Source organism: Odocoileus virginianus, chromosome 16 (assembly GCF_023699985.2).
Source record: "Odocoileus virginianus isolate 20LAN1187 ecotype Illinois chromosome 16, Ovbor_1.2, whole genome shotgun sequence".
NCBI classification, from domain to species: Eukaryota; Metazoa; Chordata; class Mammalia; order Artiodactyla; family Cervidae; genus Odocoileus; species Odocoileus virginianus.
Window position 1 is genome coordinate 16185018 of NC_069689.1, and position 124628 is coordinate 16309645.

Consider the following 124628-nt stretch of genomic DNA (forward strand, 5'->3'; position numbering starts at 1 on the left):
TCTGCAGACATCCAGATCTGCACTCCCGTAACTCTAAGCCTGCATGTCAGGCCGGTGGGTGAGCTGTTGCCTTGTTCATCTCTTCCTACTGCGCAGCTGCGGCTCGGGGAGTTCAACCACACTGCAGGGGCCAGGGCCAGTGCTATCCTCCTACTTGAAGGGATTTTTGCTTATTGCAAAATAACTCATCAACTTTCAAAATCACTCTATTCTTTGAGAAACGGAGCATTTCATAATGAGTCTTGGCCTTACCCCGCAAGGCAGGTAGGGGGCACTAGTCTATCTTCCTTGGGAAGCTGGGCACCAAAAGCCAGTAAGTGCTGCCCCTGTCAAGACACAGGAGTCTGGGAGCTGCCGGATTCTGGGAAGAGGCTGTTGGTTCCCTTCCAAGGCCTGTGCTTATTTTAGGGAACGGTATACTTGCTTAGTTTTCTAATATTACAGCCACAACAGATTAGAAGTAAATTTAAAAGGTTAACACTAAATGCAGGAAGAACCCATGACTAACAGGAGATTTTAAAAACTGAGAAGCAGATATTTGGGGATTTTTCTCTTCTTGGACAGCTATATTCTGGGAGCTTTTTTCGATGATCCAGCGGATATTGGCAATTTGATCTCTGGTTCCTTTGCCTTTTCTAAAACCAGCTTGAACATCTGGAAGTTCTCGGTTCATGTATTGCTGAAGCCTGGCTTGGAGAATTTTGAACATTACTTTACTAGCGTGTGAGATGAGTGCAATTGTTCAGCAGTTTGAGCATTCTTTGGGATTGCCTTTCTTAGGGATTGGAATGAAAACTAACCTTTTCCAGTCCTGTGGCCACTGCTGAGTTTTCCAAATTTGCTGGCATATTGAGTGCAGCATTTTAACAGCATCATCTTTCAGGATTTGAAATAGCTCAACTTGAATTCCATCACATCCACTAGCTTTGTTCGCCAAAACCTTCGACTGTGTGGATCACAATAAATAGTGGAAAATTCTGAAAGAGATGGGAATACCAGACCACCTGACCCACCTCTTGAGAAACCTATATGCAGGTCAGGAAGCAACAGTCAGAACTGGACATGGAACAACAGACTGGTTCCAAATAGGAAAAGGAGTACGTCAAGGCTGTATATTGTCACCCTGCTTATTTAACTTATATGCAGAGTACATCATGAGAAATGTTGGGCTGGAAGAAGCACAAGCTGGAATCAAGATTGCTGGGAGAAATATCAATAACCTCAGATATGCAGATGACACAACCCTTATGGCAGAAAGTGAAGAGGAACTGAAAAGCCTCTTGATGAAAGTGAAAGAGGAGAGTGAAAAAGTTGGCTTAAAGCTCAGCATTCAGAAAACTAAAATCATGGCATCTGGTCCCATCACCTCATGGGAAATAGATGGGGAGACAGTGGAAACAGTGTCAGACTTTATTTTTTGGGCTCCAAAATCACTGCAGATGGTGATTGCAGCCATGACATTAAAAGGCGCTTACTCCTAGGAAGGAAAGTTATGACCAACCTAGATAGCATATTAAAAAGCAGAGACATTACTTTGCCAACAAAGGTCCATCTGGTCAAGGCTATGGTTTTTCCAGTGGTCATGTATGGATGTGAGAGTTGGACTGTGAAGAAAGCTGAGCACCGAAAAATTGATGCTTTTGAGCTGTGGTGTTGGAGAAGACTCTTGAGAGTCCCTTGGACTGCAAGGAGATCCAGCCAGTTCATCCTAAAGGAGATAAGTCCTGGGTGTTCATTGGAAGGACTGATGCTGAAGCTGAAACTTCAGTACTTTGGCCACCTCATGAGAAGGGTTGACTCATTGGAAAAGACCCTGATGCTGGGAGGGATTGGGGGCAGGAGGAGAAGGGGACGACAGAGGATGAGATGGCTGGATGGCATCACCAACTTGATGGACATGAGTTTGAGTAAACTCCAGGAGCTGGTGATGGACAGGGAGGCCTGGCATGCTGCGATTCATGGGGTCGCAAAGAGTCAGACACAACTGAGCGACTGAACTGAACTGAACTGATTCTGGGAGCATTGGGTGTAAGCGGAGGTTCATGGTCCTCAGGTGTCACAATTCCTTGAGCGTTAGAGCCCCTGTGTAGTAATTCCAAGTCATCCAGACAAGAAAATGGTATTCCGTGTGCTTTGGTTAAGAAGTCAAGGAAACATAGTGTATGTTTGATTGCCAGCAAAAAGTATACGGACTCATGGTCTAAGTGAAGTCGCTCAGTTGTGTCTGAATCTTTGTAACCCCATGGACTGTAGCCCACCAGGCTTCTCCATCCATAGGATTTTCCAGGCAAGAATACTGGAGTGGGTTGCCATTTCCTTCTCCAGGAGATCTTCCCAACTCAGGGATTGAATCTGGGTCTCCCACATTGTAGGCAGATGCTTTACTCTCTGAGCCATCAGGGAAGGCATAGTCTAAGTGGGTTGGGTTAAAAGATAAATTTCAGAGGCATAATTCCCTCATTAATGCCAGAAAAGCAGTGTTATTTTATTCCTGTTATATATCTCGTATTAGTCCAGAATGAGCCCCTTAAAAATACTATGTTTAATTAGGTGGTGAGGTATTGAATTATGTTGGCATAAAGTTGGGTTTTTCTAAACTGCGAATCCCCGTGCTGGGCTTAAGAACTCAGCTAGCCAATGTCCATAAAGCAGTTCTGCAAATGCTGGCTACACCATCAGAGGCATCAAAGGACAGAAGCACTTCGCTGTCCTACCACCCAGCCCTATTTCACTACTTTGGAGACCAAAACTCTTCAGGGGTTTTGTATGTATCACAGTTTAACTTTATGCCCCTCCCACCCCAACAGTCCTTCCGCTTCTAGTCCAGGGGAGCTCTTTCCCACCCTGGTCCTCCTTTCTGCACAAGGCATGCTTCTTGAATGGAGAACCTGTGACATGGTAAACAACGTAGAACGGTATCTCAAATCCCAGATTACCTGAGACTCACTGCTGACCACAGATGCCGTCGGAGGGAGAGAACCATCCAACCACAGAGCTTGTGCTAAGCAGGCCGTAGAGTGGGGTAAGACACGCCCACCCCCCAGGACCTCAGCCTTAGCAAGAAGATCGCTAAGCACCGCCAGGGGGTGGGGCTGCCAGGCCCAGCACAGCAGGGCCTCAGAAAGTTAGAGGGGATGGTGTTTGAACTGAGTGTGGACGAAGGGTAGAGAGCTGCTACTTGAAAGGGAAGGACATTCCAGGGAGAGCAAACCGCCAAGGCAAAGGCCCAGGTGGGTGCCAGGGTGCTTCCCTGTAGACGTGCCGGCAAGTGAGTGTAGCTGGGGGCTTAGGATTTTGTTCTTGGGATGAGAGAAGGTCATAGCAAGGGTGTCCGTTGCAGAGTTCTCGAGAAATGAGCCTGGTAGGAATGCTGATGAACTGGAGGTGACCCAGACTGACCGAGGGAGACTGGTCAGGAGACCGCTGGAAGATGGAGCGGTTCCCGGGCTCTACTTGTGTGCCGTGAGTGAAGGTCACCCGTGCAAGTCACATTCCACGCTTTGAAGGCTGGGTGGATGTCATCTGGTGACTGGCTGGATGTGGGGAGGGGGCTGGGAAGAAGGTGGACTCAGGCTCACTTCCAGGTTCTACCTTAGCGTTGGAGCTCCTCCTGGCTAGCGAATACAAGGAACACAGGGAGAGGAGGAAGAAGGATTGAAGGGGTGAGACACAAATTACTTTCAGACATTCTGAGTCTGAGGAATCTGAGGGGCGTCTATCTAAGTCGTTAGGTTATATCTGAAATATTGAGGAAAATTACTCAGATGATTGTCCCGGAAGGTCTGGACCTGATAATAAAAGAGATTTGGGGACTTCCCTCGTGGTCCAGTGGCTATGAGACTCCGCACTCCCGATGTAGGGGGCCCAGGTTCGATCCCTGGGGAGCTAGGTCTTACACACTGCAACTGAGAGTTCACACCCCGCAACTAAAAAGTCTCGCATGCCCCAACAAAGATCAGGATCCTAAGTGGCTGCAGTGACTCACTGCAGCTAAAGTAAGATATTGAAAAGAAAACGATTTGGGCAGAGGGAGCAAGAAAAAGGGAAAAACCAGCAACGCAAGCTGGGAGATGTATGCTGTTAGGGAAGGATAAGCCTGAAGACTAGCAAAGAGGCCAGAGGAGAAACAAGCTTCCTTCCAGGAGGGAGGCCCCATCAGGGTGGTCAGAAGCCACAACAGAGGCCAGATAAGAACCTAAGCGTCCCCTGGGTTTGGCAGTGGAGGTAAGCGTGGATGTGGGCTGAGCCATGGGGAGCAGGGGGTGGGGAGGGTTCATGTTCCCTGACTTTGGGCAGCTCCCGAACCTCTGAGTCTCTGGAACACGAAGGAGCCGGGCCAGTGAATTTCTAGAGTCTTCTGGCTGCTATTTGTGTCTGTGCACCTGTGTGTCAGGCCGTCCTAGAGACTGTAACCTGAGCCAGACAGGGTCTCGGCCTTTGCCCAGATTCACCAGTGACACAAATATTTCAGCCTGGATGATGAAACAGCCTTGATCGCTGAAGCCGGTGAACTAATGCCACTGGCGCTGCACCAGCAGGACCTGTAAATACTCAAGGACACAGGGTGCCTGCACTGCTCTGTCTCCTGCCCATTTACAGGGGCTGCTTCTGTCCACCGAGTCCAGCTTTTGTAGAACCAGGAGGTGCATTTGGTGACCCTTGCTGTTTTTCTCTACAGACTATCTCGACAGCATTAAAAAAAAAAAAATTGAGTATTAAAGTTCTTTTAAGATTGTAGGCCAGGTGCTGGGCCTCATGCAGAGCAAGGACTTGAGGCGGTCGGTTTGAGAAGTGTTCGTTTGGCATGTATCTGGGACCAGTTCACAGCAGGATTCTAACATTTGATGGAAAGAGGCTTCTGCGGTGAAATGACCTTCGCGGCTGGGAAAACATCAAGAATTGTCATCAAGAGCAACAGGTTTCTTATAGGCATGTGGACCTGTTTGACCCAAGCCTCTGCTTATCCAGGAGAGGGGCCAGCTGTGCCCCAGATGTGGGCTTCCCCCAGGAGAGCCCAGCCCGCTTGCATGGTGCTGATGGGGGAGGGACACAAACGCCTGGCATGTTCTGCTGCTCTAAGTCAGGTGCAGTTTCCCCCCTGCCCCCGCTTCCTGGGCATGCTGCCTATTAGAGTGCACCTCTAATATTATCACATGTTCAGGACAGCCAAGCCTGCCCAAAGCAAGGCGGGAACACTGCAGCAGAATTCAAAACCCTGTCTCCAGGGAAAAAAACAAGTTCTCTCTTCCTCCTTAGTGGAGATTCTCCCTTACCCACAGCTTCTTCCTGAGTCGGTCTCAGTTGTGAACTCTGACTGGCAAGGTTAGTCATGGGAGGATTCCATTTCCCATGATAGCACACACTTGCATAGAACCTCAAGTTTGTAACACATTCCCATGGCCCTTATTCTCAGTAATCCTGAGGACAGCTCCCGCAGGGGAGTCAGGACATGAAGCAGCCCTATCTTCTAGGTGTGGAGACAGGGGAGGGGAGATGGCCCACCCTGGACCCAGCCAGTCGGGGGATGCCGAGCCCCAGAGGTACCATGTTAGGAGATTTCCATCCGTGAGCTTACCCCTCTGCCATGCCTCCCCCCTCCCCACATCTCCTTCTCCCTCCCTCCCTCCCCCTGCCATCCCTGAGTTGGCAACACTGACCTTCTCAAGGCTGCATTTAGGTTTCAAAACAAAACCGAACAAAGAAGCCAGGTTCCTAGTGCTGTGCTGCCATTGTTTAGGCCAAAACAGTGAGGCTGGAAGGCTGAGCAGCGCTCAAGTCTGTTTACGAAGAGTAATCACACATCCCACCTGCTCAGCAACCAAGGAAATCGCTGAGCGTGGCTGTGACTTCCCTGGTACAGAGTGGTTCGGAGAACACTAAACCACAGTCATTATCAGAAACGATCTCAGCCTGCCCTGCGAGTTTCCCGGTATGTACGAAGCTGAAACTCTGATGTTCTTCTCACTGCAGGTAAGCAATGTGACTGGAGGGTTCAGCCCTGCTGTTTGCACACACACACACACACACACACACACACACACACACACAGAGCAGACCTCCAGGCTGGTTCTCTCCCTCTTGTAGCACATGCATTATGCTTTCTCTCCTGTTACTGAGGCTGGTGCTATTGTTTACAAAGTAATCTCTCATCAGTAACATGGACCCATAAGGAACTCATCACATTAATGGAGCTGGAGCTGTAACGTTTGGGGTTCAGTGTGGCTCTGTGTAAAAAATAAAACCTAAGAAACAGATTGTAATTCAATCATGATCAGAAAATGGTTACCAGGCAGACAGTAGGGGCAGTGGTTATTCATGAGAGTTGTGAGCCGAACCAAGGAGTGGTTATTCATAACAGGACCTGGGTTGTAGTCCAGGGCAGCCTCATGATAGATGTGTTCCCTCATTTGTAAAATTAGATAATAATAGCTACCTTGATGAGGACTAAATGAGTTAATATAAGTATAAAGGTTTAGGACAGTGCTTGGCACGTGGTATCCTTAATAAGTGCTAGATATTGTTACTGTTCTCCATCATTCAAGATGTAACTCACATCTCACCTTATCCACAACGCCCTTCCCCAAACACGCGAGCCTTCACCCTTCTCTCCCGTTTCTGGATTCCTGTAAGAGTCAATTCTGTACCCTGCCGTCTAGCATCTGATCATGTGCAGTGCTGTCCTGTTATTTCAACGTTACTTCAGTGGTTCAATTTTAATGTTGCTTCCACAATAGGTTGCAAATTCCTAACGTTAGGAGCCGTGTAGTTTGCTTTTGTTGAATTTCCGCAACTCACAGCCTGGTCCTGGGCAATTACTAGACACTTCAACATCTTTGGAGTGTGTTCATCACTATAAATAAATGGGACAAAAATTGGTGGTGTGGTACTCTGTACAGGTATCATACCAGTTAAAGTGTGAAGACTTACATTGACATGAAAAGCTGTACTAAATGTTCATAGCCGTTTTATTCAAAATAGCCCCAAACTAGAGGCCACCTTGATGTCCTTCAACAGGTCAATGGTTAGATGAGCTATGGCCGATTTATACTCTGGAATAAGACTCAGCAATAAAGAGATGTGGATTCAACAACCTGGATAAACCACCAGTGAATTATGCTGAGTGAAAATAGCTGGTTCCCAAAGATTACACACTTTATGATTCCATTTGTATAACATCCTTGAAATGGCAGAACTGTAGGAATGAGAACAGGTTAATGGTTGCCAGGGGTGAAGGAGGGGATGAGGGGAGGAGACAGGAGCAGCATGAAAGATCCTTGTAGCCATGGAAATGCTCTGCATCTTGATGTCAGTGTCAGTATCCTAGTTGTGATATTGTATCAGCTACGTTTGCAAGATGTTGCCATTTCAGGAAACTTGGTAAAAGGTGCAGAGGGCTTTCTCCATATGATCTGTTACAACTGCATAACCCACAATCACCTCATGTAATAGTAAAAAAAAAAATAAAGCCACTCAAGGTGTTCCTTACGCAAAAGCAGAGAGAGTAGATTGGCTCGCCCACTGATGGGAGAAATATGGCCAGGCTCTTTCAGAAGGATTTTATTTTGTTAAGAATAAAGTTTGTCGATTTTACCTTAATACGTTTGTTTCTGTAATTACTTATGCTTTAGTGTAAGATAATAGTAGTGGTTAATAGCCATGCTAAATGGCATTATTATCCAGTACAATCAAGATGCATATTATTTGGGGACTTCCCTGGTGGTCCAGTGGTTGAGAATCCACTTGTACTGCGGATGTCGGTTTGACCCCTGGTTGGGGAACATCCCCCATGCTGGGGAGCAGCTAAGTCCACACACTGCAACTGCTGAGCCCCAAGCTCCAGGGTCCGCTCGCTACAACTCAAGAATCCACAACCAAAGATCCTTCATGCCGCCACTAAGACCCAACACAGCCAAATAAATAAATCAATTAAATTTGAAAAGAAAAAAAAATTCCCCTTTTTTTAAATTGGGAGGAGTAACTTAGAGATGATCTTTTCCAGTTCTCCCATTTCACAGAGTCAGAGACTCAGAAATGACCCAAAGTTATACAGCTAGTGAGCAGCGTTTATAAGGGCTAGGACCCGGTCATCCCAGAATCCAGCCGTTGCTTCCAACACATGTTGTATTTTAATTTTATAAAAGCACCACATTTCGTGCATCTGGAAGAACAGCCTAAATTACTTCAGTTCCCGAGCTTACTTGGTTTTGGGGTGGCAGCTGCCAGTGGGGAAGGCAGACTACTTGGAGAGATGGACAAACTGGGCTGGTGGGTCTGCTCACCCTACCAGCACACAGTAGGGCCAGATGGAGAGAAGACAGACTCATACTTGGAGGAGCAGCAAAGGAGAAAACAAAGAAAGAGGCAGCTGCGAGCGGAACCAGGATGAGAACCAGCTTTCCATGCCCAGATGGGCACGTCTCTGATGAGGCGTCCCAGAAATGGCTACCCCAGTGCAAGCTTTCCATCTGTGCTTAGCCAGCAGCACTAATGTGAGTCATGACTAAGGGGGAAGGGATGGAAAGGGATGGGTCCCCCAGCCTAGAGATGAAACAAAGTGAAAGTGAAAGATGAGTGGCGCTCAGTCGTGTCCGACTCTGTGCGACCCCATGACCTATACAGTCCACGGAATTCTCCAGGCCAAAGGGAACATAGATTTCCAGAACACCTGTTACCAGGCTTGGGACTGTACAGGTAGGGTCCCTGCTTCCTGCCCTCTTGCCTCAGCTTACCCATTCGCACACAAGGGTTTCGATTAGCCAGAAGACTCATCTCCTGCTTTCGTTGTACTCTTTCTGTAGAGATTAACCACACAAACAACTAAGAGTCACACAAAACAAGACTTGTAGAGGATCGCTGTTGCAGTTAGCGAGCTGAGACAAATGTGAAACAAACCTGAGTAACTTCTCCAGTCTTGAAATCGGCCCCTGCTTCTGGGTGCACAGTGGTGGAGACGCTGGCCACAGGGAAGAGACATGGCAGAAGAACACTCAATATTTCACTCCTTGGGAGACCTTTTGAACGTTGCATAAATAACCCCGGCCGCCAAATGAGTCAGAATTTCCAAAAGGCATCATTTTAGGGCCTCCGTGTGGTTCCCTCTCTGGGCCACTTCTGAAAGGCAGGCCTGGGTGGGGCTTCCTGTACTCCACTCCAGAGACGGCACAGGGGCTCTCCCGTCGTCTTTGCCAGAATTTTCTTTCCAGATAAGCTTCACTCCTTTCTGTAGCAGTGGGTAATGCTGAAAAGACAAACGAGTTGAAGTTTTTATAGCCTTCCTACTTGCAAACTCCTCCGTTCTCCTACATTGCTTACTCAGCTTTTTCCCCTTCCATATGCACTGTTTGGACTGGCCTAAGTTTGCCAGAGAATGAACAAAAAGGACGGTCCCATTTTTATGTCAGGCTTAAAGAAAGCAACAGGAGACTATCCTGAAAAGCACTAAGCCCTGTAAAGCTAAAGCTAATAATAATAATAATAAAACTAGTAACATCTGCATGGTATTTTGCAGTTTATAAAATATTTTTAATCCTGTATGTTCTTGCCTGTGAAATATTATTGCTATCCCCATTTAACAGATGGGAAAATAAGGTCCTACAAGGTTACTTGCTAAGGTTCCCTCAGTCAAGCAGCAGAGCTGGGCCTGGGATTTGGGTCTCTCAGCCTTGGCTGGGGCTCTGTAGTGAGAGGGACAGTATGTCTCTATACCACACTAGCCTGTTCAGGTGACAGCCCCTTGGACACAGAATCCAGGCCCTGTGACCTCTGTCCGGGTGACCGTCCTTGACTCATGCTTCTCCATATTCCCAGGAACTAGCACGCAGTAGTGCTCGGGAAATGTCTGATGAAAGACTGAATAGGGAATTCCCTGGCAGTCCAGGGGTGAAGGTTCTGCACTTCCACTGCTGGGGGCCCAGCTTCAATCCCCTTCGGGAACTAAGATCCCACAAGCCACGTGGCTCAGAATATAATCAAATAAAAAGACTGAATAGCTGTCTGCCAGAAACCATCTTGAGCCTACAGCTCCCAGAACAGTTCGCATGAGCTGGGTGCTCACAATACCGGGCACAAAACCATTCAAGAGAGCTTGCTATTATTAGACCCATTTAACAGAAAAGGAAACCAAGGTTGAGTGATGAGCTGAAAGTTGCAAACTTGGGCAGTTTGGCACCAGAGCCTGAGCTTTTGGCTCCCCAGTGCAACAAACCATCTCTCAGCCGCAACCTTTCAGGAGCATTGTCAGAGCTGTCTTCATCCTCCTGGTGCAAATCACCTGACCTCTTTCCATCAGAAGAGAACTCATTAAACTTTCCGTAACTTACCGAGAGGATCCTCGCAGAGATTTAACGAGGAGATACATGTGGAAGCATTGGGAAAAGCAAAGCACATTATCCACACGCCCAGGATTATAATAATTGTTGAACACCGTCTGTACCTTCAGCTAGACTGCTGTAACCCCCAAAGCCCAGAGGAGTCAGGGTGATAATAGGAAACACAACTGGACATCTAGAACAATCACAGGGCAAGGATGAAAGAGGCCCTTTGTGTGTATCTCCTCTGACCCTGTGAATAATTACAACTTAGTAAATGGGTTCTGAGTAGGAGGTGTGGCTGACACTCAGGCATTTAACTCAAGCTAGTTAACCCAGCCTTAACTCTTTTTTTTTTTTTTTTCCAGCCTTAACTCTTGAGCTTTGGCATTTGGAAAACAGTTTGCCTTGCCCTCCACTTGGAAAACACACACACTCACACACCCACACACACACACACACACACACACACACACACACACACACACTGGTCTTGCTTTACAATTTACTCCTAGGACACTGATTTCTACACTGATTTATTCAACAAACATTGAAAGAGAGCCTACCAGCCTCACTAAGGAACCAAAAGAGGAAAACACCCTCTAGGAAGCCTTAGATTTAGGACAGTTACCATCACTTCATGGCAAATAGATGGGGAAACAATGGAAACAGTGACAGACTTTATTTTCTTGGGCTCCAAAATCACTGCAGATGGTGACTGCAGCCGTGAAATTAAAAGACGTTTGCTCCTTGGAAGAAAAGCTATGACCAACCTAGACAGCATATTAAAAAGCAGAGACATTACTTTGACTACAAAGGTCCGTATAGTCAAAGCTATGGTTTTCCCAGTAGTCATGTAAGGATGTGAGAGCTGGACAATAAAAAAGGCTGAGTGCCAAAGAACTGATGCCTTTGAACTGTGGTGCTGGAGAAGACTCTTGAGAGTTCCTTGGACAGCAAGGAGATCCAACCAGTCAATCCTAAAGGAAGAGTGAGTGAGGTCACTCAGTTGTGTCCGACTCTTTGCAACATTGTGGACTGCAGCCTGCCAGACTCCTCCCTCCATGGGATTTTCCAAGCAAGAGTACTGGGATGGGTTGCCATTTCTTTCTCCAGATGATCTTCCTGACCCAGGGATTGAACTGGGGTCTCCCACATTGCAGGCAGACTCTGAGCCACCAGGGAAGCCCTATTCCTAAAGAAAACCAATCCAGACTGTTCACTGGAAGGACTGATGCTGAAGCTGAAGTTCCAATACTGTGGCCATCTGATTCCAAGAGCTGACTCGTTGGAAAAGACCCTGATGCTGGGAAACATTGAAGGCGGGAGGAGAAGGGGACGACAGAGAATGAGATGGTTGGATGGCATCACTAACTCAATGGACATGAATTTGAGCAAGCTCCTAGAGAGAGCGAAGGACAGGGAAGCCTTGCCTGCAGCAGTCCATAGGGTCACAAAGAGTCAGAGACGACCGAGGGACTGAACAACCACCTAACTCTTCACCTGCAGAATGGGCGCAGCCACACCTAAATTGTGGAGACTGGAGTCCACCTGGTACAAGAGTTCTGCAAGTTGTATCCTTCTTGAGTCGCTTTCATCCCCATTCAAAGGAAACGGAACCTATCGTGCAAACCTCTAATTACTACTCTGACAAAGATCAGCGCTGGCGGGAAGGACGGTCCAAAGGCCTGCAAGTGCTGGGAGCACAAAAGCAAACGCAGATAAGATTTAGAGGTTAAAGATTTGGGAGTCCCTGGATCTGGGATTTGCAGACGCGTGGGAGGAAGTGTCCGCTGGGGGGCGGGGCGCACGGGGAGACCGAGGAGAGACACATTCTTGGACCTGGGGTTTGTGGGAGGTTGATCTTGGGTGGGATTCACCTTCGTGGTGACTCAGCCCCCATCGCCTCCCCTCGGTATCCTGGGGTTCTCCCACCCGAGCCTGGGGCGCGAACGTCCCTGGCTTGGAGACTCCGGGGACGGTGGAGTGGGAAGGGCCGGATGGGGCGCCCCCACCGTCAGGCTGGCTGATAGGTGTCACTTCCTCCTTGGATTTCGCGCCTCCGGGAGGGGGGTGTCCCAGCCTTTGCCCCCACCTCGGCTCAGAGAGGACTAGGGTCACCAGGCCCCCAACCCGCTCCTAAGGCTAGGCGCACAGAGGAATTCGGCAGATCGAACTTTACTCCGGGGAGAGGCGGCTCCGCTCCGTCTCTAAGGATGAGACCCAGGCGGAAGCAGGAGGGTGGCCGGGGCTTAGGGTGGCTCCCAAGCGGGAGAGGGCAGCCCTGGGCGCGGGACCAGGGATGAGAGTGGGGAGTCCCAGTGACAGCGCTCTCCCCGCCTCCCCCCGGGGAAGGGGGTCTGCGAGGGCGCCCGCCGGGCTGAGGTCGGGCCCCGGGGCCCTCCGCCGAGAGCGCGGACCGCCGCGAGCCTCTCTCTAGCTCAGCCACCTCGGCGGGGCCCTGGGGGCGGCTCGCGTGGCGGGTCCGGAGGGGACTGGGCGGGGCGGGGGCGAGTGTCCGGGCCCCGCCCCGGCCCCGCCCCGCTCCGGAGCCGCCCGGGACGCAGGGAGGAGGAGGGTGGCTCAACCCGGACTGCCCGCGGCGCCGCGCTCCTGCAAGCTCCTGTCCGGGTAAGTGGCGCGCGGTCGGGGGACCAGAACACGACCGGAGGGTCGGATCCCACCCCGGGGGTCAACACCCACCCCGGCCCAGCCCTGGCGCCTCCCCCGCCAGGAATCTTGATCGCCGAAAAGTCAAGGGGACCTGGAGAGGCGCGCCGGGGCGCGGGGGCGGGGGCCCTGGTGTGACAGCTGCGGGCGGGCGCGTATTTTTAGTTTAAACCTAACCGTTCCCTGCCGCCTGAGAAATCCCCGAACGTTTTCGCTCCCCGACTCGGGGGGTTCGGTCCCCAAGAAGCAGCCCGAAAGCCCCGGGCAGCGCGTCCCCGCAGGGTCGGGCGCCGCCTCCAGTCTTCATTCTGCCTCCGCTTGGGGCCAGCGGACCTGTCATTGCGCCGCGTGTCCCCTACCCGGGCGGTGAACGCCCGCAGGAATACCTGCTCCCGGCCACCGCGAGCTCGCTCCGTAGAGTCTGCCTGAGAGATCTTAGAACCGGCGGTGGGAAGGGGAAGTCGCACTCGCAGGCAGGACGGGTTTCATTCAGAATCCCCGGGGCTGTGCAGCCTTGGGTAAGCTTCTCAGCCTCTCTGAGCCTCATCCCTGTATCTCTAAAGGCGGGGAGAGTGAGACCAGAAATCTCTGTAAGGCCTGAAGGAGCCCCAAAGGGATGCTGATTCCTCTTAAGAATCTTCAGATCTTGATTCTGAACAGCGGACCTGGTGGATATGGTCCTTTGGTCAACCCATTAATAGTGAGTGCCCTGCACAGCCCACTGACCTCCGCTCCAAAGCTCTAAGGCAGGGATTAAAACTCGGGCGGGGTGATCATGAATGTCATTGTTTTACCACTTTGGCCCTGAAGCGCTGGCCCAGGACTGCCCTGGGACCCTCTCCCAAGTTCCTCCTGGCACTACTGATGGGCCTTTTACAGCCAAGGGCTGCCAGCTGGGGAGCCTGACATGCCCAGAGGGGCATGCCACATTTCTCGGAATGAGGATAAGAGGAGACAGTGGGGAAAAGTGACTGTCCTCCTAGAAAAGGGGCATGTCACAAAATCGCTGCTTTTCTGAACCTGGCGGCACTCCCTCCTTCAAACCTTAAGAGGAGAGGCAACGGGTCCAGAGAGAGCGAGTGATTTGCCCAGAGCCACGCAGCCAAGAACAGAACTTAACTCTGCAAGGGTCCAGCCTCGCCTCCTGCACAACTGGGGGGACAGCCAATGGCTGGCTGTCAGGGATCAGGAGCTGGGAGGCAGAGTGGGGACGTGTGCTGTGCAAACAGGAGGTTTTGGTCTCTTTCCTGGCACTGTGCCCCGCGCGGGACTCCCTGACACGTGTAGCTCTGTGCATTCCTCAGGCAGACGGCCACAGCTGTGCCAAGCCCGCTGGCCCCCGGGCATCGTTTGCAGCCAGAGAGGCCCCTTGGAGGGCAGCTGGAGCGGGTGTGGGCCAGGAAGGCTTATTTCTGGAACTCATTCCTCTCTTGCTGGGGGTCCTGAGGACAGGCCCCCAGGAGTTTCTGGTGGCTCAGAGGGGGAGTGATGAGAATCTGGGCTCAGGTTTCTGCCTGGGGGTGCAGGCTGGCCTCTAGCCCCTGCAGGCACCCTTCAGAGGACGTTTGAGTTCCTTCCGTCTCCATGGGAACAAACCTCTAGCCCGGGTGCTTTGCATGTTCTGCCACAGCTGGGGACCTGTCCTTGTCTGGGTGGCCTCCGGATACAGAAACCTGGGGCAGGGGCTTTTGGGGGGTCGTGGCTTGGCTGCGGGGTGACCTCCATTCTGGGGAGGCCAGGCCGGGCAGGCCCAGCGTCACCTCCAAAACCACGTGGAGCCCCTGGGAACCCCGCAGGCAGAAGGGCCTCCCGTGTGGCTCAGATGTTAGAAATGGGGGTGGACGTGTCAGACTGGCTGGCCCAGCCCTGTGTTAACCTTTCCCCAGCTGTGTGACTGTGGAAACGTCCCTTCACCTTTCAGAGCTTCAGTTTCCTTAGTCGAGAGATGGGATGACTGTAGCGCCTGCCAAGAGAATTAAACGGGACTCGCCTTCAGGAGCATTCTGTGGGGTGTCAGACTCAGCCCCTGGGAGCAGGTGTCACAGTTTGGAGAGGTGGTGGGGGTCTAGTTGGGACACTTGAGCATCCTCCCTCCGTCAGTTCCGCCCTCTTCCCCTTTGCCTTGATGTCTGTCAAATGGTGGGTGGCCTTGGATCACCTCCCTCTGAGCTCTTCCAGCCATGAAAGCTGGTCCTTGACCCAGGCGGAGAGATTAGAGAGGGGCCAGCCAGGGACTCCAGAGGACTCCAGGCTCTTAGGAAGCATTTCCTGTCTCTCACCTCCTGGGATTCTGACTGCAGGCCAGCCTGCCACTCCTGGCCCAGGTACAGATGAGGGGAGAAACTCCTCTGAGGCCAGGCGTGGTGGAGTCAGGATTTAAACTCAGGGCAGCTTCTTTTCTTTTCTTTTTCTTTCTTTAATTGAAGTGTACTTGGTTTATAATGTTGTGTTAATTTTTGCTGCTCAGCAAAGTGATTCAGTTATGCATATATGTTCTTTTCCATCATGGTTTATCATGAAAGTGAAGTGGAAATGCTAGTCGCTCAGTCGTGTCCGACTCTGCGACACCCCCCCCCCCCCACCCCGAGCTGTAGCCCACCAGGCTCTTCTGTCCTTGGAATTCTCCAGGGAAGAATACTGGGGTAGGTTGCTCCTCCTTCAGGGGAACTTCCTGACCCAGGGATGGAACCTGGGTCTCCTGTATTGCAGGCAGATTCTTTATCATTTGAGTCACCATCATAGGACACTGAATTTCGTTCTGTGTGCCATGTAGTATAACCTTGGTGCTTATCCATTCCATATATAATAGCTTCCATCTGCCAACCCCAGACTTCCACGCCATGCCTTCCCAGGCCCCTCCCGTTGGCCACCACAGGGCTTTAACTCAGGGCTTGATGCTCTTCACTCCAGCCACACAGCCTGCCTCAGGACAATCTTACATGTTAATTATTGGGAGAACTGTACTGATGAGGCAGGATCCAGTTGCCATTAAGATTTTGGTGTTTGCTGGAAGAAGTAGATTCCAAACCTCCCCCCCGCCCCCCCATAACATCTAAAAGTGGCCCAGCTGGATCACTGAGAGAAGAAGCTGGGGGGAGCCACTGGAAGTTAGGGAAGTATGTAGCCACCTTCCCCACCCCTGCCCATCCCCCAAGGAATCTTTGCTTCAAGACTTAGGGATGAATTCCCTTGCAATGAGCAGCTAGGAAGTACATGGGGGACAGTCCTGGCGGTGGAAGCCTTGATTTTGTCATCTCTACAACAGAGTTAAGAGGTTCCAACACCTCCGTGTGGGATTGCTGGGAGAGTGAGTGAGACAATTGAGGACAGCGCTCAGCAGAATGCCCAGGATGGTGGGAACACGCCAGAAAGAGGCATTATCCTGGTTTTCATTAATGCTAATCCTCCTAATGTCATTGTAACAATGTAGTGTGGCCTGCACCTCTCGCTTGGATTTCTGGGCTGCAGATTTGGCAAAGGGAATCCTAGCATCCCCAAAATACTTTGAAAGACTCAGGGGAACGGCAGAGAGCCACTCAGGAAATTAGGAAGGTCAAAACACAAGCACACTAACACGAGTGTTTAGTGACATATATACATGAGATGTGAAATGATGGCAAAGAAGCAAGAAAGTGATTACCTTGAATAAAAGTCAAGTGTCTCCTTGGGTTGGGGAAGAGGCGATTGGGATTGAGAGGGTCATGGTGGGAGGGGGTGGTTACTAGGGAAGTCACTTTGTAATTGCTTGTGAATACAGGTATATTTCATGCACACCTCTCTACATAGATAGTGTTTCACAAATTTAAGCAGGTAAAAAAAAAGGCAAGGGAATGATAACGCAAACAGTCTTTGATAGGAGGAGAGGGTACAGGATCAGTCAGCTCTCTTCTTAGTGCGATTTCCTGTTTCTGTGGGCTTGTGGGCCTTTTTTAAAAATATATTTTGGGACTTCCCTGGAGGTCCAGTAGTTAAGTAGTTAAGGGTCCATGCTTCCACTGCGGGGGATATGGGTTTGATCCCTGGTTAGGGACAAAGATCCTGCATGCTGTGTGGCCATAACTAACTTTTTAAAAATTTATGCTTCATCACTTATGAAATAAGAAATACATTATATACATATACAATGTGTATAATGTGTATGTATATAATATATATATACATTATATACATATAACATGTATTATATATATATTTACATTATATATATATACACACACAATGTGTGCAATATATATGTATATAATATATATACATTATATACATATACAAGGCCTTCGTGGTTGCTCAGCTGGTAAAGAATCTGCCTGCAATGCAGGAGACCTCGGTTTGATCCCTGGGTTGGGAAGATCTTCTGGAGAAGGGAATGGCTACCCACTCCAGTATTCTAGCCTGGAGAATTCCATGGACTGTATAGTCAATGGGGTCGCAAAGAGTTGGACATGACTGAGCGACTTTCACTTTCATATATCAAATCATACATACAAATAAAATTAGAAGAAAATATGGAGCATTTTCACAAAGATATCTTAGAAAATCACTCTTCCCAGATTCAAATGTTATTCTGCCTGGATTTAAAAAAAATAAAACTGACACAAATCCTGTTGTATAGCAGACATGTGATTTCTCATTGAGGAGCAGTAACCTCCCTCTTCTGAAGTCATAACAAGAAAGTGACCCTTAATGCTCTACATCTCAGATGATCAACAAGAATTTTTACAGCCCTGGCCTCACGAATTGTGCTTCTGAGTCAGAGAATACTGACTTGTTTAGCCTGGCGGAACCTCGGGTGCCCTGGACCCATCTGCTGGTCTCACGGCTGAGGGAATGCAAGGCACATAGTTAGAGAAGACAGCTTGCCGCCACACCTGTGTGACTGTTACGAGGACGCCACCCACCACACCTGTGCCGCTATTACTGCAAGGGCCACTGCCTTCTCCTCCAGGCAGGGAAACCAGGAGTGGTATGTCTGAGATTAAACTGATGCGATCGTTTTAATTTTAACAAGTCAGAAGAGAGCTACAACATGCGATGACCACAGCACTTCAGGGCTTAGGTGGACAGGAACATCATCAGAGGAAATTTACAAACAGTACCTTTCCTCCTGGAGGCCCTCTTACTCCTTACTCTCCTTACTCCTCCTGCTCTTTGCAGGGAGCGCTTGGTATATTTGTAAGTTGCCAAAGCAATTTAGTGCCGTGGATGTCGTGATTCCCATTTTTCAGATGGTGACATGTTCAGAGATGCTGTATGGCCTCAGATCACATAGCAGGTGTGTGATGGGGCGAGAGTTTCACCCCAAGGGAGAACTAAGGAGACTACCAAGAGACTTTAAAAAAAATGTGCTGTGTATGAGCACGTCTTGCACTCCTCAGAAGCCAGAGCCCTCCGTGGCCCGGCCTGGTGGCCTCAGATCCAGGGAGGCTCTGGATGCGGAAGGCTCTAACCACCAGGCTCCCCGCTTTTCAGCCAAACTTGCTCTCCTTGTAACAGGGCAGGGGTGTGCTGAGAATGGGGGAAACCATCCCATCTTGGGACCTGGTGATTCCTGGCCACCTTCCCTCTGCTCAAATCAAAGATGTTCTTCTGTGTACAGAGGTGTCTGTCCTGACCAATGGGACTCAAAGGGTGGGTGTCCCAGGACTGAGGCTTTAGGGGTTGGCTTTCCCTGGAAGGAACCCTTGTGCCTGGACACATATGTTCACCTGGGCAGCGAGGACTTGGGGCCAGATCCCAGCCCTGCTCTGTGTCCCGAGTCAGTTAGAGCTGGCCGATGGGGCTGGTGACACCTCCCTGTAGGGCAGGGCTTTTGTGAGGACCCGATGAAAGAACTTGACACGAGGAAGGTAGCCTAGAGACTCGGAAACAAACCCTTACTGCACGACCCTGGAGAGCGTGAGTGTGCAATGTTCAAGAAATATTTAGCAGCAATAGCTGCACTGGAGAATAAGAAAATGCCAGAACCAGCCAGAACCTGAGAGATAACCCCATCGTTTTACCTTTGGGGAAACTGAGTTACCACTGAGTCTCCAGAAATGACTGGTCCAAGTGTCTTACATGCCTCAGGGCCCACCTGGAACCCTGAACCCATACCCTTTCCCCTACAACCACCTTCCCTAAAAGTCTGCTTGTTGTAACACAGTTCGGGATGGATGCATGGTGAAGATGGGGAGGCTGATCTTCTGGGTTAGGTCCACCTGGAATTGGCGGGGGTGGGTGGGGGTGGGCACGAGGAGCCCTGCCTCTGGTTGAACTCTTTTTTTTTTTTTGGTTGAACTCTTAAGTCAGGAGTTTTATGTGAGACCTGGAAAGGTCTGCACACCTCCCTAGTGACATTTGCTGAAATAATGCAGCAGGACTGACTCACTGCAGGGGGTGGGGGGTGGGGGGCTCTTTCCTAGTTATTGCAAAGAGTTGGCCTGTCTGTGATGATGCGAAGGGCTTGCCGTTCACAGACCTACTTGACCTTCAGTTGGGCCAGTCTCTGTTTCCTGCTCTTTAACCTTTAAAATGGGAGGTTGGGTTTAGAAGACCTCTAAGGTGCCTTGACCCTGGAGTGGGAAGTGGCAACCCACTCCAGTATTCTTGCCTGGAAAATCCCGTGGACAGAGGAGCCTGGCAGCCTGCAGTCTATGGGGTCACAAAGAGTCACACACGACTAAGCAAGGTATCTTAAAGTTTGGATGTTTCCTCTCATTCAGGAACCACAGCCTTGCAGTAGGTGTTTGGGGACCTTCAGCCTGGCAGCTACAGTCTGCCCCCTTTCTCCCACCAGGAGAGGCCAGGTCACTTAATCAGGTGATTCCCTGCTTATCTGCTTCCAATGAGCCCCTTGACCTAAGGGTTAAGTCCCAGGCCTCCAGCCTACGGGGCTGACATTTCATGCTTTCTACCACTGGGCTACCTCCAGGTCCCAGGAGGTCCCATACCTGTCCTCATCTTTCCCATCTCCAGACCTATGCTACAGCGGTTACCTCTGCCCAGCTGTTAACCTCCCCAGTGAACACCTGGCTAGACCTCACCTCCTCTGAAAAGCCATCCTCGACCTTTCAGACAGGTTCTGTTTTCATGGTCTCATTACACTTTGCACGTGATAGATAATTTTCATTTTTCCTGTCTGATTCCCAACTAGCTTAGGACCTCCTTGAAGGCAGGGTCACAGGATTATTTATTCTCACATCCCAGCCAGAGAGAGCGAGCTTATTATTATTTAATGAAAAGGCTTTACAACATAAACTAAGATCTTACAAACTTGAGGGGAGCTGATGCTCACAGCACCCCTGAATGAAGTGGACAGGGCACATAAGAGTAACTCCCAGGACACAGAAGAGAAAGGTGGGTTCCGGAGATGTGACCTGAGGCTGGGGAGAGAAGGTGGCACCCGCCGGCTCCCTTTGTGGCCCTCCTCAGGGCCTTGATTGTTGTTGTTCAGTCGCCAAGTCATGTCCAACTCTTGGTGACCCCATGGACTGCAGCACACCAGGCTTCCTTGCCCATCACCAACTCCCGGAGCTTGCTCAAACGCATGTCCCTTGAGTCGGTGATGCCATCCAACCATCTCATCGCCTTGTCACGCCCTTCTCTTCCTGCGATCCCCTTGGAGAACAGTCCATTTGCCTGGCCTCTCCGGGGACTGGCCTCGGAGCTCTGGGCACATCCCTTGGCTTCTCTGGGACACAGACCTGCTGTTCATTGTCTCTGCTCAGCATGCCCAGCATTGCCCACTGGGTCTTCCTGCTCCTCCCTCTGCCTAAAGAGTGCCTCCTCCAGACCTTTCAGGGAAACTGCTCCTTTTCATGGAAATCTCACCCACAGCCACACCCTCCAGGAGACTGTCCTACCCCAACCCCCACACCACTCTGCCCTATCTCCCTGTTTCATTGTCTCTCTAGCGCTTATCACTACCTGAAGTTATCTAAGTTATTTACTTACCATGGAGCTTGTCTTCTATCTCATCTAACTGAAAACACCTGGAGGGCGAGATTTTTTTCTGTCCTGAGAGCAGTCTGGCCATAGTAGCAGCTCGACACACCTTTATGGAATGGAAGAATGAATGGATCAGTGAATGAATGAAGGTCTAAGCTGATGGAGTCAGGGTACCCTGTGAGCTGCCTCACCTGGTTATCTGTCAGTTAGCATCCGTTTAGCCCTTACAAGGGCTTGCCAGGTGGCACTAGTGGCAAAGAACCCGCCTGCCAATGCAGGAGACGTAAGAGATGCAGGTTCCATCCCTGGGTCGGAAAGATCTGCTGGAGAAAGACATGGCAACCCACTCCAGTTTTCTTGCCTGGAGACTCCCATGGACAGAGGAGCCTGGAGGGCTACAGTCCGTGGGGTTGCAAAGAGTCAGACAGGACTGAAGCGATTCACCACGCATGCAGCCCCTTCCTGAAGGCTCTGCATTTTCTCTGTTTTCTCAACAGTTCTACGATGTGTGCTCCAATAGTACCATTTACAACGAGGTTGACTCACCTGTCCTCAGCTAGCCAGCAGCGGAGTTAGGAACTGAACTCAGATTATCTGATCCCAGGGCTCAGGCATCAGCCTACATTGGCCTTTCCGGGCTGGGCGTGCGCTCTGGGCGGGACGTGGTGAGTCAGACCCAGAGCTCAGGCCTCCTTACCAGGCTTCTAGTTCTTTCTCTGCAATCACCAAAGGCTTTCACATTGCCAGGCCATTCCTCAAAGGAAACCCAACCTGAGTGGCCAGCGTCATAAGGGTCCACGAATGCCACAGGTTCCCCAGAGGTGGGGCACGCCTTGGAGCACCCTGCCTTGCCCACACCCTTTTACAGCTTGGACCCGAGAGCTGTCAAGAACTTGGTGACCACAAGCTGGCGGTTTTTGTAGGTTGGACGTTAGCCAGTTTGGGGTTGCCGGGTTAAATTCCTTTCCTCAGAACCAGGCAGCCATTGAGTCTGGTTTGCATAACTTGCCTATTTATCTGTTTGTTGATTTCAAACTCAACTTTGCTCAGAAGTATTTTTAGTACATGGGTTTTTTAAGAAGTCTGTTTTTGTGGTGTCTCATCTCCACTTCCTTCTGGATAAAACCACCTGAAGGCCTCGGTCTTTGCTTGGCGACGTGCTCCCTTGAGGAGGGGGGAGTGGTCCCCAGAAGTTCCTCTGCTTGTCTGCTGTTAGAAGCAACTCCTGGCTGGAGCCGCCTTTGCTTCAGGAGCCGTAGAGGCACATGTTTGCGGCTGAGATCTGGGCGCTTTGGCCCGGAGGCCACTCTCCTTGGGCAGCCACGTCCCTTCAATTTGCCTGAGTGAGATGAACATGTCCGTGGCCTGGGCGGGAGGAGTCTGGCTGGGGAGGTGGGTGCCTTAGACCGCCCCATTCCTGGGACCACGTCTCAGAGAGTGCAAAGCTCGGGGAGCTGGGAGGGGGCCCATAGTGAATCCTTTAATTTTGTCCGTTGGGGCCTCAATTCCCTTCTCAGTTGGGCTTCCCTGGTTCAGATGGTAAAGAATCTGCCTGCCAATTCAGGAGACATGGGTTCAGTCCCTGGGTTGAGAAGATCCCCTGGAGAAGGGAATGGCTACCCACTCCATTATTCTTGTCTGGAGAGTCCCTTGGATAGAGGAGCCTGGTGGGCTACCGTCCATGGGGTCGCCAAGAGTTAAGACACGACTGGGCGACTAACACTGCCTTCTCTGTAAAGTGGGGGCACGTGTGCTCCATTCCTAATTGCGCTTGGTATGTGTGAGCCTGTGTCATGAGCTGCAAAGAGATCCTTAATCAGTGGTTTAGCCCACAGAGCAAGGTGTCACCTGCCTTCCTATGCAATGGAGAGTTAGACCTTCTACTTTGCCTGATTTTCCCTCTGCTCCTTGCCCTGAGGTGTGGGGCCAACAGCCTGGAATGGTAGAATGAGACAGACCTGGGCTGGGACCCTGATCCTGCCACCTGCAGTGTGGTCTTGCCAAGTCACATAAGCCCCGTGGGCCTGGCTGATTCGACGGTCCAAGGGGGCTGGTCATACCCTCCCTGCAGAGCTGCTGTGACGGCCCGACGTGGTCACAGCTGGACGAGGCATTCCCGGCTCCACGCTGGTGCTTAGTCCTGGTTCCAGCCATTTCCTTCTCCAGCCTCTCTGAGCACTCCCTGTTGCCCCGGTGCTCCCTCGCTGGGAGGGGACTTTGGTGACAGTGTGGGTCACTTGGAAGTGAGCTCGGCACTTCCTCCGCCTTCACCCTGGCACTGGGGCTCGTTGGATCTGACGCAGCTGCTGGTGAGTCAACCCAGGCTCAGGTGTTCTTGGCCGAAGCCCATCCGTGGGTGCGTGAGCGGCTGGAGCGGACCCAGCCGAGGCTGTCCACTTCAGAGGAATCTTAGGGTGTACAGGGTGCAGACAGCATTCCTCAGTCTTTCATTTTCCCTCCCAAGGTCCCAGCCATTCCTAACAGCCAATGCAATCTTGTTCTTTCATAGAATCAACGGTGGGAAAAAAAGGCAATGTCACCACTCCAGTTCCATTTGTCCTACTCCCAGCCCGACCTCGGGGTCCTTCTCAATACAAGCACAAGGGCTCAAACTAGGTCAGAGCTCTGAGTTTGGATGCGGGAGGCAGGGGCTACCTATAATTTACAGGATGCCTGTGGCGCAAGTTCAGAGCACAGGTGATGTAATTCCCTTTTCCATCTTCCTTTTGACTCTTTCTTTTAATCTTTCTGATTATCTGATGTTCTTATAATCACCTGGATGCCACCTTAGGCTAATGGGTGACTCTCTGGACTTGGGATTGCTTATCTGTATTTTGTAAAAGCTTCCCATGTGGTACTGTTGCACCGGAATGGTTGGGAAGCACTGGATTTTGTACGGAGACCATCTCGGTGTGGAGCTGGTTCCATCTGACACCTCTCTGACACTTGTCTATCTCTCTCCATGCCCTGACTAACAGATAGAGTTATATAAACTATGTTTATATTCATTGCATTTATTCCTTTTGATGTTCTATACATGGCAATTGATTGTCACCCTGGCTTTCTATTTAAGGTAAAAATAAAAGGTCCCCTCTTAAAATAATTTTAAGTTTCAATGGGTTAAATGTTTTACCCGCGAATAGTGAAGGCATCCCCAGATGTGGCCCATCATGGATGTGATACACTAATGGCCAAAATGTGTGAAAATATGGAATTAAATGACTTCGAAGGGCCCCTCAAGGCCTGAAATCCTGATAGATCCAAGGGGTGCTCACCATAGCTGCCTAAAAAGATGGACAGATGACCTGGGAGTTTTCATACTGGGAAGTGGACTGGAGGGTGTCTATGCATAGCAAAAAGGTCCCACTGTCTTACTTTACTCAGTGGCCCCCCCCCTCCCGCCGTTAGACAGTTCACCTAGTGCTCTATTGCAATGCATGTGTCCATCACTACCTCATTCAATCCGAGAGGAAACCTGGGGAGTTCGCCATCCAGTACTCCAAAGAAGATAGTGCTGAGTCATATCCGACTCTTGTGATCCCATAACTGTAGCCTGCCAGGCTCCTCTGTCCATGGGATTCTCCAGGCAAGAACGCTGGAGTGGGTTGCCATTTCCTTCTCCAGGGGAACTTCCCAACCCAGGAATTGAAACCAGGTCTAGCACTCCACCAGGGCTATTTTCCTAGAGACCTTGCTACCAGCAGGTACCAGGTTTGGAGACCAAACTTTTGGAGACCAAACCTGGTGAGTGCAAACTTACCGTGATCTTGTGGCCGGACTCAGCTTCAGCTGCTCATCCCTGAAGAATCCAGTACTGAGAGACAAGTATTGTATAAAAGGAAAGATGCTTTTTAGAGGAAGCCGACAATCCTGGGGAGAAGGTGGACTCATGTCCCAAAGAACTGTCGACCAGGGGCAGAAATTCTAAAGGGGAGTTTCAGAGGTGCACATGAGGTGGGGGGCTACATGCAGAGCAGTACAGTCAGCTCTGACAATCATCTTGAAAGTGGTCATGTGATGGTCTGATCAGCATTATCTTGACTGATTTAAGTACAGTTAATTTTCAGTTCCAGGGTCAGTTCCCTTTTTCTTTCTTCTCTCTTTCTTTTTTTGGCAAGCTGCATGGCTTGTGGAAACTTAGTTCCCCAACTAGGGATGGAACCCGCATCATTGGCAGTGAAAGTGTGGAGTCCTAACCACTGGACCACCAGGGAATTCCCAGTTTGTTCCCATTTTCTTGAGGTCGGTACTGGGAATTGTGGAAGATAGGTCAACTTCTGTCATGGTTACAGACTGGTCATCGTGTAATTAACTTCTTCCACCTAGTGGTGTCTCAGTATCTCAAGGCTAAAGCCTTTAAAAAAGCTCAAAAGCTTTAGCCTCTCTGAGCCTCAGTAGTTTCATCTGTAGAGAGGCGATAGTAGTGAGAATGACCACATCAAGGAAATAAGTGTTACGAGACTTAGCTCACTCCTGGCATGGAGCACACCCTTCAGAAAGGTTAGCCGTAGCTATTTCCTTTCACTTCCATGGAGTTCAAGAGTACAGGTGGCTGGGGACGCTTTATTCCTTTATCAGCAACCCTGCACAGTAGATTTTATTTGGCACTTTATGGAGGAGGAGGCCGAGGGTTAGTTACTTAGTTCGTTTGTCAGCAGTATCAGGTCTGGCATGAAGACGGGAGGAAACTGATGGGAGAACTCCTGGACTGGCTGTGGAAACTTGGGCAGGTGGCTTAGCCCAGAGAAGTTATAGAGCTCATCCAAGGATGCAAGCTAATAATAAATGGTAGAGTAGAAGATGGTGTCTTGAAAGATCTAGGTTTTTCTATTTGACGCCCTTGCAGGGGACCAGAGCAGAGAATAAATCTAGTTTCTTTAGGGTCTTGTTGGAGATGGTTAACTTAATCATCTTTTCCTTTAGAGTTGGACTCTAGTAACTCCTCCATACTGTGCCTCAGATTCTTGGGGAGACCAGCCTCATTTAGGAGACCTCATGGCCCTCCAGCAGCTTGGGGAGGCACCAGGCCGAGGGCCTCTGTGAATATCTTAGGGGGTATTTTGTTGCTCTGCATGGAGCTCTGGTTTAGAAGCCCCAGCCTGGAAACAAGCATCTGTGCAAGACTTTTTAAGTTTTTCTGAGTCCCCTTGGGAGAGAACATCTGGTGTGTCTCTCTGCAGGGCTAGTGGGGAAGGTTCTAGAAGGCAGGATGAAGAATGGAATCATTAGGGTCTTGGGAAGTAAATACCAGAGGTGGGTTCCTGACCGGTTTTGTGCCTTGGTTTTCGCTTCTGTAAAATGATGATGGAAAAGGCAACATTAGCTGCCTGTTGCTTGAGCTTAGCACATGTGTTGGGCGCCTACAGTGGGTCTCTGAGCACTAAAGGAAGCCTAGGAAGGAAGCCTGACCTTGGATCCGGGAGGCTTCTGGCGATAAGGCTCAGACAAGGGCAGCAGTGAAGGGATCCGAGAGCCTGCAGCCCCTGGGGGAGGTGGACTGATCAGAGGAGGGAGGACACACAGGCCCTGGGCTCGGCCATCACTGTGGCCTCTGCTCCCTCTCGGTCACCTGAGAAACGCTGCGCTTGATACAGGCTGCTGGAAACCCAGCCCTGACCTGCGAGTGGCTGAGAGGTTTGAGGGGGAGGGGTATCGGGGGTGTGGGGGGAGAGGTGTGGGAGGGGACACACAGGTGGAAGTGTGACCAGCTGTTCCCAGTTTGCCCAAGACAGGGGTCTCCGGGTATCCAGGATTTTAGGGGCTAAAGCCAGGGAAGCCCTGGGCAAACCAGGACAGGTGGGTCCCCCTAGTTAGTCAGAGTCCTGCCATCCTAACTGCAGCTCTGGGCAGCCTGGGTCATGATGGGCAGTGGGCCCCTGTGCACAAAAGATGAAGGACTCTGCTGTCCCCACGTCTGTGAGCACGTGAAGGCAGGAACCACCCAGTCCTCCAGCGGTCCCTGCCTGTCCCCGCACACAGAGCGGTTAGTAAATGCTGTAGGGATGAAGGACTGAGAGCTGAGGGTCTCTGCCTTCAGTTCCTCCACGCTGGGGACAAAGCACTCAGCTGCGGACTTCCCCGGTGGTCCCATGGCTAAGACTCTGCTCTCCAAGGCAGGGACACAGGTTCGATCCCACATGCCGAGGGGTCACTAAGACTGTGGACCACAACTACTGAGCCTGTGCTCTAGGGCCTGGGAGCCGCCACGGCTGAGCCCATGTGCCACAACTACTGAAGGCTGAGTGCCCTGGAGCCGCAACAAGAGAGACCACCACAGTGAGAAGGCCGTGCACCGCGAGAGCGCAGCCCCTGCTTGCCACAGCTAGAAAAGGCCTGCTCTTAGCGATGAAGACTTAGCACAGCCAATAAAAAAAAAAATTACTCGGAAGCCAGTTCATGCTTTGCTACTTTGCATGTGCTGTTCCCTGTCCTGCAGGCCCTTCCCACCCTCGCAGTCTTACCATGCTGTGTCCCCTGTGAGCAGAACCTTAACCCCGTAATTCCTCTGTTCGCGCATCTTTCCCTCTGACACGTGGTGAGCTCCCCAGGGGAGATCCTAGCTTCGTATTTTCTCTGCTGCACCACTTGGCACCTGTAAAGGTTTCTTGAACAAATGAATGGCGCTGGATGCACAGAGCAGAGATTGATTCATTCGCTCACCACCTCCTTGCTGAGCACCTACCGCACACCAGACGCTATCCTAGACAGAGGGATGGGAGAGTGGACACAGCTGGATATTTTGCTCCGATGGAACTTACATTCTAGAAGGTTCTAGAATCAGCAGCCTTCAACCAGCAAGCGCTAAGTAAGCAGACCCCATTGGAGGTCACCTGCTCTGAAGAAGATGCAAAGGAGAAGCGGCATCACCCAATCCTGGCCAGCTGCTGGCGGGCTGGAGGCCGCAGGTCCGTGGAGGGGAAGTGGTTCAGGCCCAGCGCGTGTGGCTTGCCTCCCGTGGACGCAAAAAGGACGCACCTTCCCTGGGTGGTGGCAGCCCTACTGTTGAGTGTGGTCAACTCAGGAGGGTGGCATTTGCCTTTCATGCAAAGCTGGTAGGCCATCAGTCCCTGCAAGAAAATCCACTAAAGGGGACTTCCCTGTTGGTCCAATGGTTAAGGATCCACCTAGCAACACAGGGGATGTGGGTTTGATTCCTGGTCGGGGAACCAAGGTAACACTTGACGTGGAGCAACTGAGCTGGAGAGCCACAGCTAGAGAGTCTGTGTGCAGCAACGAAAAACCCCATGTGATGAAACAAATATCCCCACAGCCGCTACTAGGACCCGATGCAACCAAAGAAGCTCTTTCCGGTGGCGGAGTCTGGAGAAGACGCGCAGAAATGGCACCTCCAAAGAAATAAATAAACATCAAAAAGGAAAAAAAATCCACCAAAGCCAGCATTGTGCAAGAGGAAGGAAACGCAGTTTAGAAGGCCACGTGGTGTTTTTGTGCCTAGTGGGGGAAGCCCCGGGTGTTTGCCTTGGGCCCTCGTGGTGGGAGCTCAAAGAGCCAGGCTCACGTGCTGACCGCCCCTCTCCCCCGCTGGGTGGGTGACGCTGCCCGGCAGCAGGAGGCGGGCCGGGGGCTCTGCTCAGGGATTGTCAGAGAGCCCAGCTTCCTCCGGGGAGAGGGATTAAGCCCCCTCCCATCACGGGCACAAGGAGGGAGATAAGTCTAGCACTGCACACAACAGTAGGGTATTGTCTGCTGGGGCTGACGGGGAGCTCAGCCCCAGACACAGGCCCGTTCAGGCGGGAGTGGAGTCCAGGAGGGCCAAGCCCCGCTTCCCCGGGAGACACGCTGTTCCCCAGGGCCCCCCGTGGCTTCTCCCTGGGTGCTGGTAGTTCCTGGTGCTGACGTCCAAGGGGCAGCTCTGCCTTTACAAGGACGTGGCTAACCCCCTCATGGTGCCCTCCCCTGCCTTACCCCCGGAGAGCGAGGAGCAAGCGAGTCCCCAAGGCCGATGCCCTTGGCTTTACAGAAATACATTGTGAATCTGGCGCCTGAAGCTCTGCCAGGAGCCGGCCTGTGCTAGTTATAATCTGCACAGCCTGCTAACAATTGACCTTGGACCCCAGGGAGGCGAAGACTCCTGGAGGAAGGTCTCAGGGTGCTCTGAGGCTTCCAGACGCGAGGCAGGGGTTCGTGGTGCAGAGGTTGGGCTCTTCTGGACTCTTCAGCGGACACCACCTTGCAGCTCTGGCAGAAGGGGGATGGTTTTAAACTCTCAGGCTCTGCTGAAGGACTGTTGGGGAGAACGAGGCAGCAGGATTGCCTTCTGTGTGACCTTGGGCAGGTCATGTAAGCACTTTGGACCTTGATTTCTTTGTGTAAAGAAGACCGCCATTCTTACTTAATGGGAATTGGGAGACCTCCATGAGCTGTGTGCAAACACCTGACACGGGGACTGACAGCTGGTAGATGCTCAGCAGTGTTAGTTCTCAGCCTGGTACCCTCTGAAAAAATCCTGGAGGGCTTCCTGGAGGTGGTGATGTGGCGCTGATGAGAGAATGCTGGCAGGCAAAGAGGAGCACTGAGGGGAGAAGCCACATGGTGTATACAAGGAGCCCCGGGGAGCATTGGCTCAGAAAGAGGAGGTGGGAGGTGAGGCTGCAGAGATGGATGGGGAAGGACCACAACTTTCCCAGGATGCATTGCGGACTTTCTCAGGTGTGGGCTGTGGAGCCCTGGAGGGATTAAGTTAGAAAGGCCTGTGACTCTGAACCTTAGATGCCAAAAAGAGAGGACTGTGGGCCTTCTACCTCCTCAAGGCTGGCCAGGAAGAAGCATGCTGGTGCCTGAGCCCCTGCAGGGCCGTGGGTCTCCCCGGGGTTCAGCCAGTGCAGCTCCAACAACTCACTTGCTCTGAAAACTCCCATTTGGAACAAACCTAGTTTCCTGATGGCTCAGATGGTAAAGAATCGCCTGTAATGCAGAAGACCTGGGTTCGATCCTGGGGTTGGAAGATCCCCTGGAGGAGGGCATGGCAACCCACTCCAGTATTCTTGCCTGGAGAATTCCATGGACAGAGGAGCCTGGTGGGCTATACAGTCCATGGGGTCCCAGTGTTGGACATGACTGAGCAACTAATATTAATTAACTAATGCCAGCTGCCTTCCTTAGACTGTTCTTCTCACAACTGGGGTGCTATTTACTTAAAAAAATTTATTTTTAAGATTCTTTTTTTTGGACCATTTTTAAAGTCTCTGTTAAGTTTGTTACAACACTGCTTCTGTTTTATGTTTTGGTTTTTTGGCCACAAGGCATCTGGGATTTCAGCTCCCTGACCAGGGGTTAAACCTACACCCTCTGCCTTGGAAGGCAGTCTTAACCGCTGAACTGCCAGAGGAAATCCTGTGGGGTACGATTTATTAAATGAAAGTGGAGTTCAAGTTGCTCTGTATCCTTTCGTAAACCAAACCTGAAAACCATAGGAGGGGTTTTCCTTAGTTGGGAGTAAAGCTTACCTCGTTCCTGGGGATGATAGAGACCACGGTCAGCACAATCTGGCCTGAGTCCTGTGGATCTGAGAGGTGGTGCTTTATATGGAGGGTCTACTGTGCCCCAGGCTCAGTGCCAGGCCTTTGCATGCTTGTTGGTGCCTTTTATACCCTCACTTTACAAGCAAGGAAACAGAGGAACAGAGAGGATAATAAACTTGCCTGGGGTCACACAGCTATTAGATGGAGAAGCTAGATTCATTCCCACACTGGCCACACTTCGCAGACCACCTTTTCTGTGCAGCTTAATATGAAAGCTGGGCTTCCCCATTTTAACTTATTTTTAAAAGTCTAATGGAAGTGTGAAATCTCTTTTGTTGTTATTGATAGCTTTTACACAGCTTTAAAGTTTTTTAATTTTCGGAAAAGTGGCTACTACAACCTTAAAGAAATTAACATGTAAAAAAGGTACCTGTGATTCCAGTGCTCTAAGAGAACTTCTTATTTTTCCCGTGTTCCTTTCAATCTTTATCTTTTTTTGACACAGTTTTTGTATAATTTGCACAGCAAGGGTTGGCAAGCTGCAGCCCACTGTCCAAATGCTACGTGATTTTGTCAACGAGGTTTTACTGGAACACGGCCACACGTTATTTACGTACTGTCTATGGCTGTTTTCACACTACAGCTGCAAATTTGAATAATTGTGACAGAGACCATCTGGCTTTTCAAAGCCTAAAGTATTTACTATCTCACCCACTCCAGAAAATGTTTGCAACTCCTGGTCCAGGGGGCAAAGAGTTTTAATTGGAGTATAGTTGATTTACAGTGTTGTGTTAGTTTCTGTTGGAGAGGTGATTCAGTTATGCGTGCCGATACATGTGCTCAGTTGCTAAGTCGTGTCTGACTTTTTGTGACCCCATGGACTGTCGCCCACCAGGCTCAGACTTTGTCCATGGGATTTCCTAGGCACAAATACTGGAGTGGGTTGCCATTTCTGTCTCCAGTGTATATACTTATGTATATATAAATATATACATGCGTTTTCATATTCTTTGCCATCATATTAATAGTTTAAGATACTGATTATAGTTCCCTGTGTCATACAGTAGGACCTTGTTACTTATCTATTTTAGATATAGCAGTTTGTATCTGCTAATGCCAGACTCTTAATTTATCCCTCACCTCTGCTTCCCCTTTGGTTACTGCTGTTTTTTTTTTAGATCTGAGAGTCTATTTCTGTGTTGTAAGTAAGTTCATTTGTGTCGTATTTTAGAATCCACATATAAGTGATATCACCAGGAATTTGTCGTTGTCTGCCTTAGCGTGATAATCTCTAGGTCTGTCCATGTTGAGCCAGCAATTATTTCACTGTTTTTTATGGCTGAGTAGTATTCCATTGTGTCTGTGGGTGTGTGTCTGTGCGTATTTGTATGCTACATCTTCTTTATCCGTTCATCTGTTGATGGACATCTAGATTGCTTCCATGTCTTGGCCACTGTAAATAGTTGCAGCGTGATCTTTTTTCTCTTTAGGTACAGCAGTATTCCATAGTAGTCATATCACGTTTCTCAGTGTAAATGGCCCGGAAAATTCCATGGGGTGGATGTCACCAAATTCCCTTAACCGTTTTCTTTTTTCTGGACAGTTAAATGACATCTTTTCCCCCCTCAATTTGCAGATTTGTATTTATCTAAAACACTTTACATAATGCCTACTGCTTACCAGTGCTGTTTATCAATATAACTCAATCAGATCAATGATGAGAAGTTCATACTATTATTACTCCCATTTCACAGACGGGAAAGTGAAGTCAGAAGAGTCAAATCCACCAAATTTTTCAGCAGCAGAATTGGGTCTGAGTCTGCTCTGCCGCTTGACTCTGAGTCTATGCTCCTGGCAGCTGTTGGGAAGAGTCCTGGGAGAGGCAGGCCCTTGTGACTCCGACTGTGTTGGGGTGGAGGGGGATGTCCAGCCCAGTGACTCACCAGGAGTGAGCCCCACCCTGCCCGGCCCAGCCCAGCCCAGCCGGACCACCCCACATCACTCAGATTTGCTTAGTCCCTGGCCTTCCTTATTACATGCCAGGCAGCTACGGCCACGTGACCACAATCTTTGTCTCTTAGTGGAAAACAGCCCCAAAAAGAAGGCCAGCTGCTGACACTGAAGAAAAAAATGATGTCTTCTGGTCAGAAAAATGCCGTTTGGGAGGGATAATACAAGAATAGATGAGGCCCTCCTTTGTGGCCAAAGGAGTACTGATCTTGCTCAAACGTTAAATCGGTGATAAATTGGCAAATGTTCTAGTTGAACTGAGAGAAACAAACAGAATGGGATGTAACCATCCGGCAAAATGGCGATGGTTAAGGAAAGTTTGTGACATCCTCCCCAGGGAATATTCTGGGTCATTTGCAAGGAGAAATGTTAATAATTAACACCAGGGGCTGGGTGTAGCCCTAGTCAGGGACCTTTGGCAAGCTGATGGGACCTGTAGATCTTGCCAGGAGAACAAACACAAAATTCTGTGTGAAATTTTAGGGGCCCATGGAACCTACATAGCCCAACTCAGGGGTCCTACCTGTTGCTGGGGGTGCATGCTTAGTTGCTCAATTGTGTCCAACCCTTTGCGACCCCATGAACTTTAGCCTGGCAGGCTCCTCTGTCCATGGGATTTCCCAGCAAGAATTCTGGAGTGCGTTGCCATTTTCTCCTCCAGGGGATCTTCCCGACCCAGGAATCAAACCTATGTCTCCTGCATCTCCTGCATTGCAGGTGGAGTCTTTACCACTGATCCACTGGGGAAACCTGGGGTTGTTGGGAGAGGCAGGTTAAAACCTCTAGTCCACAGAGACATTTTGAAAAGTGAATTTAGTGAGTGCTACTCGTGGGACATTTGGGAAGTGAGCCAGTGGATTTCAGAGGGTCGCAGGCTGAGAAATGCTGTGCTATAGAGATTAGGGGGGAGAAGTGGGCAGGAGGGAGACCTCGTGTGTTGAGAACACTCTGAACACTGTGCCCACCTTCCAGCCTGAGCTGTTAGGTCACCTAAGGGTGCAGGATCTGCTCGGTTCTATTCACCGCTCTGATCATCAGCGCTGACCTCAGTGTCTGGTGTAGAGCAGGTGTTGAAACCAGATTTGTCTTTAAGTGAATTGAGCATTTCCCAACCTCTGGAGCAGAGAGGACCCGGGTGTGGTTCTGGGTGAGATGAGATGGTCGCCTCCCTCTGCCTGCTCACTGGGGTCCTTTGAGGGCACAACCTTCATCATCATCCACAGGTGGATGGAGTGGGGGACACAAAGAGGGATAAGCCAGAGAGAGCTGGGTTTTTCTCGGCCAGCTCCTGGAAGCCCAGGTCAGGCTCCTGCAGCCTGGCTGGTGTCCCTGACTGATCTGATTTGTTTCGAGCTACACTGAGAGGCCTGGCGTCACCAGGCCCATCAAAGCCCCGCGAGCCGGGCACAGCTCTTGGCTTGTGCTCCATCTCAGGCATGCTCAGAGGGCCCGCTGGGGTTCACCCCCACCCCCTGCCTCCGCATCAGTCGAGTGTGGGATGGGCCATCCTGTTCTGACTCAAAGAGGAACCCCCACTTCTTTCGCCTTCCTGACTCACTTCCTCCTTTTGCGGGTCACTTTGCAGCATGGTACAGCCGCCGGGGCCCCACAGGCCTGGGCTTGCTCCCGCCTCAGTAGCTGTCTGGCCTGAGCCCGAGAGCCGGCCCCTCTGAGCCTCAGTTTCCCCATCTGTGAGGTCACACGGTTGCCCCTTCCTTGGGGGTTGGTGGGTAATTGATGCACCACGTCTGCCCAGCGCCTGGCACCCAGCAGGTAGCCTTATTCATGGGAACTCTGAGTGACATCTTCCCCAACGCACAGGGGCCTCCTTTGGCATTCAAAGGTCAAGACTCGTGAGGACCTTGACACCCAGGGCAATCGTAGGGTCACGGATGACCCGGGGTGGGGACAGGGGGCAGCAGGCGGAGCACTGGTCACCCACCAAACAGCACTGGCTGTGGTGCGTGACTGGGGGCTTTGCTGGGAGGGGCCGTGGGGACCGGTGTCGGGGACAGACACCCTCATCAGATGTTTGCACTCGCAGTCAGCTGCTAGTAGGAAAAGATCCTCGGACCTGAATTCTGGTTTCCTTGTGGAAGAGCAGGTTTCCAGTAAAAACAATGCCTGAGGGTAAATGGCACTTCACAGGGTATTTCCTAGCAGGTGAGAGAAGGTGCCAGGTTGCTAGGAACCTTTGCAGGGCAACATCGTGTGCAGATAATTGGGCACAGGCTGCCCTCTGTTGCCTGTGAGTCTGTCACTGACCGGAGCCTGGGCCTCCCTTGCTCACAGACCCTCACCACTCCCTAGTGCCCACACTGAGGTTGGCGCACCCCTTTGAATCCTGAGCTGTTCGGGCTCCCCCCACCTGCCTCTCTTGACACAGCATCTTTTTTTTTTTTAAAGCATTGCATTTTTCTTTTTTAAGGTTGGCTTTATTTATTTTAAATTTACTCTGTTATTTTTTGCCTGGGGGCTTGGATCTTCATTGCTGCACAGGCTTTCTCTAGCTGTGGCGTATGGGCTTAACTACTCCAGGATCAGGGATCGAACCTGTGTCCCCTGCACTGGCTGGTGGATCCTTTTTTTTTTTTTAATGAATTTCACCATTTTTTAAAATTTATTTTTTTATTGAAGGATAATTGCTTTACAGAATCTTGTTGTTTTCTGTAGCAGGCAGATTCTTAACCTCTTGACCGCAAGGGAAGTCATGATTGTTTCTTTAAGAAAAGAAATCATTTTATTGATTTATAACTCAAAATATACAATTTAAATGGGTACATTTGAAGTGCACAATTTGATGCCTCTTAGTATATTCACAAATCTGTACAAACATCACCACAATCATCTTTAGAATATCTTTATTACCTCCCCCCCAAAACCTGTACAATCCCCAGTTTGCCCATGCCCCCACCCACCCAACTTCAGCCCTAGGCTGGACTCATTTTCTTTCTGTCTCTACAGACCTGCCAGTTCTACACATTTCATGTAAGTGGAAATATACAATATGTGGTCCTTTGTGATTGGCTTCTTTGATTTAGCATCATATTTTCAAGGTTCCCTTATGCTGTAGCCCCATCACTACACTATTCTTTTTTATTGTTGAGTAATATTCCTTGGTGTGAATATAACACATTTATCCATTTGTAAGTTGATGGACATATGAGATGTCTCTACTTTTTTGGTTCTTATGAACATTTGTGTACAAGTTTTTGGGTGGACATATATTTTCATTTCTCTTGGGAGTATACCTAGGAATGGAATTTCTGGATCATATGCTAACTCCATGTTTAATCATTTGAGAAACTACCAGGCTGTTTTCCAAAGTGGTTATACTTTTGCATTCTCACCAGCAGTTGTGTTCCACTTTTGGCATCTTCACCAATACTTTGTTATTGTCTGTCTTTTTGATTATAGCCATTGTTATCTGGGTGAATGGTATCTCATTTTTGTTTGAATTTGCATTTCCCTGATTTCTAATAATATTTAGAATCTTTTGATATGCTTATTGACTATTTATATGTACATCTTCTTCGAAGAAATGTCTGTTCAGATTTTTCGCCCATTTCATAATTGGGTTTTTTGTCTTTCTAGCATATGGTTTGCAAAAATTTCCTTCCGTTCTGTGGGTTGTCATTTCACTTTCTCTATGGCATCCTTTGAAACACAAAAGTTTTAAATTTTGATAAAGTCCAGGTTGTCTATTTTTTTCTTTTGTTATTTGTACTTTTGGTGTCACATCTATGAAACCATTGCCTAATCCAAGGTCATGAACATTCACACCTATGTTTCTTTCTGTGAGTTTTATAGTTTGGGCTGTTACAGTGTGGCCTTTGATCTATTTTGAGTTAATTTTTGTATATAGTGTGAGGTAGCAATTCAAATTCATTCTTTTGCATGTGGATATCCATTTGTCCCAGCACCATTCGTTAAAAAGACTACTCTTTCCCCACTGAATTGTCTAGGCACACTTGTTGAAAATGAATTGTCTGTAAATATGAGAGCTGATTGTTTCTTATCTGTGGGTTATTTTGAAGAAATGTAGTGTTTTCCTTCAGAGGCCCAGGATGTTTTTATACCAAGATGCGTCTTGGCCATAACTCTGCCACTGAGCTACGGTAAGATCTTGGGTGGGTCTCTCTCCTTCTCTAGGCCTCAGTGTCCCCATCTGTAAAATGGTGCAGCTAGATAAGAGGATTCCCAAGAAGTGGTCCAGTTATTACGTGGTGAAATGCAGGGAGGTTTCCGCAGTGCTTTTCGCTGGCTCCTAGAGGTGTCTGTCGCTAGGCCTCTTGGGACAGTTTCAGGAACTCCCTATCCTGGCCTGGCCCCATGGGAGCCAACCTTGCTTTTCCAAGAAAGTTAGTGTCAGGCTCACTTAGTAAGCATCATTGTTATCCTTCTCCCTGCTGTCTGTGCTCCAGCCCTGGGTATGCAGAGCAGGTGAGACACGGCCTCCGCCCTTGAGAGCAGCAGTCTAATGGAAAGACAAACATCAACAATCGTGGAGCTGGGCGTGCTGGTTGGCGTTGTGTATCAAGGGCTGCAGGTGCAAGGAGGGGCGGGGGTGGGCGGCAAAACTCAGCTTCACGGACTGGGCCACAGGCCTGGCCCAGATGTGAACGCTTGCTTAGGCGGTATCTGAGAACAGTAGGGTGAGCTGTATAGTATATGTCACAGCCCCTTCATCTGCCATCCAGCTGCAGCTGTTTCTTACCATCATCTAATGAGCCCCAAGGCCCTGACCCGGCGGCTGCTGACCACTTGTCTCCAGGCAAGGCGCTGTGGTTAAAGGGAAGGCTCTGTGCGGGGATGGATAGACTGGGAGTTTGGGATGAACAAGTATACGCTGCTTTAAAAAAAAAAAAAACCACCAATAAGGCCCTACTGTATAGCACAGAGAACTCTGCTCAACATTCTCTAATAATCTAATTGGGAAAAGAACTTGAAAAAGAATAGACACATGTATGTGTATAACTGAATCACTTTTCTGTATATCTGAAACTAACACAACATTGTTAATCAACTATATTCCAGTATAAAATAAAATTGTTCTTAAGAAAGGTGGTACGGGAAGGCTCTGAAGCCAAGTTGCTCAAGTTTCAATCCTGCTCTGCATGCTTTGGGGAAAGGATTTAACATCTCTGTGCTTGCAGGTGGATTCTTTACCAGTTAAGTCACAAGGGAAACCCAAGAATACTGCAGTGGGTAGCCTATCCCTTCTCTAGTGCATCTTCCCATCCCAGGAATCGAACTGGGATCTCCTGCTTTTCAGGCAGATTCTTTACCAACTGAGCTATCAGGGAAGCCCTTATCTACAATCAGTTCAGTTCAGTCACCCAGTTTGTGCCTGACTCTTTGTGACCCCATGGACTGCAGCACTCCGGGCTTCCCTGTCCATCAGCAACTCCTGGAGCTTGCTCAAACTCATGTTCATCAAGTTGGTGATGCCATCCCACCATCATATCCTCTATCTTCCCCTTCTTCTCCTGTCTTCAATTTTTCCCAGCATCAGGGTCTTTTCCAGTGAGTCAGTTCTTCACATCAGGTGGCCAAAGTACTGGAGTTTTCAAAGTATTGGAGCTTATTTTCACTATGGGGCCTATAATAGTACCTTCCTGGTAGGCTATTTCTTTCTAAAACATTGCATGTTTTAGAACATGGCCTGGCATAAAGAGGCAGCTATTATTAAGGTCTCTGGTTATTACAGGTTGGAACTGTAGCTTGGAGCTTGGAACAGTGTAGCATTGACTCCAATATGCTAGGCCCACTTCACAATTGGTTATTATAGCCCCTGGCTATTATGTGCTGTAACATGGTAACTTGGTACAATTAGCCTGCAGGTTGCCTGAGGATCGTTATTACAGTTCTGTGCATTTGAATAAAGCAGGGCTTTTTGGCAGCATATATTTCTCCTTCCTAACTGCTATTCTATTTAAAAAAAAAAAAAAAAAGTCTGGAGGTGAATTGGATGTGTTCAAAACAACTTTTCAGTTTTTCAAGCTCCCACATCTCTGATGGGATATAAGTCAGGTGGCAGTTCTTGCCTTTGCTTGACCAACAGGAAGACTGGAGTTTGGGAGCCGCTGAGTGATGGAGCCAGCACTGGACCCAGGGCTCCCTAATTCCATCCTGTGGCCCACTCTGTCCCCAGCCGTCGCCTGAAGGAAGGCTCTGGTTAGGGGGTTAGCAGTCTGTGCTGATGTCCACCCTCCCCCCATCCCTGCCTTTTTCCAGCCTCCCTGAACCTGAAGCATGTGTATATCAAGAACCAAATAAGTCTAGAGAGATGCCCCTCTGGCTCCCCACTTCTTCCTTCTAATAAAAACAGAACTAGTAATTATAAATCACCTACTAAGTGCCAATGGTGGTAAATATTAGTCTTAATATTTTCTAGATTTATGTATCTGCTCAAGTATAGTTGTGAGCACTGACTCTGTGTGAATGTTTATCTCAAGTGCCCTGATCAAGACAGCAGTGATCAAGATGATCAGGGGCCAGTCCCAGACACAGTTCACGTTCAAATGAGAACAGCAGCCTGAGAGTTTGGTGGAAGTTGTTGATTTCCATCCCTGATGCTAAGAGACCCCATGGCAGCCTCACCAGTCCTTGAGCAGACGCTCAGGTTCCTTTTGAACCAGAGACCCACAGAAGCATGGAATTAGAGGCCCATGGAACCGCTTTGGGGGTGCTCTGAGAGCCCCATGCACACATGAAGGACTCTGTTTGTTTATCTGTTTTCCCACACTCTGGGCTGTTGGTTTAGGAGTCAGCTGGCAGCGCCCTTGAAATTGGAGCAGGTTCTTGTTGGCTAGTGTCTCCCCATCACTCAGCTCCTTGCCCCTTCAGCCTCCAGCCAGCGGGCCCAGCGCTGGGCACACAGGAGTCTTAAAGGAGGAGGTGCCTGGGAAGTGCTGAGTGCAGTCTGAGGCTTAGGAAGTGATCCTGAAGCAGGGATCCCCAACCCCTAGGCCACGGACCCTACTGCTCCATGGCCTGTTAGGAAGCGGCAGCACAGCAGGAAGTGAGAGGCAGGCGGCCAGCAAGCTTCACCTGTGATTACAGTTGCTCCCCAATCACTCCCAGTCCCACCTGAGCTCCGCCTCCTGTCAGATCAGAGGCGTGAGATTCTCACAGGAGCTCAAACCTTACCGTGAGCTGCAAGCGCAAGGAATCTAGGTGGAGAGCTCCTTATAAGAATTATCCCCAAACCACCCCTTACCCAGGTCCATGGAAAAACTCTCTTCCATGAGACTGGTTCCTGGCACTAAAAAGGTTGGGAACCGCTGTCCTAAAGAACAAACACAAAAGGCAATCAGATAGTTCGCCATTTGGGACTGCAAACTAAAACCATGAGGAGATATCATCACGGCCGGTTAAAAGGGTTAAGATGAAAAAGACTGACCATCGAGGGCTCTGTGGGAATGAGAACTCTCACACACTGCTGGTGGGAGTGAAGAGGGGTGCGGCCGCTTTGGCAAATAGTGTGACAGCTCCTTAAAAGCGTACACATATACCTGCTATCAGATCCAGTCACTCCACTCCTAGGTATTTTTGCAACAGAAATGAAAGAGTATGTCCATACACATGTGTTCAGAGCAGCTTTATTGGTAAGAACAAAAACAGTCAATGGGCAAGTCTCCACGTGCTATGGAGTGTTACTTAGCAATGGAAAGGAATGGACGGTTGATAACAGGCAACAGCATGGATGAATCTCAAAGTAACTGTGCTGAGTTGAAGAAGCCAGAACCACACCCCGCCCCCCTCACTATGTGTATACATATATGTCATTTCATTTAGTAAAGATCTCCAAAAAATGCAAGCTAACCTCTAGTGACAGTAAGCACATCGGTGGTTGATTGGAACAGGGTGTGGGCAGGAGGGAGGGGTGATTAGATGGGATCAGGAAATGTTTATGGTGATGGGTGTTTGTTATCTTTGACTGAGGTGGTGGTTTTAAAGGTACATATGTTAAAACTAACAGGTATATATGTTAAAAAGTTGGCTTAAAACTGAACATTCAAAAAACTAACATGGTATCTGGTCCCATCACTTCATGGCAAATAGGTGGGGAAACAATGGAAGCAGTGAGAGACTTTATTTTCTTGGGCTCCAAAATTCCTGTAGATGGTGACTGCAGCCATGAAATTAAAAGACGCTTGCTCCTTGGAAGAAAAGCTATGACTTACCTAGACAGCATGTTAAAAAGTAGAGACATTACTTTGCCGACAAAGGTCCATTTAGTCAAAGCTATGGTTTTTCCAGTAGTCATGTATGGATGTGAGAGTTGGACCATAAAGAAAGCTGAGCACTGAAGAACTGATGCTTTTGAACTGTGGTGCTGCAGAAGACTCTCGAGAGTCCCTTGGACTGTAAGGAGATCAAACCAGTCCATCCTAAAGGAAATCAGTCCTGAATATTCATTGGAAGGACTGATGATGAAGCTGAAACTCCAATCCTTTGGCCACCTGATGCGAAGAGCTGACTCATTTGAAAAGACCCTGATGCTGGGAAAGATTGAAGGCAGGAGGAGAAGGGGACAACAGAGGATGAGATGGTTGGACTCTGAGTGACTGAACTGATGTTAAAACTATCAAATTGTACAGTTGAGATGTGTTTGTTGTTGAGTTGCTCAGTTGTGTCCGACTCTTTGTAACCCCATGGATTGCAGCACCCCTGGTTTCCCTGTCCATCACCATCTCCTGAAGCTTGCTCAAACTCATTGGTGATGCCATCCAATTATCTCATTCTCTGTTGTCCCCTTCTTCTCCTGCCTTCAGTCTTTCCCAGCATCAGGGTCTTTTCTAAGAGATGAGTTTATTGTTCATCAGTTTTACTCCCAATTATTTTTAAACTGTTAAAAATAAAGGTCACCCCATCTGCAGTCAATCAGTAGGATGAATCCAACCCTGCCCTCCTTCAGAGAACTTGTTTGTGCCAATAGTTATGAACAGAAAGGGTTTCTCTGGTGGCTCAGGCAGTAAAGAGTCTTCCAGTAATGCAGGAGACCCAGGTTCAATCCCTGGGTCAGGAAGATCCCCTGAAGAAGGGAATGGCAACCCACTTCAGTATTCTTGCCTGGAGAATCCCATGGACAGAGGAGCCTAGCAGGCTACAGTTCATGGGGTCTCAAAGAGTTGGACATGACTGAGCAACTAACACTTTTTTCACTTTTTGAATAGTAAAGCACGGACAGTGAGGTCAAACTCCTGGATCCTGTCCTGGATCCATGGCTTGCTTCTCTAACCCCCAGTTTTCTCACTGTAAGATGACACTGATCATATTACCTACCTCCTGGGGTTGTTGGGAGGAGAACAGGGAAAATTTAGAGTGTTTAGTAAACAGGTTGTAATTGACAACATGCATAGGGTCCTGCGGGGACCCAAGGGAAAGGGGAGGGAGCTGTTACTTTGCAGGGGAAGGAGGCTGGAAAGGTTTCTCCTTTTTACTGGTTGTGAAACTGACTCTTGAAAGAACAGGGAAGAGTCTGCTAGATGGAGGTTTGTGTTGGGGTATGGGAGGAAGCTTCAGCAGTTGTGCTGCAGCTGGTGCTCAGAGACCAGGAGCATCCTGGTGAGTTAGGGCTGTAAGTTAGGTGGGAGCCTCATCCCTGAGGGTCCCCAAGGAGTGCTGGCTTCATCCTCCAGGGCAGAGTTCCTCAGACTAGGATATGAGGAAGTTTTCTCCAGAGACCAAGAGTTCTCTGAGAAATTTTGAAATTTTTATCTAATAAAGACAAGAATTAGAAATCCTATATTTTGATGCAATGCTTTTGAATTGACAGACATTTTCACCTAGTAGAAAGTACTCATTTCTGAAGTCCTTCTTGATAAGGGTGGTTCCAAAAGTATATTATTGCAGCCATAATTTTCCTCTTTACAAGTTTTTTATAGCTATATATTTCTTTAATTGAAGTGTAGTTGATTTGCAGTGTTGTGTTAGTTTCTGTTATACAGCTAAACAATTCAGTTATGTCAGTTCAGTTCAGTCGCTCAGTCGTGACTGACTCTTTGCCACCCCATGGACTGCAGCATGCTAGGCTTCCCTGTTCATCACCAACTCTGTCCATCACCAACTGGTGCTTACTCAAACTCTTGTTCATTGAGTCAGTGATGCCATCCAATCATCTCATCCTCTGTCATCCCCTTCTCCTCCCACCTTCAATCTTTCCCAGCATCAGCGTCTTTTCAAATGAGTCAGTTCTTCGCATCAGGTGGCCAGAGTATTGGAGCCTCAGCTTCAGCATCAGTCCTTCCAATGAATATTCAGGACTGATCTCCTTTAGGATTGACTGGTTGGATCTCCTTGCAGTCCAAGGGACTCTCAAGAGTCTTCTCCAACACCGCAGTTCACAGGCATCAGTTATATGCTTTTCAGTTATATACATTTTTAATATTCTTTTTCACTATGGTTTATCTCAGGATGTAGAATCTAGTTTCCTGTGCTATACAGTAAGGCCTTATTGTTTATCCATTCTACATATAATAGTTTTCTTCTGCTAACTCCAAACTCCCTCCCCAACCCCACCCGCTTCCTTGGCAACTGTAAGTCCGTTCTGTGTCTGTGAGTCTGTTTTTGTTTTGTAGATAGGTTCATTTGTGTCATTTTTTAGATTCCACATATAACAGATATCATATGATATTTGTCTTTCTCTGACTTAATTCACTTAGTATGATCATCTCTCTAGGTCCATGTTGCTGCAAATGGCATTATTTCATTCTCTTTTATGACAGAGTAATATCCTATGGCATATGTAGATTTAGATATATATATATACCACATCTCTATCCACATCCATTTATCTGTCAAAGGACATTTAGGTCTGTTGACGTGTTATTCGGGCTTGAGGGCCACAGGAAGTATGTGTGGTCATTGCGGTTGAACCAGCTCCCTTGGGCTGCTCAGGAAGGCAGGGCAAGTCTGGGGACTTCAGGAGTGACTGTTGGAATCTCCCGTCCTCGGGGAAGGTTCCTACCCGAGGAGAAGGTATGAGGCGCTGGGGGCTTGGCATGGACTCTCGATTCCCAGGGCCAATGAGAGAGAGGCCTGGGGGCGGCGGGCTGGGGGCGGGGGTCTTAAGCACCTGTCACTGCCATCCTGTCACGGAGAACCCTGCCCTGGGCCAGTGGGGAAGGAGGGGGAGGGGGGCGCAGGGACAAGGGGCCAACACAGCATCCTGGAAGCTCTCCACCCGCTTGGCCAGGCCTTCTCAGGCAGGGGGTCTTGGAGGCTGGGGCAGTACCTGGGATGCGCCTTGCCATGGGCCGGATGGAGCCCTCTCTCTAGGCCCTTGGAGAGTCCATCTACAGGGTACTCGGGAGTGCAGCTGGCGCTTTCACTGCCGAGGCCTGGGGTTGGGCCACGACCCACAGTGTGGCCAAAACTGACTCACCAAAACTGAAAAACTAAAACTTACCTAAAGCTCCTGATTCCAAATCAGAGTCCGACTGGGTAGCGTTGATTGGCCTGCCCGTCCTCATACCTCCGGTCTGCGGCACTCAGGGTCCTTGCCATGCCCAGACTAAGTCACCCGATGCCCCGCCCACCGCCGCTCTGTGACCCGCAGCTGAAGGCCAGTCCCTGCCTCCCCGGCCTCTGGTCGCCCTGCTGAGCTGCCAGCAGCAGGTAGGATGCTCCCTAGGATGCCGGCAGGGAGCCCTCCGCTTCGCATCCTCTGATTGGCTGCCCTCCCGGCAACTTGAGCCAATCATACCTGGCCTGAGGATCCAAAGCTCCACCCCTCGGAGCCGCTGGTTGCCCAGGGACGCTTTTCCTATCTGGGCAGTCCGATCTTATGTCCCTCATTCTCTCATACTTGCCCTGCGCATTCTCTCCCCTCCCAGACGTTCATATTTGACCATGCGTTGCCAGGTTAGCAGGGCAGCATTTCTTGGGTAGAAATCCTAGGTCCTCCACACTGAGCCTTTTGATGGAGCGGTTGGGTTTTGTTAATTTCAGAGTGATTGGAAATACTGTTTCATAGTCAGCTGCCTGGGGAAGGGGGTGGGCCAGAGAACAGTGGTACCAAAACACCATTTATCAGTGATGACAGAGCACTTGTCCTGAAAGCAGTCCCCTTTGTGGGAACTCTTGGCCTGTCCCCTTTGTGGCTAGAATTGTAAAGTGGACCCCACAACCCTATTCCTAAATGGCGTTTCTTGTATTAACAGTTACAAGGCCCTGGACAAGGATGGGTTGTGGGGTCCTGCTGTTTGTGTGGCTTTGATCCATCCAGCCCCTAATCTCCCCAAGCTGGTGGTTACCTCTGATGGGATAAAGCCCAGTAATTGTTCCCAACTCTAGATTCAGCTGCCTTGGAGGGTAGTTGTAAGATTCAATATGATGATGTGAGAATTGCTGGTCTAGTGACCCATTAAGATGTTGTGGAGAGTTCTGGCCCCTGGTATTTATTTATTTATGGCTGCACTGGGTTTTTGTTGCTGCGTGGGCTTTTCTCTAGGTGTGGCGTGCAGACTTCTTACTGTGGTGGCTTCTTTTATTTCAGAGCACGGGCTCTAGGTGCACAGGTTCAGTAGTTGTGGTTCATGGGCTTAGTTGCCCTCAGGCATGTGGAATCTTCCCCCATCAGGGATTGAACCCATGACCCCTGCATTGGCGGGCAGATTCCTAACCATTGGGCCACCAGGGAAGTCCCTCCAGCCCCTGCTTTTTACACACTTGCTCTCAGAATCACCTTCCATGAATGCCAGGTGAGAGAGAAGGGCCAAGGACCACCCTGGTGCTCTGAACGATGCTCTGAGCCCTGGCCTCTCTGCAACATTGTCTGACAATAAGTAAACAAAAAAGAGGTCCCGGAATCCACGTGGAAGAGAGTCTGGGATTAAAACCAGCTGCCCACTCACTTCCGAAATTCCATCTGCGAATGTGAGAGCAGTGCGAGTGAGTAAGGGTGGAAACTGTGTGGCAGGGCAGGAATGAGTCACGGGAAAGGCGAGCATGTCACGGGAAAGGCGAGCATGTCACAGGAAAGGGAGTGAGCCCCATGCCAGGGCTCTGGGTCAGTCTGTGGTGGGGCCCCTGGCCAGGTTGGCAGAACAGGCACACCGGGCTCTGACTGCTTCTAGGTTCTGCTGTGGGAGCTGGAGCTTACTCGGGTCTGGATCCTGAAGTTTCTGCTTTCTAGAGCTGAATGCCAGGGGCAGCTGGGTTGGCAGAGGGCCAGAGTGACTGGGCACAATAGAACTGGGCTGCCCGGTAGTTCAGGACTCAGTCTATGATCTCCAGGTCTAGATTCTTAAGCTGAGAGGCCCAGATTTCCATACTGCAGTCACCTTCCTGGAGCTTAGGTGCTTGTAGAAGATGACCTCAGAGGTTCTGGGGGGTACAGGAAGGGGCATGGAAGCCAGGTGGCACCGTGGTGTTTAAGAACAAAGGCTCTGGACTCAGCCATCCTGGGTTCCAGTCCTGCCCTCAATATTTAACACCTATCTGGCTTTGGGCATTGTTCTTAGTATCACTGATCTTCACTGATCCTCAGGCTCAGATGGTAAAGAATCTGCCTGCAATGCAGGTGACCCAGGTTTGATCCCTGGATTGGAGAAGGAAGTGGCAACCCACTCCAGTATTCTTACCTGGAAAATATTAATACCATGGTCAGAGGAGCCTCATGGGCTACAGTCCATGGGGTCAGAAAGAATCAGCCACGACTGAGCAACTAACACTTTCCTTATAAAGTGTCTCACTGGTCTTTGTAGGATAAATGAATGAATAACTGTCAGCCCTTTATCATCATAGACCCTGGCATGTACAGAATGCAAGATACATGTGGGCTGTTACAATTAGTATTGTTAATCTAGGATCCACCGTTTTCTGGCAGGCTCTTTGCTTTACTGAGTCTCAGTTTCCATCTTTATAAAATGGTACTAATAATGTCAGCCAAATAATAGTCAACCAGTAGTTCACTCTGGGAACCTGACTTTGCCTCTCTCTTTGCTGGGAGGGGTCTGGTGTCATTTTCTAGGGGCATTCGCTACTGGGATTTGGTTCCGTCTTAGGCAGGATTGGAGAAGGCAATGGCACCCCACTCCAGTACTCTTGCCTGGAAAACCCCATGGACAGAGGAGCCTGGTAGGCTGTAGTCCATGGGGTCACAAAGAGTCGGACACAACTGAGCGACTTCACTTTCACTTTTCACTTTCATGCGTTGGAGAAGGAAATGGCAATCCACTCCAAAGTTCTTGCCTGGAGAATTCCAGGGACGGGGGAGCCTGGTGGGCTGCCGTCTATGGAGTCGCACAGAGTCAGACGTGACTAAAGCGATTTAGCAGCAGCAGCAACAGTGGGCAGGATTCTTCGAGTGTCTGGATCACTGAATGGCATGTGAGTTCCCTTCTGTCTCCTAGTAGCTTCTTAATTCCTTCACTGGCATGTCACCAGGTCCCTCTGGTTTGCAGCTGGACTCAGAATGGATTCACCTTGCCTAGTTGGACCCTGCTCAATCAGAGTCACCATCCTTCCTGGGACAGTTCTGCCAGCTACCCTGACATGCAGTGGAGTTGGACTTGGTTTTAGAAGCAGGATGGTTTAGTGAGATGAGATGAGCATGGGATTTAGAATCCAACAGAACAAGGTTCAAATCTCAGTGCTGCCCTGATGGGCCTGTGCCCTGGACTGGTCACTCCAGCCTCAGTGTTCTTATCTAGGGTTGTGCCCACTGAGTGCCTGGTCCTGAGGAGGTGCCCGACAACTACCCCCAGATCCTAAGAGAAAGGTGCGGGGAGGGGGGAGGGAGCTCTTCCCAGGGTTCAGTCCCTGAGTCGTGTCTAACTCTGTGACTCCCTGGACTGCAGAACATTAGGATTGCTTGTCCTTCACTGTCTCCGGAGTTTGCTCAAAGTCATGTCCATTGAGTTGGTGATGCCGTCTAACCATCTCATCCTCTGTCATCCCCTTCTCCTCCTGCCTTCAATCTTGCCCAGCATCCGTCTTTTGCAATGAGTCTACTTTTTGCATTAGGTGGTCAAAGTATTGGAGTTTCAGCTTCAGCATCAGTCCTTCCAATGAATATTCAGGACTGATTTCCTTTAGGATGGACTGGTTGGATCTCCTTGCTGTCAAGGGACTCTCAAGTCTTCTCCAGCAGCACAGTTCGAAAGCATCAACTCTTTGGCGCTCAGTCTTCTTTACGGTCCAGCTCTCATATCCGTACATGACTACTGGAAAAACCATAGCTCTGACTATATAGCTCTTCCCAGGTACCCCCCCCCCCGCCCCCGCCGCAATCAGCCGAAGCTCTCAGTCCCAAAGGAGGCCCTGCTGCTCAACGTTTGCAGCCTCCTGCATGACCTACCCAGGAGGACCGAACGAATGACTTGTAGACAAGTGCTTAGCACGACGTAGGCCTTTCATCATTACAGAAATGGCAGCACCCTTCTCTTGCCAGGTTGGCTTTTTTATTTTCAAGTCCGCATCATGTTTTCCAGCACCCTCTATCCACCAGACACTTATTTAGCATTTCTGCCTCCTCATTCACCCTGACCTTTTCCTGGGACTCTAACTAAGCTCTCCCCTTTGACATGATGGCCCAGGCTTGGAGCTCGGATTCTGGTATTGTCTTGACCTCCTCTGAAGGACACCCCTGGGAGAGCTTTGTCCTTAGCCACATGTGGGGGTCTTGTCCACCTCCTGTGGGTGCACTGATCTCACAGGCTGGTGCCTTTGACCCGGAATCCATCTAGGCACATGCTGTGCCTTGAGTCTGCTCCTCTGCTCCATCGTCTGCCCCGCTCTGCCTTGTCTGTCATCAAGGAAGAAAGCTCATTTCTCTTCCGGCTGTCGTTTGTGATAACCACACGGGATGCTGAAAACCAAGGCTGCTTCCTTTCCAACCGTCTCCTCTGGCAGACCAGCGCCAGTCTGAACCAGAAGGGGCCTGCTTCCTGTCTCTGGTTGCTCAGGGACAGCCCAGAGGCACACCCGGAGCCCTACTCCCTTGCCGCGTGCAGCCACACCCCAGGGCTGGACTGCGTCCCAAGAAGGAACTTGGAAATGGAAACAGCTTTTTAAAGAATGCCTGAGTACATTTTTTTTTTTTTTGGCCAAAATGTTTGAAAACTGCATAGTTCCTTTTTTTTTTTTAATCCTATGTCCATTCAACCAATCCAAGAAGGACAAACTCACAGGAGATGAGAATTCTCCCCTTGCTCCCAGAGGCCTTCCCGCATCGTCCTCAGCTTCCCGCAGCTGCTTGACCCTGCACCTTGACTCTGACTGACCCCATCCGCCTCCACTGACCCTGTTGGCAAGTGCTTTCATTCTGCACCTACCCTGGCAAAGGTGACTCACCTGAACCTCAGAATCAGCCTTGTCACCCCCACCTGGTGTGTGCTGGCTCCCGATTGCCCCCAGGGGCCAGCCTGGATGTGGCTCTGGTCTGGCTCTTGCCCCCCACCCTCCCTTCCTTCAGTACCTCCCCCTGATTCTCATGCCCCAGCCTCCCCATCCCACAGTGTGTCCAGAGTCTTCCCAGTATCCTCAGCCTGCAATGCCTCCCACTTAGCCTGCACTCCCCCCGTCAAAGCTCACTTTAGTCCCCTCACTGGGCACAGAACCCTCTGGGCTGGAGCCCCACCTGGTTCATCCAAGTCCTTGGGACCCAGCAGCTGTAGAGATGCACAGGTGCATTCGTCTGTGCCCACTCACCTGTATCCTACCCTACACCCAGCCTTGGGATGGTGTGAGAGCTGCTGTCTGGATGCAGGTTCCTAAGTAAGGAATGCCCTCCACCTGACCCAAAGGAATTCGGGGTTAAAAAAGAACTGCTTCCAAGGATGGAGTATGTTCCAGACACTGGGTGGGAGGTTTGGTCATTCATCAGATCTAGGTGTTGTTCCCATGCTATGGTCTGAATATTTATGTCCCTCCCAACCCCTTGCTGGAATCCTAACCCTCAATGTGATGGTGTTACGAGTTAGGGCATCTGGGAGATGATTAGAATGTGAGGGTGGAGCCCTCATGGATGGGATTAGTACCCTTTTAAAGAGTCCCCGCAGGGCTCCCTAATCTTCCTCCATGTGAAGATAGATAAGTCTTTGACCAGAAAGAGGACCCTCCTGACCAAGCTGGAACCCTGACCTCTGGCTTCTAGCCTCCAGAACTGTGAAATGTACATTTCTGCTATGTAAGCCAGATATTTTATTATAGCAACCCAAACAGACTCAGACACCCCTTTTCCGAGTGAGGAGGTGGGGACTCAGAGAAGTTAAGTGACTGGCCAGAGGTCACACAGCTACTGAAAAGTGAGGCCAAGACCACCAGGACCAGTGATAGGTCCTTCTGGCCTCAAGAGTCTGTCCAATCCCAGGACACATGCCTGTGGGTGGCTTAACCAGCTAACTGTTCCTGCTGGCTGTTTTGGCTCCTGCAGCTGCTGGTTGTAGCCTTGGAGCATCTAAAACTGTGGTTGGCAAACTAGCCCATGGGCCATACTTGGGCTGATGGTCTGTTTTGTGGTGATGTAAAATGGGCTTCTTTTTTATTTTTGGCTGCGCTGGGTCTTCACTGTGGCACGTGGGCTTCAGTAGTTATAGTGTGTGGGCTTAGTTGCCCCATGGCATGTGGGATCTTAGTTCCCTGACTAGGGATTGAACCAACATCCCCTGCATTGGAAGGTGGATTCTTAACCACTGGGCCACCAGGGAAGTCCCAAGAGTCTTATATTTTTTAGGGGCTGTAAAATCAAAGAAGGATATGTAGCAGAGACTGAATGTGGCCTGTAAAGTCTAAAGATATTTACTACCTGGTCCTTTACAAAGAAGCATGTCCACCCCCTTCCCACCCCTGATGATATAAAAGGTGGGCGTGCATGGGTGCTAAGTTGCTTCAGTCATATCTGACTCTCTGCAACCGTTGGACTGTAGCCAGGCTCCTCTGTCCGTGGGATTCTCCAGGCAAGAATACTGGAGTGGGTTGCCATGCCTTCCTCCAGGGCATCTTCCTGACCCAGGGACCGAACCCGTATCTCCTGCATTGCAGGCGGATTCTTTACTGCTGAACCACCAGGGAAGTCCAATGTAAAAGGTCCCTAGGACCATCTTCTTTGGAGTTTACATGTAGCCCTGGGAGTTTAAGGCAAGCCTTGCAGTTGATCTCGGCCTGCCTTAGAGGGGCCAAATGCTGGAAGTGGGTGCTGGCTGAGGAGGGGCTCCATGGTTGGAGAGGGGAGCCAGGGCCTGCACCAGGCTGACAGTCTGAGAGTGGAGGCTGGTCCCTAGACCCAGCTCAGAGCTGGACTTTGCATGGCTCATGGAGACCTTAGTAATAAGGACCCTTTCAACCCGCAACCTCAGAGACCCGCTGTTCAATACTCACAGTGCGCAGATGGGGCCCAGAGTCAGACGAACGTGTTCAGGGTAAATGTGCAGATTCCAAGCCCAGGGCTCTGTCTCCTACCTTCCCTGTCGCATTTTGGAAGCCTTCCCGTCCTGCTCAGCCCAGTTCCATGGGCCATCTCCTTGGCTTATTCGTTCCTTCAGTCGACATTAGTGAAGGGCTGGTAACTCGGTTCACTAGCACTGGGGTGCGGAGGTGGAAAGGCAGCAGGAGTGGAGGCGGCCCGCCCAGAAAGTGTAGCTGGTGATCACGATGCTCTGGGGTCCCACAGCGGAAAGCTTTGGGGAGGGGCTTGCTTCTAGCAGAGGGAGCAGAGTCGTGGTCTTGGTCTTGGCTGTGTCAGAGAGGAGTGAAGAACCGCAAGTCTGCCCTGGGGTTGCTGTGAGGCGATGCGGGAGGAAGCAAGACTGGAAACAGGATCAGGCTCAGGGCTTGGGGATCGATCGGAAGGCCACGCTGCACTGTATCTCATAAACAGGGCACGGGTCAGCTGGCTTGGTGTTTTAGGAAGCCGCCTCTGGTTCCCACCAGGAGGGATGGGGGGTGGGCAGAAGCTTATTGGAGTCCATTGAGGTCACAGAGGGAAGTCCATGACCTTCCTGGTGAGGGAGGTCTTCTTGGTCCATGAACCAGTTATGAGTGGGTTTTTCTGGAGCTGCACATTTGCTTTTCAAGTTGAAATTTTTATTTTTAATTTATTAAAAAAAAATAATTTCGGGGCTTCCCTGGTGTTCCAGCGGCTAAGACTCCACACTCCCAAAGCAGGGGGCCCAGGTTCATTCCCTGGTCAGGGAACTAGATCTCACATGCCGCAACTAAGACCTGACAGAGCCAAATAAATAATTAATAAAAAAAACTTAAGTATTTTTGGGCACTCTGGGTCTTCGTTGCTTTGCTCGGGCTTTCTCTAGTTGCTGCGAGAGGGGGCTACTCTTCGTTGAGAAGTGAGGGCTTCTCATTGCCGTGGCTTCTCTTGTTGCAGCTCGCGGGCCCTAGGCACATGGGTTTCAGTAGCTGTGTTTGACGGGCTTAGTTGCTCCGAGGCATGTGGAATCTAACCAGAGCAGGGATTGAACCCGTGTCCCCTGCACTGTGAGGCAGATTCTTATCCACTGTGCCACCAGGGAAGCCCAAACTTAAACTTTGAAATTTCCGTAAGGAAAGAGGCTGTCCTTTCTGTCGGCCGGGAGAAAGAAGGCTTAGGGCAGGATTCTTACCCGAGTCCACGGACTTGGTAACAACAGATTGAAGGCAACAGATTGAACTGCTGCTGACCTCTGACTGAGGCAGTCTCTTCAATTGCACAGGAGGCCAAGCCAAAACCAAGCCCGCTCTGCTAATAGCCTGGTTATAACTTTGTCACATATATTTTTATGTTGCATTGTGGTCATTATAGATACCCTGAAATGTAGTTTATGCCCATCACTATTTCAAAAGTCTGGTAGTTATTGGGCCCATTGTTATTAGATCTTGTGATTTAATGTGTTGATAAGATTGTATGTGTGTGATGAATTTGATTTTTAGTATTTTTTAATTTTAGTATTTTATCATAATTTTCTTTGTAATATAATTTTTTATAATACTTTTTCTTTATGAATTCTGTTTATTTACTTTATTATTTTGTCTGCACCCCTGAACTTGAGGGATCTTAGTTCCCCAACCAGGGATTGAACCCAGGCCCTCAACAGTGAAAGCGTGGAGTCCTAACCACTGGACTGCCAGGAAATTCCTGATTTTTAGTATTTTGTTGACTATGTTTTAATATGGTTGCTTTCCTTGTAATTCTAGCTTTTAGTCTCAGCATTTAAAGCCTTTGTTATGAGAAGGGGTCCATAGTAACAATCCATCTCCCTCCCCTCAAATCCTCAACCTGGCTGCAGCCCTTACACATGTTCAAATGTAGCTTTTCTTTTGGAAACTTCCTGGGGCAGGGATAGTGCCCACTTATTTGCTCCCAAGGTTGTAGCATCAAGCTTAGCTAGGAGCGTGTGCTTAATTCCTGTATGTTTCATTGACCTGGAGTGAAGTGGTTTGGCAGAACGGGCCAAGAGACCCTGGTCTCTTGAACTCTGCCTGCAACTTCACCAAGCTTACCATTAGTGGTCCCCCGTCCGAGGTTAGAAGCCCGCCTCTGAGACTGATTCCTGGGTCTGGGGCCCCTCTGCTCCCCGCCCCACCCTGCTGGACCCCTAGTGTTCTAGGCGACAAGTTTCCCGGTCTCCAAACCCACCACGCCTCCCAGGTCCTAGGCATTTCCAACCGGAAGAAGGAGTCTCCAAAACCACAATGCCTTTTGGTGCTTAGAGCTTCCCCATGCCCTGCCATCTGAAACTCTGGGAGCTTGCTTCTGCTCCTCCCATTCATCGCTTTGTAAACACATAAAAGCTGAGCTTTTGGAAGCCAGTCAAGTCACACATCAGACAAGAGATTAAAGCCACAATGAACCAATTTAAACGCCTGCACATTCTAATGTGCTTTTCAAAGGAAGCTTTCAGAGGCAGGGAGGTGGCTGCAAGGAACATATTAAGCTGTTAGGAAAACATCAGAACAGCTCTGAAGGAAAAACAACAGGTTGGGAGACTGAGCTCTGGGGCCCAGGTCCCAGAGGGAAGCCCACCCTGGGTCCCCCACTGCCTTCCCCTCGCCCAGCGCGCATCTTGCCGTCTGATGGCAGAGCTCCCAGTGCAGGGCTGGGGTGGGGCAGGATGCCCAGATTCCCAGTTAACCCCTGTTGAACAGCTGGCTGATGACTGAGAAACAACAAACAATTCAGCCGATGTTAAGGAATTTCTTTCTTTCTTTTTTCATTTTAATGATTGCCCTTCCTGGAAAATTCACAAAGTGCCTGAGATAAAAAATAAGGAGACAGAAAAATTTCCAACTGTGATTCCACCCACCAGACAATGGTCCTTAACCACGTGGCCTCCACGGACAGCAGGCCGGGAGCAAAGAGGCCTGAGGTCACGTGGGGGATGTGGCTTCTGCCGCTTGCCCACACCCCTCTCTCCAGTTCATCACGTGGACATTGTTTTTTGTCTGTTTGTTTGAGCTGCACTGTGAGGCTTTGGGGATCTTAGTTCCCTGACCAGGGATTGATCCTGTGCCCCCTGCAGTGGAAGCGTGGTGTCCTAACCACTGACCCCCTGGGAATGCGCTTTGTAATGATGAGACTTACCAACCTTTTCTAGGCATAGTTTTTTGTGGTTTTGGTCTTGTTTGTTGTGATTGTTTACTTTTTTAGCCACACCATGCAGCATGTGGGATTTTAGTTCTGAAACCAGGGATCAAACCTGTGCTCCCTGCAGTGGAAGCAAGGACCACCAGGGAATCCCTTTATTTTTATTAGCTGTAGAGCCAGGGCTCAGTCGTGCCTGACTCTTTGCAACCCCATGGACTATAGCCCGACAGGCACCTCTGTCCATGGGATAACCCAGGCAAGGATACTGGAGTGGGTTGCCATTTCCTCTTCCAGGGGATCTTCCTGACCCAGGGATTGAACCCACATCTCCTGTGTCTCCTGCGTTGGGAGGCGAGTTCCTTACCACTAGTGCCACTTGGGAAGCCCTTGAGCCAGGGTTGCTGAAGATAAATTTTGTTGCATTTTTTTAATACTATCATTAGAGCCTAAGCACTCTCCATCACAAATTCATTTCAAGCTTACTTTTTGTTGGCTGCATAATATTCTGAAGTACAAGTGTGTGATACTTCCCTTAATTATGCCTATTGCTGGGCATCTGGGTTGTTTCTACTTTTGTCTCACCATTTTAACAAGTACTGTGGTAGGTGTGGGGCGCATGGCAGTTTATACCAAGGCAGAACTGTTTCAACATTGATGGAGGCTTTACTCTGTGCAAGGCATTGTGGGAGAGTGGAGGATAAGCTAGACGCAATCCTTTCACCTAAGATGCAGATATAAATAACTTTAATCCGAAGTTGGTTATAGTTGTCATAAGCAGACAACTAGAACTGAAACACAGAAGAGTTTTTCCCGGGCTTAATGGGATTTTAAGAAAATTACAGGAGGAAAATCTGGAACTTTGTATCCACAGCTAGAAGGTAAGAGAGGAGGGGACAGGATGGCAAAGGGATTGGTTAAGCGGGAAAGATATCTGCCCCGGGGCGGGTGACCCTGAAGGCAGTGGGTCTTAGCTCAAAGGCAAAGTCAGTTGGTTGTCAGTGGCTGCCAGGTGTAGGTGGTGCATGATGTTTTGTGCTCAATTGATTAGTCATGTCTGACTCTTTGTGATCCCATGGACTGTAGCCTGCCAGGCTTCTCTGTCCATGGGATTTTCCAGGGAAGAATACTGGAGTGGGTTGTCTTTTCCTCCTCCAAGGGATCTTCCCAACCCAGCGATTGAACCTTCATCTCCTGCGTCTCCTGCATTGGCAGGCAGATTCTTTACCACTGAACCCCTGGGGAAGCCCCAGGTGGTATGTAGGTCAGTGGAAGCGCTTAGCCAGTATCTGCCAGGGACCCAGGTTGGTGGATCAGTAGAAGTAACAAGACACGAGACTCGCGGGGTATCCCCAGCCTGAGATGTTAATTCCAGGTGAAGTTTAGGGGCTGGCGACAGCCTGGCCGATGCCAAAAAATTGTGTTTTTTCGGTTTGAGGGTTTTGATTCATTCTGATCAAGATTCAGTATCTTGTCACAGACATCTCAGCCTGTGTGTGTTTTAGGATATGCTTTTGAAGGGGTTTCCAACCAAAGAGAAGAGAGTTGCTCCCAAGTCCCACGGTAGCATCAGAGGGACCCAGGGAGCTAGGACAAAGAGTCTTTGCCAACCCAACACCCTGGGCCCGCTCTCCCTGCCCAGCAGTACTCCCCCCCACCCCCCACCGGAGAGGCCAGACCTGTTTTCCTTCTCGGACCATTTCCAGCCCTGTGGCTCTTTGACAAATACAATTGCCTCTGGCTGTGTCACCGGAGTCAAGCACCAGAGCATCAGGAAGGGGTTGGGGGTTGGGGGTCTGGACCCACCCCTAGGGTCAGCCTCCCCTATTCTTACCCAGCGCCCATCAGCCAGCTGGGGCCCCTCCACAGCACCCCCTGCCCCCTGCCTCCCTGTCCCCCCACCCCACCCCCAAGCATTCTCACCTGTCTGTCTGATCTCACGTGGTCGTGTCTTCAGCCCCCGCAGGTGCCATGACTCAGCAGCCCCAGGAGGGCTTCGACAGGAGCGTGGAGGATGCCCGCCGGTGGATGAGGGCAGTGTGGGAGCGGCTGCAGATCAGTGACAACACCCAGGGCCCCCGCACGGCGCTGGAGGCCAGGCTGCGGGAGACCGAGGTATGCGGAGGCCGTGGCCTCGATAACCCTGCGGCCTTGGCCTTGTCCCTCCGTCTCAAGCCTCAGGTTACTCCCCAGCTGTTGCATGGCAGAAGTGGACAGACCGGTGTTTCTCAAACTCCGATGTCTTGGAATCTGGGGTTTTAAGTGCAGGTTAAACTCAGCCAGGAGGTGGACGTGCCATTTCTGACATGCTCCTGCCGCGGGTCCTAGGATCGCGCGTTCATTGTAAGGCTCTAGAGCCCACCCTCTGGCTCACCCATCCTGCCAGGAGGCCCCATGCAGTCAGGTGATCTCTGCCCCAGCTGGCCCCGGCCCTGCTTCCCACCCCATCTTTGCTTCCCTGTGCCTGAGGTCCCTGTCTCGGCTCTTCTAGGGCTGGAGTCCAGCTCTACCTACCACCCGGCACAGGGCAGAGATTGGGAAGGTCAGGGTTGAAGGGAGGGGGCAAGCCTGGCGGGGAGAGGAGTTGGCAGCCAAAGTCCCCTCCCTTGTCAGTCTTGGCCTTTGTCATCAGTATCATTGTCACCGATCGTCGTTTGTCAGATGGGTGCCTCCACCGGGTCACTGGGAGAAGGGCGGTGACATTCATTCCGCTGCTATTAAGTGCTCGAGCCTGTGCTGTCAGCTTTCATCTTTAGTTTCCCAGAAGCCCTGAGATTGTGATGTCGTGTCCTCACTTTTCAATAATGAAATGGATCCCTGGACACAGCGATGGGCCAGAATGAAAGCAATTGATCCTGTCAGGGCTTGAACCCAGGGCTGAGTTCTGAGCGTCACTGGCCATCCCCGTGTAGGGGCCTGGACCAGTGGAAGGGATGCGGAATACACTCTGCTCGGGTTTATGGCCTAACAGGGACAGGTACACATGTAATCCAGCAGCCGCACAAGAATGGAAGAGGTACATCCCTAACATGGGTTCATGATACTATTCTCCTCCTCTACAACCTTCCGTGGCTCCCCATTGCCCACCAGAGAAAACCCAGCTTCACCTGACATCAAAAGTCCTCTACCATCTATCTACATGACCCTATTCTTTAGCCTCGGCTTCCCCTGCCAGCCCACCTCCCGGGCACACATCCTCTCCTGTTGGCAGGAAACCTCGATTCCCGGTCACCAAGCCTTTGTGCACGCTGTTGCCTCTACTTGGAACGCCCTTTGTTTGGGTCTGAGTGTGCAAGTGAAACGAAACGCCTGCCGCCCTGTCCACGAGTCTTTTCTGAGCCCCTCCCCCAGCCCCAGTCCCAGCTCCTGACGTTCCCTGTCTGTGAACCTCTCTGCATGGCACTTGCTGTCTTAGCACGCTGTCTCTTTGCATCTTTGCACTGTTTGGGGGCAGCTCATTACCCCGTGGTGGGTCAGGCTTAGTTAGGCGAAGGCAAAGGTGATCCTTAGGGAAGGGCTGTTGGCAAGGACAAGGCGAACGGGCCCCAGAAGCCACAGGAGCACTTCCATCAGGTGAAACCCTGAGTGCTGGGCCAGAAGCCTAGGTGGGGGAGCCACATCCTGGGCGCCCCACCCCTGTGCTCTCCCACGGGGCTCAGACCCACGCATTTTCTGTGTGCTTCGGTGTTTCAACATCGATTTTGCAATAAGAAAACATTTCCCTCCTGCCTCCTGGTGAAAAGGAGCCGCAGTACCTTCCCCACCTGCAGTCCGTGGGACCTCCTCCCCACCTGCGGTCCGTGGGACCTCCCCCTGGAGCCTGGGGTCTCCTGTGCCTTCCCTCCACCTGCTCAGCCGTGCACGTCCCCGGTGCCTGTTTGCTAGTGACCGGATGTGAGTTTCAGTCCAGCTCTGAAGCTTAGTAGCTGTGTGGCCAGGAGTGGGGCCTATGCGCTCCTGTGTGCTGAGGGCTGTGGGGTGCCCTCCCATGTTCTGAGGGCTATGGGCTGCCCTCCTGTGTTCTGAGGGGCTGCAGGAGCCTCCCGGTCCCTCCCGGAGGTGAGCATCTCCTGTGGAACAGACTGGAGAGTGGCTGCTCCTGGGACAAGCTGGTGACCCCCAGGCTAGCAGGTCAGGAGAGGCCTTGGGGGACAAGCGACATCACTGCTGAGGCTTGAATGAAGAGCAGTGAGCCAGGTTAGGGGATGCAGGGGGAGAGGATGGAGGAGTCTGGGGGAGGGGGAGAGCTTGGGGTCTGGGGTGGGCAGGCCTGGGCTTGAATTCCCGCTGTGGCCACAGGGCCCGGGGAGAGTTTCTGTTGCCCTCTGGGCTTCAGCTTAGCTCCCGGGGAAAGTGGTAGTTGTCGCCTTGCAGCGGGGAGGGAGGACCAAGGCCAGTAACTCACTGGCACACTTGGCAAAGTGCGGGGCACGCTGGCAGAGCCGGCCCAGCGGAGAGGAGTGTTCCTCATGGGGTCAGTGCAGGGAACACCAGTCTGTGGACTCTCCCAGTCCTCACCCAGTACCTCCGGGCTAGTCTCCTAGGTCACAGCATCTTGTCTCTTCACCCTCTGGTTCCCAGTCTCCTTGGCCCTGCACTTGGAGCCTCAGCCAGGCTGCTTCCTAACTGGTTTCCAGGCCCCTTAGTGGTCAGAGAGCTGCCACATCTCCTAGGACTTGGCTTCCAGAAGTCTGATGCCCTGAACATGCCGTGTGTTCCTAGCTTTGCTGGAGCCCCCATCTCACATGTCTGTACAACACTGAGGCTCGGTGACAGTGCTGCCTCTTCATGAAGGCTTCTTGGATTGCCCACATCCGTCCTTGGAGCTCCAATTTTGTGGTCTCTCATGGCTCTCTTATAATCATCTGTGCTCTTGTCTACAGACCCCACCACAGCACGCAAGCACTGGGCCATGTGTGTTTTCATCCTGGATTCTAGAACCCAACACAGTACTCAGTATAGTACCCATCATAGAACTTAGCATAGTACCCACCATAGCACTCAGCACAGTACTCAGGAGAGTGCCCATCATAGTACTCAGCATAGCACTCAGCACAGTACTCAGCATTAGTACTCAGGGGAGTGCCCATCTGGCCTTGACTGTACAGAGGGAAAGCCCTCACTCCCTACATTCTGCCTGCTTTCCTGATCTGCTTCTCTTCTCACTGAGCTTTCCCCTCCACCCAGCCCCACCTGACTGTTGCCCTCACCTGGCTCCTTTGAGTCAGAATTGCTTTGCAGGTTGCAGTTCTGTGACCCCTTCCCAGTTGCTCGAGTCTCTTGCCAAGCTCTCCTGGACTTCGTCTTGCTGGGGACAGGCTGTAGAAGAACCCCACACCAGCCAAAGAGCAGAATCACAGGGCAGAGAGGGAGGTGGAACCTGCTTCTCAAAAGCTGTTTGTCAGCTCAGCCCCAGCCTCTGGTCCCCTGGCCCCAGGCCCGCAGCAGACATTCCTCTGGCTGATATTCTGGTTTGGAGGCAGAGGTTTCTGCGGCAGGCCAGGTGGGGCTTGTGAGCTGCTGGCCTTTGTGACCAGCTCCTCTCTCTGGCGGGAGGCAACAGGCAAACCCCCCTGCAAAGGGCAGTGAATCTTGAGGTCTCCCACGTCCACCTCACCCAGCGTGTACCTCCCTGGCCAGGAATCGGAGCACAAAGGTCCAGAGGCCTGGAGCAGATCACGCGGTCAGGACACTGGACTTTGGGACTCTTGACCTCACGGGGCCTTTTCAGGCTCGGCTGGTTCGTCCTGCGCATGGCAGAGACTGAACTTCGCTTCTTCCCCAAGCTGCTGGCTCTCTCCATTCATAGAGCTGGATCCTGAGCTGCCCCCTGACATAGAGGGGGCCCCATGAAGTGCTGCAGAGAATGGTTCTGCAAAGCCAAAGTGTCTGCGGGTCCCAGCACCCCTGCTGGTAAAACTGGAGTCACGGTGGTGCCCATTTTGCCGGCTTTGGAGTGGACGTGTGGTCTCCTCCACAGCTCTGGGTGTCAGAAGCATCAGATTCCTTTTTTTTTTTTTAATTTATTTTTGGCTGTGCTGGGTCTTCATTGCTGTGCGTGGTCTTTCTCTAGATGCGGTGAGCACTTCACTGCAGTGCTTGGTCTTCTCATTGTGGTGGATTCTCTTGTCGAAGAGTGCGGGTCTAGAGTGTGCAGAACTCAGTAGTTGCGGTCCATGGGCTCAGTTGCCCCCCAGCACAGAAACGTCAGATTCTTAATTATTATTATTATTATTTCTAATCAAAATAGATCTCACTGGATCACAAGAAATTCATCCTCCGCCACCCGGTGGGACCCCTGCTCCCGAGTGGTGTGAAATGTTCTCTGCAGGGGTTGGGTGATGATCTTACTTAGTCCAGAACATCCCATGGTGGCCCTGGATCCTCAGTAGCCACCCGTCACTATGGTGTCTTTGTCTTCCCCTTTGCTGTTTGCTGCTAAGCAGGACTTGGGGGTCCCTATTGGGGGTTTGCTGCCCCCATTACCTTCTGGAGTCCTGCAAATCCTGCTGCTCAGCCTGGCCCCTAAACCCCAAACATAAGCTCTTTCCCTCTCTTGAGGAATCTCCCTGTTCTTCACTCTGCAGATCACAACCCCACCCCATTCAGAGCACACAGACACAGCCCTTGGGAAGAGCTTGTTTAATCTCATGCTTTGCTAATACATGTAGGCAGGGAAGCCCTCTACACTCTCATCATTGTCATCATCATCATCGTTAACCATTCTCATGTGACAGTCGTTCAGTCATATCTGACTCTTGGCGACCCCATGGACTATACAGTCCATGGAATTCTAGGCCAGAATACAGGAGTGGGTAGCCTTTCTCTTCTCCAGCAGATCTTCCCAACCCAGGGATTGATCTGGGGTCTCCTGCATCGCAGGCAGATTCTTTACCAACTGAGTTTATCAGGGAAGTCTCATATGAGGTAACAAAAAGGATTTGGATCATTGCCCCTTTGCACATGTTGGGGGAGGGTCTTCATAATTCAGTCATCAGTTGTGTCTGACTTGTTGCGATCCTGTGGACTGCAGCATGCCAGGCTTCCCTGTCCTCCACCATCTCCTGGAGCTTGCTTAAACTCATGTCCATCGAGTCGGTGATGCCATCCAGCCATCTCATCCTCTGTCGTCCCCTTCTGCTCCTGCCTTCAATCTTTCCCAGCATCAGTGTCTTTTCTAACGAGTCAGATCTTCGCATCAGGTGGCCAAAGGACTGGAGCTTCAGCTTCAGCATCAGCCCTTCCAGTGAACGTTCAGGGTTGATTTCCTTTAGGATGGACTGGTTTGATCTCTTTGCAGTCCGAGGGACTCTCAAGAGTCTTCTCATAATTGCTCAATGGTCCATAAAGTATACTCACATATCAATGATCTAATTAATAGTATTTTTAAAGAGTACTTTTATAACCCTACGAAGTGGACAAAGCAGGGATTGTCATCACCATCTCAGAGTGATTGAGTGACCTGCCTGGGGTCACACAGTAATCAGTGAGGCAGCATCGCAGGGCGGGAGGCGCTCCCCAGCCCCACCCACAGACAGGGCTCAGACGGGCCAGCCCGCTGGGACATCAGTCTGAGAAATCCGACCGCCGGCCTCAGGGAGACAGGCTGGGGAACAGCCGGAGCTTTAGGCAAAAGCTGTGCTGTCAGCAAATACAATCAAAAGGTAGGTAAAAGGTAGTAGTAACAGTGAACAACTGTGGAGGGATGGAAGGTCCAACGTGGCCAGGCCATGTGCTAATGGCTCTCCCGTCATGCAGGTGACCATAACCCTGGGTAGCGTAACCACTGTCTTCCCCCATTTCACAGCCCTGGAGAGTTTATGTCCCAGAGGTCACACAGGTAGCCGTAGAATTGGAGTCCAGTTGTATTTTGACTACAGAGACCAGGCTTTAATTGCCGAAAAGCTGGAATAATAAGAGTTAGTAATGACAGTAGCTGATGCTGATCAGAGTTGTACTATTGGCTAGATGTTGTGTGTCAGCCTTAGTCCTCCAAAAAAGCCAAGGCCAAGATGACATTAAATGTGCAAGAAGTTTAAGAGGGAATCATCTTGAGAGAAAATGAAATGGGATCCTGGGAGGCTGGGAGGGACCAGGTCAGTCCAATGCAGGTCTGACCCCGAGTCCAGAAGGTCAGGAGCTTCTTAGGTTGCCCTTCGAGTCTAAGGGAGTTTGGTAAGGCCGGGGGGCATCCTGAACCCATCCGAGGAGCCCAGGGTCCCCTAGGCACAGGCCTGCCCTCACATTCCTATTTGTGGTCACTGGTGGCAGCAGCTGAGGGGTTGAGGCCTTGGTACCAGCTATAAAGTCAGAGATAATTCTGGAGTCTCAGCAGGGGGCCCCAGCCAAGCCTGCTCCAGGCAGTAGACCTGAGAGGCAGATTCTCACAGCCCCGAGCCCTGGGACATGCACTTTGGGTGCATTTTCTCAGTGAAGTCTGAAAAAAAAAGAAAAAATTTCTGAGAGCTCAGTACAACTATACTCCCACTTTACAGACAAGAAAACCAAGTTCAGGGAGACAGTGACACTTGTCTGGATTTACACAGCTGGAAACAGGCCAGCCTTGGAAGGGAGAGAACTCCTATCATCGGACAGCTCTGGCTGGTTCTGTACTAATTAATCTTCACGGCTCGCTCCCACCCCAGGCCCCTCATCAGGCTGCCCGAGGTCGCGGGAGAAGGGGCAGGGGCTGTGATTCAAACCCCAGCTCTTCTGGTCTCCACGTCTTGCCTCTTTCCACGTCATGCCACTGTCTTCCCAAGGCTCTGCCTGTTGTCATATTGTCTAACTACTGGCTTCGTGTCCACGGCAGAAAATATGCCAGCTGGAGCCAGAGGGCCGCGTGAAGGTGGATGTGGTGCTGCAGGCCGCTGAAGCCCTTCTGGCATGCTGCCATGAGGACCAGAAGACCGAGATCCTGGCTCAGCTGAGAGACATCAAGTCCCAGTGGGAGGAGACGGTCACCTACATGACCCACTGTCACAGGTAGGGCGGCCGGGGACCCTGCCAGGCCTTTCTCTGCAGGCCTGCTGCCAACCTGCTATGCCCACCACGTGGGCCTGGGGCCCCCGCCCGAGCAACAACTCTCAGGTCCAGGGATAGCTGGGAACAGGATGCTCTCTTGAGATGTCAGCCAGTCTGCCTGCCTCTTTCTAATTACAGTTGAGCTTATGATGATAATAGGCAGTGGGAGGCCATCGTGTTTTGCCCACAGTTAGTTCTCAGGAGGCTTGCCTTGTATGCACCCTCCAGCAGAAGGGGCCAAATGGCCCTGGGGGGGAAGAAGCCCTGTTGCCTTGTTAGCGCTTTATTTCCAGATTTTCTCTTTGTACCAGGGAGCCTGGTGGGAGTGGGGGCTTAAACTGACTCGAGACTGCTTTTTGCTTTGCTGGGTACTTGCTGTGTGGTCTCGGGAAAGTTACTTGACCTCTCTGAGCCTCACGTGTCTCATCTGGACAATGGATATCATTAAGTGTTTCTTAAAGAAAGTCATTAGGAGGATGGCGGGAGAAAAAATGTCGAGAGCCAGGCACAGCCCTCGCACAGAGGAGGTCTTTGATGGGCAGAAGCTACCAGCATCCTTTCCATCTTAATAAAATCAGAATGAGTGGACTGGCAGGACTTTCATGCTTTCTGCTTTTCAAGCTCTTTCATTGGGATTCCAGACAAAGTGGCTGGATGCTGGCTGCACCAATAGGCCTTCTCCATGTTACAGATGGGAAACTGAGGCGGGTGCGGAGGTAGGGTGAGGCAGAGTTCGTGACATGCCTGGGAGCCACACACAGGCCCCCAGCCCTCTGTCCCCACTGAGCAGTGAGGACCCCACAGATTCTATTTCCTCTGCAAATGATGATATATATACACGCCCCATGGCAGCCTTCTTGGGACAGCTAGTGGGCACCCATGTAGTAAGAGACAGAGTGGCTGTGTGCGGGGTCCCAGCACCAGAGAGGAGTGACTGGAGGCGCTGTGCGTCACTAATGGGATTTTCAGGCTAGGATTTGGGGTTCTGGTGGCCAAGGGCATCAGCAGGCTGCGGGTTCTCAGCACGGGTCTGCGATCTGAGCTACCCCGATGGTCAGCCCCATGGGGCTTGCTTCCCAGACAGGAGGGTCTTGTCTAGTAGGACTGGGGTGAGGCCTGAGAGGGTGTCCTTGTGCCCGTTACCCACAAGCCCCTTGTACCGGGGAGGGGGCAGTGGTAGGACTCCCCGCCCTGAGCCAGGTGGGGGATGCTCACCGTGCACGTAGCTTCCGCTTCCGCTTCCACCCGCAGCCGGATCGAGTGGGTGTGGCTGCACTGGAGCGAGTACCTTCGGGCCAGGGATGAGTTCTACCGCTGGTTCCAGAAGATGACAGTGACGCTCGCGCCCCCCGTGGAGCTGCAGCCCGGCCTGAAGGAGAAGCAGTGGCAGCTGGACCACGCCCAGGTGCTGCTGCGCAACGTGGATCACCAGGCGGTGCTCCTGGACCGGCTGCTGGAGGAGGCGGCCTCCCTGTTCAACAGGATCGGGGATCCCAGCGTGGACGAAGACGCCCAGCAGCGGATGAAGGCTGAGTATGACGCAGTGAAGGCCAAAGCCCAGGTGGGTGAGGGTGGTGGGCTGTCTTCACTCATCCATCCGTTTATCCCATCTACCCATCCAGCCACTCATTTGTTCTCTAAACATCTATCCATCCACCTATTCACCATCTACTATCAACCCACCGCCTCCCATCCACCCATCTCCCTACCCTCCTATCCATGTCTATCCGCTCACCACCTATCTCCCCACTGAACTACCAAAGCTCCCAGTCACGGTCTACCCACTCATGGCTGCATCCACTTACCTGCCCAACCTTCCATCTACCTACCCTCTTTTTTATCTATCAGTTTACAAACTCATCCATCTACCTCCCCACCAACCTAACCAGATCTCCTGTTCCTCTATACAACCACTTAATCACTCACCCATCCATCTACTCATTCACCTGCTCATCAGCCCACCCTTGTACTCTTCACTCACCATTTCTCCACCAGCCACTGTCCACCCTTCACCCACGTACCTCCTGTCTACTTGTCACCTGTCTCTTCATCCACTCACTCAAGCAGTTTGTAGCTACCTACCCATCAACCTTCCACCTACCCATCCACCCAGCCCTCCACCATCCATCCGCCCACTGACACATTGCCGTCCAGACAGCCAGTGATGCTCCTGCTTAACACACATGTGGGTTCTTAGTATGTGGGTGTTGACGGACTGTTGTACCGTGAGCTTCACTTCCGCCTGACTCTCCTCTCCTCTTCCTCTCTCCCTCCTCTTGTACTTTAGTCCTTCTTTGCTCTCTTGTCCTTCTCACAATCCTTCTGTTCACTCTTTGTCCCTATCTCTCATCTCATTCTTTTTTTAAAAAAATTATTCATTTTAATTGGAGGCTAATTACTTTACAGTATTGTGGTGGTTTTTGCCGTACGTTGAGATGAATCAACCATGGGTGTACATGTGTCCCCCATCCTGAACCCCCCTCCCACCTCCCTCCCCATCCCATCCCTCTGGGTTGTCCCAGTACACCGGCTTTGAGTGCCTTGTTTCATGCATCAAACTTGGACTGGTCTCACCTCGTTCTTGCCTTGGTTTAAATCGTCCATTGAGTTATCATGTTCAATTTTGTTTCAAGAAATTCTGTTTGGTTTTGTATTATGTCTGTTCTTTTGTTCATTCTCCTTTTTCCTTTAAACTTTGCACTCCACCCAGATAAGGATGCTATCCATAGTCATTCTAAGCATGTGTATTTTACAGTCATCAGACTGCTCAGGTAGCTGAAGTTCCAAGCCCGATGGTGCTGTCCATTGGGTCTCCCAGCATGGTGGATTGTTTCCATGAGGGCTTCGTAATTCTGAGCTGTGAGCTTATCCAGTTTGAACCCTATCTGCAGAGCCCTGTGGCTGGGCCTGGTCCTCAGAGAACTTGTGTTTGCTCCAGCCAGGGTGCTGTGGGAATTTACCTTCAGGATTTCTGTTTTCCTGTCACTAAATTGTCTTGGGGGTTCCTAAATCAAGTGGGTTCTCTGCACTTGAAGCCCCAGCCAAAATGGTGCAGAGGCTTTTGGCTGCATACTCTGAAAGGTGAATGTTTCTTCATTTGTTTTCTTAGACAGAGCCCAGGCTGAAAGACATGTGCTTCTTTCCTGGATTGTGCTGGTGGGAAGGTTTTTCTCTAGTTCACCCTTTGACAGAGGGGGAGCCCCTTGAGGGTTCTGCCTTTGTGCAGTGGTCTCCACCCCCCGGGACCCAGAGTCTTCCTTCTTCCCGCAACCTGAGCAACCAAGGAGATGTTAAGCACACGTGTGAGTTTAGTAACCTGTTTTCTGTAGCATCATCTGTTGCATCTGGTCCACGGGAAATCACTTACCTTCACGTGTGTGGTGTGTATGTGTGTGTGGTTCTGCATTTAAAACATGCCTGTTACATTTTATCCAGCATTTCTGGCTAGCTGTGGTAGAAGGGTATTCAGGCTTCTAGTCTCCCGTGTTGCTGGAGCTGGAAGTCTCCTGGGTCCTTCCAAGTTATGGGAGATGATTCTATAATAAACCCAGATCTGGGAAACTGCAAGCAGAAATAGGATTCTGGCCCCTGAATGCTTGGGGAGGGACCTGGGTTCCAGCCAGGCTCTGCTGCTTCCCAGCTGTGTGGCCCCAGGGCCGCTCACCCTGAATGCGTGTGCACCTGAGCTCTTTGAAGACTGGAGAACATTTTCCCAGCATAAAGGATGAGGTCTGCTCTCAGTAGCTATGATAATAAATAGCCACAACAATGGAGTCTGCCACACAGCAGGTGCTGGGAGCCATTCTCTTGATGAATGAGAACCCCGCTACTGCAGCTTGGAGGCTTGGAGGACAGGCAGGTGGGTGGAGCTTGTCTCTAGGAAATGTTACCAGTTGGCCCTCCATCACTGCATCCAAGTGACTGGAGCCGGCTTAGCAGCAATCCTCTCTCCAGGTCTGCCCCGTGGGCCCAAGCAGGGGCGATGCCTCCCGGCTGTGACTTTACAGGAAATAGGTTCTTGTGTCAATCAACAGAGAGCTACTCCTGCAGGAAGCGGAAAATGGCTTTGTGTGTGTGTGTGTGTGTGTGTGTGTGTGTGTGTGTACACGTGTGTGGAAGGGACATACTTGGGGCACCCATGAGCACCAGTTCTGAAAAATGATCACCTCAGAGGTTCTCATCGTCCCTCCAGGGGACTCTCTTAACTTAAAAAAATAATCCACAGATAAACAGCAAGGTCCTACTGTATAACACAGGGAACTATATTCAATATCCTGTGATAAACTGTATGGGAAAGAACATGAAAAAGAATGTATATACCTGTATAACTGAATCACTTTGTTGTAGAGCAGAAGTGAACACAAAATCGTAAATCAACCCTACTTTGATAAAAATTTAAAAAAGAATAATTTAAGGGTCGGATACCACTGGCCCCTTAGAAAGAACTGTAAGTCCTGGCGACTTCCTATGTGGGCTCCTCCTTTGATGGAGCCCCAGGTCCTGGATGAGCCGCTGCACCTGTGCCCATCAGAGGAAAGTGGAGGGGGGCAGCTGGAACTCTTGTGGGTCAGGCTTAGAAAGAGGAAGCAAAAAATAAAACAAAACAAAACAAAAAAAAAGAGAAAGCGGAAGCAGTGGTATGCGGGAGGTTTCGAATTCCTGGATGAGGGAGCAGGTTTTTTCCCAAGGGTTTCCCCGGAGGCCAAGCCCAGCTAGCAGCCTCCTGGGCTAGGAGTGTGGGGACTCTGCCTTGTAAGAATGGGGTTGGGGTGGGGCAGGGGGAGCTGGCGTCCTGGCTGAAGCCGTTGGAATTGCCAGATGAGCTAGTGAATTCTGACCTTGATGTGGAAACTGGGGGGTGAGGGTGGGGGTTGCAGGATGATTGGACCCTGTGAAAGAAAGCAGTTCAGTTTGGACTTTTGGGCTGTTGGCTGAAGCTCACAGATGCTTGATTTTCACTTTCTGGATGTTAGAAGTTTGGGAACTCTGTTGTAACTCATGGAAGCCCAGGTAGCTCTTGGAAGGAGGCTGGGATGGGGGTAGCGAGCGTGGAGCTGTTTCTTGTCTGTCCCAGAGCTGGCTGCAGAAGGTTGAAAGGTGCTGGGTGGGGAGGAGCCAGTGTCGGCCCCTACAGAGCCTCTGAGGTTATATTCAAGCTGTCGTGTGAATGTGCACTTTGCTGGAGAGAACAGCCATAGTTTCCACTGGATTCTAGATGGTGCCGTGACCTTCAGAAGACAGAAGCTACGGAGAGGGGCAAACTTTTGCAACACCCTTAGCAAGCTTCCTCATTAGTAAAATAGGGAGTAGCCTTCCCACATCCCCTGATATCAGCCTCCCAGGCCTACCCCATACTGGGCCTTCCCGCCCCAGACAAAAGGAGACCGCTCTGGCTCCATCCGATGCAGGGTGGGGGACATTGCATGTCCAGAAGCCCTGAGGTTCTTGGTGACCTGAATGCCTCCTAGTCACCTGCTCTCTGTACATTTGATGAAGGCCTTGCCTTGTGTTAAAGGCAGATGAGAAAGCCACCCTGAGGAGGCAACTGAAATCCTTCTACTCCAGCGACGAGAGCCTTGCAGGGTTTCCTAGAGGTCCAGGCCTATTCTCAGTGTGGGCAGGGTCCCTGGGATATTGTCTTAGCTTGCTCAGGTCAGACAGAACAGAACAGCTTAGACAGGGCAGCTTTAAAAGCAGGAATTTCTTTCTCACAGTTCTGGAGACTGGAAGGTGAAACTCACGATGTCAGCAGATTTGGTTCCCACTGAGGAGTCTCTTCTTGACTTGCAGACATCTGCCTTCTCGCTTTGTCCTCACACAGTGGCAGGGAGGTGTTTGCAAACCCTCTGATATCTGTTTTTACAGAGGCACTAATCCTATTGTGAGGGCCTCACCCTCACGACCTCCTATGATCCTGATTAGTTCCCAAAGGCCCCACCTCCAGATATCATCACTTTGAGAGTTAGGATTTCAACAGGTGAATTTGGGGAAGTTGCATCTCAGTCGATAGGAAATACTATATGTATTACTTTTATTTATTTATTTACTTCTGGCCACCCTGGGTCTTCATTCCTGCTCATGGGCTTTATCTAGTTGCGTGGGCATCTCTGGTTGCCAAGCGTGGGCTCTAGGGCACATGGGCTTCAGTAGTTGTGGCACATGGGCTTAATTACCCTGCTGCATGTCTGGAATCTTCCCAGACCAGTGATCAAACCCGTGTCCCCTGCTTTGGCAGACAGATTCTTCACCACTGGACCACCAGGGAAGTCCTAATGTTTGTATTAACATCTCAGCTTTCACTAAGGAGAGTTCTTTCCATCATTTCTTCTGCTAGTTAACAGGCCACTATCTTTGCCTCTAAGAATCCAATTTTGGCTTCTGATATGTTAATTAGCCAGGCCTCTGGTTTCAGTAGGGACAGGACCACAGAAGCATGGTAGGGGCCACTTTGGACTGGGGCCTTTGAGACCACCCTGTGGCGTGGGGCAGATTCTTGACCAGGACAAAGGGCTGAACCTGGGGATGAGCAATGGCACAGTCAGTTGAAAGCAACTGAAAGCCGGGAACAGACAGAGCAGGCTGGTTGCCTGTGGGCGGGGCCTGCTTGTTTACTTCGCCCGGTGGTTTTCAATCCAGGGATTCTGTTTTCGGAGAGCCAGGCAAATAGTAGCATCCGCCTCCTCCCTGCCTCCCGGGGCAGGGGCCCTGTTTGTTTGGCATCTCGGCCAGGAATCAGGGCCCTTCCTGCAGCTTTCTGCAGAGGCATGATTCCATGCTGCCCTTGTTAATTGGTTGGGTTTTGACATTCCTGGCGACTCTGCCCACACAGATGGGTTAATTGTTGGGTCTAATGAGAGGGAGTGGAGCACTCTCTCATTTGTCAGGCACATTCCTCCGACGTGGCCTGGCTGGCCGTGGCTGAATTGTGTCCTGTGATCTCGTTCTGCCTGGCACAGAAAGCGGTTGGATGCCTGCCCTACTCGGCCGTGTTCCTTGCTGAGCGCCTGCTCACCATCACAGAGGCTTTTGTTTACTCTGGATTTCCCCGAGCGCCAGCACCTCATCCTTCACACATGCAGAGCCGCCAGTGGCACTTTTCTTGAAGAGTTGGCTTTGGTACAACATTTATCACCATCAGCATCAACCAGGGGCCCAGCCTTTATTCTCTGCTTAGTATTCTTGACCCACTTTGTTTTACAAATGAATCTTCCCTTGGAGGGAGGAAGCTGGGAAGGATGCTGGTGGATGCAAATAACCCTGGGAGGAGGAGGAGCCAGCAAGGGCAATGTGAAAGATCCTGTCACTGTGCCTCGGTCCACTTTCAGAATTCAAGCGGCCCCATGTTTCCCATCTGCCAAGCGCTAATGTTGAAGTTCTGAGCCTCACTCCCATAAGTAAGAGAATTCTCAGCTCTTTACTGAAAGACTTGATCCTGTGCCTTGATTTCCCCATTCCCGAAATGGGGATATTATTTCTCACTTGTTATGGTAGTTGCGAAGATTTAAATGGGGCTTCCCAGGTGGCACTAGTGGTAAGGAACTCGCCTGCCAACATAGGAGATGCAAGACGGGTTCCATCCCTGAGTCAGGAAGACACCCTGGAGGAGGAAATGGCTACCTACTCCAGCATTCTTGCTGGAAAAAATTCCATGGGCAGAGGAGCCTGATGGGCTACAGTCCATGGGGATGCAAAGAGTCGTGCATAGCTGAGAACACACACAGCCATGCTTAAATAGCTAGAGACTATCTTAATAAAACATATTTTTTTAAAAAGTTTAAATGAATCAGTGTTTCTAGACTTGGTGAGGAGCTTCTCCATGGGAAGAGAAGGCAACAGATAGCCAGGGAGGTTATTCAAATCCACGTGTCTATCTACCCTTCCCAGTTGAGAATTGTTGACTTAGCACCGTGGAAGGTCAGGACCTTCCTGAACACGGCCTGGCCCTGTGGCTGAGAGCTGAGGTCAGCAAACTCTGGCACGTGGACTCAAGCCAGCCTAACGCCTGGCGTTTTTATGACCTGTGAACCAAAAAGGGTTTTTATATTTTTCAGTGATTGGGGGAAAAGTAAAACAGAATATTTCATGACATTGTGAAAATGGTAGGAAGTTCAAACTTTAGCGTTCATGATTCGCTTGACTGGCATACAGCCCTTCTTTATGTGTTTGCCTGTGGCTGCTTATGTCCTGCAAAGTAACTAGCACATAAGTGGTTGAGAAGTTGCAACAGAAACCATGTGGCCGGCTAACCCCAGGGTATCTACCCTCTGCCAGAAAGAAAGAGTCTGCCACCTTCTGGGCCTGAGCAGTGATTCTGGAGTCTGAAACGTGCAGTAGTGATCATGTACACAGAGTTCCCCGGGCAGCTCTGGTGCCTTGGTAAGTGCGTGGATGGTAGTGATATGTAGTTGTTCAGTGTCTCAGTCGTGTCTGACTCTTTGCGACCCCATGGACTGCAGCACGCCAGGCTTCCCTGTCCTTCACCACCTCCAGGAGTTTGCTCAAACTCATGTCCATTGAATTGGTGATGCCATCCCACCATTTCATCTGCTGTCACCCCCTCCTCTTCCTGCTCTCGATCATTCCTAGCATCAGGGTCTTTTCCGATGAGTCGGCTCTTCACATATAGTTGTTGCCACAGCCCCATTCCAAGGACATGGCAGGAAAAAGAGCCAACTGTGTGGTTGCAGACCCAGCGTTGACATGCTGTGGTCTGCAAAGCCAAGAGTGTCTTGGCTGGTAGCTAATAAGGCAGAGAGGAGTGTCTGGCATCTTTGTGTTCAGCGAAAGGGTTGAGGGTGAGTTGCATCACATGCTCCCCCCCCCCCCCCCCACACACACACAGAGTCAGGCCTGGGAGGCCAGCGACAGCCTGGGCTGGGGACCCTTGTGACTCTCTCCTCCCCTCCCACAGGACAGAGTGGACCTGCTGGAGCAGGTGACCCAGGAGCATGAGTGTTTCCAGGCGAGCGTGGACGAATTCCAGCTTTGGCTGAAGGCGGTGGTGGAGCGGGTGCACGGCTGCATGGGGCGCAAGTGCCGGCTGAGCACCCAGGACCGTCTCTCGGCGCTGCAGGTGACCCCCAGCGAGGCTCCGCCGGAGGAGGGAAGGGTGCTCAGGGCTGGTGGGTCTCTGTTAGGGTTTATTTACTAGGATGGGGCCAGGGCAGCCCCCGACAGCAAAGCATTATCTGACCTCACTGGTCAGTATGTGAACATAAGGAACCCTGGTGTAGGCATGGAACCTGCAGTGGGGAGAAGCTGGGTCCACTCTGGCCTGCCTGACTTCCATGACCTCAAATGTGCTCTGACTTCCACTGTAAAGTGAGTGGGGAAATTCTCTTCAATAATGCCAGGACCACTTTATAATTTTTGCCACAGTTCCACAGCATCTGCATCATTTGTTTGGTTTTCTCCAGGCAAGAATACTGGAGTGGGTTGCCATTTCCTACTCCAGGGGATCTTCCCAACCTAGTCATCAAACCCACGTCTCTTGCATCTCCTGCAATGGCAGGCAGGTTCTTTACCACTCTGCCACCTGGGAAGCACGTACCAAGGCATATTTGTCAGTAAAAGGGAATAAAGTGCTGATATACATGACAACGTAGAAGAATCTAAAAACATACTGAGTGAAAGAAGCCAGTGTCAAAAATTAACTTATTCTATGATTTCAAATAGGTGAAGTTCTAGAATCTTCTGGGATGTTAGACATCCTCTGTATTTTGATAACAATGTGGACTTCACGAGCATGTGTATTTTTCAAAACTCTATGAACAGTAACACTCAAGAGCCGCATAGATTTCCTCAACTTACAGTGTGGCTGCATTTGGGTGAGTCCATCATTAATTGAAAATATTGTTAACTGAAAATACATTTAATATACCTAACTTACGAAGCATCATAGCTTAGCCCAGCCTACCTTAAGTGTGCTTAGAACACTTCCATTCACCCAAAACCTTCTAACATGAAGCCTGTGTTATGATGGAGTGTTGAATATCTCAAGTAATTTATTGAATACTACAGTGAAAGTGAAAAATAGATTGGTTTACATTCATTGCCACTGCCCAGCATCATGAGAGAGCATCGTGCTACTTATCACTAGCCTGGAAAGGATCAAAATTCAAAGTGAGATTTCTGCTGAATGCATATTACTCTCATGCCATCGTAAAGTCAAAAAATTGTTAAGTCGAACCATTTTAAGTCAGAGACTGCCTGTATTTTACTCCATGTAAATTACACATCAATAAAAAATGAAAAAAAGATTTTGAAGGTATTTCAAGTAAACCAGACTTAAAAGTGTTTATTTAGGAAGTTTTATAAAAATGTTTATATTTTTAAAGTTAAAAGTTGATGAACATTTATTTTAAATGAAAGGTTACATCATTGTTATGAATGAAATACCAGTTCTCATTCATAATTAGTAGATAACTATATAAATATATGTAATGATGCCAGATGGGGTCGTTAGGTTCTATTTAGGTCTGTACTTTTGCCAGCTGAAGGCTCCAAGCCTGAGGCTGCCTCTGTCTTTGTTAAAAATGAAGATTAGGGACTTCACTGCAGGTCCATTGGTTAAAGACTCCACACTCCCAATGCAGGAGGCATGGGTTCCATCTCTGGTCGGTGAACGAAGATCCTGCATGCTGCATGATGCAGTCAAAAATAAAGAAATACGTAAAAATTTAAAATAAAATAGGAAGGTTAACAGATGTCAGAGAGTGTTGAAAATAGAGATGTACCCAACAGAGACTTTCCCTTTGACTTAATCAAATAGCTTATAAATGACATGGGAAGGGAATTGCATCCTTAATGTTATAAAGGCAGACAGTCCACCCTTGGAAAGGTGCCCAGGCTCCAGCCCAGCAATAGGAATTAGCACTTGGCATGATGTTCTCAGGGGCCTTGGGAAACGCAGCAAATGTTTTCCTTTTCCCCTCATGTTTTTTTCCCCATCCTCTCCCCGCTTTAGGGCATTGCCAATGATTTTCCTAAGGGTGAGGAGTCCTTGGAAAGGCTGGAGGAGCAGGCCGTGGGGGTCATCCAGAACACCTCTCCTCTGGGTGCGGAGAAGATCACCAGAGACCTAGAAGAGATGCGGGACGTTCTGGCGAAGCTGCGTGGGCTCTGGGAGGAGGAGGAGGGCAGGTTGCGGGACCTGGTGAAGTCCAAGGGAGCCTGCGAGCGGCAGAGGGGGCAGCTGGAGACCAAGCTGGCAGAGTTCAAGAAGGACCTTCAGAGACTGGCCGAGGAGGGCCTGGGGACCACGGCCAAGGCAGCGACCGAGGATGAGCTGGTGGCCCGCTGGAGACTCAACTCGGTAAGCAGAGTTTGGTGACGCCACAGGACGATCCAGGTGCTGTGTGTGCCTCAAGGCATCTCCACTTGGAGCTCCTCCATGTAGTGGAAAGATCATGCTAAGTCTCAAGCACACTTGTTCTGGTTTTATTGATTTTGGATCATCTAAGTTCCCTGAGTATAGTAGAAAAATTGAGTGCTTGTACCCATTTTCCAGATGAGGAAACTGAGGCCTAGAGATATTTTTTTCCCCCTCACCATCCCCAAGATGACATGGTAAATTGGTGGGTAAATATGTGTGTTGGCTCCAAGTTTGCCATTTCTGTGCCTGATAGTAGGATGTGGGGGGACACTTTCTGAGCACAGAGCAGGGACTGTGACATCAGAGGGAAGGCTCTCAGTGTAGGGAAGATGAGCTGCAGACACAGCAGGAGCTCTGAAGAGGCCAAGCAGACGACGCCTGTCCTGGAGGGTGGAGTGGGTTCCAGCCCAGACACGACATCCAGTCGGAGCGCCCTGCCCCTGTGCACACCCACCCTCGTGCACACTCACGAGAGGTTTGGCTTGAGGACAGAGAAATTTCTCAAATAAGGATTGACACCACTCCTTTCTTTCCTCACTACATCAACAGGCTAGCTCGTCAGTTCCATTAGGAGAAATACCTAAAAGAAAAGCCCTCAGGCCTTACCTCCACTCCATACTGTTCTGTTTTTTTCTCTTCCTTCTAATGTTGCTAATATGTAGACATATATGTGTGTAGATAGAAGCAATGTACACACACACTTTAGCATCACTCAGCCTTGCAGGAGACCCGATTCACCTCAAGGGTCAACTTGGTACCATGGTGGGAATTGCATCCTCTGTGGGATTGTCCTCCTTGTCACAGGGCAGGGGTGGGGTGGCGCAGCGGTGAAGGGCGAGGACTTGTGGATCAGACTGCCCGGGTTTAAATCTTGGCTTCTCTCCTTGCCAACTCGCTGACTTTGGGAAAAATTGCTTTAATCTTGGTTAAACGTGACGTGGACGTGATGATAACAGGACCTGCCTCCCACATTCCTCATGAATGTGTGAAGACAAAGAGTGCTCAGAACAGCAGAGAATCGGCACTCAGGGAGTGTACGGCTTTTACTAGGAGCTCTAGGTGAAGGACAAGGTCAAAAGGTGCAAACTCGGCAGGTTGGGGGGAGAGTAAGTTCTGGAAAGCCCCAGCAACACTCCCCTGTCCTGACCGTCACCTGCCTGTGCAAGCCGCTCAGTCGTGTCTGACTGCGACCTCATGGACTATATAGCCCGCTAGGCTCCTCTGTCCATGGGATTCTCCAGGCCAGAATACTGGAGTAGGCAGCTGTTCCCTTCTCCAGAGGATCTTCCCAACCCGGGCAATGCAGGGGGATTCTTTACCAGCTGAGCTACCAGGGGAGCCCTGTGCCCGGCTATGATTCAGGAGGCCTTTCCCGAAGCAGGAGGCTGAATACATTCCTACAGGCGCTGTCTGCCCCTCCTGATTCAGGTGTCAGTTATGACCAAGATATGACTAACTGGAAATCAGTGAAAGGGAATTTCAGAACTTAGGAGAGGACTTTTCTTAGGAGAGGACTTTTCTTCGTAAGCTAGCCCTTATGTAGCAAGAAGCACTCCTGCTCTGTAGTCAGTGCCTGACAATGGTGGCGGCTCCCTGTTACCATGGCAGCCGGGAAGTGGGTTCTCAGGCCAGCCGGTGTCCTGCCAGAGCCCGTTCGCTTTCCACTTCCCCACCCTGCCTCCTGCTGAGTGTGGACCCTGCAAGAGTCAAGGTCAAGGTGATACTCATCACTTCCTGGGACTTCCTGGGACTTCCTGGGACTCCCACTTCCTGGGACAGCAGGAAAAGGCTGCATCTAAACGCGATCGGGGCTTCCCAGGTGGTGCTAGTGGTAAAGAACCTGTCTGCCAGTGCTGGAGAGACACAGAGATTCGGGTTCAATCCCTGGATCAGGAAGATCCCCTGGAGGAGGACATGGCAACCCACTCCAGTATTCTTGCCTGGAGAATCCCATGGACAGGGGAGCCTGGCAGGCTGCAGTCCATAGCGTCGCAGAGTCAGACACGACTAAAGCACCTTAGCATGCATGCACTCAAATGGTTGAGTGGCGTGGTTCGGAGTTGCTGGGTGGAAATATCCTGTTGACTTGCCGACAACAATAACTGCATCCGCAAATCACCTTTAAAAAAAAATTTATTTGTAGTTGTGGCATGCGGGATCTTCAGTCTTCGTTGTGGCATGCAGGATCTTTTTCTATTTTAATTTCAGCATGTGGGATCTAGTTCCCTGACCAGGGGTTGAACCCAGGCTCCCCTTCATTGGGAGCGTGGAGTCTTAGCCACTGGACCTCCAGGGAAGTCTCACAAAGCTTCTTTAGATCACTTTTTCCTTTAGATAAGGTGGGAAGTGTCAGAGGGGTCAGCTCCAACATCAGGTCCACCGTTTCCCAGCTCCGCAACTGTGAGAAAACGCTTAGCCAGAGATTCCTTGTGTATAAAATGGAGACGCAGAGAACTGCCCTCCAGGATCATGGCGAGGCTTGAGTGAAGGGGACCCCAGAGCCCTGAGCACATTGTCCGGGTTCCCTAGATGTTAGATATCTGTGTGATTCGGTGCCAGTCCATGGCCACATGGTGAGGTAGGTGATGATAAAGAGAAAGACCCGCTCATCAAGAGTCAGCGTTATTTGGGGTCACAGAGCGGGAGCTGGGGGCGCAGGGGCCGAGCTCTCGGGGCCCCCGTCACCGCCCTTGGGGACTGTGTTCCCCAGGCTGGCCCGCCCGCCCGGCCCACATTCAGCCCCCTGCTGTCTCAGAACCTCACCCACCCCCTCGGTGTCATCTGTTGCTGCAGGCGACCCGGGCCGCCCTGGCCGCCGAGGAGCCGCAGGTGGACTGGCTGCAAGCCCAGCTGAAGGAGCTCCTCGTCTTCCCCCAGGACCCACAGCCACTCTCGGACAGCGTGGTCGCGGCCATCCAGGAATACCAGAGGTACCGGTCGGGCCGAGGGCGGGCCTGGACCGCACGCTCAGGGGCCTCTGCCCGTCTGACACCAGCTGCAGTGGGCTTGTGCCTTCTAGCTGCCTGATAACCAGTAATTCTTGCTCCTCTCAATGACTGGCTGTTTTAGGGTCTCCCCGGGCTCAGGTGCTGACCCCTTTCTGTAATATTTTGCATTCTGTGTTCCAGAAAGAGACCTGAACTTTACTTTTCCCTGTGCTAAGTGGCCTTTTCACTCATTTCCATTCAGTCTCCCTATGCAACTTTGCACCAGAGACGGGTCTCCTATGTAATGGTCCAAGGGGAGGGCTTTCCACTAGGCCAGCATCGTGCCCCCACCTGCTGGCGGTGCTGATGGAAGCACCTGGACCCGACTTCAGACCAGCTTCTACCTCCCCTCAGCCCATGGGCTTGGGCACAGTCGGGGCTCAAGCCTCTTAGCTCAGCAAAGACCAGCGGATCAAATATCCACCCTGTGTGGCACTGGGCACAGTTTGAATTTGGAATCGGTGCCTGTTTTTACTACGTGAGGCTCAGAGGGGTTTGGAACACAGCCCAACCATCCCCATTTCTGTGCTGTTTTAGTTGCTTAGTCATGTCTGACTCTTTGCGACCCTGTGGACTGTAGCCCGCCAGCCTCCTCTGTCCGTGGGGTTTCCCAGGCAGGAATACTGAAGTAGGTTGCCACTTCCTTCTGAAGGGATCTTCCCCACCCAGGGACGAACTTGAAACTCCTGCATTGGCAGGTGGGTTTTTTTTTTTTTACCACTGAGCCACCTGAGAAGCACCCCTGTCTCTGTAGCATCCTCATCCCCCTGTCCGATGCAGGAGGTTCCTCGAGAAGGAACTCAGGGAGCTCCTGCCTTGCTGGGTGTCTCTCCCCCCACAGTGTTAACCGGCCACCCTTCTGTACATCCAGAGCTGGGACCTCGTTGCCCCCAGGGTGCTAGTGGGCAGGGGGGCAGGGTGGCTGAGGTCTCCCTCTCCTTCGCTGCTCTTGTTGAGGGGGCAGGTGCTGGTTATCTATGACTGGGTGCTAGACATTCTATATATACTTATGTATATACATACGGGCTTTCCAGGTGGTGCTAGTGGGAAAGAATCCACCTGCAATGCAGGAGATACACGTTCGATCCCTGGGTCAGAAAGATCCCCTGGAGGAGGGTTCTGCAACCCACTTCAGTTTTCTTGCCTGGAGAATCCCATGGACAGAGGAGCCTGGCAAGGTACAGTCCATAGGGTTGCAAAGAGTCAGACACAACTGAAGCAACTTAGCGTGCATGGCACGTGTAGTTGATTTGTAGTATTTTGTTAGTTTCCAGGGGTACAGCTAAGTGATTCAGTTACACATATATATCTATCCTTTTTCAGATTGTTCTCGTTGCAGACTATTACAAGTTATTGAATATAGTTCCCTGTGCTACACAATGGGCATTATATTTGAAAAATTATCTGTAGGAATTATTTGGGCCTGGTGTAACGGCATCTTACTCAAGAAGGGATTTTGTTTGCTTTTGTGAGGTGTTGGGGGCAGGCAGTCTGAGTCTGAGGCTTCCACATATCCTTTTCGAGGCTTGTGTCTTTCCCTGGTCTGGAAGCTGGGCTGCAAGTCTTTTGAAGGCCTGGCTTACCTCCAGTGCACTTTTATCTGGAACGCCTGGGCCTCAGGGTCCCCTGGACACCCCGGCAGTCTATGGAATAGGAAGGTGCTATGTACACGGGTGCTCTGGGGGCCCGGGGGGAGGCCTCGCCCCTGGACTGACCCACTTTCTCCTCTCTCGGTGCCCCCTCCTCTGTGCTCACAGAATGAAGGCCAAGAGCAGCAGACTGCGCAACGCCGCAGCCACGGAGCTATGGCAGCGTTTCCAGCGGCACCTCCAGGACCTGCAGCTGTGGAGGGAGCTGGCCCAGAGACTCCTGGATGTCACCGCCAGCCTGCCAGACCCGCCCTCCATCCACACCTTCCTGCCGCAGATTGAGGTAAGCCTGGTTCTGTCGGGAGGGATGGTGGGTGCCCCTGGGGGAGACCGCCGGCCAAGCGTGGCATTTCGGCCACCCCCGCAGGGAAGGACGTATCTCTTAGGCCTCCGGGTATCTGGGTAGAGCTCCTTGTAGCAGTCCGGTGAGTCCCAGGAGCACACTTGTAATTATCAGGGACAAAAGTCACCCTGAGTTCTTGGAGAGAAGGCGAAGCCTGGTCCTGGTGTGGCCCCAGGGCTCTGCCGTGACCTGCCCACGCCCGTCCTCTTCCTGACCCTGCTGCAGACAGTGCTCCGCTGGAAGTCTGAGGATGCCAGTTCGCTACCTTTACTGTGTACCAGTTGGGATGCAAGTGACAAGTGGCAGAAAACCGGACAGTGTTGAGTGAAAGCACAGAGACTTTCTGCTGGTCCCAGAGCTGACTTGATAGCTCAGTGGTATCTCTCAGAACCCAGGCTCTTTCCAGCTCTAAACTGCATCTGCCTTCATGGTCCCAGGGTGGCTGCCAGCATTGCTGGCGTGCATCCTCAGTGGTGTATTGGGCTCATGATATTTGGCTGTATGTCCTGATATTTTCAGTTGACACATCTGAGCTTTTTCTCAGCATCCTTTAAAATGGTTCAATAGCATGGCTCAATAAATCACTTTAAATGGATGCAGAATATTCCATTTGGGGGCATGCCCTTATTTATTTATTTATTTTTTTAAGTAGCCACAATTAGATTGTTGAGGTTGTTTATAATTTTCGTTGTCATAGTGAATGTACATTTATGTATGTACACTGATTTTTATTTCTGTTGCTACCATTCTCCTTATTTTACTGATGAGGGATCTGGGCCAGGGAGAAGTGAGAGAATGTGTTCAAGGTCTGGCTGCTCAAGAGAATCAGAGCTGGGGCCAGAATGGTGGGTCATAGAGTCTTGGCTAATGTTCTCAGCCCTGTGTTCACTTTGGCTTCTGCAAACAGCTTTGCAAAACAAGCAGAACGATTCTTATCATTTGACTGTTGAGGAGCCACTTGCTTGAGGTTAATGCAAGCATAAGTGACAGGGCTGGCTTTGACCCAGGCCTGTCTAACCCTCCCTGCTGTGTCAGGATATTTCCTCCTGTCCTTCCCACTGGGGCAGAAAGCAAACTGGGACCTTCTTGAGGCAGGAGAGAGGTCCTGTCATTCTAGAGTGTGACCCAGGACTCCCCTGGCAGGACTTTCACTGAGCAGTGGGTTGGAACACGTGGGGCCAGGACTTTGGCTTATTCACCTTTGGAGTTTGTTTGCTGGTTGGGAATGTGTCTTGCATCACTCCCACCGGCCCGACTGGGCAGAAGGGATTTCACAGGTCAGGGTTCAAGCTGCCAGCCCTCTCTTTTTTGGCCACACCATGCGGCATGTGGGATCCTAGTTCCCCAGCCAGGAATTGAACCCATACCCTCATCACTGGGAGTGTAGAGTCTCAATCACTGGACTGCTAGGGTTATTTCTAGCAGTCCCTCTCTTTTCTCGACTCAGCTTCTGCCATCTAGCCTCAGAGTGGCTTATGGATTGAAAGTGAAAGTGTTAGTCACTCCATCGTGTCTGACTCTTTGCCACCCCATGGACTATAGCCCTCCCAGCTCCTCTGTCCATGGAATTCTCTGGGCAAGAATACTGGAGTGGGTAGCCATTCCCTTGTCCAGGGGATCTTCCTGATTCAGGGATGGAACCCAGGTCTCCTGCCTTGCAGGTATATTCTTTTCCAGCTGAGCCACCAGGGAAGCCCTGTGGATCAGCAGAGCTCCGGCCAAAAGCTGGGCATGGCTGGTGTGTTAGTTCCCTGGGGCTGCTGTTACAAAGCACCAAATAAAAACAACAACAGAACTCCATTCTCTTAAAGTTCTGGAAGCTGGAAGTCCAAAGTTGACGTGTCAAGAGGCTCTTGCTGTCTCCAGTGGTTCTAGGGGAGACTCCTCCCTTGCCTCTTCTAGCTTCTGATGTTCCCTGCCAGTTGCTGACCTTCATTGCCTTGTAGGTCCACCACTCTGATCTCTGCCTCTGTCATCATGTGGCCATCCTCCTCCTAAAGATCTCCACAACCTCTTCCCTCTGTGCATGCATCTGGGTCTAAGTCTTCCCTTTCTGTAAGGGCACCAATCAATGACATCATTTTAACTCGATTGCCTCTGTAAAGCCCCTCTCTCCAAAGAAGAGAATACCTTGCAAAGAATACCTTGCATTCTAAGGCAGTGGAGTTGAGACTTGACCATACCCCCCCCCCCCCCCCCCCGGCCTCGCCCACCACCATTTCTTTTTTGAAGGTCACAATTCAACCCAGAACAGCTGGTTAAATAATAATGGCTGAGAAGATCTATCTTTTCTTGTGCGTTCAGTGAGGGTCCTGCACTGTGTTCAATGCTTTTTAGGCATTTAAGCCTCGTGACAGCCCCACGAGCTGGGATGTGCCTTTTGGTCATTTACCAATGAGGAAACTGAGGCTTGGGGATTACCCAGGTTCTCCCGGTCAGCGGTGGTGGTTTTGTCACTAAGTCGTGTCCGACTCTTGGGACCCCAGGGACTGTAGCCCACCAGGCTCTGTCCATGGGGTTTCCTAGGCCAGGAATACTGGCATGGGTGGCCATTTCTTCCTCCACTCCAGTCATTGTGTGATCCAGACTGAGGATTGCAGCTCTCCAGCCTGAATTTTTCACCCTCGTGACATTGTGTCTGAGTCCAGCAAAAAGGAAATGAAGGTGGCCGCCTACCTCAAGAGGCTTGGCCTCTATGTGGCTGATCACAAGCTACATACCATCATCAGCAGGTCACCTACCTGGGCTGTGGTCTTACTTCTTCCTCTCCCAGCCCCATGCCCAGCTCAGCATCTCTGTAACATCATCAGATATCAAGTGCAAGGACTCTGGCCAGCTGAAGACAAAACCCCTGGCCTCCAGGCTCCTGAGCCCTCGGTGAGAGGAGCAAGACATGTTTACCTCCAAGAGCTGGTTTGATCAACAGGACCCTGAAGTTGGGCAAAAGGCTCTGGGGCAGGAAGAGTGAGTGTCAGCTGGGAATGTGATCAGGGCAGGCTTCCTGCAGGAGGTGGGACCTGGGCTGTGCAGAGTTCAGGTTACCTGCATGGGAGCCGGCTGACCGTTACACGAGGCTTTGGAGTTCCCTGTTGGTCCTCTCTCTGCCCCATGAACTCCTGCACATCACGACCCCACTGAGATGCCACCTCCCCTGGGAGGCCTTCCTGCATTCCCTCTGATCATGCTCCCCTAGGCACTTTTGTTGTTGTTCAGTTGCTGAATTGTGTCCGACTCTTTGCGACCCCATGGGCTGCAGCACGCCAGGCTTCCCTGTCCTTCACTGTCTCCCGGAATTTGCTCAAACTTATGTCCATTGTCTCAGTGATGCCATCTAACCATCTCATCCCCTGTCACTGTCTTCTCCTCCTACCTTCAGTCTTTCTCAGCATCAGGGTCTTTTCCAGTAAGTCAGCTCTTCTCATCAGGTGGCTAAAGTATTGGAGCTTCAACTTCAGCATCAGTCCTTCCAATGAATAATCAGGGTTGATTTCCTTTACGACTGACTGGTTTGATCTTGCTGTCCGAGGGACTCTCAAGACTCTTCTCTAACACTACAATTCGACAGCATCAATTCTTTGGCGCTCAGTCTTCTTTATGGTCCAGCTCTCACAACCATACATGACTCCTGGAAATACTGTAGCTTTGACTATATGGACTTCTGTCAGCAAAGTGATGTCTCTGCTTTTTAATATGCTGTCCAGGTTTATAATAGCTTTTCTTCTAAGGAGCAAATGTCTTTTAAGTTCATGGTGGCAGTCACTGTCCACAGTGATTTTGGAGCCCAAGAGAACAAAATCTATCACTGCTTCCACATTTTCCCCTTCTATGCCATGAAGTGATGGGACCAGATGCCATGATTTTAGTTTTTTTAACATTGAGTTTTAAGTCAGTTTTTTCACTTTCCTCTTTCACTCTCATCAAGCAGCTTTTTCGTTTGTCTTCACTTTCTGCCATTAGAGTGGTATCATCTGCATATCTGAGCTGGTTGACATTTCTCCTGGCAGTCTTGATTCCAGCTTGTGATTTATCCAGCCCAGGATTTCACATGATGTACTCTGCATATAAGTTAAATAAACAGGGTGACGATCTACAGCTTTGACATACTCCTTTCACAGTGTTGAACCAGTCATTTGTTCCATGTAAGGTTCTGACTGTTGCTTCTTGACCCACGTTCAGGTTTCTCAGGAGACAGGTGAGGTGGTCTGGTATTCAAAATGTCCAGCACACCAACTTGGGGATGGCACTCTGTTGTCGGTGATGGAGAATCATTGAGTAGAGGATCAGACTGGTTCAGTTTGGGTTTGGCTGCAACGTGCAGAGTCGATCTGGGGGGCAGCTGGGAGGCAGCAGATGGTCAGGAGCTGCAGGGTCCAAGTGAGCAAGTCTGAGAGTGCACCATGGTCAGTGGGAGCAGTGGAGCAGAGAGAGATTTCTGACTCTTGTAGGAGGCAGCCTTCTTGATCGGGATTGGTAACAAGGTGGATGTGGGGGGTGAGAAGGGGATCAGACTGACCCTGACATTCAGGGCCTCCCACCACCTTCCCACCTGCCTGTTTCTCCTTGCACTCACCGCTTCCTCCGGCACCAGCACAGAGGCCCAGCCTCCCGGGCAGGTGCAGCCAGAACAGGTGCGTTCCTGCCCCAGCTTCATCCTGCTCTCCCGTTCACAGAAGCCTTGTCTCCCCCAGGCGGCCCTGATGGAGAGCTCCCGTCTGAAGGAGCAGCTGACGATGCTGCAGCTGAAGAAGGACCTGCTGGGCAGCATCTTCGGCCCAGAGAGAGCCACAGCCCTTCTGGAGCAGGTGGCGACTTCCGTGAGGGACAGAGACTTGCTGCACAACCGCCTTCTGCAGAGGAAGAGCAAACTGCAGGTGAGGCTCGTCTTGGCCCTCAGCTCAGCACCCCTGCGGGCACAGCCCTGTGTCCTGACCCCAGCCCTGCCACTCGCCACCGCGTGGCCCTGGGCATATCCTTTGCTCCACACAACCTCAGAGCCCTCATCTAGATCATCTGGGTAGGATTATGGTGGGATCCTTCTCATCTGTCTGCCTCCTGCCTCTGCCCCCAAACCCTCTTCTGCACTCATCAAATCAAACTGTCTTCTGCAGAGAGCTGGGGGACAGTTAGCTGGGAAGATGCAGAGAAAAACACTTGTAAACTTTAAAGCAGCAGAGAGCTGGAAGCTATTTTTGTTGTTATTGTTGTTCAGTTGCTCAGTCGTGTCTGACTCTTTGCAACCCCGTGGACTGCAGCACACCAGGCTTCCCTGTCCTTCACCAACACCTGGAGCTTGCTCAAACTGACATCCATTGAGTCCTGATGCCATCCAACCACCTCATCCTCTGTCACCCTCTTCTCCTTCTGCCTTCAACCTTTCCCAGCATCAGGGTCTTTTCCAGTGAGTTAGCTCTTTGCATCAGGTGGCTAAAGTATTGGAGCTTCAGTATCAGTCCTTCCAATGAATATTCAGGGAAGCTATTAATAGTTTTATTAGGGACACTTCTGAATGGCCGCACAAAATCAAAGACATAAGATGGGATGTTGTGGGCAGTTTCTTCTTTTAGGTAACAATTATTTACTAAGCATCTGAGAATGATGATAGTGACAAAGTGATATCTCTGGGACACTGGCTAGAGGCCAGGCACCTGCTGAAATCCCCACACTCATGGTCTGATTTATTCAACGGAGCAGATATTGAGCACACATTTTAGGGTCTGCAAGGCCTGTGATCTCTCTTGCAGCTTCTGAGCTCTGCTGCTGTAGCAAGAAATCAACTGTAAATGAATTGGCGTGACTGCGTGTCAATAAAACTTTATTTACAAGCACAGGCCTCTGGTGGGACTTGGGATATGTGGTAGGAGATGCAGTTTGCCAGCGCCTATTCTAGAAGCAGAACAATTGTTAGGTGAGGACACAGTGATCCTCACGGAGGGGCATCAGATCCCCTCAAGAACTCCAGGAAGGCTTCCTGGAGGGGGTGGTTCCTGAGTGAGTAGGAGCCGGCCAGGAGAAGACTGGAGAAAAAGCAGCCAGTCTGTGAGTGTCAGATTGTGCCACAGGGAGACCGAGGGGAAGCTGAGTTGTGTGCGGCCTGTTGTGTCTCCGCAGAGCTTACTCGCTCAGCACAAGGATTTTGGGGCGACTTTCGAGCCTTTGCAGAAAAAGCTCTCAGACCTCCAAATCCGGGTCCAAGCCGAGAATGGGCTTCGGCGGGACCTTCCTGAGAAACAGGCCCAGCTTCTGAGGTTGCAGGTAAGAGGTCCGTCTGGCCAAGTCACCTCCACTCAGATGTTCAGCTGTGCGGGAAGCAGCCCTCTTGCAGTAATAGTGGCCAGCCAAGCATCAGTGAGCCCAAGCCAGAGATTGTGATTCCCCCTGGGCCCCTAAGATCTGACATTTCATCTCAGCTGAATTTCTGCTGGTATGCCTGATGGTTCCTGGCCTCGACAAGGCCTTTAGCACCTCCAAATGGCTGATACTTGAGCCCAACAAAATGATAAGCTCTTTGCTTACTCCGTCGTCCTAAAGTCTAACATGAATATTTGCTTCTAAAGTTACTTTGCTAAGTGCTCCTAATGAGGCCAGAGGCCTTCAGTTAAATAAGTGATTTGAGGATTAAGAATAAATATTTTAAAACACATGGACTGTAGGTAGGCTGATCATGAATCATTGTTGGCTGGGTGAGGAGCTTGCTGGTTTTTAAAATGCACATGAAACAACAGTTATCTTTTTAAATCCCAGGCACAGCTCATACATAACTGGGAGTGTTCTTTGGAAGGTATTAAAAATGACGCATTTCGGGGCTTTAAAACTAAAGCTGAGATGCGATTCTCCATAAGAAGAGGTGGTCATCAAGTAGGAGTCCAGACATGAGTCTGTCCCCCAGCGACACCTTCTGGTCTTTAGCAGTTTATTTTCATGGTGTCGCAGAATATTTTCATATCATTTAAAAAATTCTCACCAGTCCTAAGAGTGGGCCCATCAGACAGCCGTGTGGTGTGGCCGATGGAGTCGGGGAGTCCCGCCATCCCTGAGCCCTCTCAGTCTTTCACATTCGGGGTCCCCACCCTGAGTGGAGAAAGGATGCTCCACTCATTCCTTCCTCTCCTGCAGGGGCTGCAGGAGGAGGGGATGGACCTTGGGTCTCAGGTGGAGGCCATGAGACCCGTCTTCCAGGGGAACCCTAACCACCAGCACAAAATGGACCAGCTTTCCGCCAACCACCAGGCCCTGCAGAGGTCTCTGGAGGTAAGGGGCCAGGAGAGGGTCTGTGTTAACAGAGACCAGGTCCCTGGAATCTGTCTGACCCTCCTGAAGACTTTCTCCTTCTTTTCTTCCTTCGTTCCTTCCAGGCCTTCTTTTTCGTTCTCCATTCCTTTCTTCCCTCCCTCATTCATTCATGGTTGAGCGCCTCCTGTATGCCAGGCAGGATGCTGGGTCCTGAGAATGGAGGCTGCGTGAGCAGGACAGGGAGGCCCCTGCCTTCCTGGAGTTTAAGTGCCGATGGGTAGACAGACAACGAGTCAGCAACAAGTTAAACATGCGATTCCACGTGTTAGACATACGCGTCCACAAGTGAAACATACAATTCTGCACATGGACCAGAGCACGGACCAGGCCGCACCCACGCAGGAGTCCCCATGGTGATTGCTGCGTTCATGCCCGGTTGCAAGTTGGGTCCTGGTGGCCGTGAGCTCTGTCTGCAGCGCCCTCTGGTGGCCCCTGGATCCTTCTTGTGTCTGTGCTGGACTGATGATGTCCCTTTAATGGTGGGACCGCAAGGTGGTGTGGGTAGTGGGATGGCTCCTTCAAAACTGTCCTGAGGACAAGGTGAAATGCCTGTTCCAGCCCTACCCTGGCGACGCTGATTCAGGTGAAGTCCTGGGTCTGCATCTGTAACAAGAGCCCCAGGTGTGCAAAGCCCACTCTCAGGCAGCCTCAGCTCAGGAAAGCGTTTTGTTTGAGGCAGGATTTTCCACCCTTCCGGACCCTGTGTGCCCTATTTTAAGAACAAATATTTCTGACATTGTCTTTGCAATCCTGAAATTCATAGATAGTACAAATTACCCACACGATTTACAGATTTAATATAATGCTTTTTCTATCATCAAAAAGAAGTAAAAGCAAACAAATTATAAGAAAATAATCTTAATAAGAACCTATAATGGAAAAGGACTCTGAAAAAGAAAATATATATGCAGATATCTATATAGATGTATGCATATTTATATTGATAGAAATTTAATGAAATCGCATGGCTGTACACCTGAAACATTGTAAATCAACATTGTTGTTGTTCATCCCATGGACCACAGCATGCCAGGCTCCCCTGTCCCCCACTATCTCCCAGAGTTTACTCAAACTCCTGTGCATTAAGTCAATGATGCCCCCAACCATCTCATCCTCTGTCGCCCCCTTCTCATCTTACCTTCAGTCTTTCCCAGCATCAGGGTCTTTTCCAATGAATGGGCTCTTTGCATCAGGTGGCCAAAGTATTGGAGCTTCAGCTTCAGCATCAGTCCTGCCAATGAATAGTCAGAGTTGATTTCCCATTCAGCCATACACCAGTGAAAAAATAAAAGAATGCTTTTCAATAAAGTAAGAGCTTCTAGATGGCCAAAGACATAGGAGGCGGTCAGAATATACCCAGTCTATTCAGCCGCAAAGTGAAGTCCACGCCTGTTGTGTTACACGCAGGGGTGAAATGGTTGTGCCACACAGATGCCTGTGTTCAGCTTTAGTAGGCGCCGACTGACAGTCTTCCCAAGTGGTTGTACCAGTTTACACCCCACACTGGTGGTGGATGACAGCATCCATTGCCCGCACCCTCACCCAGACTTGGTACTTCCCATAAAAGCAGAACAGGCTTAGAGGCACTTTAAACCAGACTTGGTCTTTCTGGAGTCAATTCCTTGCGCTGTGCAGAAGAGAAGGTCAACCTCTCATGTTCCTCGCTGGCTGGAGAGTCCTGGGGGCCATCTCACCCCGGGGCTCCGGCAGGGCTGAGGGTCCTGCAGAGTAGGCTAGTCGAGGGTTTCAGCCTGGCTCCCCCGGGGCTGTTCCACAGGACCTCCTGGAAGGACGCCAACAGAGCCTGCGGGAACATTGCACCTTCAACCATGAGCTGCTGAAGCTGCGGCAGTGGATCTCTGTGATCACACAGAAGCTGGAGGCCCACTGTGGGGACACGGCCCCACGGGATGCCCAGTCTCGGGAGGCTGAGGTTGAGGTAAGATGAATCTCCCCACAGAGATGCTTATTCTCTCCCTTGCATCCCAAAGGCAGGTTCGGGGACGGAGGGTGGTAAACGGTGCTCTCGTACTAGGGAGCAGACACCCCACCACCCCAGGACTTAACTTTGTGTGTGTGTGTGTGTGTGTGTGTGTCCTTTAGAGGCTGCTGGCTGAATTCCCAGAGAAGGAAGCCCAGCTGCCCGTGATGGAAGCACTCGGCCGGCTGGTGATGGAGGCGTCTTCTCTGGAGGGGGCCGCTGTGGTCCAGGGGGAGCTGGAGGAGCTGACCGAGTCATGGAAGGCCTTGAGGCAGCTAGAGGAGAGCCTGTTGAGGTGAGAGGGCCTTCTAGATTGGAGCCTGGTCTCAGACAACCCTCCTTCCCAGCAGGGAGAGCTCAGTCATGTTCCTAGAACATATGGCTAGGGTTCTGCTGTGTGCCAGGCATGGTGCCAGGCGCCTCCGGGCATCCCCAGGCAATTCTAAGTAGAGTCAGTAAGAGCAGGGAAACGTCCCAGCTTAGCCTCCAGCCCCTCCTGGCTTGGGCCTCATCTGCATTGGTAGATATATACACCTTGATGACAGTAACATGAGTCTCAAGCAAGGAACTGGAAATACAGGTGCCCTGGGGAGCTTCTGACCAACCCGAAGGACAGGCATGGGCTTGTGAGGACCAGAAGTCACCTCCCTCCCCAGTTCTGTTACTTCTCCCATGATCCGGGACATCCCCATCTCATCCTCACGTTGACTGGGCTGATTTGACTTCTCAGCCTGATCAGAAACCAGCAGCTGCAGAGGATGACGGAAGTGGATTCAGGGAAGAAAATGATTTTCACCAACAACATCCCAAAGGCTGGATTTCTCATCCTCCCCACAGATCTTGCTTCCCGGCATCGCCGTCAGGTAAGTCCATCTCATGGGCTTCCTGAGGAGGGCCCAGATCCGAGTCAGTTGATGGTGGGAAGGTGTCACCAGCAAAGCCCCCTCCCCACCTGGGGCCACATGCTCAGCTCAGGACTGGGCCCTGTCCTTTCTCAGGCGTGCCCAGTGGTGACACAAGAGTGCCCTGTGCCACCAGACAGAGAGACGCTGGGACCCCAGACCCAGGGGTCTGCACTGAGGAAGGTCCTGGGCATCTCTCGGGCAGTCAGGCCCTCACCCTCAGAAAATCCGACTGCTTCTCTTGCAGGGAAGAGAGTGTCAGGGTGTGAAGCTTCCTAGCGGCGCTAGACTGCAAACTAAAAGTATGCAAGATAGGTATTTTTGGTGCCCTGGTGGTTCAGATGGTTAACAATCTGCCTGCAATGCAGAGGACCTGAGTTTGATCCCTAGGTAGGAAAGACTCCCTAGAGAAGGGAATGGCAACCCACTCTAATATTCTTGCCTGGAGAACCCCATGGACAGAGGAGCCTGGCGGGCTCCAGTCCATGGGATCACAAAGAATTGGACACGACTGAACGAGTAACACACAGCACACACAAACTACATTTTGTAAAAAGAATGACCCTCGCTATATCAAATCATCCATCCCTCTCCTCGACAGGCTTAAAAAAGCAGAAACTCAATGAGATGAAATTCATTCCTTGTTCTTCAAAGACAGCACATGAATTAATTCATTCTTCCATTCCTTCTTTCATTTCCCCATCCAGAAAGCTCTTACTGAGTCTTTCTGTGTTCTGAGAACTGTGCTTGGAGCTGGGACACAGCTGTAAATAAAACAGAGATCCTTCCAACCCTCAGAGAATGTAGCGTCCAACACAGCTTTTCAGATTGTCATGTGCATCTGGATCGTACCAAACTGCAGATTCAGTAGATCAGGACTGGGACCCCTCACCCTGCGTTTCTACAAGCTCCTAGACGATGCTAAGCCTGCTAGGCCTTGGAGCACATTTTGAGAAGCAGGGAAGCAGGAGCCGCAAGGCCATAGAATAAGGGTTTACAGAACATGTGTTCAAGGAGGCAGGAGACCCAGAGGCCATGGCAGCCTCCTGCAGAGTGAAGGACCTGGGGTAGCGAAGCCCTCGCTGGAGAGATAAAAATGAGATGTCCAGGGCTCCTCACGCTGAGTGGGAGTCAAGGAGAGGCGGAACGGAGTGTGTTCCATGCAGAGGAGACTGTGCGTGAAAGACCCGAGGGAGACAGCTCTAATGCCAGGGGCTTGATGTCTGTGGGCCCCGGCTCAGACCGTGGGGCAGGCAGCAAGAGCCGCAGAGCCAGGCAGGGCTGGAATCTGAGGCTCTCCAGCCACATGGAGTGTGAGAAGCCACTCAGCTGTGTAAGTGATGGCGTGCTGAGTGGACTTGCCTTTTATGCATTTATTGTTTTTATTTTTGTTTATTTTTTAATCGTTGGCTTCACTGGGTCTTTGCTGCAGCGCATGAGCTCTTCATTGCCATGCGCGGGCTTTCTCTAGTTGTGGCAAGCGGGGCCAACTCTTCTGCAGTGTGCGGGTCTCGCCCTGGGGCGGCTTCTCTTGTTGCAGAGCCCAGGCTCCAGGGCATGTGGGCTCAGTAGCTGCAGCTCGCGGGCTCTAGGGCCGAGGCTCTGGTAGTTGCGGCTCATGGCTTAGTTGCCCTGTGGCATATGGGATCTTAGTTCCCAGACTAGCGATCGGACCTGGGTCCCTGAATCGACAGGTGGATTCTTAACCACTGGACCGCCAGGGAAGTCCCTGGACTTGCATCTTAGACAGATCTCTCTGGCCGCCTAACCTGGAGAGGGACAAAAGTGGCAGAAGGTGATCACATTGTAGACATCCTGGTAAGGGATGATGCTGGTAGCCTTCAGGAGACCAAAGAGGTGACAGTGAGGAATGCTCTTGGTCCCTAATTATGTCTACATTGAGTAGAGGTGCTTTCCTCATCCCCTCACCCCCCAGGTGCCTCTTATCTCCCTCTGGGCATCCTCATCCCCCACCCTCTGCTCAGATGCAATCCCCAGGACACATGGCCAGTGGGCTGTTTTCAGAAACTCTGATGCTCTGACCATGCTGTGCCTTCCTGCAGGCAGGTCTGCTCCAGGAGGAAGGAGGCAGCCTTGAGGGTTACTCCCAGTCCCTGAGGAACTTTGAGCGCTGGTTGCAGGAGGAAAATTCCAAGCTGGTTAGAATCATCGCCATGAAAACTGCCACTGCTGAGGACTTGAGGACCAGAGAAACAAAGCTACAGGTTTGTGCCCAAGGAACAGCCCCTTTTATCAGAAGATTTGCCCCCCAAAGATGTGTTTGCTGCCAGAGAGTTCTCAAAAAAAAAAAAAAAAAGGCATATACCTAGCTTATGAGCTGTTATGGCTTATGTATAAATAATAGTTTTTTTTAAAGATATATTTATTTACTTATGGCTGTGCGTGGGCCTTCTCCATTTGCAGCGAGTGAGGGCTTCTCATTGCAGTGGTTTCTCCTGTGGAGCGTGAACTCTAGGTGTGCGGGCTTCAGTAGTTGCAGCACTCCAGCTCAGTACTTATGGCTCATGGGCTTAGTCGCTCCGTACCATGTGGAATCTTCCCAGACCAGGGATCGAACCTGTGTCCCCTGCATTGGCAGGCAGTTTCTTATCCACCATACCACCAGGGAAGTCCTAAATAATAGTTTTTAAATTTTTGGCTTCCAGTATTATGGGAGAACCATCCATCCATCCATTCAAGCCTCCTGCTGTATTCCCCAACTTGGAAAATACCACCACTAATCACGACTCTTAATCAGTTAACTCTTGCTATGTAACAAGCCATTCCAACAGTTTGTAGCTTAAAAGAACAGCTGTTTATTTAACTCATGATTCTGAGGATTGGCAGTTTACTCTGAGGTCCGCTGGGCAATGCTTCTGATCTTGGCTGGGCTCCCTGATTTATAGACCAGCAGGATGGCTGTACTCTGGAGGTTGGTGGGCTAGTCTAGATGAGCTTGGGATGGACCACACATCTCTTATCCTCCTATGGGATAGCCTGGACTTCCCAGAGCAGGGGCAGGTCTGAGAGAGCGAGTGGGAACATGCAGGCCTTTTCAGGCCAAGGCTAAGGACTGGCACATCACTTCTCCTGTGTTCTGTTAGACAAAGAAAGTCACAGTGCCAGTTCAGATTCCAGGGGAGAGAAAACAGATTCCACTTCTTGATGGGAAGTATTGCAAGACTATATTGCAAAGGGCACAGATATGGCAAGGGGGTAGAAAGACAGTCCTTCTACCACAAATCTCTCTCTTGCACTCCCACATCAAATTAGTCACCAAGTCCTTCTTGATTCCACCTCTTGGGTATTTGTTGTTTCTGTTTCCCCTCACTACCACTGTCTTCATCTAGACATGTATCATTTTTGACCTTGACCTTGACAATAGCCTCCAAGCTGGCCTCCCTCCTTTCTTTTGAGTTCCCATCTCAGTAATGACTCATTCTGTGGCCAGAGTGACTCTTCGGAATCCTAAATATGACCTTGTCGTCCCAGTAATGAAAACTTCAGGATAGAGTTCAACTTCCCAAGTTTATCACCCACAGCCTTTCTCAATCAGGGCCCAACCTACCTCTCTTTTCCCCGATTTTTTCTGAGGTTTACCTTGATACCCTAGAGTTTGGATTTATTTTTATCTTTCTTGCTTGACATTCAGGCAAGATTCTGGATTCTTGAATCTGTGGCCTGGGATTTTTCTGGAAAATTCTCCAACATTATCTCTCAAAATATGGCCTCTGCATTGTTCCCTGTTTCCTCACCTTCTGAGATGCCTTTTAATCATATGCTCTTTCTTCTTACTATGTATTATACTGTCTATTGTGTACTTTTTAATCCTTTTGCTTTTTCATATTACTTTCTGAATACTTTTTTCTAACTTATCTTCCACTTTACTAATTCTCTCTTGAGTTGTATCTCATTTGCTATTTCACATGGTTATTAAGTTCTTGGCTTTTAACATTTCATTTATCAGTCCTAGAAATTATCCTTGGTGCTTTTTAAAATCTGCTTTGCCACTTTTCACAGCTTTTGGGGCCCTTGCTGAAATTTTTCAGTTTGTCCTTTAATTCTTTCAACACCAGTAAACATAGTTGTTTTAGAGAGTGGGTCTAATAATTTCAGTATCTCAAGTCAAGACTGTTTCTCTTGTGTACTGTCTCTGCCTCTTCCTCATGAATTCATTAATTCTGTTTGTGTTTGGCTGCACTGGGTCTTTGTTGCTGTTCCTGGGCTTTCTCTAGTTATGGTGAGTAGGGGCTACTCTTGCTGTGGTGTGAGGGCTTCTCCTTGAGCTGGTTTCTCTAGTTGCAGAACAAGGCTCTCAGCACATGGGCCTCAGTTGCTGCAGCACGTGGGTTCAGTAGGCGAATCACATGGGCCCTAGAGCTCGGGCTCAGTAGTTGTGTCTTATGGGCTTAGTTGGTCCAAGGCATGTGGGATCTTCCTGGACCAGGGATAGAACCTACTTCCCCTGCATTGGCAGGCATATTCTTAACCACTGGACCTCCAGGGAAGTCCCAGCTTAGCTCTCTTCTTAAAGTCTTATATCTGCGTGTGACTGCTTCGATTGTGTGCTGGATAATGTGTTCGACAAATAGGTGCGAGAATAATTTGAGATTAAGAATTATCTTTCCTTCAAAGGGGATTTTGTTTGCAACAGCCAGGCCAGTGCGGGCCTTTATCAATTTAGAACCACTGAACCCAATTTCAAGACTTGAAGCTCCTTGGACTTCTGCGATGACTTGGCATTGGCCTGCAAATCCAAATAAGGTGTGGATTTACTTCCTATTCACCTTTAGGGGCCTCTGCTAAAGTCAGCGGTTTCTCAGAGTCTCCACTTCTGTAGGGCGCAGACTTTGACCTTTGCCTCCTGAATCCTGCAAGGCTGCCAGAAGCATAGATCTGTTTCACAACTATTTTTTCCAGATTAGCAAATATCCTAGGTGCAAGAGGAGGTCTGAACGCTGGGCTTATGTCTCTGCATCTTAACCTTTCGCATGTCTTGCCTCACTCTTTTTGTTGTTGCTGTTGTTGTTAACTCTTTGATGCCTTCAGTCCAGTTCAGTTGCTCAGTCGTGTCTGACTCTTTCCCACCCCATGGACTGCAGCACGCCAGGCCTCCCTGTCCACTGATGCCTTAAGAATGTTTTTAATATTTTGTCCTCAGTGGGAGTTTTGGTTCCAACTACCTAGTCCTCCCAGTCTACCTCCTACTTCATTCTCAGCCACTCCTCTCATCCCCTGCCACCACCACCCAGCCCCAGGCATACCAGAGATGACTTGCAGTCCCCGGGTTAAGCTTCTTTGTTCTTGTAGAGTCCCCGCTCCCGAGGGCTCTGAGAAGCTAGGCTGTGTGCTAGCTTCTCAGCTATGGGATGGGACAGATTCTGGACCCCAAGCCAGAATTTAAACTCAGGCTCTTGGACTTAGGACCCAGATCGTATCCTCACATGCCACTCCCTCTCAGGAGTCCTGAGGATAGAAGATGCCATCCTGGGGGAACACAGTACTATATTCTGAAAGAAAAATCTGCCCAGTCCCAACCTCACTCTGCCAGGAGTAAAAATGCCAATAGAAAGACATAGTCAACAACAGTAGCTTTTTTAAATAAAAAAACACAATTTTAATTTTATATCAGGGTATAGCTGATGAACGATGTTGTGATAGTTTCAGGTGTAGAGTGAAGAGACTCACCAATACATACACGTGTATCCATTCTCCCCGAAACTCCCCTCCCATCCAGCCTGCTACATAACACTGAGCAGGGTTCCATGTGTTCTACAGCGGGTCCTTGTTGGTCACCCGATTTCAATATAGCGGTGTGTGTATGTCCATCCCAGACTCCCTAATTGTCCCTTCCCCTCATCCTTCCCCCAGCACCAGGTTTGTTCTTTGTCTGTGAGTCTCTCTCTGCTTTGTAAGTTCATTTGTATCATTTCTTTTTTTAGATCCCACATATAAGGGAAGTCATATGATATTTCTCCATCTCTGTCTGACCTACTTCACTAAGTATGTCCATCTCTATGTCCACCCGTGCTGCTACAAATGACATTGTTTCATACTTTTCAATGACTGAGTAATATTACACTGTATGTATGCACCACATCATCTCTATCCTTCCCTCTGTCGATGAGCAGTCGTAGCTTTTATAGGGATGATGGCTCTTATGTCTGCAGAACTTGGTTCTAGAATGCCAGAGGGCTTCCTTGGTAGCTCTGTGGGTAAAGAATCTGCCTGCAATGCGGGAGATTTGGGTTCGATTCCTGGGCTCAGAAGGTCCCCTGGAGAAGGGAATAGCTACCCACTTCAGTATTCTGGCCTGGAGAATTCCATGGACAGAGGAGCCGGGTGGGCTGCGGTCCATGGAGCTGCAGAGTCGGACATGACTGAGTGGCTTTCACTTTCCCCAGTCATACACAGTATAAATCTGTGTCATGTGTATAATGGAATGCCAGAGCTAGAAGTGACCATGGAGTTCAGCATGCCAGCTTCTCTTTCAGGCAGAAGTCCATTCTGCCACATTGCAGAGAGCAATTCCTGGCCTTGGCTTCCCTTTGCACGATAAGATTTCTCTATGTGTTCTGTTGGCTGCCCCCGCAAATGGAATTTGATTGGCTCCTCCTTACCAACCAGGTGGGGCCTCCTCAGCCATTTGGAAGGTGCACGTGACCCTGTCTTTTCCCTCTAGGAGCTGGAGGCTCGAATACCAGAAGGTCAGCATCTCTTCGAAAACCTCCTTCATCTCAGGCCAGCCCGCAGGTCATCGGACGAGCTAGAGGATCTGCGCTACAGGTGGATGCTCTACAAGTCCAAGCTGAAGGACTCCAGCCACCTGCTGGTAGGTGCGAAGGCCGCACAGGTCCCAGGCCCTGGCGAGACGTAGCTCAATCTGCATCCACGCCACCCCACACCTCGACAGACCAGACCGAGGGGATCACTCTGGGAGAGGTGATGGAGACGCGTAGGTCCTAGGCACTTGATTTGCAACGTGTCATTTGGCCATTCTGCACCCAGTGAGGCTGAGTTCCAAGAACGATAGCTTTGCTCTGCCAACCTGAAACCTCTAGGGGCATCATCCCAATTCAGTGTTCACAGCAGCTGTCCGCCAGAGTAATTGCATCTCCAATTTACAGAAGGGGGGTGAGACACTATGAGGAGTTAAAAACTCACCCGAGTTCACCCGGATGGATAGCCAGGGGCAGAGCCAGCATCAAACACACCTTGATGGAGGCACAACAGAGGGAAGCTGGACTGGGGGCTCGGACCCCTGGGATCGAGGCCGCTTCCTCCACTAACCTGCTTGTGACATTGAGAAAGCACCTTCCCCTGGGGGACCCCATGCATGCTGTCGCTTCAGTCGTGTCTGACTCTCTGTGACCCCATGGACTGTAGCCCGCCAGGCTCCTCTGTCCATGGGATTCTCCAGGCAAGGATACTGGAGTGGGTTGCCGTGCCCACCTCCAGGGGATCTTCCCTAGCCAGGGATCGAACCCACGTCTCTTACGTCTCCTGCATTGGCAGGTGGGTTCTTTACCGCTAGTGCCACCTGGGAAGCCCCCTAGGGGCCCACTGTCTCACACAAAACAATAACAGCTAGACTAGTAATGAGTGAGTGAGTGAGTGAAGTCACTCAGTCATGTCCGACTCTTTGCGACCCCATGGACTGTAGCCTACCAGGCTCCTCAGTCCATGGGCTTTTCCAGGCAAGAATACTGGAGTGGGCTGCCATTTCCTTCTCCAAGACTAGTAATAGCCTTTACTAAATGCTATATCCTCATTACAGCCCTATAAAGGAGGTACTGTTATTATCCCCTGAGAACTGATAGGGAAACTGAGGCATGGAGGTTAGTCCAGGGAAAGGGTGGGTGAGATGGCCACCGAGGGCCCCAAGGACCCACAGACCCGGACTCCAAGCTTTGGGGCTCCAGCTCTGCCGGCCCTGAAAGCAGCCGCATCGGCCACTAGGTGTCAGCCCAGCCGCAGGCAGGTCGGTGCGCCCGTGGCCTTGGCCCAGGCCTTCCCAGACAGGATCCCACCTGGGCCCCAAGTGCGTTAAAAAGCTCATTAAATTGAATCACCTGCTGGTTCAGCCTGTCCAGATGACCAGAAGTTTTAAAGAAACACTCCCCTGACAAAATGAATATTCCATTACAGGCTCTGCTGGGATTTAAGTTTCACTCACTTAACTTCTTTTTTTTTTCCCTTTCCCCTTTTCCTCTCTTTCCCTAAAATAACAGACGCAGAGCCCTCCAGGGGAGCCGACTGGATTCCGTAAGGTACCGTGTCTGCTGTCTGCTCCACGCGGCTAGAGGGCAGGGCGTCTGGAGGGTTGGTGGGCCTGGGATGCTGGGGCAGGACCCCTGGGCTTTCTGGAAGGTTCCGTGAGGAATGTTCCTGGGGACTCAGCTCTGGGCTGCCCTGCTAGACCTAGGGGTCCTTGTTCTGCAGGATGCACAGTGCGTACTCAGCTCAGACAGGACACGGGGGTGTGAGCAAGGACACGGTTAGTGATTATGCTGTGACAACAGGCGTAAATCGGGAGGGTCCAGGGAGACCTGGACCACTCCAGGCCATTGGACCTCGCGGCCAGCTGAGTAGTAGATGAGCATCTGGGGTTCATGGGGCCCGAAAGAGGAGGGGGGGCTGTGCCAGTCATGTTTGACCAGCTGGTGTCTCCACTGCCAGATTCTGAGAAGTGCTCAGAGCCCTTCCATGGGGGATTGCCGGCCAGAGCCATGGCAATAAGAGACGTACTTATAGGAATAATGAGGAATAATGACCGTTACTGTAAATGCTACGTGTTGACCATCCACTCTGTGCCAGGACCTGTACCAGATCGTGCCTAGGGCGTTTCACGTCACCGTCCCCCAGTCATCCAACAGGCATCATTACCGCCATGCTAGGCATGAACGAAGCAAGGAATGACAAGACGGCAGTGACGTGTTTGGTGGAGGCACACGGCTCCTGAGCGGTCTCTGCCTCAGACTCTGAGCCCACCCTTGCCCTTCCACACGGTGCCTTGGAGAAGGCATCCCTGGGCCTGGCGGCTCTCCCCACTTATGGAACGGTCCAGTGTACATTGGCGTCCCCGCTGCCACCTCTTCTGAGAGCAGGCTTGCTTTGGAGGAGTTCCAGTTTGAACTTGTATTTGAGTGCTTTTGGATGCACTGGGTCTTGGTTGCTGTGTGCAGGCTTTCTCTAGTTGCAGCGGGTGGGGGGTGCTCTCGAGTTGCGGTGTGTGGGCTTCTCATTGCAGCGGCGTCTCTTGTTCCAGAGCACGGACTCTAGGCTCCTGGGTTTCAGGAGTCACAGAGCGTAGGCTCCGTAGTTGTATGGGCTTAGTTGCTCTGCAACACATGGGATCTTCCCGGACAAGGAATGGAACCCATGTCCCCTGCATTGGCAGGCCGGTTCTTATCCCGTGGACCACCAGGGAGGTCCTCTGAGAGCAAGCTTGTTGTCCTGCCAAGCGCTGGCTCATGACGACATAAGCCTCTGGCGTGCTCTGCTCCCAAGAGCCCCGGTGCCTCGAGATCTCTCGGGCCGTGGAGTCTGTGTTCCCAGGGGCTCTGCCCACCCAGAGGTCTTGGTCTCCAGCTGGTGTTCATGTCTCCACCTGCAGGATAGTGTATGTCCCCAAGACAGGACGGGGCAGTCACCAGATCAATGCTGTGCTCTGGGCCTGGTGGGCAAGTCGCTTTGACTCTGGGGACTTACTTTCCCCATCTGTAAAATAGAACTATCAACGCTGACTTTATTGACTTCATGAACGAATTTTGAAGATCATGTGAGCTGCTGTTCTTTCTTGAGAGGAGAGCCTGAAGCCCTGGTTTCTCCTAATTTAGAAGAGCAAAGTGCTTCTCGTGCAGTAGGAGAGTGCATCAAGAAGGCTGGGTCACCACACAGCCCAGCCTGTGACTCCTGGTGGCGGCTGAGGGCCGGGGCCACGTGTCCACGCTGCCTCCAGCTCCTGCCCGTTAAGCCCCACTCTGGTTGGGAGCCCCCATCTGAGTAGCTCCCAGGCCAGAGTTCAGGGGGAGTCCTTTCTGGGTCCCCTGGTGTTTTTGAGTGGAAGGGTTGTTTGGCTGGCTGACACCCACCCTCCAGGGCAGGCTCCCGTCCCTGGCAGCCTGTCACCGGCTTCATACGGAGTGCTCACAGCTCTGTGTTCACTGCCTGTCCCCTCAGTCACTGATTCACTTCACAGATGTTTACTGAGCTCTGACTTTGTATGAGCACTGTTGCAAGTACCTGGGATAGATTCCCAGGGCAAAGGCCTGCCAGGGTAGACTGTGCATGCCAGCGGGGTGGGCAGGGTGGAGGGGGGGGAATCGGAGAAAGGCTCTCCCCACAGCTGGTGTTGCCCAGCACAATAGCATGTTTCTGGCCAGGGAACGTCCGAGGATAGCAGTGGCTTGCGGTGTTTACAGCTACAGGTGTGTTTGTTTTTTTTTAATAATTTTATTTATTATTTTTGGCTGTCCTAGGTCTTCGATGCTGTGCAGACTACCCTCTAGTTGCTGTGTGCAGGCTTCTCATTGCAGGGGCTTTTCTTGTTGCTAAGTACGGACTCTAGGGCACCCGGGCTTCAGTAGTTGGGGCTCGTGGGCTATAGGGCACAGGCGCAGTAGTTGTGGTACATGGGCTTAGTTGCCCAGCGGTGCGTGGGATCTTCCCTGATCAGGGATCGAACCTGTGTATCCTGCATTGGCAGGCGGATTCTTTATCACTGGGCCACCAGGGAAGCCGCAGATGCAGGGTTGATCTTATCTATGGCTGGCAGATGTTGGACTCCATTTTGTGGGATATGCAAAGCAGGCAGGCTCTAAATGGCCCCCAAATTCTGCTTATTCGGCTACATTTAAAATCAAACGGATGTGTGAAAGTTTTGAGTTTGGTGCTGGCTGGCTTTTGAGCTCCTGGGTCTCAGCTCCCTGTGAAGAAGCAAGCAACCCCAGAGGCCAATATTCAGAGGCCATCTGGGGCCCCTTTATATCACAGCTTGTTTATTAAGCACAGATTTCTGGGTTCCACCCCAGAGTTTCTGGTGTGTTAGGTCTGGGGTGACCCGAGGATCTGCATTTCCAGCAAGGTCCCGTGTGATGCTGTTGCTGCAGCCTTGGGGACCAAACTTGGAGAACCATTGCTTTATGTTCTTGATTTGCACCCAGGATCCACCATTAGTGTGTGCTATGCTTTGCAAGGCTCTTAACCATGGTTTTCCAATGAATGAAATGCGGGTCCTCAGAACTAAGAGTTCTTATAAGCCAGCAGTTTCTGAATTGCTTTATAAATGAGGACCTGGATGCTAGCAGACAATGTCCTGCTTCTCTTTCAGATGGAAGACAGCTAATGCCACTTCTGGGAGTGGAGATGGGGGTGGGGGTGGAATCCTCCCCTTGGTGTGGTTCTCACGTTGTTTGCTGGGTGGGGGGGTATGCACACATGTGCAGATGTGCACAGACGCACGCAGGTCTGACAGGTAGAAACTAGACACTGTCTTCTTGGCTTGTAATCTTGCCAACTTAAAAACATTTCGTATGTTATTTTTAGTCCAAAGGGAAGAGGGGAAGAAAAAACCCTGCTCCAAAGCTAATTATTTATGAGCCGTTGGCCCTCCACGCTTTTTTTTTCTTTCCGCGCCCCGAGCCACTGAAAGCTCCAGCTACGTCAGTGGCTTCAGCCTGCTTGTTTATATAAACAGAATAATTAAGATTTATTAAACTTGCAGCTGCCTACACACTTGCCAGCTCCGTGCCACCGGATATGTCTGCCTGCAGCTTTCAGACGCATGAAAGGTCAATTGCTTTTTGAGTTGCGATTGGGCTGTGAGTCAACTGAATTCCTGCCTTGGTGCAGGGGAGCGGTCCTACCTGAGTCAGCCTTCGTGTTGAGCGGATTCACCAGTGTTTGCATTTACTGGGGTGAACTAGGCGGGGTCACAGGCCCCTGTGCAGGCTTGGAGAGCAGATGCCACTATGCATCCCATGCTGTGGGCTCTGGGAGGTGGGTCCAGATGGGGAGAGACTGGAAATCGACATTTTATTCACTTGGCCATATTTCACAGGTTTTAAGACTCATAGTTCTTCACGTTTTCACATCTTTGGAGTTGCTGTTGTTAGTTGCCCAGTCATATCCGACTCTTTGTGACCCCGTGGACTGTAGCCTGCCAGGCTCCTCTGTCCATGGGATTTTCCGGTCAAGAATACTGGAGTGGGTTGCCATGCCCTTCTCCAGGGGATCTTCCTGACCCAGGGATCGAACTGGTTCTTCTGCATTGCAGGTGGGTTCTTTACCATCTGAGCCACCAGGGAAGCCTTTCCTATTATGGTCTGGGAAGGACTGGAATTTGCTTCCGTCTGGCACTCAGAACACTCTCCACGTAAGGTTTCTTTAAATTAAAATCTCTGCTTGAGGGTTGGGTTTTGGAGGTTTTTTTTGGCTGCGCCATGCAGCATGTGGAATCTCAGTTCCCCAAGCAGAGATGGAACCCCCGCGCCTGCAGTGGCAGTGGGGAGTCTTAACCACTGGACCACCAGGGACGTCCCGCGGGTTGTGTTCTGTTTGTTTTCCTTTGGACCACACCGACTGTGCCAATTTAGATGACCCAGCTCTGGGAGCTCCGGCCTCTGGTTCAAGTTCTCAGGGCAGAGTTTTGTTTCCCGCACTCTCCAGGTGCCAAGATAAGACCTGGGATTTCCTCGTTTCCCGTTTCAGTGTGCGGGAGATTAGCCCTGAAGGTGCAGCCCTGCAGTGCCCCCGCCTTATGTGGGGTCTCCAATCAGATGCTCCATCTTCACTGTTGGGTTTTTCCTCCTTAGTGGTGTATAAAATAATAGTGCTTCTCACAATGAGCCTGGTAGAGCAGATGGAATATTGTAATACCGAATCTAGGAAAGCAAGCACTAGGGTTTTCCATGTTAGGCAATAACTTTCTCTCACAGTCGCTGCAGTGGTTTTTTTTTTGTTTAAAAATATTTATTTATGCTGGAGAAAACTTTTGAGAGTCCCTTAGACAGCACGGAGATCAAACCAGTCAATCCTAAAGGAAATCAACCCTGAATATTCATTGGAAGGACAGATGCTGAAGCTGAGGCTCCAATACTTTAGCCACCTGATGTGAAGAGCTGACTCATTAGAAAAGACCCTGATGCTGGGAAAGATTGAAGGCGGGTGGGAAGAGAAGGGGACGACAGAGGATGAGATGGTTGGATGGCATCACGGAGACAATGGACATGAGTTTGAGCAAGCTCCGGGAGATGGTGAAGGACAGGGAAGCCTGGCGTGCTGCAGTTCACGGGGCTGCAAAGAGTCGGCCACGACATAGTGACTGAACAGCAACAATTTATTTATGTCTCTCTTGGGTGTCAGGTGCAGCACACGGGCTTCTCTCTAGTTGAGGTGCTCAAGCTCAGTCGCTGGGGTGCACAGGCTTATTAGTTGCCCCATGGCATGTGGGATCTTAGTTTCCTGACCATGGATTGAACCCAAATCCCCTGCATTAGAAGGTGGATTCTTAACCACTGGACCACCAGGGAAGTCCCTGTTATGATGTTTTAAAAATCATCATTATTGGGACTTCCCTGGTGGTCCAGTGGCTAAGACTCTGCACTCCCAATGCAGGGGACCCAGGTTTGATCCCTGGTCAGGAAACTAGATTCACCATACTGCAACTAAGATCTGTGTGGCAAAAAAAAAAAAAATAATAATAATAATCATTATTAACTGGAGTTCAGAGTTGACATTAGGGTGCACTTTTTGTGTTGCGTATCCTATAGGTTTTGACAAGTGCATAGTGACATTGCAGACTAGAATCACTGCATTACCCTTCTCCCCAGCACTTCCTCTTTACCCCTCTGCCCTCCCCCAGAGCCCCTAGCAACCGCTGATCTTGTTACTTCTTTCATTCAGCAGTATGCACTTGAGTTTCCTCCGTGTCTTCTTGCGGCTAATATCTCGTTTCCTTTTACCACTGAATAACATCCCTCTGTGGGATGTACCATTCACAGTCTGTTATAGCCTTTTCCCCTGAGTCCAGGATCCGGTCTAGGATCACACATTACACTCAGTCATCACACTTCTTTAATTTCCTCTCCTGGGACCAGTCCTTGGTTTTTCTTGACCTTGACCTTCTTGAGTACAGGCCAGATATTTTGTAGAATGTCCCTCAGGTTTTGGGTTTCTGGGGTGTTTTCTTGTTGTGAATTTCTGGCAAGACTGTTCTAGAAGTGATGCTGTGTTCCTGGTGCATCTTACTGGGAGAGTGCGATTTTGATACGCTTCCCCCAGGAGTGGAGATGCTGACTCGGATCAAGTGACGAAGGTGGCAGCTGCGGGGATTTCTCACCTGTGAAGCTGCTCTCACTTCTATTGTAACTAGTGGGTCCTGACTGCCCAGCAACCCTGGAAATACAGCACCTCTTTCTTACATGGTCGCATCCTCCAGCTTCCCCAGGCCCTCTTTCCCTCCCATGACTCACTCTTTCCCTGACGGTTCCTTCCCGCCAGCTTTGGTCCCCGACTCTAGGCCTCTCACACTCTCTGATCCATTTCTCGTCCAGATCTCTCCTTCCCAGCTTTAGTCCCAAGGCCCAGACCCAAAGGGCATCAACTTGGGAGACTGCTCGGTCTCAGCCTGTCTGAAGCTGACCTCACTGTGTTCCCTGTGTCCAGCCAACCCCAGTCTCCGTATAAGCAAAGCATCCTGACCACACAGTCTTCCAAGCTGGATGCCTCTGGGTCACCCAGGACCGTCACTGACTTTAGTTCTGTCCTAGACTCAGAAGAGCCTGGTCGTGCATGGATGTCAGATGAGAAAAGATGAGGGAAGGAAAGGCAGGGAAGGGAGCCTTGTGTCCATATATCTCCTGCTGAATGGGACTCCATTTTTGCTTGAGTAATGACAAGAGCACCCCTCGCTCCAATTGTTTCATCCAGAGGTCCTTCTCCTCGATGAACCAAACTGCCTCCAGAAGGCCAGCTCAGATGGTCTCACCGCCATCTGGTCAAAAACCAAGCCATGTGTGCGAACTCAGTTCCTCAGTCATGTCCGACCCTTTGCAGCCCCATGGACTATAGCCTGCCAGGCTTCTTTGTCGATATCCATGGGATTTTCCTAGGCGAGAATACTAGAGTGGGTTGCTGTTTCCATCTCCAGGGGATCGTCCTGACCCACCCAAATCTCCTGCATCTCCTGCATTGGCAGGCAGATTCTATGTCCCTGCACCTCCTGAGACTCCCCCAGACCAAGCCAGGGGCTGGAATAACACAGTTCTGTGGCCTAACCATCACATGCAGAGCTGCCCCAGGGAGGAAACAATGGTAACTCAGCCCCACCCTGCCACTACCATTCTGTCCCTGGGTGGGGGCTCTCCACAGCCTCTGAGCCCTCCTGGGAAGTGAGTTTGGGCTCTAACTCAGTGCTTCAGCACCGAGAACTTAGTGAAGAAGATATTCAAAATGTGTGGGTAGAGCCCAGCCTGGGATCTGTGATGCCCTAAGACTCCCTGGAGCATCAGGGAGATGCCCCTTCTGGGTTCTAGAGGAAACCCAGGGAGGGGAAGCCAGCCAGCTTGTGGCTCTGCATCAGTGAAAGGGACCTTGAGGGACTGAGCTCACTGCTAAGTGAGAGTTAGTGATGGTCACTGGTAGGGCCCATCTTGAATTGCCAGAGAAAAGCTGGCCCCTGCCTGTCACCTTGAGCTCTTGGCACTGGTCTGGAGGCATCTTTGAGCTGGAGAATGAGGCCCAACCAGTTCCCGGGAAAGACCCTGAAAGCCCAAGTGATGATGCCACGTGACTTTCACACTCAGGGCCCCAGGTCAGGGTGAAACCAGCTTCAATCGAGGCCCAGGGGGACTTTGGTCATTGTTGCTGGTATTTTAAAAATTCGTTCATTCATGCATTTCTGTCTTTGCTGGATCTTTATTGCTTTGCGTGGGTTTTCTCTAGCTGCGGCAGGCGGGGGCTACTGCTCGTTGCGGTGCACGGGCTTCTCACGGCAGTGGCTTCTCTGTGGAGCACAGGCTCTAGAGCGCCGGCTCAGCAGTCGTGGTACACGGGCTTAGCTGCCCCACAGCATGTTGGATCTCCCTGGATCAGGGGTCAAACCTGTGTTCCCTACATTGGCAGGCAGGCGCCTAACCACTGGACCACCAGGGAAGTCTTTGCTGCTATTTCTTATGAGTGCCATGTAGGGTGGTAGAAGGAGCCGTGCTGACGGTTTAAGCCTGTCCCTGTGGCCTTGGGCTGCTTATTTCCTGTGGACTCAGTTTCTTCCTCTGAGAAATGGGCACAGGGTACCTCCAGAGCTGGGCAGCAGCTCAGGAAACCCGCGCCCGTGGAGGTGCGCTGAACGTGGGGCTGGAGCATGCTTGGTGTTGTTCATTAACGTGTGGAGTCCAGATGTTCTGGGGGAGCCATCGGGATGGTGCGGACAGTTCACAGACAGGTCAGTGGGTGTGAACCTGGTCACATCACGGCACCAAGGGAGGAGCAGACCATCAGACGCCCAGGAAGGGAAAGAGCCTTTTATTTCATTAATTGAGCAGATGTTTACCAAACATTGCTGCAGATATAGCAATGGATCAAACTAGTGTAGACCCTTCTTCCAGGGGGTGAAGGGGAACACAGACTTTGAAATCAGTAACCCAAAGGAAAGGTGTTGGCCATGAGAATATGTAAAAGGACTTTTTATTTGGTTAAGAGGCAGGGAAGTTCCCTCTGAGGAAGTGACTCACAAGTTGAGATTAGAATAATCAGTAGGAGTGAACTAGATGCTTTGGAGAAAGAAAGGAAATGGGTCTTCCAGCGGAAAGTGTAGGCTTTGCAAAGGCCCTGTGGTCAGAGGATGTGAGGGCCTTTAAGGGGCCAGGAGGGGGTGTTTAGGGAGAGCAGTGTTTTTCTCTCTGATGGGGCCGAGGAGGCTGACAGTATCTGGTCCTTGGAACCTGGGTGCAGGGGAAGCTTAGGGGGCTTGTAGAAACCAGCCATCTGCCCTGGGTCCCCTCAGTTGGAGGAGGAAAGGAATGAGTATTTGCCAAGCACCAACTATGCATGTGAGCGTCGCCTGTGCTGCCTCATTTATCTTTGTGATTCTGGTAGGCAGGAGTCAGACTCCCTTTGCCTTAGTAGAAGAAGCCTCTGAGGCTCAGAGAGGCTCAGTGACTTGTCCTAGGCCACACAGCTAGGAAGTGACAGGGCCAGGCTTAGAACTCAGGACTCCAAATCATTTCTTTCCCCCTCATCCTTTTTCATCAGTGGCAGGAGATTCAATCACCCTTACTGTGATAAATTCTTCCTGCCAGGATTCCTCAAAACTCTAGAGCCCCAGGTTCATGGGAGGTATTGAAGGACTCAAGCATTTAATCACCCTCTGTAATATGACCTGTTCCCTCTCCCCCACCACATGCTGTCGACCCTCCACTTCCACACCCTAAGCGGTGGGGAATGTCCTGAGGAAGCCCCTTCTCTCTTTGTGTTGTTGTTCCGTTGCTCAGTTGAGTCCAACTCTTTGTGACCCCCTGGATTGCAGCATGCCAGGCTTCCCTGCCCTTCACCATCTCCTGGAGTTTGCTCAAACTCACCTCCATTGAATCGGTAATGTCACCCAACCATCTCGTGCTCTGTCTTCAATCTTTCTCCTCCTGCTTTCAATCTTCTCCAGCATCAGGGTCTTTTCCAATGAGTTGGCTCGTCGCATCAGGTGACCACAGTATTAGAGCTTCAGCATCAGTCTGTCCAGTGAATATTCAGGGTTGATTTCCTTTATTTGTTTTTGGGTGCATCGGGTCTTGGTTGCAGCATGCAGGATCCTTTCTGCAGCACATGGGCTTCTCTCTAGTCATGGCACATGGGCTTCAGAGCATGCGGACTCAGTCGTTGCAGCACACGGGCTCAGTTGCATGTGAGATCCTAGTTCCCTGACCAGGGATTGAACCACATCCCACTGCATTAGAAGGTAGATTCTTAACCACCGGCCCTCCAGGGAAGTTTCAGCCCCTTTTTCTCTGTGGATAGTTGTAACTGCACAGAATACATGTAGTACTTTCTATGGGGAAACTCAGGCACAGAGAAGCTCCCAGATCTGAGAAGAGCTCAGATGGTCAATTTCTTTGTTGGCTTCTTAGACAGTAGTTCATGCCTATTTATGTGTGTGTCTGTGTGTAACTGTGTCTGTGTGTGTGCACGCACATATGTATTTTCTAAGCATGTGATAATACTATTAAAATGTGCCTTCTATTTTAAAGGGGATTTTAGAATCCAGGTCCCTCCAAGTGAAGATGTGAGGTCTAAGTGAATAGACACATGGCTGGCAGCAGCAGTCCTTGAAAAAGACCACTCCTTGTCAACACTTGTAAATGCAAGAGAACTTTGGACCTTCAAAGACATTTGCCCCAGATGATTGTGGCCGAGGCACAACCCTCACTTACATAAGCAAGGTAGTAGCTCTGAGCAGGGAGAGGAAAACAGAAACAGGACCCTTAGACACAGATCTCCACTGACTGCCCAGTCACTTCAGTCGGGTCTGACTCTTTGTGACCCCCTGGACTGTAGCCTGCCAGGATCCTCTCTGTCCATGGGATTCGCCAGGCAAGAATGCTGGATCGGGTTGCCATTTCCTTCTCCAGGGAATCTTCCCGACCCAGGGATCGAACCCATGTCTCTTACATCCCGTGTATTGGCAGGTGGGTTCTTTGCCACTAGTGCCACCTGGGAAGCCCACATCCACTGGGGAGACCATTAATTACAGGTTTTCAATTGTAGTGTGAACCTAGGTTAGGATGTACCTACATCTCACCCTGTTTTACTCTCCTGGGTGGGTCAGAGATTTGGAGTCGGGCAAAGTCAGCATGAAATGTCAAGCAGTCAAGTTAGACTACCCACAGACTGAGGCATCAGTAGGTGAGCCCCATGGGGGGGTCAAGAGCCCTTGGCAGCCTTGGGAAGGTCTGTCTCCTCTGTGGCCATCATGCAGCTGTTTAAACGACTTATCACACACACACATGCACACACTCCTGAAGCCACTGCTGAGATAAACCGAACCAGGAGTGCTTCTCCGTTGTGTGGGTTATAGGAAGTCTGTTTTTTTGTTTGTTTGTTTGTTTACAAAATCAGTGTCTGGGATCTTTGGTGAGTGAGAACACCTAAAGCTGGAGGCATAGGGTCAAGTGTTATCAACCTGGATGAGATAGCTGGGGCAGGAGTATGGGTGAGACCATTCAGGCATGAGGGAGAGAGGTGGAAGTGCTCAGGTCAGAACATCCCAGGAACTCTTGTGTATTTCCTATTACCATCATGCCCACCACCACCATCGCCACCATCATCACTGCCATCATCCTTACCAGCATCATCACCACCATCATTATCTTCATCCTCACCAGCATCATCACCATCAGTATCATCCTCCTCAGCATCACTGATATATCAACACATGTACCATCATCAGCGTCACTGTCATCACCATCATCATCCCCCTCACCATTATCAACACAGTCATCCTCGTCCTCATGGCCATCATCAGTATCATCATCATCATCGTCACTTGACTTGATACCCTGGAAAATGACTCCTTGGTTCCTCACAGAGCTAGTAGATATATTCTATAATAATAGTACTAGTCATAAGATCATATATACTTTTTAATTGGTGTATAAATATACTTTGCTTTGAGTCCTCACCAAAACCTGGAAAATAGAGGTAGGTGTTTTATCCCCATTTTGCAGAGAAGGAAACTGAGGCTCAGAGAAGTTATTGACTTCCCCAAAGGCACATAGTGATTGTGGGACAGTCTACACTGGAGCCTAGATGGCCAAGTTCCTGAGAGCTGGCCCCTGCCCTGCACCATGTTGTCCCTTGACAGTGGGGCCTCCACTTTACTGAGTGGCCAGCTCTTGGCCCTGCACTCCCATGAAGCTGCAACTCAGCCAGTCCCTCAAGAATTTGGGTAATATCCTTTGGCTGCTTTCATGGGTATTGCCGCAAAGAAACCCATTAGGTATTTGGACATGTGAGGTTGTTGATGATGAAGATGGTGATGAGGAACAAGGAGAGGGAGGAAAAGAAGAAGAAAGAGGGAGAGAGAGAGGAAGAGAAGATGAAGAAAGTGATGATGGAGAACACAATGATGAACCTGGTGGCAATGATGGTGATGGTGGTAGTCATGGTGGTGATGGTGATCATAATGATGATTATGGTGGCGATGGTGATGACCATGACTTAGATTGTGGCAATAATTTTTGTTTTCTTTTATTGTTATCTTTTCAAACCCTTGTGCTAAGAGCTGACTTTTCCCCCCTTGAATGTGTCTTCTGTAACAGATGAGGGGACAGCCTCCTTTCACCAGCACCCCATTTTTCCTGGGAAGAGGGAGGCTCTGCATTGGGGCGCATGGTGAGCCCAGAGGGCCACTGGCTATCCAAGGCCAACTGGGGCCCTGCAGGGCTGCTGTATGGTCTTGCCTGGGAGGGATTCTGACATAGAGGTCTTTAGTCATAACCCCACAGATGGTAGCTTCACCCCATTAGCCAAACTCATACACCAAAGAAGATGACTACAGTAATGATGCATAATAATAGTAATGGTAGCAGCTTTGAGTCTCTGCTGTGTGCCAGGCTTTGTTTCACGGAATCCTCACAATGCTGTCAGATAGGTACCATTATTCCCCCTATTTATAGATGAGAAATCTGAAGTTTAGAGAGTTCGAGTGACCTTCCTCAGATTCACACCCAGGATTCTTATAAACCAGGCAAAGATTTATGTGACAATGGACAAAACCTGTAACTGTTTTATCCTCTTCTTCTCTTGCCTTGAGTGGTTTGAGAAAACTAGAGATCTTGGTTTCTGGGAGAACGGACATTAGCCCCACTTCACAGACGGGAAAACCGAGGCTGGGAGCAGTTGGAGAGTCAGCCCGGAGCCAGTGTGGCTCCTCCTGTCGCCCGAGGGGGGCCTTCCCCTTCCCTCCCCTCCCGGGCCGAGCCCCGAGCCCCAGCCCCGAGCCCGCTCACGTCTCCCACTTTGGTTTTGCAGACCGCGCAGTGGCGAGGGCTCGGCCCTCTCTGCCGGAAGGTGTGCTGCGTGGCGCTCCCGCTGCAGCTGATGCTTCTGCTCTTCCTGCTGCTGCTCTTCCTGCTCCCGGTCGGGGAAGAGAACCGCAGCTGCCTCCTGGCCAACAACTTTGCCCGCTCCTTCATGCTCATGCTCCGCTACGACGGCCCCCCGCCCACCTAGCCCCCCTCCCCACCACCGGGGGCGCTTGGTGGACGCTCTTCTCCAAACTTCCAGCAGCCCCAGCCTCCTCTGGAGGATGCTGGGGACCTGGAAACAGAGGCAGGCCAGAGCCCACTGGGCTGCATCCCTGTAAATACTATATCGATGTTCCCAGAACAAAATTACTTTTTTATACAGTATTGTCTCAGTCTATTTATACTAAATGTGTATTACGTGTGACTTAGGGGATAATGCATAGCCATCTTTTTTATATGCTCAGTATGTATCATTTCATGTATGACCTCTATTTGTCATTGGGAAAATTCCCAGCAGTGTTTTCGTCCAGTGGGATCTTGTAGCATTTTGGCCTTGGTCTGCAGTCAGCCCTGGAAAGCAGGGACAAGAACATGTTGTTTGTATGGCCATCTCCTATCCAAGAAACCAAGCCCCACATCCAGATGTTCGTGAAGAGGACTCTGAGCCGTTGACACAGAAGAACGGCTCTGGCCCTCACTCAGAGCCCAGGGACTCTTGGTCTGGGCACAGTCAGAGCAGCCGTGCTCATCTGGACTTCAGAGTGACTGCAGACTAGATGCTGTGGGTGAGAAGCAGAAAAAGGGCTGATTCCGGGCTGGCCCAGGAGCAGCAGTGAAAAGTGGCAAGCGACTGAGTGAAATTAATGGAGGAAAGAAGAACTCCAAAGAGCAGACCCAGAGCTAAGAAAGCGCAGCAGAAGGGGGACCTCGGGAGCTCCGGTAGCCCAGACCAGTGAGGAAGGCCCATGGTCTGAGTCTGCAGGGAATGGTTAGGCCATGCTGCCCATGTTCTCTGCTCTGCTCCGGGAGAAAATGAAGGAGAAGGAGCTCATTGTTAAGATTCCCACGCAGAAGGGTAAGCACACTGTGTGTAGCAGCCAGGTGCCTGACAGTGCTGGAAAGATGCGTTACCTCCGTCACACAGGCTGAGTTTTTCATCATCTACGGCTCCGGCTGAAGGGACAGAGGGAAGCATCTGACCAACCAGGGACCAGAGATCAGGGGTCCAAGACAGACAGGAGGGGTCATCCGCAGTCTCAGCCAGTCTGAACGGTTCTCTCCTCCTCCCAGAAAGGACTTTGGAGAGAGCTGGGTCCTCTGGGCCATGAATGTCCCACACACATGCCCACAAGGGACACAGATGCCCCAAACCAGGCCCTCTCTGTGAAGGCTTGGCAATCAGGCCCATGAGCCACCTGGGCCTTGAGGCTGGAAATATTGCATTGGCCAAAAACTTCATTTGGGTTGTCTGTAACATCTGATGGAAAAACCTGAACGAACTTTTGGGCCACCCAATACATCCCTTCCTCCCCAGGGAGTTCTGGAATGGTTCCTAAGTGTTTCATCACTGGATCCTATTTTCCCCAAATCAACACTAAAGTTTCCTTTTTAAAAATGCTTAGGGCCCACTCTTTACTGTTTGATTTTGTCTGTTGAGCTACGCATAGGAGACCAAGAGGGGATTCCTCAGGCCTTTGAAATCAGTGTCACAGACCCAGAAAGGCCTTTAAACAGAGGGGAAGCTGAAGACCCCGGAGGGCCCAGGCTCCCAGCACTGTGCACCGCACCCCCACACTGCCCTCTGGGCCTCGCTGGCCCAGCCTGCTCAGGGCTCTCGGCGCAGTGACCCAGGCCTCCCTGTAACGGGAAGAGCTGGACACTCACAGGGCAGGAAAACAGGGTCGCAGGGAGGAGCCCTCCAGGCCGGCTTAGAATGCATACTTTCCTCAAGATGTTTAGAAACCAAGCCACAGGCCATTCTCCATGGGAAAATCTGGGGCTGCATGAACCAAGACCTCGGGCCCAGGCGGCTGAGCCCAGATCCTCACTGGGTTGTGTCGTTCCAGCCTGAGAAGGTCAGTACTGTGGCGGGACCTTTGAATATCTCCACGCAGGTGGAGGCCCAGAGAGGGGAGGTAACTTACCCAGAGCCACACAGCGGCGGCGGCTAGGGCCAGAGCCGATCCTGGTCACTGCTGCCTCTGGGTGGTGCCCGGCTCACTGTGGCCCCCCACCAAATCTGTAACTTCAAAAAGGCTCGAGGGACATGAATTCAGCTGGGTCACGTGTCCTACGTGTCAGGGAGGGAGAAACTGTAATGTGTGGGCTGGCGGGAGGGAATGAACTTATATTTTTAAAACTTTGATACCATAGAGCTTGTTTGCATAACTTTTTTTTAAAAAAGAATTGATATTTTCATTACTTTCATATAAAGACAGTTGTGATATGACATAACCATTGTGAACTGGTGCTTCTCAAGTGTCATCTCTTTTGCTTAAAAGTAGGTGCAGATAATTATGAATTTTATGATGTTCTAGCTTCCTGAGGACCAATCTCGAAGAGCTTTCATGTGCCTTTTGAGAAAGGTGTCGCGGTGGGACCTTCGTGCATTTATTTTTTTCTGTCACCCGGAGTGTGAGAGGTGGTAAGATGTGTCAAGTTCACTGCCCAGCCCAGTGGTGTGTGTCTGTGTGTGTGCACACACACGTGCAATGTGTGGAAGAGACAGAGACAGGGAGAGAGGGAGAAAGAGAGGGGGGAGAGAGAGAGAGACAAAGTGATGGGGCCGGGGGGAGAGAGAGACGAGGAAGATGAAGAAGAAGTGGGGGCAGGGAAGGGGAGGGGAAGGAAGACAGAACACAGGGGAGCCTGATCAAAGCTGCCGTTACCCTCCTTAGCTGTCTTTCGATCCCCTGATGCGGGACTCCCTGCCCCCAGGGTGGCCTTGTCTGGGCCATGCGGGTGGGGTGGGGAGGGGAGAGATCCCTGCCTGCTCTGTGAATTCAAGGCTTCCTTTGAGGGTCTATTATCTGCATGTCCCACTAGGGGCAACACAGTGACCTCCAGCAAGGCTCTCACATCCCTGGCCCAGTCAGGACTGTGCCCTAATTCCTTCTCTCGTGGGAACTCAGCTACTGGAGTTGGGGCTCCCCCTGTTCCTCTCACTCCAATAGGATTGTCACCTGTCTGGGTCAGCAGCAGAGGAGAGGTGATGAGGCTGTGAGCGGTGGGCGCAGGTTCAGCATGAAATACATGGGCATCTACTCTCGTGGCTGCATCCGCGGCAGACATCAATAATCAACCACCAAGCCCCTCCCCTCCCCAAGGACTTCAAAGGACCTCACAGTCCTTCTCAAAACCAGTCCAGGCAGTTGCTGCCAATCACTCACATTTGTCATGTGAGAAAACCCCGTTTGACATATTTGTACCCAGTCCTACTCCCCTCAGAAAACTCTCAATTCTGGCCTCCTTTTTCATTTTAAAATTAGGGTGTCCTCAATCACTTCCCTTTAGTCTAGCCCCTAGGGGAGACAAACTAACCCCAGAAATCAGGTAATGGGCTGAATTATCACAGAGGACTTTTCGGAAAAGCAGATGGAGTAGGGAATGCTAAATTGCCAGTGTTTGTATAGACTGTCTTGATCCAACTTTTTGCTCATTTTACAGATGAGAAAACTGAGGTCCTGACAGCTCCTGCTCACCCAGTGAATCCAGAGAATTCGTTCAGGAGGTGGGGGTCGATCTCTGCACCCACCGGGTGACAGAGTGATCCTGCTCAGTGCTGGGCAAGGTGGGGCTGGCGCTCTGGTGTTAAGAGCTTGTGACCTTTGGTGCGTCACTTGCCACCTCCCAGCATCCCCTGGTCAAAGGGGAAATTAACCCTGGAACATCCCACCCCTGCTTGCAATGTTAGATATTCTGGGAAGATGATGGTGGGCTTCTGTCTTGAGGCAAAATCTCTACAGTCAGCCGCAAGTGTCAGAACCTCCTCTTCTACCAACTTGGACTTAAATCAGGGGATGTTGCTCATCCCTCATCCTGAGAAGTGAAGAGCTGGGCAGCTGTTGGCATCATTTCCTCACTTCAAGGATTTCAGAAACAAGGTTTCTGTGGCTCTCTTTCCTTTTCCTTATGATTACCTCATGGCCCAAGATGCTTGCCCTACCTCCAGATTTTTCATCTGGATTCCAGTTGGATGAAGTAGAAAAAGAAGGCTAGAAAATTTTCAGGAGCTTTCCCAGAAGCCCCATCCAGACACTTCTGTTAGTATCTCATAGGTCAGAACCATGTAACATGGTTCCTTGATATCTGCAAGGAGTCTGGAAATACAACCCCTAACAAAACGGGCATCTCTTAGCAAGAAGGAGGGGTTGAGTGGATTGGGGTATCACATAGGTATCTCTGTCCTCGTTGTCTTGACCCTCTGTGTCTTGGTTTCATGCTCTGTCAGCAGAACTCAGGGGCATTCATCATTGAGGAGTGAGAATGACCTTACCAAGACTGCCCCCCACCTGCCTCCCCCGGTGACGGGGGTCCCTGAGTCCTTCGAGTCCCTCCCCCTTCATGAGGCATTGTAGCTTTTTCCTCTGTACTCAGGACACTTCTAGACCCACTTTCTTGCAAATAAATCAAGTGCACTTCTTGACCAGAGTGTGTGCAAAGGCAGTCCCCCTAGCCCCCACCCCATCCTGTCTGTGTAGACACAGGGATAAGCTTTTTAACACTTTTGTGTTTGAATTCAGCCTAGGAAATTTATAGTTGCTTTAATTTCTTCTGGAACATCAGTTACTCCTGGGCACAGATCCTGGAAAGAGCAGCTTTCTGAGCTTTTCCAGGCTTCCGCCCCACCCCCCATTTTCCAGCTAAGCCCCCAAAAGAGAACATGGGAGGACACACAGCCCAGGTGGCTCCCAGCATCTGCCTGGCGGAGCCCACAGCGCCTGCAGCAGAGGGGCAGATTCAAAAGACTTAAGCCATTTTTCCCTCACTTTCAATTATAAGAGAAAGGCCTTCTGTTTGTCAAAGTGAGGAAAAGGGGAAATCTTTTTTTTTTTTAAAGAAATTAAAGAGACAAAAGCTCACCGGTCTAAAAACAGATCTTCAGGCAGAGCACCCAGAGCCTTCGAGAATAGTCAGCCTATTCAGCATCCTTCGGTGCCTGCCTTTTGGTTGTCCTGGTAACGGAACAGCTGCTTACAGGTTGGTACCCAAGCACCTTGTCCAGACGGGATCCTACAGGAATCCTACAGAGGGACCTCAGTTTTCCCAAAAGGCCCCAGGCTTCCTTTCAGGAAAGTTTACTTCTAAGCTCGGCAACCAGAGCTCAGGGAGGCAGCCCTTCTTCCTGTTCTAATGGAAATGAGAGGGAAGAAACAAACTGAGGATCTGCAACTGAACCCTGACTTCTTCCAAAAGCCCATGGCATGAAATCCTGGTCTTGTTTTTAGGTGATGAAACCGGAGCACCGAGAGGGTTAGCAGTCTGCCTAAAAGCAGCCAGCTAGGGTTGAGTGGTCGAGTTGGGACTTGGATGATGGATGATAGGCTCCAGGCTTCTCTTTAGCCTCAGCTGCTTTTCTTTCCTTGGCAGGCCTGGGTTGCTGCAGCTTTGGCAGCCAGTTAGCTAGTTGAAGGGCTTCCCAGGTAGCTCAGCTGTAACAAATCCATCCACCAGTGCAGGAGACGCAGGAGATGTAGGTTCAATCCCTGGGATGGGAAGATCCCCTGAGAAGACAATGGCAACCCACTCCAGTATTCTTGCCTGGGAAATCCCATGGACAAAGGAGCCTGGTGGGCTACAGTCCATGGGGTCGCAAAGAGTTGGACACGACTGAGCGCATGTTCATGGTGGCTAGTTGAGGGTAACGTCCCAGAGCAGGACTTCTTTCTGATGTCCACTCCCGGGAGCCAGGAACTGGCAACACCAGAGTGACGTGCCGGGAGACGGAGGCAGGGTGCTTCCCTTCCCTGGAAAAATGGAAACAGACCACCTCTGCAGGGTAGCTGGGGGGCAGGGTTGGCTTTGGGCTGTGGCTGCCTGTAGGGCTATTCTGATTCCGTCTACTGGAGGGAAGAAAGAGGCGTTTTCTCTGCAGAAACAGTGGCCTTGCATGTTCTAGAAGTTTCATGGGTGAGGAAGAAATGGATAGAGGAAGTTTTGTGTGAATGTGTAATGTGTGTGTACACATGTGTGTGTGGCGAGGGGCAGGAATGGGTGTGTTCTACACACTCCACCCAGAAGCACAGAGGCGCAGCCCTTATTTCCGTCCCTGGGCTGATGGACAACAGACCCACCAGCCCGTGGTCTCTGGGACCCTCAAGGTGACCACGCTGGACCCAGGACGTGTCCCCTGATCCCAGCATTTTATGCCCTCTTAAGGGGAGCCACCGGCTGGCCTCCATACAAAGGGGTGGTCAGCTGACCCCTGAGGTCTCTGCCTTCTGAAAAACTCCCTGAGGCTGGTTTGGACACTTGCCTTTTCCTTTTATTGGACTGGCACACAACCTGCTCGGAGACGAGGGCTTCATTCACTGAGTCCTAGTTTGCCCATTTCTATCTTACTCTGTGTGTTTCTGTGTCTGTTAGAAACCCGTGATGTTCAAAGAGGCTAAAAAGAACAACAAGAAATAATCATCGAACAGCTCAAGAATGCTGGTTTCTGTCCATTTTTCTGCTCTCAACCACTATTTCTTAAAACATTTATGATCTCCACGTATGTGGATGAGGAATGACTAACTCTGCGTTCTCTTTTCAATTATGTTTGATTTTGTAGGACTCCTCTGAGGAAGGATCAGCTTTGATTCTTTTCATTTGCTTATGTATATTCATTCCATGTTTTCTTCCAGGAAAGGTTTAAGGCAAGATTTGAGTGGATACATGGTTAACACGGTCATTGTAGGGCTAGAAATAACCTGTTTATTGAGCATACAATCTATTTTTAACCAATAAATGGACCGGCTAATTTTTTAAAGAATGTATCCGGGATCCAAATGAAGGAAGGAAGAAACCAGTGGCTGTTCATAGAATATGTTGAGCACCTAAGATGACAAGCAGGAAAAATGGCAAGTTTCTAGTATGAGCTTTGGAGGTATCACTATCACCCACCTGCCCATTTCAAGTCCAGAAGACCAACCCTCTCATCCCCAAACACATGAGCCTGATAGATTTGTTAGTTTCTCTTGTCCCACCCTCCCAAGTCGGGGCTCGGGAACCAGAGGGTCCCATACTTCCCCAGAACCCCACGTGGAGGCATCACCACCTTCCTGCAGTTGATCTACCATCAGTCAAGTCCACAGAGGCAAAAATCAGCCCAGCCTTGCCCTTGAAACCCAGTGACGCTAGCCTAGTACCGAACAGCTATTCATGTGGCTGGACTGGTCTGGTTAATGCAGGGTGAGCCAGGTGAGGTCAGCTGTGTGTGTGTGTAGATGCTGTGTCCGTGGGTTTTGTCATCAAAAGCAAACTAACTTGTTATCATTGTTTAAAATGTCCTACTATGTGAACAGTAGGCATGGGGACCATATTCACTCCTGTCCTATTATTTGTGCTGGTGAAACACGCATTTGTAACAAATTAAGCTTTCTGGGAAGGCAAGCAGAGGGGGAGCCCAGTGGCTGCCTGGGCTGCCTGTTCCAAACATGTGTGTCTTATCTCGGTTCATATCAAGTCCGAAAGCAGCCAAGAGCCTCCCCTGCCTTCCCTGCTGGGGACCGGGAGGGACTCCAGGGCCCTTGGAATTTCTCCTCTGTGCTCTGTTTTAAAGTCGCTTGAGGCTTCCGTCCTCTTCCTGTTCAAGTTGGAAATGGCTGTGTTCTCAAAGATGGCTCGACATTTTGGCGGGTGCTTTATGTTTCCTGCAATGTATCTGCCTTATGTTTGGAAATAAAAATCTCTATTTTGGTCTATGAAGCATTGTGTGGTTTGCAAGTTTCTTTTTTCTGAGATTAAGGGGTGTGTCTGAAGAGGTTATAAGGAGAAGGATGCTGTGCAGCCAAGGCTGACTGAGGGATGAGCCCTGATTTCCAGGCAGAACAAGGGCCTGGCGAATGCAGGGGGTGGGGTCAAGGCAATAGCATCTCTCAATTGCATCAGCTGGGAAGCATCTTCTTAAGCTCTGCCTGCATCTCCCCAGACCTCCTGGGTCACAGGGTCAGGGATGGGGACAGGCCAAGCAAATTTTAGAAACTCCAAAATGCACGCTGAGTAGAGAAATGGCCCCAAACAGATCCAGGCACAAGGAGCTAACAGAAGGTTTCTTCTAACACGGCTCCCAACCCCCTGAATCAGAGCCCCATTGTGACGGTTTGTTTAACAAACTGTTCTTAGGCTCCGGGATCTGGTTTCCTAAACCACAGCGCATTGGAAGCTTCAGGCAGAGGACACATTTTTAGAATCAGGAGAAGGGCAATCCCAAGCCCAGTTTCCAGGAAAAGTCTTAAGAAACCAGCAAGGAAACCCAGTTGATGAAGGCTCCTAATTTAGGGCCCCAGCTTGCCAAGAAAAGGGAAAGTTAGGTTCAGAATCTGCTGACAAAGGCAGATGTGTGCACTTCAGTCTAGAACACGTTCCATGAGAAGGATTTAAAACAGAAAGGCTAGGACTTCCCTGGTGGTCCAGTAGTTAAGAATCTGCCTTCCAATACAAAGAACACAGATTCTATCCCTGAATGTTGCGGGGCAGCTAAGTCCACACAGTGAAGACCCAGCACAGCCGAAAAACAACACCCCCCCCACCCACCGCCCCGAAAAAAAACAGAAAGTCTCTGCCCCTTGCATAATTTATTCCCCACAATTTAAAAATCTACCATTGTTTTAATAATGCATGTAACAGTTTTTCTAATTTGTTATCTTAAGAAATCTCCCTCACCTTTTGGGAGGACAGAGAAGTGATGCGTCTGTAATCCCTCATTCCTAAAGTGCTGGGAAAAGGTAGACCCAGGTTCTAGACTCTTCCTTAACCTAAGCGGCATCCAGACAGTGAATGAGAAAGACCTGGAACCTTCTAGATTCAAGACTGGGTTCCACAGCACATGCCCTAGCGTTTGTTGAAATCACTCTCTGAGGTTCTCCCACCCTGATCTTCACATGCTTTACTTTAAATTCATTTTCTTCTTTTTAAAAATGTTTACTGAAATATAGTTGCATTAAAAGCTGTGTTAGTCTCAAGTGTACAGCAGTGATTCTGTATACACACACACACACACATATATATATATATTCTTTTTTAGGTTCTTTTCCATATGATAGTTTATTACAAGACATTGAGTGTAGTTCCCTGCACTCTACATCCGAGTTTTTGACTTGGTAGAGCAGCCCTGCAGACAAAGATCAAAGAATGGAACTGTCTGTTCTGTTCGGAGGGGGTCTTTGGTGGCCACAGGTCACCCTTGTTGAAAGGAGACTAGTGACAAAAGACAGGATGACTTTTCACCATCAGACTCCGACAAGAACAAAATTTGTTTGCTACAAGGAACTTGGAACTGAAAGAAGCGGATCCAGCAGGCATCTCAGGACCTACCGGCTAGTCTCAGAGTAAGGGCAAATGCCTCTTTTTTCCTGGCTATGCTGAGTGTTCGCAGCTGCGGAATCTCCTCTCTGGTTGTGGTGCATGGGCTCCCCATTGCGTGGCTTCTTTTGCCACACAGCCCTGGCTTCAGTAGTTGCAGCATGTGGCCTCTAGAATGCAGGCTCAGTAGTTGTGGCACGCGGGCTTAGTTACCCTGAGGCATGTGGGATCTTCCTGGGCCAGGGATCGAACTCATGTCTCCAGCACTGGCAGGCAGATTCTTTACCACTGAGCCACCAGGGAGCCCTGGCCACATACTCTTGAACAAACCTTTACAATCATGGGGCCGGAGATATAGAAGCCCCTCTCTCCTAATCTCCTAATTAGTTCTCAAAGAAATAAAGCATATCCTTTGCCCTGTAGGTGAAAATATAATTGGTCATGGTGTTTCTGATTTTAAGAAGCTTTAATTCGCATAATGGAATAGTATGCCGGGCATCATATATAGTAATTAAGCATGCCTTACATGTTTGTTTCTACATCAGAGGCTTCAAATCTTGGGTCGGAAGCTTCAGCATTAAAACACTGATTCAGTGGGAAAACTAGATTCAGTCTCTTTTGTTTTAATTTCACACCTTTGGGGGAATCTAACCCACGGTGAAAGTTACATTAAACACACACATGGTTTCTAAACCTTTACAGAACTCTCTCTCCTACTCCTGGCTGAGTGATTAACTCATTTTTATGACTATGCTTTTTTTCTTTTTCCCACAACCAGGCATGCTATGGAAGTAATTATCTTACCTCTGTTTTCATCTGTGGCTTCCAAGCCCAGCCGTGACATGTTTAATTGGAGAGATTCATCATCTTTTGTGGAAACCCCTTGGTGAGGACATTATTCACTACTTGGCCTTGGCCCCTTCTGTCACCATCTCACCAACCCCAGCTCCAACCGCTCCTGCCATGACCTTTCTCCACCCTGCTTCCCCCAATTACACATTGAGATGGGCCACTTGCTCGAAGCCTCCATCACTGGTATGGCCATTGCCCTTACTCATGCATCCTAGGACCTGCTCCCGGCTCCTGCTTGGTCTTCACTGTGGCTTCTGCTGCCGATTTCTAACAGGAGGGCTCCTCTACCAATGGACATCAAGGGTAATTGTTCCAAATTGTCCTGCCACATGGCCTCTCTCACTTGGAGGGTACATTTTTCCCATCCTTGAGCATGTGCAAATAATTGAGGCCCCTTTGCTTTGGAATAAGCTGATGAGATGACAAAAAGAAAAGTAAAATTTAAAAAAGGAAACCAAATGGAAGGTGGTAGCCTGGATTGCATCCTGGAATAATCAGAGGACATTGGCCGAACACCCGATGAAATGCAAATGAAGTCTGTGGCCCTGTTAATAATACGGGGCCAGTGTTAGTGTCTTGGTTTTGAAAAATTTCCCATGTGACATAAGATGTGAGTGTTAGATGAGATCAGGTGAAGGATATATGGGAACTTTATGCTCTTTTGCCACTTTTCTAAAATTATTCCAAAATAAATGTTTTTAAAATATAGATTTTTATGGCCTTGTAAAAAAATATGAGCATACTTTTTTGCCCTTAATGTGAATGCTTAAAATGGGGATGACTATGTTCTCGGAGCAGGATTGGAGGCAACCTGATCTATGTTTGGCTCTTAGCAACTGCATCACAATCTTAATCGACCTTGAGAAAGTTCTTCAATCTTCCTGAATGATTCAAAGGGATGTGGTTGTGGGATGAATGAGGCTATACTGAAGAGCTTGTATGGGGCTTGGCACAGAATAAACAGTTGACATTGGGAGCTATTTATTCAACGCCCTTCCTAGCGGCTTCCGCAGTCATGCTAGGCAGGTTCAGAAGAAGTGTCATGTTTTAGCCATCTGAACTTGGAGTTTCTAGGATACTTACCTTGATTCCAAAGTACTTACCTGTAACAAGTGCTAGGGGTTTGGGGTGTCCCCTGTAGGCTTGCAAGTGTCCTAGAGATACTTGTTGGAGGAGATTCTGGAATCAGGATTCAGTTGCAGGCAATAGAATCCACTCAAACTAGTATGAGAAAGCATTCATTATGCGATATTAGGTCTATGGGGCACAAAGAGTCAGACAGGACTTGGCGACTGAACAACAACAAAATAAGGTGGGTTGCAAAATTGTTGGAAAAAATTGAAGTAGTGGGCTGCAGTCTGAGAATCCAGGAATAGTTTTGGCCCTGGAACCTCTCTGCCTCTTCCATGAGGAAGAAAGAGGCGCTCATGATGGTAAGAAGCTGCCAAACCAGGAAGCTGCTGAGTGAAGTCTCATGGTCTCCACGCCATCCTCAGCAGCAAAACAGATACCCCACGTCAGGCTGTCTCCTCCGTGCTTCCCTTCCATACTGAGAGTTGTATAGGAGAATCTGAATGAGCAAAAACCTAGGTCACATCTAGAATCTGGCAGCAAAGGAGTTGGGAAATGTCATTTTAGCTTTCTTCTTTCTGCCTTACAGGAAGGCATCCTGTAAAGGAGTCTAATGAGTGATGAAGGAGCAAAATCCATTTGGTGTCCTGCAGTCCACACCTCTGGAGACTTCATATCTTTGTACACTCCCATTTCCATATCTAAACTTCTAAGCAGAAACCATAGCAGAAATAATAAGATCGCACTCCATCTAATCCAGCTACCTCTTTATGAACAGGGGCATGCTTAATAGCATGTCACTAGTCATTTTTAAAAATTTCTATGCTCTATCATTTTTCCTGTTTCATTTATAATCTCGACTTGATGTCCTGGAGGCCGAAACTTAAATTAGAAGGTTAACCACCCCCATTCCTGCCACTGTGCCCAAGTGGTTCAAGAGCGGGTACTGGGGTAGCTGGAGGAGGAGGTTGTGTGATGTCCATGAGATGGGCCACATTGTCCACGTGGCTGTCAGGAACCTCTTTGGCATAGACAGACTTTTGGTGAACATTCTTAGACCCCACCCACACCTTTACACTCAATATCCATTCCAAAAGGACAACCCACAAGTCTCTTCCTCCCTCCTCTTTGTTATCAATCCTCAGTCTTAAACTCTTTGCAAGCCCCTGATCATCGTTAAGTCAAGAAGACTTCCCTTGCGGGCTTCCCAGGTGGTGCTAGTAGTAAAGAACTTGCCTGCCAATGCAGGAGACATACAAGACGCAGGTTCGATTCCTGTGTCGGGAAGATCCCCTGGAGAAGGAAATGGCAACCTACTCCAATATTCACACCTGGAGAATCCGATGGACCGAGGAGCCTGGCGGGCTGCAGTCTGCTGTCACAAAGTGTCACAAAGAGTTGGACTCAACTGAAGTGACTCAGCACGCATGCACAGACTTCCCGGGTGGTCCAGTGGCTAAGATTCCTGCTCCCAAAGCAGGGGACCCAGTTCCATCCCTGGTCAGGGCCACAATTAAAGATCCCACATGCCAAAACTAAGACCAGGAACAGCTAAATAAATGAATAAATTAAAAAAAATAATAATTAAGGAAAGAATATTTAAGTAAAGAATACCTAAGGTCAGGTATGAATAAAATGGTAAACAAAACTCTAACCTCCTGCCCTCCTGGAGCATACTTTCTAGTGTTGGTTGTTACATTAATCCATGTAGATTTGTACTCCTAGTGACTTCACAAAAAAATTCAGCTCAAAGATGTACATGGGAATCTCCCTTCCCCACTGTCTTTCATCATCAGCTTTCCACAGGGTTATGATCCTATGAAACAATATATTATCTGAGACCAAATCCTTTCCTCCTAAGACAATTGGTCATAGGAGCCTCCAGGTGAGGCTATGGGGGTGTGGGTTGAGGGGAAGGGGTCTGTGTAGCAGGGGTAGGTGCCCTGGGGTGTGAACCACAAGCATTTGGCTCATTTGGTGACCAAACAAGGCAGTGGGCAAAGACTGCAGGCCTGGGCACTCATCCAGGAACTGGACCATGGCATTATTGTTGTTATTCAGTCATTCAGTTGAGTCAAACTCTTTGTGACCCCTTGAACAGCACCACACCAGGCTTCCAGTCCTTCACCATCTCCCGAAGTTTGCTTAAATTCATGTCCATTGAATCAGTGATGCTATCCAACCATCTCTTTCTCTGTCGCCTCCTTCTCCTCCTCCCCTCAATCTTTCCCAGCATCAGGGTCTTTTCCAGGGAGTCAGCTCTTCACATCAGGTGGTCAAAGTATTGGAGTTTCGGTTTCAGCATCAATCCTTCCAATGAATTTTAAGGGTTGATTTCCTTTAGGATAGACTGGTTGGATCTCCTTGCAGTCCAAGGGACTCTCAAGAGTCTTCTCCAACACCACAGTTCAAAAGCATCAATTCTTTGGTGCTCAGCCTTCTTTATGGTTCAACTCTCATATCTGTATGTGACTACTAGACAAACCATAGCTTTGACTATATGTATCTTCGTTGGCAGGGTGATGTCTCTGCTTTTGAATACACTGTCCAGGTTTGTCACAGTTTTCCATCTAAGGAGCAAGCGTCTTTTAAGTTCATGATGCCATGGCACTGGGGTCAGACAGGGTGTGGTTCCCAGTCATGGTAAGATGAAGCGGTGGGCTCCAGACCCTTGAGCAATGCCTTTGCTATGGAATTTGCCTCCGTCTTGTGC

General features: G+C 50.3%; 1 protein-coding gene, 1 long non-coding RNA gene and 1 other non-coding gene across 8 annotated transcripts; 2 read left to right on the top strand and 1 right to left on the bottom strand.

The window, feature by feature from the left end:
• Positions 1-1396: 1396 nt before the first annotated feature.
• On the bottom strand, positions 1397-6036 carry LOC139038695 (uncharacterized). The gene is made up of 2 exons (XR_011491761.1): positions 5658-6036; positions 1397-4881 (listed from the first exon to the last, which is right to left on the bottom strand). It is a non-coding gene; the product is annotated as an uncharacterized lncRNA (long non-coding RNA).
• Positions 6037-12865: 6829 nt separating this feature from the next.
• Positions 12866-121552, top strand: SYNE3 (spectrin repeat containing nuclear envelope family member 3). Of its 6 annotated transcripts, none has more exons than XM_070477884.1 (18): positions 12866-12938; positions 55876-56033; positions 62731-62903; positions 64194-64503; positions 71854-72015; positions 73909-74256; positions 77110-77246; positions 79061-79235; positions 83984-84166; positions 85404-85547; positions 86409-86543; positions 88363-88524; positions 88689-88861; positions 89297-89429; positions 91532-91693; positions 96151-96300; positions 97700-97738; positions 120771-121552. In XM_070477884.1, exons 2-18 carry the CDS (start codon positions 55890-55892, stop codon positions 120831-120833), a joined length of 2793 nt encoding a protein of 930 aa, XP_070333985.1. In that variant the 5' UTR covers positions 12866-12938; positions 55876-55889; the 3' UTR covers positions 120834-121552. The 6 variants fall into 6 exon arrangements, with proteins under 6 accessions (XP_070333985.1, XP_020754796.2, XP_070333983.1 ...); XM_020899137.2 differs by lacking the exon at positions 120771-121552 and adding an exon at positions 110493-118396; XM_070477882.1 differs by lacking the exon at positions 120771-121552 and adding an exon at positions 101746-109566.
• On the top strand, positions 103043-103115 carry TRNAG-CCC (transfer RNA glycine (anticodon CCC)). Its single transcript has one exon. It is a non-coding gene; the product is annotated as a tRNA-Gly (tRNA).
• Positions 121553-124628: the final 3076 nt, after the last annotated feature.

Coding starts and splice junctions, on each gene's coding strand:
- SYNE3 (XM_020899137.2), top strand. CDS start 55,890: ATGACTCAGCAGCCCCAGGAGGGCTTCGACAGGAGCGTGGAGGATGCC. Junction 84,167..85,403: donor AGAGGAAGAGCAAACTGCAG/GTGAGGCTCGTC, acceptor GTGTCTCCGCAG/AGCTTACTCGCTCAGCACAA. Junction 96,301..97,699: donor AGGACTCCAGCCACCTGCTG/GTAGGTGCGAAG, acceptor CTAAAATAACAG/ACGCAGAGCCCTCCAGGGGA.